The 144,179-nt window shown below is 41.6% G+C and overlaps 5 protein-coding genes across 7 annotated transcripts in view; 2 read left to right on the top strand and 3 right to left on the bottom strand.

Moving 5' to 3' along the window:
• Window positions 1–14,929, bottom strand: part of BMS1 (BMS1 ribosome biogenesis factor) — a 23,977-nt gene extending 9,048 nt beyond the window's left edge. Inside the window, exons 1-13 of the mRNA XM_082308761.1 lie at window positions 14,455–14,929; window positions 13,873–14,063; window positions 12,348–12,427; window positions 10,631–10,819; window positions 9,994–10,136; window positions 7,685–7,806; window positions 6,793–6,989; window positions 5,932–6,068; window positions 4,592–5,400; window positions 3,560–3,661; window positions 2,246–2,403; window positions 1,621–1,702; window positions 568–644 (exon numbers count right to left, since the gene is read on the bottom strand). Coding sequence (XP_082164887.1) covers window positions 568–644; window positions 1,621–1,702; window positions 2,246–2,403; window positions 3,560–3,661; window positions 4,592–5,400; window positions 5,932–6,068; window positions 6,793–6,989; window positions 7,685–7,806; window positions 9,994–10,136; window positions 10,631–10,819; window positions 12,348–12,427; window positions 13,873–14,063; window positions 14,455–14,630 — 2,463 coding nt within the window. The 5' untranslated portion in view covers window positions 14,631–14,929. The remainder of the gene's footprint in view (window positions 1–567; window positions 645–1,620; window positions 1,703–2,245; window positions 2,404–3,559; window positions 3,662–4,591; window positions 5,401–5,931; window positions 6,069–6,792; window positions 6,990–7,684; window positions 7,807–9,993; window positions 10,137–10,630; window positions 10,820–12,347; window positions 12,428–13,872; window positions 14,064–14,454) is intronic.
• An 18,672-nt stretch (window positions 14,930–33,601) lies between these two features.
• On the top strand, window positions 33,602–40,634 carry TMEM254 (transmembrane protein 254). Its single transcript, XM_082309212.1, has 4 exons — window positions 33,602–33,736; window positions 35,398–35,501; window positions 36,727–36,786; window positions 39,123–40,634. Exons 1-4 carry the CDS (start codon window positions 33,629–33,631, stop codon window positions 39,241–39,243), a joined length of 393 nt encoding a protein of 130 aa, XP_082165338.1. The 5' UTR covers window positions 33,602–33,628; the 3' UTR covers window positions 39,244–40,634.
• A 7,851-nt stretch (window positions 40,635–48,485) lies between these two features.
• On the bottom strand, window positions 48,486–76,921 carry LOC309589202 (L-threonine ammonia-lyase-like; the record flags this gene model as incomplete). The annotated part of the gene is made up of 12 exons (XM_082309152.1): window positions 48,486–49,149; window positions 57,129–57,186; window positions 57,490–57,657; window positions 58,906–59,031; window positions 59,753–59,828; window positions 60,730–60,826; window positions 61,307–61,472; window positions 63,111–63,352; window positions 64,256–64,372; window positions 68,844–69,186; window positions 72,465–72,491; window positions 76,788–76,921. 12 exons carry the CDS (start codon window positions 76,919–76,921, stop codon window positions 49,051–49,053), a joined length of 1,653 nt encoding a protein of 550 aa, XP_082165278.1. The 3' UTR covers window positions 48,486–49,050.
• Window positions 76,922–89,941: 13,020 nt separating this feature from the next.
• On the top strand, window positions 89,942–105,860 carry PLAC9 (placenta associated 9). Of its 2 annotated transcripts, XM_082309395.1 has the most exons (4): window positions 89,942–90,118; window positions 102,167–102,267; window positions 103,200–103,320; window positions 104,804–105,860. In XM_082309395.1, the coding sequence occupies exons 1-4, from the start codon at window positions 90,061–90,063 to the stop codon at window positions 104,812–104,814; spliced, it is 291 nt and encodes a 96-aa protein (XP_082165521.1). In that variant the 5' UTR covers window positions 89,942–90,060; the 3' UTR covers window positions 104,815–105,860. The 2 variants fall into 2 exon arrangements, with proteins under 2 accessions (XP_082165521.1, XP_082165520.1); XM_082309394.1 differs by having other exon boundaries at window positions 103,200–105,860.
• Window positions 105,861–105,979: 119 nt separating this feature from the next.
• Window positions 105,980–132,475, bottom strand: ANXA11 (annexin A11). Of its 2 annotated transcripts, none has more exons than XM_082309392.1 (15): window positions 132,357–132,475; window positions 120,521–120,581; window positions 119,228–119,340; window positions 117,473–117,850; window positions 116,852–116,939; window positions 116,341–116,435; window positions 115,775–115,888; window positions 114,537–114,627; window positions 114,337–114,416; window positions 114,135–114,191; window positions 113,124–113,217; window positions 112,270–112,365; window positions 109,550–109,608; window positions 108,811–108,933; window positions 105,980–106,730 (listed from the first exon to the last, which is right to left on the bottom strand). In XM_082309392.1, the coding sequence occupies exons 2-15, from the start codon at window positions 120,570–120,572 to the stop codon at window positions 106,671–106,673; spliced, it is 1,500 nt and encodes a 499-aa protein (XP_082165518.1). In that variant the 5' UTR covers window positions 120,573–120,581; window positions 132,357–132,475; the 3' UTR covers window positions 105,980–106,670. The 2 variants fall into 2 exon arrangements, with proteins under 2 accessions (XP_082165518.1, XP_082165519.1); XM_082309393.1 differs by lacking the exon at window positions 132,357–132,475 and adding an exon at window positions 131,549–131,653.
• Window positions 132,476–144,179: the final 11,704 nt, after the last annotated feature.

The raw sequence follows: 144,179 nt of genomic DNA, 5'->3' as shown, positions 1-144,179 counted from the left end.
ACCATCAAGTTGCTCAGTCCAAAAAAAACACTTTGATTTTTCAATCTGTATAGTCGCAAACAACTACAGCTCTGTTCTTGGAAGATATCCAAGTCACAGCATAAAATTGCTTCCACCAGCCTCTTTTATGCAGATATGAGGAATGACTAGGAAAACTGTGTCAGTTTCCACAATTTGTTGTGTTTAAACAGAGCTCTGTAATCTTCTTGCATCAGATTGAAGTGACATAGTACAAACAGTTATAATCATCACACTTGGTTTTAAAATACTTCTCTCATACCTCCAGATCCTCCAGCTCTTGATTAAGCCTGACACCTACTGTTAAGTGAGGTGACTTCTCCTACATAATTAACTTTAAACAACAATTCTGTTTGAGACTAAAAACATGCTGTTCTAGGTATTTGTAGGTTCCAAAGTCTGTAATACATATACCTTTTCTTCCTTGTTCCCACTGATTTCTTTCCTACTGATTCATGAAAACTAAATTTATGACATAGGATGCCTATCACTTGATTAGAAACTCATACACATGTATGTTGCTAAAGAACATAAAAACAGAGGTCAGACCTCATCTCCTTCAGCAGTCCGCTTTCCTTTGTGCACAACACCAGTTTCAAGGTCTTCAAAATCTCCATACAGTTCTTCTGCAACAATAAGCACCCAAGATATCTGACAGTTAACCTTTCTTTTATATTGCAGTTAACCATTCTGTTGTATTGTTCCACACAATTTCTCGTATTTTCAGTACTGTGTATTTCTTAGTACTGCTTTGTAGATTAGTTTCAGCCCAAATATTTTTTCTTCCCATCTTTGTAAGTCTGTTCTGCCCTCTCTATAATAGTTTCAGCTGAAAATTCTCAGCTGAACTCCAGTGGCTCCTCCTTTTTCCTTTCAATACCCTTATGATTTCAAAAACGTAAAGTTTAGATCATTCCAAAGGACGACACAACACATTAGTTAGCACTCTGATGACACAAGACACCAGCAGATCAATCGAGCTCCAATCTTTAATTTAAAAAAGTAAAATTAATAAAAAAATTAAATATAGCAGACAATTAAGTTAAAAAAAAACATGCTTACAGAAGCCTGTCAAACCACATCCATTTTGCACTGCATATGATAGTCATGTTATTAAAATTTTCTAAATATTTTCTAATTAAAAAAACAAACAAAAACAACACCTCCAAAACATATGAAGATAGATCTCACTTTTCTGCCAAATGTGAATGATCAGTTTGCCTTCCCATTAAAAAAGAATTTCTGCTTATTTCCACCGAGACTTTGCACAAGAATAAACCATATGTAAAGGATGAATAGCTAAACTCGGGTACCTAACTCAAAGTTGGCACAGCCAAGTGTTGACTAAGGACTCCATTTCCTCATTTAAATTATATATCCTGTTTTTCAGAGAGTAAATTTTCAGAATGCGCTACTTGCCTACTGTTTGTACAGAGACTTACAGCAATGTTTAATTATATTATCTGTATAATACTTTACGTAATAGTTTGAAAAAAATTGCAAGTATCACTAATGCAAAACATTCTACAGACAGAACTACAAAGTCATACTTTTCTTAATAATGCTGTATACATTAATCATTTTTAGACGTCTTACACATACCATCTTCCTCCAACAACTTTGCTGCATCTTTATCATCTTCCCACTTTCCAGTAACAAAGCAGTCTCGAATACTGCTCATAACCTGCAAAATAAGTGTCACTGCTTGGTAGTTACAGCTTGTCATCAACAGAAACATTCTCCAGTATGTTCCCCGCTCCTCCATCAAAGATACCACCTCAGAGATAATCTGATATTCTCACACACAGCTCCACATCAAGACATCATTACCAAAACTACACAACGCCTCAGCAAAAGCAGGAATGTGAAGCAAACTCAACTCTTTCCCAAAGGTCTTTACACTAACAAGGTCTCTGCCCTACATCATATTTTCACTCATGATTCCCCTGCTTTTTACTTTTCAGTAAACAAATAGCAAACTATGATCCACCAATTACTTAAGAGAGCCACGCATTACATTGACTTATTCTAACTTTCCATTCCTGTAAGAACAGACCTTGGAATCTGTTAGCTAGTAAATACTTCTAACAGCAGCGAGTAGAAGATATGACACTCTGGCCGTAGCTCCCCTAGGTCTGTTTAAATGACAGCTCAGTAGTACTTTATGAGACACAGCCAGGACATAACCAGTACAGGATATGCAGAAGCGATTATCTAATGGTATTACCTCTTCTAAATTCCAGTCTTGCGGCTTTTCTATCAGGAATTTGGAGCAGTCAAGAGCATTAGCCTTCTGTTTGGATGCTTTGTCTGGACGGCTGACATGAAACAAACCTCCAAGTTCATCACCTGCATCCTCCCTCTCATGGTCCTCATCCTCGACAGCTACATGAAACGTACAAGCTGTGATTATTTCCCCCACAGTACATGGATTACATTCATTAACAACCTCTCTTCTGCCTTATGTTTCACAATACCTGCAGTAGTTTGAGGAAAAATAAGATGCAAACTAAAAATAGTTTTAAATATATGACTCAAGAAAAAGGTACACTGATCCAGTGTAAGAGTTAAATTAATACCCTCACAAGGACAAAATAAGGTGAGCAGCAACCAGGGAGATACTATACACTGTAATCACAGTGAACTTCAGCTGTACAGTTGTTCCATATGGAAACATGTAATTCCTTTCACAAATTCCACACAGTTCAAATTTCTTTGAACAACCTGAAATCTGGTTCTATTTGCGTAACAGGAATCATCTGAAAAAACATTGCCCAATAAGTAAACACAGCATGTTCATTCATTATCGTAAGTAGAAACAATACCAAAATAATCTGTGAATAGAAATGACATTAAGCTAGTCTGTAAATCAAGAATACCGGACTTGAAAATCTGTCAGCAAATCTTCCCACTCCTGCACTGTCGAAGGTTTACAAAAGCCAAATTCTCATTGTGTTCTACAGAGGTTCTGCATGATGAGGTTTGTACACTCAGAAAACCACTGGAAAAGTTCTGAATTAAACAGGACAAATTACATAAATAGTAATTTTCTCTTCCTTTTAAGCCAGCTAGCTTTTTTTTTTTCTCTTGACAAACACCCTTATGACAGACATAATATTAAGTCACATCTAAGAGAATATTCCACTCAGTCACTGGAACAGAAATTCCTGAAAACAGCCAACAATCGACATCCCTTTATGAAACACATCAATTACCACAATGGATTTGCATAATACTTACCAGATAATTATATAAATGAACAAACTTTAAATGTTTGGGAGGGAAACAGTTGTACCAGAAAACATCAGTAACAATCAAGTAGTCTGGAAAACGAGCTAAAAATGCTTTTTATTGGAAAAGTAAAAACTGTCTTTATTACAAATATTAGTGAAAATGAGTATCAGCAATTAAAAAAAGTCAGTTAACTCTCCTCAAGCCTCCCACCAAAAGACAGTGCTCAAAGATTCAGACTTGCAAACTTAGTAACAGCTAAAAAGCTACCACACATTAAGACAGTACAAGTTTCCAAACAGATTTATACCTGTTCCGTATACGAGTTTACGAAGATTGGGGGTTGAACTTTGCTGTCTTAGAAAGGTCTGAGCTGCCTTCTGTGTAAGGTCCTCTTTCCACTTAAGTGCACCTGAAAAGGGAAAAAAATTGCATTCTACTTCGAAAAAAAGAACAAGAGTTAGGAGCTACACAAATAATTTAAATAAGGACATGACCACAGCAGGCCTAAGAAGTGTAGACACAACCCACGGTTTCTTTTTTTCATATTCCACATATACACAGAAACATAAATTGTGGCTAACAAATTACATCACTGATTTTTTTTCTGATGAGTCCTACTTTAGGACAAAATTTTAAGGTATTATTAGTAATATTAACAGATTTTATTATTTTCATGATGATACATGTCTTCTTCACAGACCTGCAGAATGGTTGAGGTTGGAAGGGACTTCTGGAGGTCATCTTGTCCAGCCCCACTGCTCAAGCAGGGTCAGCTAGAGCAGGTTGCCCAGCACCATGTCCAGATGGCTTTTGATTATCTCCAAGGATAGAGATCCCACAACTTTTCTGGGCAACCTGTTCCAGTGCTCAGTGAGTAAATACATTTTAGTAATGTTTCCCCAAGAATGTTTTATTCTTTCTAAATGCAATAGAGCATCATAATTTGTTTTACACACGTAGCCATAAAGATTAGAGAGAAATGCATGCAGAATCAATTAAGTTTATAAAATGAATCACCTACATTTTAGAGGAAAGAAACCCAAGACCTGCCTACTACATTGCAAATCAAAGGCTTAAGAGCAGATAATCCCAGGCTTCCTAACTTGAAGTTTGCCACTTAACGACTATATATATTTTTTTTTTTTTTGAAGGGGCAACATTATGTAATATTTACTAATTGTAATATCCTTTAACAATGTAACTTGAAGTTTGCCACTTAACGACTATATATATATATTTTGAAGGGGCAACATTATATAATATTTACTAATTGTAATATCCTTTAACAATGAACCCAATTAAAAATGGACAGTAAAATTTTTTAACATTTATAGTCTACCTGTTGTGTCAGCAGAAAAATCTATTTTTTCTTCATACTCCTCTTCCTCTCTCAGTAGATTCTCCACATCATCATCCTCAGCTTCCACAGCTTTAAGTTTAGTCTGGCTAATACTATCAGCTTTCTTTGCTTGAGTGTGCCAAAATCCCTTCCTATTTGACTGTTCAACCTCTAATTCATCATGTGATCCTTCTTCATCATCGCCCTCATCAAGGGAAGAGTCTTCAACCTCAGATTCTGATGCCTCTTCTGCTGTGCAGTTTCCCGAATCTGTAGTGACCACTGCTTTTCTTTTCAGACTGTGATCTGAGATTTGTGATCTCATTTCTGTATCTTCACTACTTATTTCACGATGCTTAGATTGAGCTGGTCTTTTGCTTGCAGCCTCAAATTCACTATCTGAGCTTTCATTTTCATCAGTCCTTTGCTCCTCCTCCTCCTCATCTTCCTCCATCTCATTCTCTTCAGGAGCAGTTTTTCCTTCTTCTTCAGAACTCATCTCAAGATCATCATCACTGTCTGCAAATGCTGGCAGTTCATTCACAGCTTCTTCTTTAGCCACCTCTGTTTTCAGACGTTTGGCTCTCCGAAGAGCCATCTCTTCCCCTAATAGCTCTCTGTCACTTTCTTCCTCAGCATCATCTTCATCATCGCCATCACTTCCATCCTCAGACATTGCTTCTTCTTGGTCATCTTCCTCATCACTTACTGCATCATCATCTTCCTTCTCTTCTTCTTCAAATAATGCCTTCCGACGTACTCTTCCAGTCTTCGAATCAATCTCTCTCTCTTCTTTTGGCATCACAAACCTGAAGTACAAGGAAATTTTAATGAAACAATGAAGCTTCGTGTTAATATCTTAATTTTTTTTATTTTTTTTTTTTTTTTAAAACAGAGCAAGGTTATGGAGAATATTAAAAAGACAATGGAGTTCTTGAAGTACAGAACGCCTCTTAATTCAAGAATACGCCCTATGTTATAGCCATAACAATTCCAAGACATTTCTTCATTTTCCATGGAATTAAAATAGGTTATGCAATGAATTTTACTGAAGATTATGACTGCCATTCTACAAAACTCTGAAGAAAAACAGAAATATGTTACTTAGGGCTATATCAGCAAGGAATTCCTGGAAGGCAGGACCATACTGGTTGCAAAACTTTTCCAGTACCAGTTATTCCTACCTCAAAATACACGTGACATACAAGTAGTATCAGAAGAGGAAGAACTGGACAATAAGCCATTCTACTAACTATGCTCTATTGAGAATTTTTCCTAAATCAGAGCCTGAAATTAGAGATTCATTCATGCTCAAACACTGCTCAGCATTCAAAACTTACTCTTCTCCTACATCTTCTGAACCTAAGGGTCTGGAGTCCATGAAGAGAGAGACCTTGCTTGACGCCATCTTAACATCAATGGCTGAATGTGTGGAGATGAGGCTCTGAACTAGTTCGTGATTTGGTCTCACTTCCTCCTGGAAAGCCAAAATTTTTTTACTTTTCAATTAAAATGAATAAACAAATGTCTAATGAACAGCTAACAGTCATTAATCTGCCTAAAACAGTAGAAATATGCATATGCAAGAAAAAATTCCAAAGCATTTTAAATAAACATTTTCTCAGAATAGCAAGGTCTCCCTTCCCCTCTTCACATTTCAAGAATGCATACAATATTAACCCAAGAAAAATTAAAGAGGGCCTCCTTCACAGTATGCAACCACTACAGTAAGTATCGGGAAGCACACATTACCATAGACCCAAATGTATTTAACATTTAGCACATTACAGGGGAAAACAGCTCAATTCAATCTATTTGTATGCAAATGTTTTCCACCTCTTCCTTTGACAAGTCAAATCCTGTAAGTGTTCTCCCACAATCATCCTGCCCTGCAAAATAAGAGTGATAATATCCAGTACCAGGAGTTTTTATAAATCTTAAGTCAACGTTTGGAAATTTATGAAACCAGATTTAGGTACTTATTTTTAACTGACCCTTCAAAAGTTTTGCACAATATTTTACACAGAGATAATAAAAATATCCCTCCTCTGAAATCACTAGAGGAGAAAAAGAAATTACCCACTATGGATGTATAAGGATTGATTATTTTAAGGCAGCTTATTTTTAAACACTTATTTTGACTCTAAGGATAAAAACTACATTGTGCAAGAGAAATCAAATCACCGACAGCATTCCCTTACCTCTTCTTTTTCATGAGCATGGCTTCCACCAAGGTCAATATAAACAGCATCTTTATCATATACAATGCCCCCAACTCCTGAAAGAGGGGCATACACTAGTTTCTCTTTCTCATTTAAAGAACGCTTCTTCTGCTGTTCAGGTAGAGCACAGGGGTCTGGTAGGAAACTCACATCACTCACAGTAAAGTCTCCTACACCTGGGGTGACAGACAAGGGAAGCAATAAGGTTTTCACAAAGTTTTGATTCTGAAATTTGTACAATTCACCATGAAGAGATTAAAAAAAAAAAAAATTCAGCATTCAGTGATTCATCAACAGCGAGCTCTGTATCGAACATCCAATTCTTCTGCCTTACCACTGACCTCAGGGAAGCATACTTAAGTTCATCAGAATACTGCAAAGCTTTGGGTTTGTTTGCTTGGTTTTAAATAAGAAAACTAGCAACTTACTTTTCTGAGTAGGTCTGTAAAGTTATTATTTCTGAATTTAAGCTTTTAAATAATTCACTTAAAATATTACATTTATTCAATGAATATGAGAAATTTTACATAAGCCAAATTTACTTTTCACTATTAGGGCTGATATGTTTTGCACTTCAAGCACCTTTTAAAGCAATATACCTTTGAAAAACTTCAGAGACTGCCAATATTGTGTTTAACACTGCAACAAAATTGCACAATTAAAAGCAAAACTATTTACAAGGATCCATTTTTACAAAAATGTATATTATGAAAAATAATTTCCAAAAGCGTAACATGTATTTAGAAAGGTCAACAATCTATTTTACAACATGCAGTTTAAAGATACAAATCATTCCACAATAAAAACAGCAACAGCTATGTTGTTATTCATAGATCAGTACAACAACAGTTTTAAGAATCTGATAAATTACCTGGCATATGAATTTGACTCTTGTTTTTCAGGTGCGCTCCTCTCAAGTATCCATAAAGTGATATCTTCCTGTCACATTTGGGATTGATTCGAACATCTTCTGGGTTTGTCAACTCTTCCATTCTACCCAATGTTAAAAAAAAGAAGTTAGAATATCCAGCAGTCCTAATAGTAACTTTTGAAAAAAATGTAATTCAAGAAAAGAGAATGGCAGCATCACTGCTGCTACTGCATGCTCTGCAGACTCTAATAATCAAAATAGAATTAATGTAAGAAAAAAAATCCATGGGAAAAAAAGATCTTTCAAAAATATCTTAAAATTGTGTTTTGAAACTTGTATAATCATGTTCAACAATATATTTCCAGAAGACTTATTGGCATTTCGCTAAACACGTACTGCTTGCTTAGCACATTTTAAGTACTGTTTATATGCTTTCCACACACAACCCTCCTCAAATCAATTTTGCCATTAAACAGAAAACAGAATAACCACCCTAAGACAGCTGAAAGATGCATTTCCCTGCAGCCACACAATACCTTCTTTTACCCAATAATGGTGGTGAGCAACACAAAAACTACCACAGGAAAGGAGAGAAGGAAAGATTGGCTGTTTTCAAGCAGATGAGGGGAAAAGTCCTTCCAGAGCTCCTTTCTATACTGCACGAGGCAGACAACACAAACGCACAGGAGGATGGGACATGCGTTCTGGCTACAGATCAGCTTAAAACTGACCCAACAACCCAAATAATAGTAACAGTTATAGCAACCTAAGACAATGTTACTGAAAGACTACAGAATATTTTTTCTCATTTTCCCTCTCTTTGCTTTGTGTATTTTGCAGGACTTTGCACGATGCTTACCTACTTCTCTGACAATTTTTCTAAAGAATTAGAGCTTTGAAAGAGAGTTGTTCTAGGCACCTTGGATTCTTGTGGGAGTTTAGTCATAACTGTAAGCATTCTGACAATAAAATATGAAAGACGAGGTAATTTCTCAGATAGGCACAGCCACCATCAATATTACTTTCATGTTCCAAAGACACTGCGAATCAAATACTACATGTGGAGATGGAGCAGACGGGATGTTCATAGAATAGAATCATAGACTCGTTAAGGTTGGAAAAGATCCTTAAGATCATCGAGTCCAACTGTTAACCTAGCACTGCCAAGTCCACCACTAAGCCATGTCCTCGAGCACCTCATCTACCTGTCTTTTAAATACCTCCAGGGATGGAGACTCAACCACTTCCCTGGGCAGCCTGTTCCAGTGCCTGACTACCCTTTCAGTGAAGAAGTTTTTCCTAATATCCAACCTAAACCTCCCCTGGCACAACTGAGGCTGTTTCCTCTTGTCCTATCGCTTGTTACTTGGGAGAAGAGACCGACCCCCACCTCACTACAACCTCCTTTCAGGTAGTTGTTGAGAGCGATAAGGTCTCCCCTCAGCCTCCTCTTCTCCAGACTAAACAACCCCAGCTCCCTCAGCCACTCCTCACAAGACTTGTGCTCTAGACCCTTCACCAGCTTCCTTGCCCTTCTTTGGACACGCTCCAGCACCTCAGCATCCTTCTTGTAGTGAGGGGCCCAAAACTGAACACAGTACTCGAGGTGCAGCCTCACCAGTGCCGAGTACAGGGGCACGATCACCTCCCTGGTCCTGCTGGCCACACTATTCCTGATACAAGCCAGGATGCCATTGGCCCTCTTGGCCACCTGAGCACGCTGCTGGCTCATGTTCAGGTGGCTGTCAACCAACACCCCCAGGTCCGTTTCCGCCAGGCAGCTCTCCAGCCACTCCTCCCCAAGCCTGTAGCATGGCATGGGGTTGTTGTGACCCAAGTGCAGGACCCAGCACTCAGCCTTGTTGAACCTCATACAGTTGGCCCCAGCCCATCAATCCAGCCTGTCCAGGTCCCTCTGCAGGGCCTTCCTACTCTCCAGCACATCGGCACTTCCACCCAGGGAACTCAGAGGACTAATTCACCAGCTATTGTTAAGTTGCTGGAATGCTGTTTCTTTTCCACAGAAATTCAACGTAATCACCAACAAGCAGGATTATGTTTTTTTCTGTATTTCAAAAGGATTTACAATATACCAAAGGCCTATCTACTTGTTCCGATGCAAGTGAAAACTGAATGGCTGAAGTCATTGGCACAAACCAGAAGAGTATGCTGTCATTTCCCCAAAGCCATCTAGATAACACTAAATACTCATGTGCACATAGAGCTGACCGGCTCTAATATTATCATTTTTTTTAAACAGCAAGGTGCTATCTATGCTGAGATTGAAGAACATAGAGAAAAGCACGCACCTGTCTGCGAGAACATACGGGTGAGACGTTTGCCAAGTAAGAGGTCGGAATTTCATAACTGAGATAAAACGCCCCAAATTGTGAATTTCCTGCTTTTGATATTCTCCATGAACCATCCCAGACAGATAAAACAGCTTAGCACCCTAAACACATTAAAAAGACATAAAAACATTAAACATCAATCTAATACCTACAAAACTAAAAAAAGGTAATGCAATTCTAATTTGCAAATCATAATTGGAAATTGCAGGTTACAATTGGTTCCAAAAGATCAAACTAACTAGTTTACTTCAACATGAAAACTGCCCCCTAAATCTTAGGTGAAAACAATTCACATCCAGAAAAACTCCTACAAAGGTTAATTTGTTTCTCAGACCTACAAGTATAGCACCTGCTTAACATACCTTTTTACTCATATCACATGTTTAGTAGCTAGTCACACTGGGATAGAGAATAATTACACAAGTATTTTAACAAACAGAAGAAAGATTACATAATCTGCTACAACATCAGCATTGTCCATTTACAGTATTATTTAAAAGATGTAAGAACATAATAAATGCTTAAGTATTGCCCCACTTTTAATTTAGCTTCCACAATGCAAAACACATGGAAAAATGAATGTTGAATGTCATACCGGATACACTTCAGTCCAGAATCTGTGCTTTAACTTCTTTTTAGTCTTCTTTAATTGTTTGTTGTTCTTGAATGTATCCAGATGGGTAAGAACTCCCATCATTTTAGGAAAGCCATGTACCTGACAAATGTTCAGGAATTCAAATGTTTCCATCTCAAATCCAAAGCTGGCATCAATGAGCATTAGAACCTGAAAACACAACATCAGCATTTCACTATAACAATACCACAGTGCCCACATGAGCTAATTTCAAAGACCACACCTTTAAAGTCATAAGCTTCTTGGGAACCAAAACCATGCAAAAAGTTTTGTTCTTTATTTTCATACAACCTGAAAATCAACTTTGGCTTTTTAATTAAAGTAGAGATCTTAGCTGCTTTAGAAGTTAGTGGGGCTTAGGAAATCAAATCTCTTCTTCCAGTCAATCAAATCTCCTTTATGTAGATTTGATTTGCTTGTTGCCTCCGAGAAAACTACAGAAGAATAAGGCTGCTCTATGAATGCAATAACGTACAGTATCATACTAAGGTCTGAACAGGTGTTTAGTTGGTGAATTTAAAATATGCAAAATTTACTATCTTCCGATATGGAAAGAATGTCTGAGAAAATTAATGAATTTTTTATATCTGTGTCCTAGATGTACTAATGCCTTTAAGGCCAAGCCTTTTGGTAAAATGAGACAAACTTACTTCACACGTTGCAATTACTGTTACACCTCATTAAATTCAATGACACAGGAAAACAGCACCCAACAGTCACATGAAAATGGAAGCAAAGTTGTATTAGGACCTGAGCAGTTAAGAACTTAAAACACAAGGGAACTGATGACAGAGATCTGCAAGCAATTATGTATTCTCGGCCTCCTAACAGTAAAACCAAACAGATTCTCTGCATCACCACGTGCATGCAGAATCTCAAACATCCATCACATCTACTAACAGAAAAAATTTGTATTTTTTAATACATCTTCCTTCCTCAAGTGGAAAACATGCAAGTAGGACAATATCTGGATTAGTGCACGCATTTATTTAGATAGTTAATATTTAGATAAGGATCCCAAACCCTAATCAGCTATGAATAATATACTCCAAATCCACATGTAAAGTCAAATTCTAAATAGACAAACAGATCGTGCATTGGGTCCCAAGATCAGTTGATGCAACCCACTGAAGCAAAAGTTACAAGTAAATTACAATGGTGACCGCACGCCACTGAAATCAATTGTATTACTACACAGCGATCTTCAAAGATGGAGACATCAGAGTGCATCAAATAAAACCAAATAGTAAACTAATACATATTTTACTTTATACATTCGTTGAAAACGTTTTCACTAAAAACTATTTTCAGATTTGACATGGTTTGACCAAATCCCTTAATGAAAAGTCACTTTATCACCTATGCTTGTTACAAGATCTTCCATTAAAAGTTTACCAGTTGCATTAGCAATGAAGTTCAGTTGCATTTCCCTTCTTCCACATCCTCTCCACCACCACACACACACTTTATTTCTCCCCACCCCCAGGATAAGGAAAGTCCTAGGGGTTGTTCCAGAACATCAGGTTTATTGTCAAGCTTAGTCTTGTTCTCTCTGAAACCAAAGACAGTTTTGCCTTCGATAGCAATGGGCAGAGAAATCAGACATGGGTGCAGTCCAGTCAAAAGTAGTATTTTCAATATAAATTATAGTAGAAATCACGTGCCATTGTTAACTTACCAAATCAGCAACTTTAGCCAGGTCAATCATTGTGTTAATGTCACATCCACATTCAATAATAGTTAGCCTGCGTTTTTTACCTGCAAACAGAATTAAGAATCAAAAACTGAAACAGAGGGAGCAAACTAATTAGTCCACTGTTTTCTTTCCAGGTCACATTCCTGAAGTTCCCAAAGAGTATCTGAGACTCAAATTCTTGTCTCCAAGTTGATCATCCAACATGCACCATTGTAGAAGTGCCTGTTTTCAAATGTTTATAATTCTGCTAAATTTTAACTTTTTTGGTATAAAATTATCAGATAGAGTACATGTTTTTAAAGGAGTTGTTCGGTCTTTTCCAAAAACGATGCTGGGTTTTTTTTTTCTACTTTGGGAAAAAAAAAAAATCCTTGCTTCTTTTATCTTTGGTGCCCCAGCATTAGTACTGTGGATTTTATTTTACCACATATTTTTATTGTTGTGATATTATTAGGAAAAATACAGTCTATTCTAGCCTTTAAAAAAAGAGTAGATTTACAAATCAAAAAATTTTGTAACATGCATCCAAATGAGAAAAAAGTACCCGCTGTTAACTTGGCTTGACTAACTTGAGTTAGCTAACTGAACTTTAGACAACAGGAACAACAACTTTAAACAACTATAGACAACAGGTATCATGTTTTTTTTTCTTCAGGTTATCATTAGCAAAATTCAACCCTTGAGTCCCAGCAGACCAATTAGGAAATCCAATTTAACACATCAATTTTCCTTTCCGTTTTTTCTTTCCAATATTTGTCAATTATTCCTTGAAAAATGGAAATTCATTAGTTAAAGTCTCTGAAGAGTCTACGTGCACCAAACATACAGTTCTCTGCATCCAAGCAAGACCTCCCTTACAAACTGGTTCCTTGAGCTGCTGTGGGTTGTGCTCCCCCTAGAACCTCAATGACCCCCTGGTAATATTCAGGGAAAAGTATGAAGGGAACAGACGAAGACAAGTGGAAAGTGGGACTGAAAACCTTAACAAGAAGGAAAAGGAACTGACCAGGGGGTGAGGTGGAGAAACATAACCGGAAATGGCTTGGCAAATTAATTCTTGGCTTAAGAAAGAAAGGGACACAAAGACAGGATTACAGGACAGGGAACCTGAAAGCATGGGAAATGTGTGTAGAGTTTAGGATGAAGCCAGAGAAAAACAGTTCAAGAAGTAAAACAGAACCCAGTGGAAAAGGAAAACCTGGGAAAAGTTAGGGCAATGGAAGAAACTAGAAAAAAAGCCAGAAAGGATAAAAAACCAACCAACCAAACAAAACCCAAATAGAATTGGGATCCCAGCAGGGTGGAAAACAAGTTTAAAGGGACAAGTCCCCTAAAACCCTAAATCTCACTATTCTTTTACTGTTAATAAGTATGCCTGATAACACATCCAAATGATTTCTTAAAAATGACCAAAAATTATGAGAACATGAACGCATCCTAGCTCCAAAAGCAAGCCAAATACGAAGTGCAAAATAAGCATTTCCATTTCTCATATCTTTGCTCTCACCTGAAACAATTGTAACAGGACCCCGGATTTCAACCAGCTTTTGCCTTGTGAAGTTCTTAATAAGACACTTTATTAAGGTGCTCTTCCCAACCTTGGGAGGTCCGACTACAACCACCACCACAGGAGGCGGCTCCAAAGGAGTACGGTCAACCACAGGAATGTGATGTTTTTTAGTCTTCAAATCCTGAGTTCTGAGAAGAAATTTGTAACGAATAAATACAAGAACTTAAAAAACAACAACATTTATTCTTTGAAAGTCTTCAGTATTTGCAAAAGCTTGGACACAAAGATTCATCAAGAGCCCAGATACTAATATGTATGTGGAACTCCCACCAAGTTTAAGAGGCTATACATATTTTTTTCCATTAACACAGCTGTACCATGTAACACAGATGCAGAAAGCATCACACTGCTGACACGCGCATGAACTAAAACACAACGTGGTGAATGATGAAAGCTATGTGAGCACACCAGTGAAAATTACACTATGCATATTTCTACATAAAGTAACAAGGAAACTCCAGCCAACACCTATCCATCCAGCCGACCTTGCATGCTCTATAACCAATTCCCATTTCTTACCTATGGAAAGTTCTGGCCATCCGCACAGCAGACTGGACCGTAAAGGCTTTGGGGTTTCTCTTCCGTGCATTCTCCTCATCTCCTATTCCCAGGTCATTGAGATAACGTTTCCTTTTCTTCTCTGCCTTTGGCCCACTATGCTTTGCACGATGCTTTTTCTTCTCTTTTTCCTCCATCTTACTTTTTCAGCAATAGTTTACAATCAATATGACATAGATTGCTTCTGTGTGATACTGTGCACGCCTCACATAGGAAGAAAATGCAGTTAGCACATATAGCATACGTATACAGCAAACCTGTGAAAGAACAGCAGCACCGTGATAAACATTACTTAACCACCTGAAAGAACAGCTAGTTTATATGCTGCCTGGCCGCACATGAAAGGCGCCGCAGCCCACCCAGCGCCAAGCAGCACTCCTGGCTGACCCCCGGCCGTGCGCACTGGCCGGGGCCGCCACGGCCGCAGGGCTCGGCCTAGGCCGCGCTCCGTGCCCGGCGGGCCGCGGGTCTCCGGGCGGGCCGCGGGTCTCCGGGCGGGCCGGCCGCCTGCTCCCGGCGGTGCGGGCCGGCGCAGGGGGAGGGCCGCTGCTTTCCTCCAGAGAAAACCGATTTCCAACGCCACCCGAGGCAGGGGGCTGCCGGGCACGCCGCGGGCCGGCCCCAGGCCCCCCGAGGCGGCGGCGGAGGGCCATCCCGCGGGGCTGCTCCCCGCCGCCGCCGCGGCCACCACCTACCTGCCCCGCCGCGCCGCGCCGCACGCTCCGCGTGGGCCCGCACCGCCCGGCCCGCAATGGCGGCCCCCCGGAAACAGCGGCTGCGTCTGGAGTTCCGGGAGAAGCGGCTGCGGCGGAGCCCTATTGCCGGCACACACGGCGGCAGCCCGACGGGGCGCGGGCCCCTCTGCGCCCTGAGCGGGGCCGGGCGCGGCGCGGCGGGCCGGCACCCGTTCGTGGATAACTGCCTTCCCGCCAGCGCTGCGAAGGCTGGCGGTGGCTGTCCGGCCGTGCGTTCCCCACAGCACCCGGGGCCGAGGAGGCGTGCGGCCCCCCCGACGGCTGACGGCGGCTCGGCGGCCGCTCGGGGGTTCCCGCCTGCTGCCGCGCCGCGTTCGGGGCTGTCCCCCTACGCGCTGGCTGCCGCGGCCCCAGAAATCAACGTGGAAAAGATCTCCTTTGAAAAAATAAATCCTTACCAAGGGCAGTGGGGGGGCAAACAAGTCAGAGGGTAAAAACCTACAAAGGGCTTTCCAGTGCTACGAATGGGGACGAAAGGTACTTAGGTGGGGGCTTTTTTGAGATATCGAGCCCACCGCCCCATAAGGACATGACTGGGCATGCAGGAGTCCAGGTATGCGAGGTGAGAAGTGAGTAGTTGTTTATCTCCCGCCTGTGCCTACGCCTCAAGGCGAGTCCTCCTGAAGTTATTTATAGGTACAGGCCAGGCTTGATTAAATGGAGAGCCCTCTTCTCCGGGGTAATTTGCCTTATGCCAAGAAACAGCGAGGAGCAGGGCTGCTAAAGAGGTGTGCAGGTCATGAACTGCTGTCTCTGCGATGCTGGCCAGATCCTGCCAGATCCCGCCCGGGCGGGCGGCTTCCAGCGAGGAGTGGCGGCCGCAGGGGCCGTGGCTGTCGCTCTGGTCCTGCTGCTGGAGGAGCTGGCTGAGAAGACAGGAACGATTCTATGACCCTATGAATGCTCTTTGCAGGCTCCCACAACATGAGGAACTCAAGACGCCGAGCAGTGGGGCAGGCCTAGGCTTATTATAAACCACATTGGTGAATTCGGGTCCTCATTATCTCTCTTTGACAAGTTACGTGGAAGAAAATACAGTTTTCAATATTCAGCATGCAAAATCCTCCTTTCTCCTATAAACAAGAACATTTTACAAGCGGTAGAAGTAGTCCAATACTGAACACGCTTGGTTCCTGCCCCACCTCTTCCTCAGCATCACCTACTCGTACGACAGCAGAGATGCTTTTGGCATGCAAGTCCAGAGGAAGCCACTAATACCATCGCTGTGAAAGTACCTTCTACATGTTGAATAAGCAGGTAGTTTGTGTTCAGGCATTCTCCACCTCACAGCAAGGAGTAAAAGTTTACAGAAACATCACAAGAGAACGCTCTGTACAGATTGTTCTTACTTGTGAAATACATGCTAGGTAGGTCTGTTACAAACAACTTGTAACAAAATAAAGAAAACCAGTAACTTACAGAAAAGCTTTACCCTGAGCAGTAGGTAGCTCTGATGGGAGAGTGATTTAGTTTCTCTTAGACTTGCTCATGAGTACTCAAGAGTATTTCAGTGTTGGAAACGTGGGTTTGCTAATAAGGGAAGTGTGTTCTCTAGACCAGATGAAGAGCTTATAATGCCTGGTATTATTAGAGCAGCCAGGAGTGACAGCTCAGCCCCGAACGCCAAACACAGCTGCCTTGGTGCAGCTTTGACCGAACAGGATGTCTACGGAGGGAGAGGGGAAAACAGCTGGAGGCGCTGCAGAGACCAGGCTCACTCTGACTCTCTAAGAGTCCGTAGCAATGACCCCCCAATTATTTACCTCAGACCCTATTAGATAAGAGAGTGCTGGTTACCGTGCATTGAGGCCAGCAGGCAGGGTGCCATGGGGAGACCCGGTGCTGCCTGCCGGGTGGCCACTGACTCCAGGGAGGAACCAAAAGCCCACAGCCTTGTTGGTTTAGTGGGGCATGCTATTCTTTGCGCTGTCCTTTTTCCTCTTCCTCTTTAACTCACTCTTTCTTTATGAAGCAAGGCTGATTTGCTATATGCTTTTGAACACCAGTTTCTTGTCTTTTTCATGGGTAAAATTATTATTCTTGCTCTGTCTGTACCTAGGACAAGTCTCACTTCTTATTAAGTAGGTCTTATGAGGGAAAGAGTATATGTAAATAAATAAATAAGTCTTAATGCACAGTTTTAAAAAACTTTACTAAAGGAGTCATATATACAATCATAAATAATATCATCACCTTGTACTTAGCTCTCAGATACAACTTTCTGTGTTCAAAGTGCCTTGCAGCTATTATCTGAAGCTATGGTTCTTCCGTAATACATGAGTGTGTTCCAATCCTTCAGGTCAAGGCAGAAAAATTAAATAACTTCTTCACAGCCACAGCTAAAAATTACAGACAAAAGTCAGGACTAATTTTCTGGACTTCTTGTGTACACATCTCAATAGACAGCTTCTTCACAGAGATACCAACTTTATTAATAAAATAATGGTCTGTGTTTAAGTTTTATTTTTATTATGTTTCTTTTGTTCTATAAACAAAGTAATTAAATTAATAACATATGTATTAAAATCTAGGCATACTTAAAATATTCCAGAGCCACATTTTAAACACAAAAAAGGATTTGCATGAATAGTTTTCAGCATCCTAGGCCCAACATTGCTTTAATACACAACCACGGCAGCTCTCCAGAGATACACATGAAGAATACTTCCATGATCACAGTGGTCTTCCAGACGGCCATGGATCCTGAGAAGTCTAAAAATAGGCTCAATGTGCGAATGCAAAGATGAAACACAATTAATTTGTTTTTCTGTGAGTGCAGTTCTACAAGTTCATTATCACCCAGGTAAAAAACCCCTTCATTTGGCAAATAGAAAACTAGAATTTGAAAAAAAAGACAATTTGAAAAAATGATACAAAAGGACGTCACAAAAATATTGCCTTTTAAAAGGCTACACATGTGGTCATTTTTAAGTGAAAACACTATACATTAAGTATCTAGGAAAAGACCAGCAGTGTTCTTTATCAGGAGCACACCTAAAATGCAAACACACCCAGTGAGCCGTCCCCTGCCACCACCAAGGCTGCTTTTCCCTCTCGTGTTAATGCTTTCTCCACTAAAAGCTATAAATAAGTCTCTTTTCTACAAATATCTTAAGTTAAAGTAGGTGAATTCTGACCAGAACAGAAACAAAACTCAGTGCGGTAAGGCCACAAACCCAATGCCATAGTCCCAAGCCTCCTGGCAGAATTAACCCAGCACAGTCTGAGCACAGAAAGAGTAAACCTTCAGTACTGACGTATTTGTGAAGAGGATCCGTCCGTACGTGCAAGTTAACGTGAGGCTGCCGACAACCAAACGCGTGCAGGAACACTGCAGGCGCCTTGGTGACAGCTCCCGTAGGACGGGGCGGGGAGGCAGCGCACGTGCGGCAGGGTATTCCCCCGTAGCCCTTGCTAACTTCGCTCACCTTCCTTCCCCTTCCAGACAGCGCACAGAACTCGGAGCAAGCACTCCACACTTAGACCTGCAAAACCTCTAGCCACTTTGGACAACGCCGCCAATCGAACAAAAACACACATTCATTTTTCACTGGGCAAGCAGACCCACTCTCAGTTTCATGTGTGACCCAAATGACAGGTTGAACTCTGGCCACCGAAAGCAAAAAGGTAACTTTTTGGCCCACCTTGCTCCCCATTTTGCTCATTCTCAAATAGCGAATCTAACCCAGTTCCCAAAATTTCATTTCTCACGCCCAGCCAATGAGGGTCACAGTCACTTACTGTCTCCAGCAGCTGCTGCCCATACGACGGGGCCGGAGCAGCAAGCGTCCCTTGATACCCCCCGTCATGTTTTGGAAGTACCAAAGGAGGACTAGCGTGACTAGCCGCAACCAGCGGTGGGCTGTGCCTCATCTGCTCGAGCTCAGGCTTCGATTCCCCTTCACCATAACCGAAAGTGGAGCCCTTCCCAAAGGGAGAAGCGTTGGACTTGATATACAAGTAGTTCTCATCGCCCAGGCCCTGGTTAGCATTCAAGTAGTTTAAGACAGGCCTCCTATACATGTTCTCTTTAGCTGCCAGGTACTGGTGATCTTCTATACAAGACTGGAAAACATCTGCATCTGAGTAGTAGCTTTCGGGTAAAGGTTTCTTCAGGTACGGATACTCCTGCGCCTGCTGCACAGGGAGCGAGAGCTGGGGGGGACTGCCCACGCTCCCCGCACCCAGCGGGACCCCTTTTCCCACACAGTCCAAACCGAAGTGAGCTGGGGTCTGACCCAGGGCTCCAAAAGCGTTATCCAGGCTCCTGAAATGAGCATCGAGCCTCGAGTACGGCTGCCCCGAGCAGGGCGACGGCTGACCCGAGCAACTCTGGTTTCCTCCTGGCAGGCCGGGCGGCGGATGGAGGAGGCTCCGGTCCGGCCAAAGCCCCTGCGCCGTCCGGGACCTCTCCTGGCAGCCGCCCCCACAGCGGCTCGGCTTTTGCTTGCCGCAGGCCGGCTTGGGGTAGGCGGCGGCTTCGCTCTTCTTGCGGTTCAGCTGCCGGGCTCTCCTGTTCTGAAACCACACCTGCGGGGCCAGCAGAGACTCAGCGCCCGCCCCCGCCGCGCCGCGGCCCGGCCGGGGGAAGGCGCCCCGCCGCCCCTCCCGCCCCGCTCACCTGGATCCTGGACTCGGGGATGTCGGTGAGGCCGGAGAGCTGCTCCCGCAGGGCGATGCCGGGGTAGGGGTCCTTCTCGAAGGCGCGGACCAGCAGCTCCAGCTGGGCCTTGCTGAAGGTGGTGCGCTTCCGCCGGCCGCCCTCCCGCCCCGCGCTGGGGACGGCGGGGCGCGCCCGGGCCTCGCCTGCGGGGAGAGGGGAGCGGCGGTCAGGGGGCGCCGCGCCGAGCCGAGCCCTGCCCCGCTGCCGCCGCCAGCGCCACCCGCCCGCCCTGCCCCGGCCGCACCGCGGGGAGGCTTACCGGTGGGGCCGGGGCTGGGGGGCAGGCTGGCGAGCTCCATGCGGGCCGAGGTCTGCGGGCGGTGGGGCGGCCCAGGCCGCTCCCTGCCTTATGAGCCCTCCGCCCCGGCCCTCGGCGACCCCCACCCGCCCGGCCCGGCCCCGCCAATGGGGCCGGGGCCGCCGGGCCTCCGCGGGTGACTCAGAGCTGTCTCCCACACCTCCATTGTCATCCCATCACCAAAATACACACAATGAGGGCTCGCCCCAGCCAAGGAGCCAGAGCGTCTCCCAGCGAAGCCCCCGCCGCCGCCACAAACCCATCCACCTTTCTTTAATTCAAATGGAGAGTGGATAATTTAATGAACTTATCTTTCGCCTTTGGTTCGGCCCTCTGGGAAGGGTCCCCTTCTCTCTGCACCACGGGCCTGGGGCTCTGGTGGAAACCCGGGGCTCCCCCGGGTGCGGGGAGGCCTCCACATCGCCCTTCTCCCGAAGGGAAACCATCCCAGCTCTTACTGCGCCCGGGTGACAAGTCCTCGGCTTCCCCGTTTAGTTACCCCGCTCCTATTCCCATCCATGGGACATTTCTCCTTGACTCAACTGCAGTAAATGAAACACTGGTGGCTTTACTAGACATTGCACCAAAACCCACCCTTCACAGTGAAGGACGAAGCCTCCCGCAGCACGCTCTGCGGTCGCCTGGGGGAGAAGGAGCAGTCTCCCTCCCGAGCGTGTGCCCAAGAGCTCAGCCCAACCTTTTCCTTTCCTAGGGCTGCTGTTTTTTTCCTCCAGACAGCTCTACTCATCCAAGTCATGTACAGAACAAGCAAGGTCTGTGCTTTCAGCCCAAGGTGAAATCATGACCAACATATTAATCGAAAAGAGAGGCCAGAAATATTATTTAAGAGAGCCAAGAGTGACATAAGGACTTACAGGGAGCAACAGTTGCAATGCCGAAAAGGATTGGATGTTAGAACAGGATTAGAACAGCAGCAAATCAATTAGTTAATGTAATAATTTGTCAAATGAGGCCATTAATGGCTAACGCTGAAGGTGTTCAAGAACAACGGCATCATTACTTCATGTGTTTGTCATCTCAACATGTCCCCATTCATTTTTCAGTCTTGGGACCCACTCCAGCTTGTTCTGAAGCTAAAGGGTACAGGGACAAAGCCGGCAAGCTGTTACATGCTGTTTGCATTCTGCAGGGACCAGTGCGTCTGCCACTCAAGCAGACACTTTTGGGTTGAGCTGGGCAAGGGTTTCAACATTACACACACCACCACAGTGGTTCACGACGAAAGTGAATGCCCTCCCAGACAGGGGCGACAGTCAGCCCCTGTGAGTCCAGTACTCGGTTTCCTTTAGCAGCTCTGTCCGTAAGGCAAGGTAAACGCCCTCAGAAACCACTTTACCTAAATAATGTTCTCAAGCAGAAGTATATATGAAGGCAGTGAGAATTTCTGAGGGATGACTGCAGCATGTAGTCCAAAACATCTGGAAACAACAGCTTGAAGCATTTTCTCAGTACTCCTCCCCTTTCTTCTACTGTATCATTCCCATAAGCCTGGACTGTCGTAGCACAGATACATCCCACAAGATTTCTTTTCTCCCCCAGAGCTTCAGGATGGTTTAGAGTTTTTCCTTGACATGTAAACAATACATTTGTATTTAAGCAAGAATTTGCATGGGGGAAAAGGGAAAAAAAAAGCAGCCAGGTGGCAAGTGGTTCAGCAGTTCCAGGTACAGTCAAGGCGTGCTGCTAGTCCTTCTGTTGTAGTTCACTTTTAATACTCTGATACATATGTAGGGAGGGGTGGGTGAAGGCTCAGACACAGTAAGCAGACATATAAAGCTTGGTGGCACAGTTTTATTGACAAGTCTTCTCTACAGCAAATCCAGCTTCAGCTACTCCTTGCTCTAAGCATGCAGGGTGCAATTCCACCAGCCTTTAGGCCCCCATATGGATTCACACACAGCCACATATGGATTCACACACATATGGATTCACACACAGCCCTGCACGTGCCACCTCCAGTGCACACTTGACTAGAAAATGAGCCAACTCACAGAGCTACGCCTTCCAAAAACTGATCACTTTTTTTGGGCCAGGTTAGTTTTTGGAGAGCTTAGTTCAAGGACCAGCATGGGATGGGGATGCACAGGAGCAGAGGGTAAAAGAGAGTTGGGGAGCCCTGATTTAAACTGGCACAAGAAAGTGTGGAATTGCATCTGACCTTTTCCATCTCTCTGCAATTCCAGGACAACTGTCCATAGGGTGCATAATAAACTGCATCAAGGATACCAAGGGTGTTTGTAGGGTACAGAGAAAGCTTACTCATTCAGTCTGGCCACGGGGAAGGCTAGAACAAATGCTGCCATTTTTCTCTCTGCATTTCCAATTTTCATGGCAGAAAACATCATCTCATAGGAATAACTGCAACACAAAGCTGACCCTGGAGGGAGCCTGCAATACTGATCTCAAAAGGAGAGGGAAACCACCCCCTCCAACACACACATATATACCTTATAGCCACAGCCGGTGCAGAAGAGATAAGGAGGAGTCAGCAAAGGCTTGCACCGACTTGCACTACTTGCTAACAGTGACTGTCCATCACTACTAGCTAGGTCAAATAGACCAGGCTTTTGTTAACATCCTCTGGCTATGGAGAGAGCAGTTCACACTTCCCGGAGTTATTGTTTCAGGCACTCTGCCAGGCAGCCTCTTTACACCCTTCATTTTCAGAGATTTTCTTTGCAATGCTAATTGATAGAGGCTTAGATTGCGAGTTTTGTTTTTAAGTGAGATTCCAGGAAAGAAGATGGCAATCTTTGCCTCCCCCTCCTCTTCCCCCTCTTCTGCCGAGACGTATGGACTTTGCCTAACGTAACAGCTAATTTCTGCTACAGCTACAGTTTGACCATACCCTAATCCAGGCAACAACACTGACCAGCCCTTGCTGCCCATGTTCCCTCGGCATCATCATGCTGTTGCATGTCAGTCATAATCAAAACAAGTGTTTGTGACCTCCCACATCTCTTCTCTAAACTGTATCAGGAAAACAGTATTCCCCACCACCACCTGTATTTTTGATTCATTTCACAAATAGGGGACGGGAAGAGTGTGGGGAAAGAGGCAGGAATACCCAAAGCAGCAGCATGCTTAACAAAAACAGCATCTGTTCAGTTCATAGATTGTCTTCAGGCTCCCACCAAAATCCATGGAATTTTGCTATATATTTCAGTAGGGTCCAAATGTCAAAACCCACTGTGTCCCCTGCCAATGTTCCTTTATGCCAGAGTCGTCATGTAAGTGCATCTACAGAGGAATCCAAATCACATGTGGAATATGCTGAAAATACAACAAAAATGAAGGATATGTATGTAAAGGACATTTAGGAGAGACAACACAGTTGTTAGACAAGGACTAGCCACAGTGCTCCTTAAAATAGCTCTCATAAAAGGTTTGCATCTATCCTGGTCCAGACCAGGGCATTAGGAGCTCCTGTCCTCTCTCCCTCCGGAGCAGCCCTAGTGTTAAGAGATGCAAAGGCGACCCCAAAATCATGCTAGCGTGAGTGGGATGCCAAATCACCCAGTGCAGCATGGGCTCCGTCACCAGGCGCCTGCCTGGGGAGTCTTAGGACAAGCACAGCCCTCTAGAAATCCCTACATCAAACATTTTCTAAGGCAGTACAATGCTATTGATGTTTAAGCAGAACTTTCATCCTGAAGGAGGCAAGATCAATTTCACTAGTTGGTCTTCAGACATTAACACCTCATAAAAAGGATGCTCATGCCCTGCTTATCTGGAGTGCATCTTTAATTATCTTTTGGTACACCTTTTGCAGCCCATTACTTACCAGTCAACACTGCTTTAATTACGGGCTTGGCAGTAAAAGGCAGCTCTTACATCACTGAAATAAAAATGCTACAAAGCAACCCTGGAGAATTGCAAGGAGATTTCATATTCAAATGGAAAACTGTGGAATTCAGCAAAACAACGTGGATTCTCTTCCACAAAGATTTCTCCCTATGGGCAGTACTGGCATAGCCAGATGCACCCAGGAACCCTCCAAAGAACATGAGCAGCCAACTGATGGTTGTGCTCTCACCTGCTCTTCAGGAAAGAAGCATTTACAGAAGTTTGTCTTGTTTTGAAAATAATTCAGTGGCCAGACATGCACGCTTCCACGATGTGTCAGGGCAAGCAGGATGGAGATATATTTTGCACCTGGAGCAAAAAGAGGGCAAAACTTATGATAATCTTTGCTTTCTAAGAGCATTCGTTTTGCAGTCCAGAACTGGCTCTTGGGAGAGCTCTGTCACCAGCACCACTGAGCCTTCCCTTACAGTAAACACCTTTATTATGCCAAAGCATTGCTCTAGCCTTTTTTCCTACCTGAAATAAATGTTGTTTCTAACACTTGAAGGTGGAAGAAAGCAATATTGCTGAAAACAACACAAACCATTAAGTCTTGCTCTGACTCAGTTCCCATTAAAACAATAGATTTCAAGGTGAAAAAGGCATTAGACCAGTTTCACATAACTTTTGAATAATCTCACACTTAAGTTTCTCTTATATTTAACCCTTAAAATAATTCATGGCACTGATTGTAAGTATCTGAAATTTGGGGCAACCGTACAAAAGGGGCCATACTTGCTAAGACCAAATGTCTGTCTAGCCTGCTATTTAACTCTTCAGCAATGGCCAGAAATGGATACCTGTCTAGGGAAGGTAGGTATCTATAACCAGCTCGGTCAGCAACGTACTGGTACTTTTACCTAGCAATGATGATGATGACCTCTGTTATTTTCAGCCCAGAGACTTCCAGAGGTGGATGAGAGTTTCTAGGTATACAGAAAACACAATATGTTTCTACTCTGTGAATTTATCCAGTTGTTTTTTTGAACCTGTCTAAAACTTTAGCTTCCAAAGCATCCTCTGACTAGGACTTCCACAGCTTAACTACATGTTACATGTAATAACACTTACTTTTATTTGTTCTTAGCATGTTGCCTGCTAGAATCATTTGGTTCTTGCTGCCTCCCACACAAGAATGTGGAATGGCCTTCGCTGGTTCCAGCAGTTCACGCTGCCCATTTTTTCATCAAACCCCATCACTCTCCCCCTTCAGCCACCTCTTTTCCAGACTGAAAAAATCCCATCTTACTTACAGTAGCTGATCCACGATTAGCCACCCTACAGTAACTGCTCTGTGCCTTTGATCATTCATGTTGCCCTTTTCAGAACTTTTTCCAGTTCTGCTGTATTCTTCCTGAGATAAGAAGACTAGACTGACTCTCAGGATTTAAGATGTAGATGAATCATGGTGTTTTAAGTATTATTATGATGATAATGATTTTTTTCTCCATTGTTTTCCTAATAAGTCCTAATGTTTGTTTTGCTTCCCCCCCCCCCCCCCCCCCCCAAAGAACTATCTATCAAACCCCAGGATCTCATTTCTGAGTTGTAATGGTCATCTATTGTCTGAACCTGAGAATGGTTCCTTACTTGTACTGTCACTGTGTTGCCTACTGGTGAGTTTTTGAGTCCTGTGACAATCTTGAAAGAAATTGTCATCCCGTTCAAAGAGAAGACCACCTTAACTTTTAAAGGAAATAAGACCCTAGGTAAAACTGAAGCCAAAACATTTGCAAACTTTGTGTCTTTTACTAAATGGTAGCCCAGTTGTGCCCAACACCATTCATTTTTCTTGTGGGCAATAGAATAAAAGTCTTGGGAGATGGACGCAGGATAGCATGGACTTGCTGGGAAGGTAGTGATTAGTGCTCCCACGCTCACACAATACAACATCTCCTGCTCTGGTGGAGGGAAATCTCTCTTCCGTGGGACAGATCCACCTCACAGAGACACCCAGCACAGTGGTCTAGAGTTTGGACAGGCTGAGCCTGAGCCTGTAAAGAGTTAGGATGACCACAGGGAAGGGCAAATCAGCAGAGTCCGCACTAGTGCAGGAATAGGCTGGAGTAGGATTTCCACTTGTAATAAGCCCAACGCATAGATGATCAGTATTCTTGTACCCCTTTGAACACTGAATAGAAAAGCCGCACAGGAACCCATGTGGTAGCAAACCTGCACTCACTAAAATCCTGCCTTAAGAAACATCAAAAAATTGTGTAGAAAATATCCTCCTGAAATCCAGCCTGGGCCCCTGGAGGATTACTGAGTGCAGTTCAGTCTGGAAAGCCCTCGCTTGCTCCAGCACCCCTGAGAAAAATACCATTTCATTTAAATGCAGTAGTACTTCATGCCCACTACAGTCAGGTTCACAGTCTGCATTACTTTATGGTAATCCTTTCCCTCGTGTCCCCTGCCGTCTTCCTTCCCTGTCTCCTTTCCTTTGTAAGAGACTGACTGTCATCGTCCTCACCCATGCTGTTTGTGTAACTGGCAGATGCCCTAGGACTGATCAGCTCCAGAAACACTTGTGGACTCTTAGCACCTGAGAGGATCAGACCTCTGAACTGCAGATGTTTTAGGACAAGAACTATATCTTTTTCTGGTGCTGGCAGAATACAAACACACCCATGTGATACTATAGAAATACTACAAATCGCAACATCATAGTCTGCGAACTTGATTACGATAACTAGTCGCCTAAAGATGAGTGAATTTGGCCTTAAGGCTAGTCTGCTGGGACTGGAGACAAGTTGTCTGGAGTCTTCTCCTCCCTGTTCAAAGAACTATCGCTCTAACCTCCCCTATTCCTTCTCATCTCCCAAATAACGTCCCCACCCATGTGGTTGTACTGAAATGTGCTTCCCACCCATCTCACCCATCTGCTAGGGACCCCACTTCTTTGCTAGATCTGCCGTGGCTATTTTGTACTGCAGTTAGCTTTTCCATCACAATATTCCTATTCCAGACATGTAGGGAAAAAAAAAAATACTCAGAGCTAGAAAACTGTCAATTGACATGACTTGTTCGTTAACTGAGAAACACGATAAAGATGCATTAGCGGGTCCCAATAGACCCTCGAGAACAGTGAACTAATTGGAAACCATTCCTTTTTCCCAACACTGCACTCCTGTGTTTACTACCATGCATGTGAAGAACTTGGCAACCTAAGGTGGTGTCTTTCAAAACAGGAAGCAGAAATAAAGAGTTAGGAATTCCTTCAGAGAGAAACAAGAAGTGATAACAGACACCAAATACTCTGTATTAAAATAGACATGCACTGTCATCAAGTGGTTAAGGGACAGAACAAGGCATCAAAATGCTGATGGTTTACTGGAGACTTGCTCCTTTGGCCTGTTTTAACCACTCAATCTATAATGCTGTAGGATGCTGGTATGCAGAGGCATGGACCCTTATCTGTATGTAACACAGTTTTGAATAGTCTAAACTACTCAGGCTTTTCCAACGTGACCAATATGAACAAGGCTGTCTGGTTACATGTAAGTTATCCTTGCAAGGTACATTCAGTATTACTAAACAGCCTCCCCAAATGACATAATTTTTTTTTTTCCCCACATACCTTTGAAAAAATCCTGTCAGATACCTGTAGCATATATCCAATTTAAAAAATTCCACCAAATATTTGTAGCATAAATCCAACCTTTATAAACTGAGATTTCAAATGCATGTTACTTGTTACTCTTTAATTTTCTTAAAGCTACCTCACACAATTAAAGAAAACCATCAGAGATGTTCACAAAGTATTTTAGTAGGACTAAAGTTACTGACTTCCAGCAGACACCAATAAAAACAAATACGGAACTGTAAAATGCACAACTGTGATCAAAACTGAAGCTCTCTGTGCAACCTGGACTTCAAACTGGTGAGCTTTGGCTGACTAGAAGGGCTTATTAATGCAATGTTGGCTGAAGCGCATCATGATAAAAAAGTCTGTTTCACCTTTCTGTTCCTTTTTAATAACAGAAAAAAACCCACAGTGATAGTGTTAGCATGAGCATAAAGAACTCTGACATAAATTCATGTCTAAAATGCACAAACTGAATTTGTAGTAAAATCAGCAAGAAATTCATACCTTGTTGCTTATAGGTATTACTTAGTTCTTAATCTTTGCAAAGAATAAAGTATTTGGCTGGGATCTTTATAGCTGACAATTTCGAAGACTTGAATTATGCTCCCAATTGTGCTAAAAATGTGATAGAAGAGAATTAGTTTTATCAAACATCCAAGGAATCGATTTACCTGTGAGAAGGATACAGCAGAGATATGTGCAAAGGTTTATTTACTTCCAAGTCACAAAGAATATTCATTACAACAACAAGCAGTTACTACACCCCATTGTTTCTTCTCATGCATGTCTCATTACTCCTTAAATTTTTTTCTAAGTGTGGCAATCTGCTGAAAAGCTTGACCATTAACCTCAAAACTGTAATGCTTGTCAAACTGCAACATGAAATATTTTTAAAGAGCATACTTTTCCTTAGCTTCTCTAGTCTCAGAACTAAAAGACTAAAGTGAAATAATTTTTAACTCCCTATTAAAAATTAAAAATGACAGAGGAACAGTCACATATTGACTAGTTACATTAGGAATCAGACATTGCTGGTGGCAGTTTCATTACAGCATTGTGTCATTTAACTCTGATTAAAAAATGTTTTATTGATAATTCCATCTCTTTAAGTAACTTTCACTGAATGCATCTCATCTCTTTTATACCAGCTTCAAATCCAGTTTAAAGTTGGCTGCAGTTCATTTCCAAGTAACTTCCTAAAAGGAGCCCAATCCCTTAATCCTTGCTTATACAGAAAATCGCTGTTTACACAAGTCACATCACTGACTCCAGTAGGATGACTCACGCCATAAAGGTTGGTCTGAATTAGACTAATCCTCCCCGCCCCCTTTTTCTTTTTTTTTTTAAAGAATTTTAAAAGACACAGAAGAGCTAACATGTCTCTATCTAGTCTCTGGCATCTACCAAGAACACCAAACAAAAGAGGCAGACTACCTGGCAAATACCCTTTGTACTTCCCGATGAAAGTGAGATAGTCAATATCTCTAAGTTAGAGATAGCAAATGTTTCTGAACTGAAGGGGGAACAAGTTTTCTTCACTACTAGGTACAACAGAAACTTTAGTATTTGAAAATCTAAGAGAGTGATATACTGATACAAACAGTGTGTGAAATGAGCCAGCTATGCCTCGGAGATTAGGCAGGAAGAATGCACAGGTCCATTTCATTGTTTCCAGCAGAACGAACCCATCTCAGTTTACATACCCAGTCACTACGGAGGCCTCAGGACCCTACAGACACAACTTCAGTGAAAAAACTTTTTTAAAAACTAATGTAGTTGTCTTTGAAATCCTCAAAGAGGATCATACGTCCCATTTTCATGTTACTGTATGGTTAGTAACCGTACCTGTTGATCTCATAAAGAACATCTCTCTTGGTCTTAGATTCTTAAAAAGTACTCGTGGCTTTAATTGCCAGCCTAATTTGAAATCTAAACCAAGTAATGCAAGTGAAAGAAAAAAACGTTTGTACACAATTATGAGGCAGCAGGCTTTTTTTCCTTTCCAGCTTGTTTTTAAGATTATGCTTTCTCTCTCTTTTCCATGGCCTTGACTACGATAGAAATAGACTCAATTTAGCAATCTGTGCAGCCTGAAATTTCAGGGTAGAGCTAGATTAGCTCATCTTCTTCAAATGCTTACAGAGCCCTGTCACCGTGATGGCAGCTGTGACGATTGCTAGCTACCAATATCTGCATGTTCTCTAGCATAGGAAAGGCCTGAGAAAGAACATGGAGCGGTGTTAATCCTGTCACGGCAGAGATACATGTTCCAAACTATAAATCTAAATCTGCCTTCTAGTAAGCATGGCCAGAGCTGCCCGAGCTGGCTGCCCGCACTCAGCCTTGGTGATATTTTGGTGTGTAGTATGCTATTGAGGGCTGCCAACTCGTAACAGCGTGCCAGGTCTTCATTCAGTCACTTTGTGGCACTGATTAAGAAAAGAGGAAAGGAAAAAAGTAGAAATCTCAGAAGTTGTGGTTGGTGAAGTAAAGCATGCAGAAATAGTTTTATTTCCTATAAACTTGGCAAAGTAAATTGGTTCTGCATTTTTTTCAATAATTCACATAACTGCTTGGGATTTGTAGTTTCTAATTTAGATTATACTTGTCAATAAATGAAATTCACTGACAAATAACATTTCCAGTGTTGTGGCCACAAAGGCAAGTAACCTATTGACCCACAATATGAAGGCATAAATGCAGACATTTTGCAAAACACGATAGAGCAAGCTTTTCGGCTGGACTCTGGAAAATGACTGCCTTGAAATTAGTTGTTAGGTACATACTAACAACACGTAAGAAACACAAGAAAGACTAATCATTGAAAGCAGCGGATTCTCTGTCATTTGCCGTCTTCAAAGCAAGATAAAATGCCCCTTGAGAAATATGCTTTAAGTAAGTGAAAGTTACTGAGCTCAATTCAGAGAAACAAGGTAATATTTAATGGCTTGTGCTGGCCAGACTAGACGACACTATGGGACTTCTGGCTTTAAGTTCTAAAAACTGGAACTATATTCACCTTCTTAAATAGTCCAAAGATTCCTCTCTCTCAAGAGAAACAGCCTTTTTTTAAAAAGTCAGGTCAAAGACACTGCCCTGGATTAGAAAAGGTCTGAGCAGGGAGTTGTCTTCATTAACTATCTCACTTTCAAGTCCGAGGCCGTGGAGATGCCCAGGGCTGGTAGAGCTACCTGTGTCAACAGGGCCGGCAGCGAGTGGGGGCTGCTGTCATACGTGAAGACTGGCCCCTTCTGCTGGGCCCCATGCTGGGCTAGCTGGTTTTGTGATCATGGTCTATCCAGGCCAGGAAGAATATCACTTAATATAAAGGCAAATCAATTATTGTTGGTGAAAGAGAAAGACGAGCAAGCCAGCTACCCCTCCTCTGCCCAAGATGACACAGCGTGGGCAGTCTTCACTGGAGCGTGGCAGAAAGGATAACATGACATCGTCTCTGACCTCACCTGGCCGCTTTTGGCCACCAAAGCCAGTCTCACAACGCAAATGTCCACAGAGACGCGTGTCCCCCTGCAAGGGGCAGGAGGAAGGGGGAGGTTTGCCGGCCGGGCCCCAGCTGCGGGTCACGCACGCCCTGGCCGGGGCGGCAGCACCCTTCGCCTCCCACCCCCTTTCGGCTACAGCCCGCTTCTTTCCCGCGGACTGGAGTGCCCTCTCCAGTCAGCTCCGCGCAGCACCACAGCCACCCTTCTGCAAAGTCCGTTGCTTTTTGTTTACGCTCTAATAAAACCGCTTTAATTGTGCCCCCAGAAGTTCTTCTTGGGGTGTGGGCAGAGCTCCTTGCCTGGGGCAGTCCTAGGCGCTTCTGCCGCAAAGCTCGGGCCTCCTCAGGATCACAACCTTTCGACATGGATTTGCAGGCAGGCAGGAACAATTTGCATAGAATGTTCCAAAGAGCAAGAAATTAAGTAATGGGCTACAAAAAATATGTCGAATTTTAGAAATTTCTTCCAGATACCAAGACGCTGTAGGTGGAGCCACGCACACTTTTCCCCTGCATCAGCAAAGCAACCCAGGCAACTGTATCATGGAGGTGCTATTCCGTGTAGCCAGCCTCGATGGTTTTTATAGGTGGCCTCCCAGCAACAGTTTTACCACTGCAGGGATTTCTTACCAAACTCTCCTGTAATCTCCACAGAACACCTCAGCAAAAAAAGCATAGTGCTTTGGGCAGGAATAGCTGGGAATGAAATACGGAGACAGGGAAACAACAGCCTCTGGACAGAACAGAACTAACCCAAACACATGCAAAGTCCAGCTCCTCTATAGCGACCCTTTTCTGCAACACAGGGCTCATGCTGGGAAAATGCCAGGCCTTGCTGCATTAGTTGTTGAAGAAAACAGCTTTACAGGCACCTCATTAACACGCAGTTAAAAGAGCAGCTGTATTTAGCCTTCGGGCAAGGAGAGAGAACAGCACAGTCAACATTTCTCACTCTTTATCCTCTACCAAAGGTCAAAGTCACTGTCAAGCAAACAGGTAGCAAAGCTCTAAGGAAAGCATGAGACACCCCCCCCCCCCCAACATTTCTATCTGTGGGCACCTTTCCCAAGGCCCTAGTGACTGCTTTGGACAAGCTCATCACCGAGTCCAAAGTCCCAGAATGGCATAGAGTAGAAAATGCTGGATTTAATATGCATTAAATCAGTAGTTTTCAAAAGGGAAGGTATTATGTACTATTCTAGGAGAGTCTCATATATATACATATATAATATAGCATTGTATATATGCATATTTATATGTATTTTTTACCAGGAGTGTTTCAAATAATTTATTGAATACAAAGCATGGAGCTCAACATGCTTTATAACCAGTTAAATCTCTTAAACACAGGAGAAATTAATTTAGACCCTTCTAGCTCCTCTTTTAGTTTTGCCTTAGGTTGAGGGTCATCTAAGGGCATGATGTGCCTAGGCTTGGGCTTCCCCAGCTCAGCTGAGACCTTCTGGACCTCCAGGAGGCCTTCCCAGGGCTCCACAGCCCTTTGGATTCCCCGTCCTCCCAAAGACTGAACTGCTCAGTGACAGAAGTGTCACTACCCGTTTATTTTAGCCCAGCAGCGAGAACTACCGCTAGCGTGCAGCCTGCAGGCGGGCTGTGCCAGCGATACCGTGCACGTTTGTACCCGGGGCAGCGCCGGGAGCTGCTGGGGCCCGGCGGCCGCCCGGCAGTACGCCCTTCCACCGCCGTGCCCTCCCTCCGCGGCCGTTGGCGCTTTCTGCCGCGAGGGCGCAGTGTCGGTCTGGCTACGGGCGCCGCTCCCCCCCAGCTGGGACGCGAGGGGCGGCCGGGGGCGGAGCGCGGAGCCACGGCAGCGCCCCGACGGCCCGGCCGGAGGGGTCCGGGGAGGGCGCGGTGCCCCGAGCGCGGGGGGCACGCCGCACATTCGCTGCAATCGGCTGGTTTCCTACATGCCCTGCTTTTTCTCCACCCCCCGAACGGGCTGCTGCGGGTAGCTTGTCAAGAGTTGAGCTGAGAAGCTCACCCCGGGTTTCGTCTCGAGTTTCATAACCGCCCTCCGTAAGCCGCAGCCCTGCCGCTCCCGCTGCAGGGGCAGGCCGGCGGCCGCCTTCCTGCCCGGCGCGACCCTCGGAGGGCCGGCGGCACCGGCCGCATTCCGCGGCGGGGAGCGGCGGCCGCGGGCACGCCCCACCGGAAGGAAGTGACGGGGCGCCGCTGCCCCCGCTAATGGCCGCCGTGCCCGGGGCGCCCCGCCGCCCCAGCCCGCCGCCTCCCGCTCACGGCGGGTGACGCCGCCAGCCGCCTACGGTTACGGCACGCGCGGCCCAGTTCCTGACCAACCGCCGCCGCCCGCGGCCGCCGCCCGCGGCCAGCCCGCGCGCCCAGGTGTGGGCGGGGCCGCTGCCCCCGCCCCGGCCCCGCCCCGCCGCGCGCAGCCTTAGGCGCAGGGGCGGGGCGCGGCCCGCAGAGCGGCGGCCGCGGCGGGATGGCGGGGGCGACGGACGCGGAGCGGCTCCGCGATGGCAGCTGCCACTTCCAGCGCTCCCGGCTCATCTGGATGATAGCCATCACCTTCGGCATGATCTGCCTCGGCGTAAGGAGCGGCGGGTGGGCGCGGGGCGGGGCCGCGCGGGCCCGCAGCGGCCTCCCGTCACCCTCGGGGCTGCAGCGACGGAGCTGCGGGGCCGGGTCGGGGGCTGGCAGGCGGCTCGGAAGCTGCCGGGTTTGTGGAGCAGGCCTCCGGACAGCCCCGGCGCCCGCGGAAAGGCCGCTTTCCGAAATGAGCCGGGAGAAAAAGGAAACTAAAGGTGCTGGTTTGGCCAGGTCAGGTGGCGAGGGAGCCGGAGACATCCACGAAGGAAGCGCGGAGAAAAAAAATAAAGTACTTGAATGGGATTCCAAAGGGAAGCACGGCTGTGGGACGGAAGGCGTACGGCATCTCTGGCTGTGACTACAGCAGCTTGTGCGAGTTCGCAGGGCGGGTAGCCTGTGGAAGCGTCTTCAGCATTCACAAAATTGAAATAGCGATAAAACTTGCTCTAGGACAGCTATCAGTTATGCCCGTAAATAAGGTGCATTGACAAGTGATGGCTTTAGTTACAGACTATATTAACTGGTAGCGTTGTTGGAAAACAGACGAGTTCAGTCACTGTGTTGTCTTAATTTCTAAAAATGGACTTCAGCTGAGATAGGGCAGATTGCTGGAGTGGGGAGATTAATGGCAATTTTGATATATCTGACAAGTTTATGAAGGTCATCCGTTGACTTCCACATGTTGTAGTTTTTCTCCTGTTTGCATGGATTTTCTACGCATCAGAACCACCACTGAAAAAATGACGGTCAAGGCAGGCCGAACAGCTCACAAAACAGCTTTTGGACCGTTTCAAGAAGCGGAATGGGCTTTAAGCAGATCCCCTGTTTAAATCCATCATCTTGCCACATCCTTGGCATAGCCAAATTTACGTATTCTTAGAAACTGCAGCATTGATACCAGAGAAAAGATAAGCTGGCATGGACTTTAGCCTAGCTTAGTGTTTACCTTACATCCCCGGTGGACTCTAATGTGCGCAGCTCACCGACTCCCTGCTTCTCCTCCACAGCTTGTTAAAATAAAGGTAGACAGTGATAAGCGCTGCGGACAACTCGGTGACAGGAAAGACACCTGAACACTGCGTGCATCTTTGGTCTTGGGCTTCGTGCTCAATTATCTTCTGTGCCCTGTTCAAAATAGAAGCAAATCTGACATTTTCTTTTTAAGGGACAAAAGAAAAAAGACTGATCCCCTAGTTATAGATAAACAGTTACTCTTCCTTCTCAGTCTAGTCCTTGTTTGAATTCTTCAGGTCAGTTCCATCAGATTAACTTCCTCAGGACAGAGACGATGTATTTTTTGCTGCTGCTGTGTGTAGTGGGTAATGAGCTTACAACTTAAATGCCACTTAACGTGCAGATGCACTCTTGGTACACAGATGGCAGCCTTAAACTTGGCACCTTGCATGTCAAGGAAAAGAAATTTCATAGGTTTGAATCTTCTTAATTAAGTGTGCTTTAGAAGGCTAGTGGTCTTGTTGAAGAATGTGGGTCTTGGGCAAGGTTAATGGAATGAAAGAGTTGAAGCACTATGAATAGATGAGCCCTAAACCATGTTCAACAGACACGGGGAGTGGGGGGGAACGAAAAGAAAGCTAATCTGAAGGTTAAATTGATAGTAATTCTACCTTGAAGTAAGCTAACTAATTTTTTTTTTTATTTAAGTGGATAACGCTTTGGCCTTCAACTATACCTTATAGTCACTTGGGAATATTTGGTAGCTTCCTTAATTATTTAGTGGAAAACTACCACCAATGGGTATGCTATGGGTAAGTTATATTTGACCGTATAATTATTTTGCATCTCTCCTATTGCCTCTCTCTGACTCTTCTGCTTAGTCTGTGTTAACAAGCTTTCCTGTAACCCAGTTGTTAATTACATTTAAAGAGCTCTTCTTTCAAGCTCATTACAATTAAGGGTGTGAGGTAATAAGTATGTAGAAGACTAGACAGGCTAAGACCAGTAGGAAAGTTTAAAAATTCAGCTTGGAATTTGGCATCTGTGTCGTTATAGTGAGAAAGGAAAAAAATTTAAGATACTACTTTTGGAGACAGTTATTAGTCTGTATGTGGACTTATATTTCTGACACCTCCTAAAAGTGGCTCTTTTGTCAAATTGTTACTCGAGTAGTCTAATTCTTTCTTTAGGAGTCACTTTTTTCCAGCTTCAATTAAAGAACATTTTCTACCCTGCTACTAACTTATCCTGTCCACGTGAGAACCTGCTGAAGAAACTGCGTAGTACTAAGTTTTACTGGGTTACAAAACTTAGTTTTTGTTATTTTAATTAACAAAAGGGGTGGAAACCCTGTAACCGGGTCTCCCACTTCCTGACTTCCTGTAAAGGCAGGAAGGCAGCAAGACTTTCTTGTTCATTTTACCATGCATCATGTAGAAGATCAGCCTTCATCTTTGCTTAGGGCATCTTTTGCTTTAGCAAGGTATTGAATTGATCCTAACTGAATATCCTGTGTAACTGCTTTTTTTTTAAAAAAAAAGCTTCTATATGAAAATTTGTAGACCAAGTTTGATTAATGAAGTCATATTATATATTCTGAATCTATACACACGGTTGTTTTCATAGAACTAAGTCTATAAAAACTTCAGTAACTCATTAGGACCACTAAAAATACAGTGTAAGTAAAAGGATGGATTTTGCACGCTTCACTAAGATTAACTTGTATTGCTTTTACTAAGCATCCAGCTTTTTGGCTTAAGTGCTGAAAGTTTTGGAAACATGCAGTGGATACTTGAAATGGCAGGTCCAGGCATATTGCATGAGTTACAGTTCCTCTGACTTCCTCAGTGGACTTCAGTTTCTCTTAAGACTATGCATGGGGTTTTTTTCTTATCTAAGAAACACACCTCACTTTCTAGGTTGAAGTGAGATGTCACTTCTATGCTTCCAGTTTTACATTTTCTGCATAATGCATCTTGGATATAACAGTATTCTCCCTAATTTTCAACAAAATAAATAATGTTTTCTTTTTATTAGGTTCTGGGTATCCTGGTTGATTCACATAGTAGAAGCCTTCTACGGTGTTAAGTTATGCCAGTAAGTTGTTCCCTCCCCTCACCCCAAGTAGATTCTCTGAAAAGGATTTCTGATACAAGTGAAGTAAGCTACAGACTGATTTGATTCTCAGCGGCAATATTAGTTCAGAGGATACTGATAAAATCCTTGCTGCAGTAATAGTTTGCTATCCTCCACAAGAGGTTACTGCAAATTCTGGTAGTGGTTATTGTTATACAAGGTGGCAAAAGCAAGGGATGGCAGCTTGCAGAACTGGCAGCAGCAAGGTTTGCCAGAGCTTGTCTGTCTGCCTCTGAACTCGCTGTTCACTGGGTAACATTGCGCTTTAGGAAGCGGAGGGAACAATAGATAGTGTAGAAATAACTTCAGGTGTTATAACTTCATCAGATTTTACCTCATCAGAATTTTGAGACTGCTAATTACCTGCTTAAATGATTGCATCTGTATTGTGAGAATACAGTTGGACACCTCTATTTGGGACTATTTAAGATCTACTTGTATCTGCAGGTTTGTGTGATAAAATACTTTGACTAATCAGACTATAAAAGTAAGGTCAACTAAGTCTTCTGTTAAGATAACAAATTATTTGGAAAGGTATGCAGTCCAAACGCATCATCCTTCTGTTCATTTGAATTTTGTTTGTAGTAATTCTTCTGAGTGTAGATAGGTTTTCATACTCTACAGAGTAGATGGACAGTCTGCTTGCCACTGTAAAAATGATGGTTTTTTACTTCATTTAGTTCAGTTCACAGCTGTCTGTCACAGGCTTCTCAGGTAACATCTCTTGGAGGCAAAGGGATTTTGTTCCATGGAAAGCTATTTAAGATGGTTCTCGAGATAACAGAATATGGATGAACATTTTCTGCCTTCAGAATGGGAGTTAGTAATAATTCTTTTACCAGGCTTCAGTTTTAAATTATGGAGCTTTAAAGTTACAACTTTAACTCTGATTCTGCAGATAGCTGTATAGGCTTAAGGTGATTTTTAAGTACGAGGGAACTGGATTACCAGTGAATGTACCAAATGAGTGTATTGTAATCAAGTTAAGTAGTGAAGTTTCACAGAGTAGTGTTAAAGCCCATAAGAAAGAGACCACGGACTGCCTGCCCATCATCATCTCTTCAGACATACTTCTGTAGATTACTAAACAGTTGTACTTTACTATGAGCATCAAACGCCATACACTTTTTACTGACGTAAAAGTGATGTCTACTTATGAATGTCACAAAGGAGGCATGAGGAAGAACTAGGGAGGAAGCAGATACAAATTTATTAATCAATAGTAGTACTGTCATTGACTGTTGGCCTGTATTTCTGCATATGGTCTATTTAAGTAAGCTTGCTTTGTATAAGCAGGTAAATTTCTTAAGCCCTAGTTTACCAGTTTCTGCACTCATTTGGAAACACTGCAGCTGGGATTATTAAAAAAAGGTTTTCACAGCTGGTGAGACAATTTAGGAATGAACATTAAGAAATGTTGTGTTAATCAACGCTTGCCGCACAATCATTTTGTACATGTAGAGGCTGTGGAACAATTAACAGCTTAACTGTTCTAGCAAAGGTCAGTAGAGGGAGCTCCCTTGTAAACTAATGAGTTGAAGCACAGTTATGCTTGACATAATTGTTTACTGGAAATGTGAAATCTGTTGGTTTTGCTATCATGTTTATACTTGGTTGTTTTCTCTAAAAATTCAGTCGTATTTCTGAACAGCAATGAAGTGGAGGCAAAAGTGACACTTTCTGTAATACACAGAAAAACTCACATATGCTAAGTTAAAACTAACTGATGTAGGAAAGTCTCTGCTTCATAAATCAAGTCAGGTGTTTTCAGCCCCCTGTACCTGTATTTTTCTACCCACAGATTCAGTGCTTCTCCATTCTCCATCCTGCATCACAAAGTAATTGTCAGGCCTCTTTGCCCTGCTAGCATACAGTCTACCTTCAGTGACTGTAGTCAACAAGCCATATATATAACTTGTGTATTAAGATTAGTGTTAAGCTACTCTAATTTCTTGGTTCTTTGTACATAAACTTCTAGGATAAGTCATTTCAAATAGCATAGACTGAGATTGCAATTTATATATTCTTGAAGAAATCGTATGCATGAAATCTCTGGGAGAACCTTTGTTCCATGGATAACTTAAAATCCACTAAAATCACAAGAACTGGTATGTGTAGTTAGTACAGGAAATAAGTCTCAGTAGATTGAAATTAATGATGCTACTTTCAAATGTTCCAATCAAGTCTGATGTATCAAGGATGGGTAGAAATATCTAACCTTAGTTTGTAAGTATCACAGTATAGTCTGCAAAACCGTAAGTTTTTTGACACGTTTTATGCTTTTGTTAATGTTACAGATCTAAAGGAATCACTGACCCGGCAATTCAATTTCATTGGTTCATTCAGACACTTTTATTTGGGTATGCTTCCTTTGGTCTTCTGGTGTCTTACAAACCTGCAGCCAAGAAGCACTACTAGAAGACAGTGAAAGAAGTCACTTCTCGCATTCTTCATCCTCATTTTTCAGAAAATATCCTCACTTAAATGTCTAGGTGCTGTAATTAGCTAAATTACATTCCTGCTACATGACACAGTGCCCTTCTACCCAAGTAACTCTCCTCTTACTAAACAAGAAAGTTATAATTCACAGGGCCTTGGGGGTAGTTCAGTAGAAATTCAGCCCTTCAGTCTTGGCACTGCTGAAGTTTAATCCCATTTGTTATGCAAGCAGCCAGAAGTTGCTCCTCTGCAGTTTTTCACATAGATTGTATACTCTGATCGTCATTGAAAAGTCCCTGACAGCTGGTGCTAGTGGTTGATAAATTACCTTTTTACACAGAGGAATTTTCTTCTACAACAGGGAAAGTTATTTACGGCCACAAGGCAACTTGCACCTGTTGAATGGTGGAATTTAAATTTACCTATATTTTCTCTACAGGGCATTTTACTGGCTTTTTGTTGCTATTGCCTCATCTTTGTACTTTGTTTTGTCAACTTATTTTCTTCCACAAAGGACAGACCACTGTATTGCTGCAGGCGCATTAAAAAGACCAAGTCTCAGTTCAGGTTGAGGTGCAGTGATGAGCTTGGATACATAAAGCACTTGAACTTGACTTAATACATGTGCCTTAAATTTCATGCAGCATGACCTCATCTTTTGAGTGAAGATTTTAATCTTTCAGTTAGTGTAGCATAAAGTAGTAATCCTGTAGCTTTGAGGGCAGTGTTTTCGAAAAGTAATTTATTATCCAAGAAAAAAGGAAAAAAATTTATTAGCATTCCAAAACCTAGCTGAAAATTTTATGTTTGTGAATGAAATTAGATGTAGTGAGTAAACATATACCACTGTTTCCCAAATGCTGATGTCCTGAAATCCATGGTTGAGAGACCATCTTAAAGCACCCCTCAGAGTACTTTCTGTATGGGTAGTGAGCCTCTTATCATACTGTCTTTTACTTCTGAATATTTGAACAAGAATTGAGCCTGTCTTGTTTTAGCACTTCTAAAAGTAATAACTATTTAAAATAGTAACTATGGTGTGGGCAGAAGTTTTACCATGCCACCTGTAGTGCTACTGTTCTGGAAGAAAGGACAAGAAAAGGTTGTTCTCCCTCTCACAAAGAGCTCCATGAGGCAGTAACAAATAAACTTGGGCCTTGTGCAGTACCTACAGGCTGTAAGACTTCTGATGGAGAAGTCTTATTCAAGCACAGGTACATAAAGTTTTTGCTTTTCAGTGGGTACTAAAAGCATGGAGAACTGAAGGGTTTGAAACGGTGGTTTGGTTTTTTAAATGGTGAACTGATAACATTAACATTTTGTAGAGAAGTAGAAACTCATGTTTAGTGGCTAGAAATCCAACAGGAACATCAAGAGCCCAAACTATGTTTTACTGTGTAACCTTTCATCTTAGTCTGTGACCCTGGAATAAAGATTTTTAAAAAGTGAAGAAGTTGTTTTTAATTTAGCCTGGAAATAATGTCTATACAAAATATATAGGCATCATCTTTACACCAATATCAGTATTCACACTTGGAACATACAGGATCAGCTGGCTGTATGCTTTCCAGAGTCAGTCAGTCCTACAGAAATCTAGTATTTCTAACAGGGCAAGGTATTGATGGGACTTGTCGCTAAAAAACCAAAATCATCTCCATGGCACTAAAACATGCGTAGTTTAACTTTGGTTAAACATTTTCATGATAACGCTCCTGTACAGAGGAAAAGGTGTAACAGTAACACCAAGGCTACTTAAAGACTTAGGAAAGGTGGTAAAAGACTTTTTTCTTCTTAATAAGCATTTTTGTCTGTTCCTGTTTTCCACTATTCACTTTCCATTAGTGGAGCTCTAAATAAGGTCAGAACTACTACGCTAGCTTCCCCTCCCACCACCAGTCTGCCCACCAAGCACTTGCGATGCTCACTGTCACAGCTTTCTCAGCCCTTCCGTGAGGGCCCTGGAATGGCCACAGATAAATCACAGCTGTGAGAAGTTAACAGCTTGCTGTTGGACTCAATTAGAAGGGCTTCTTTTCAGAGAGGCAATGCTAAAGCCTCTCTGTTTTTTTTGTTTTGGGTTTTGTGTTTGGTTTTTTTTGTTTGTTTTTGTTTTTTTTTTTTAGCTTGACAGATCTCAGCAGCTCTCTGTTTGGAGGTTGCTGGACATTGCTTATCGAACTTCTTAGAAATGCCACTACATTGTATTCATCTACCTTCAAACATTTTCTCTTCCTTGTCCTTGCTTGGCAGCAGTTCAGTTTTTCCACTTGTTTAAAAAAAAAAAAATATATATATATATTTACTCTCAGCCTCTGTCGCAGAGCTGCAAGCAGCACGGATGCCTGTTTTCTAATTTTTTTGAAGGCCATGAGATCCCCAACTCAAAATCCGAGAAGCACGTGATAAGCAATGCTGACTAGCTTTCAAGGTAAAACAGCCTTGAGGAAAAGAAAGAAACTAGCAGAATGACAAGATTCAAAATAATATTGAGATACCATTTCTGAATATTTGTTTATAGTGTCCCTAACATCGCAGCAAGGTAAACATACCATAATACTTTACAAAATTATTAGTTTTAAAAATTAGTTATAAATAAGGCCTGCAGAAGCATGAATCCAGGTCAACAACTCACTAAGCCCATAAAGACATACATTCATGGCTAGTAACAGGCTCTTCGGAAACCTAAGCGTTTCTCCGGGCCACCCTAATAGCGACAATAAAGGATTACTCTTAATCACGTAGAGCAATTCTTTCCACTGCAATCAAAATGCCCTTTCCTAAACAAAAGGGGAGAGCAACGGAAGTGTCCGCTTCTGTTCTTGCCGCGGCTGAAAGGCTAGGCTGAGTGTCAAACACCTCCCACATCGACACCCAACCCACTTGCCCTGCCCAAGGAAACCACTTGCAACTGTTAGTACTTCACTGTAAAAAAAAAAAAAAAAAAGTTTCAAAATATTACTTCCTGCCAAAAGGAAAACCAAATGAAACTTGCAGAAGGGCTTCTACTATTAAAGAACACCACTAAATAAGAAAGTAAACCACCAAGAAAGCTAAGCTGACATTAAGAAAGGTTTTTCAGGATGGATATTTCTGCCTACTAGGCTGTTGAGAGTACCGAAGAGAAATAAATTGTTTAGCCGTCCATTTCAAATTGAAAACATCAGAAAAAAACCCAAAAACCGTGCTATGAAAGCCTATGTGCAAAACTGGTTATGCTTTATGCTAATAATGTAAAGCAGATGCCAAGAAAATGTAAAACAACAGTGCCTGTTTTTTTCTAAGCATATACAAAAATAAGTCATTATTTATTTGACCTGTGTTGGTGATCAAAGGAAATAATTTCATACAAGTCACAAATAACCACATTGCTTACAACAGTGCTTTTACACTGTGATTGCTTGGTAACTGTGTTGCAGGAGAAAACAGAAAGAAACTACCCAGATCCATTTTCACCTTTAAATCAGAATATATGTGAGTACGTGGAAATCAGTGTAACGTACTTCTTAAAGTCAGGTGAGTAATCCAGCTCAGCATGTTTGGCAAATCACTCCTCAGGTCAAGGTCTGTTCATGAGAAGCTGGGTCAGGAAATGCAGCATCAGCTCAGAAACTTTGTTGAGTCTGAATAGAGGCAACGAGATGTCTCCCCCATCTGTTCCCAAGAACTATTTCTAAAGCCTTAAAGGCCGTAGCTCATTTTTGCACGGGAGTGATGAAAAACCTCTCTCAGAATTACAATACATCGTCTTGCTTTGCCTCTCTTTCATGCTGACCTAGATTTTTCTAAACAAAACAGAAGGCAACTGGGCCAGCCTTTGGAAATACCCAAGGGTTCATTAAGGGCATTTAATTTGCCCTGGGGCTGGGCAGCTGGTCGCCTGAACGGCAACAGAGCCCAGTTAAAGCTGGGGGAGTGGCCTTGTTGACCATCGTAGTAGAGTTCGCAGTAAGTTTGACCACTATAGGCAAGGTCTTCGACGTCCTACAGCCTGCTGCTTGTGGGCGTTCTGGCACGATCTCGGGGCGGGGGGCAGAAATTGCAGACCTTCTACAGAAATACAGTAGGTTTTAAAGGAACATGTTATGGAAAGCAACTTTTAGCTCACTGATTTTAAGGTTTCCAGGCAAATGACCTTTGCAAAGAAAAAAGTAACCAACTAGTGCAATAATGGTTCCATGAATGAGAGCATCCGAATTCTATGTTCCTTCTGTATTTACACCTCATGTTTGAATAAAGAGAAGGGAACATCAACTCACATTTTTTAATTACAGTACTGTTGTATATGAGCCCTCGTTAACGAAGCCATCAGTCTCACTTCACTATTTACAAGGCTACGCAGTTTAAAAAATTCTTTGCTTTTTCGCCTGTTAATTACAAGCTTGTACATTTTTATTCCCCTGCCTCCCAGGAGGTAAGCTCCACATACAAAATAAAGAGATTTTTCTAGAGGTTTTTTTTAATGACTCCACTCATTTGAGGACTAATGAAAACTTTTGGCATAGGGCCAACAGCATATACATTCAGTTTATCTTGTCAGCAACACGTTTATTCAGACTGGTGCCTGTATGCAAAGCCTGCATGAACAGCTCAAGAAATTGTCATGGTTTGTTGAAAGCAAAAGCAACAAAAGCCCCCTCAACATTCCCTTCAGTATTGCTCTTCAGAGGCGAGGCAGTGATACGGCACAACCCGCGTGCTGTGCTAGACCTTACAAGGCCCCTGCAACTCCCAGCACAACTACAGCACGCGCATGACTGGGAAGGAGGAGGGGAGAGGAGGAAAGAGAGGTATAAGGAATACTGTTGCATCGTTTATCAGTGTTCTTCGAGACTGTTCTCTCAAAGCAAAACCTCTTATGTGCCCCTTGAGGGAATAGACAGGGAGACAAATTTACCAAGTTTAGAAACCATACAAGTTAAAATCTCCTCCTAAACACACTCTAGACTCCTTAAAAGTTTGGTTTTTTTTTTCAAAAGAAAAACCACATGCAAACAACACTCTTTTCCATAAATTTCAGAAGCGTGAAAGATTAAAATGTTTGCAGTTAAAAAAAAAAACCAACAAATAAGAGTACCTGCATCTAGAAGAGCTTTCAGACAACACCAAAGCACAGCTGAAACCCCTCGCCAACGTACCCTTCCCCCCTGGGGGCAGGGCAAGCCCCTCATATCCCTTCTGTGGATGCACTCAGGTGTCGTTGATCTGGCTCTGCCCCTCAAGGGCTTGCCCAGCTCTTCCTTTCTTCAGAGAGACAGGCTGTATGGGTTTGGGGACCCTGTCGTTATGTATGATCATTGTTGAATGTCTTCAAAACATCCGTATTTTATTAGGATGTTTTCCAACCACAGCCACCAATTTTTGCTGCAGCTTTATTTAAAATAAATAAATAAGTGAAGTGGTTTTGAACGATGGGAAATTCATCAGCTCAGGAGGGCACAACATTCAGCAGGATTCCCCCTCCACCGGGATGTAGCAAAAAGTCGGGAGCACATGAAAGCAAAGGTTTGTACTAGAAAGAAACGGCAAACGTCAATATCCTGTACATGGCAGACTGCTTACAGTTAACCAAAGAGCAAAGAAGGCAACAGGAGAACCAAGGCCATCAAATAAATGACTGGCAGGAATTACAGCCCAACCCCGGAGTCTTGCGGTTTTCTTTTCTGATCACTAAACCACATACCTAGGTCTGGATCTAGCAAAAGTTTGATATAGTGTGTCAAACGCATTTACAGCGTTTTGGCGTGGCAAGGAGGAACACATGTTTCTAAATCTTCCAGAAGTCGTAGGCTAGATGACAAGGTGCTACTTGTGAGGACACGCCACCTGCATGGGGAGATGAACTTCTCCTCATGCTACGTAAACAGACAGAGCTTTAGATGTTAATCCAGAGCTAACAGGACCTGGCTGAAGAAATTAAGGAATCAATGTGGGAAGAGGTTTTGTTTCAATTAAAAATATGCCTTGTTTGCATCAGTCCTTGGAAGCTGTGCTGTGTCCCTGACAAACTTTGTATTCCTAGGACTGCTCCCAAAGCTAAGTAGCTTCACTCTAGCAGAATTACCTGAGTCAGCACGTCCTCTTCCATTGGAGTCACAAACACGCATTTTAGCTGGTGGAGTCTGCTGCACCCTGAAATTGAAGGACTGGTTTACCAAAGTTCACAATATTTGTGATGAGTATCTCTGAGATCCGATTCACCAGATACCATGGACTTCGTTTGCCCACACAAGCCCAGCCCAGAATACCTCCGCACCCAGACTCGACGCATTGCCCAGGAACACAGCCACGTACAAACAAGGTGGCATTTGCACCTGGCCCACTATGTGAAAGAGAGTCTCTTTCCAAGCCGGTAGGGAGAGATGCTCACCCAGCCATGCTGCTGAGCCGTCTGGCAGTCTCCCATCCCACTCCACAGGGCAAGAGCAGCAGTCCTGCCCAGCTGTGCTCACCTCCCTGGCAGCCCAGAGCTCCCCGTGCACGGATGTTGGGGATTTCGTCTTAATGTCACTGACAGAGAAAGGAAAAAAAAAATGAACTCTGAATTTTTAATGCAAGGCTGCTGTCAGTACCATATGAGAGAATGACAAATCTTTCACTGCTGAGGTGGCATAGCATAATTTTAATTATTTTTCAAATAAATACAATGCTTAGATTTACATTTTGCTGATTTAACAATTTGTGAAATTTTTACATAATCATTAAAGTTATTTTTTTTTCAAGGTACATAAGAACACTCATATAAAAATACTTCTTTAAATGAAACATTAAAACCCCATTATTAGGTCTTTGAAATGCTGTAGTCCTATTATATTTCATAATGCAAAAAGGTTAGCAGCACAGATATTTCAATGTTCTTTCCAATTGCGTACATTCATTTAAATGTTTAATTTTTTTTTTTTTTTTCCCTTGGAAGTATTTCATCTTAGCTTTAAAGCCAATGGACTCGCATAGAAGCAATATAGAATGGAAATCAACTCTGGTATCATTATATTCACATGTAAAGTGTTTACCACTGAAGAGTGATTTACAAATTATGTTTATACTTAATACAATAAAAATAAACCCAAACTGTATATATCATGTTTGACATTTTGAGTAACTTCTAGACATCACTTTCCTCTCCCCGCCCCGCACGTTTTCAAAAATCTTACAGTGATTTTGAGTGCATTGATTTTTGGTTGCTCTATCTGCTACATCTCTTGGCCCGGTTTTGTGAAGACTTGCTAAACGCAGTTCCCACTGATTAGAAAAGAAGTTGCTAATACTCTGAGCTTCTAAAAAAAATAAAGTCCAGGATAATGCAGGACAATAAACCAAGGACTCAGGACAGCAGAAGCTGTTGGCCATTACTGAGAATATTGGTTATGAAGTCCCATTTTCTTCTCATGTCGATACCTGAAACATCCTCAAAATTTCCTGAGAGTTTTGCCAAAAGAGATGAGAGGATAATTAGACCCTTATTCATAGTGGTTTTACCTCCCCAAATCTGCTCTTTGATGATGTGCCTCATTGCTTGTTTCAATGTAAGTAGCACGTACACAATATGTAGTCTGTAATCGCATATTTCTATACAGACTCTTAAACTCTTCTGACCGTGAAGAAAGGAGTTGTGTCTGACAGGCTGTGATTTACAGGACATGTTCTGGAGACCTAGCCCTATACCCATCATTCTGGATGGCAAGAAGGGAAAGAAACTAACCATTGGGGCATCAATAATTTTTAGTTCCATGTGCAAACCAACATGGTCCTTCCAAAACCAGACCAAATCAGTGAACTTCTATTATTTGTCCACCATTTGTGAGAGTCTCTTCTCTACTCCTGCTCCTTCATGAGCCACAATAAGAAGGAACAAACAGACTATTTCCCAGTGGAAAATACTGCAGAGACATCCAGAATACTTCCCTCTTCGTCCCACCTTGCAGGCACAAGTTAAGTTATAGACATAGCTGGATATCTGTAAGTAGTGGATACAATACAGATGAGATCTGCGTAAGATTGGATGCACAGTTCATTCTTTTAACCTCTGTTTAGGTTGCTCTACCTCTCTGGATGATGCCCTTCCTCGCCTACAGATGGACTAGAGTTAAGAGAGGGCAGAGAAAGCTTTCGCCTACGCCAGGGCATCTCCTCTTCCACATGTGACTTCTTGCTTGTGCTTTAGAGACAAAAGTTTCCCACTGCAGAACCAGGAAAGGAAAGGTACTAGCAAGCCCATTCCCAGCTGCAGGGGAGGATTCAGGATGGAAGGTCAAACTATACATTGTAATATGACAGCAAAAGAGCATCCCTATGGGCTTGCAGCATCTTTCTCCTCCGAAAGCTATAGTAAAAGCTGATTTTCATGGACACCTAGCAACAGCTCACCCAGCTCTGCATGTGGGAACTGGAATGATTTGATCCCACGCAGCCCGTGGAGACGCTCACTCCGACCTTGCTGGATTTTCAGCTGGGCTCGCTAGGGCACTACTAGATGCATTGTATTTATTTTATATACTTAATTATCAACTTGATATGCTAGAGGCAGGATTAAGATCTCGAACTAAAATACCTACACACAAAATTTGGGTCAATCCTGGTTAAATTTAACCAACTGGAATGGTATGTATTGGCTTTGCTGCAGCTGGTCTCAAACTGGATTTTGCGCAAGTGGAAAGGCGACTGTTGTACACACACTCAGAAGTGGGCCTGAATTTCTCCTACATTTCTTGCCATCCCACTCTGTCACCTTATTAGTTGGTCTCTGCCTGTAGTGAAGAAAATGGTATTTAGGTCAATGTGTTCTTTGTTAATTGCATTAGCCACGTGCCTAAGACTTAGGCTTCCTCTCCTTCCGACACTGCCTTTGGCTATTAACATGTGGTCTTTAAATATATTTCACTCTTAACAGTGTACTTAATCTGTCAGGTGAGATGGATAGAGTCTGTTTGAGGCAGACTAAGATGATCAGTGGAATGCTAATTACAAAATTCATATAGGTGGAGAGACCCCTTTTTATAAAGAAACACAAGCCCTTTTATATGCTACTTTTTATACTGAGTCCCCAAAAGCAGAGGGAAGAATTACATTTGTGGCCTGCATATCAGGTCTAATTATATTCAGAATACTTTTTTTTTATTGCTGCAACATCTTTTGGAACTTTACTTTATAAATAGGATCAGTTTCCCTTGGAAAAAAAATGAATACAATATTGGCTTTTATCTACCAAAGGTTTTTTGGTTTTGTTTAAATCGCATTTTATTAGCATAATTTTTCCTCACATGACAGCAAAGATCAGAACAGAAGCGTCTTCAAACCCACATACACACCCATGTATGTATCTCCTGAGGCAGATTCAGCAAATGGAGAACTGCTTCTGGCTTGGAAATGGAAAATTACTATACTGGTAGTATGGCGAAGTCCAGCAGAAGGAGCTGCATTACTTTAGCTAGGGGCATCAAAATTAAGAGAGGTCTATAATCAGAAGTAAAGAAAAATGCCTTCTCCCTATTTATTTGTTGATAGCCATTGGATCCTACATGCTAGCCAAAATCCAGACAGCCAGCTGATAATGAATTATTGAATTCCAACACCAGCAGAGACTAGAAGTTTCCCTTAGCTAATCTAAAGTTTTGAGTTTAACTTTATTCCCAAGGACATTCACTACATTTTGAGCAGGAAATGAATATCCTGAAACTATTTGCTAACTGTTCAGCTTTGAAAGATAATATTTGTTCTGAATGCCTCAAGATTAGGGCTCTGTAAAATACTTGTCAGAGGACCTCGGCCCTTTCCCTTGTGCTGTGCCCATCACCGCTCGGTCCAGGCGGCTGTGGGGTAGCGTTCCAGGAGCGCGTTCCTCAGCTGGGCCGTGTGGATCTTGTCTCTGGTCTCCACGGTGCAGGTGACCTGGGAAAAGAATTAGGAACATTCCTGATGGCATGGCAGCAATCTCAGACAAAGGCATTTCCAACGAAATCCTAAAATACACTCGTAAAAGCAAATTCATCAGTTCAATGTGAAAACTCTGGGCCTCACATCCTCTGTCTATGCAGGTAAGAAAACTGACATTGCAGACATCTGGGGCTCTTCCAGCCCTTCTGCATGGTCTTAAAACCTTCCAACAGCCCTACTTTTTATTGCCTTCACAGTATGAATAAGATAGACTGATCCTCTGCTGGCTCCTGGGCAAGTACTTGTCTACTGTTGGCCTCCCTGAAGTCATCCAGCAGCAGCTTCTCTTTTCCGTTCCCTGGGGTATGTACATGGTGCTGCTGCCACCTCACCCATCTCTGACTCTTCCCTCACCCCATGTCCCGTGTTTCTGGGCAGTGTTTGTTCCACCCTTCAAGCTTTTTATATTCTCCTCCTCTTCTCTCTCATGGAGTTATCCCCAGTCCTTCATCGTCTCTGCAGTATTCTGGCTGGTTTCATCTACTTACACCCCTTCTTGTTTTACTCTGATATTTTGTTTGCTCATTCACTTCTAGTTTTCTGTTATGGTCGTTCTGCTGCTAAATCAAACTAAACACAGGCAAACCTAATCTCGATAGTTTTCTTTTTAATCTTTACTCACCTCCACAAGTATTATTGACAATACTGTCATGCAGCCACTGAAGACAATAACTTCAATGTCAGTTTTTCAATTCTTCTCTAGTCCCCCTTTTCTACACACTCACATCTCTACTGCATCATTTCAAAATCTGGGCACTACCAAAAGGTGAGGCACCAATGCGAAGGTGCAGAAGGAAAATTATACTTCACAGTTTTAGACTACTAACTGCCGTCACCGCTGACCCTGCTGGAATTATCACTGATGGTGAAAGTGCCACGTGGAAAAAGGACCTCACAGAAATATGGAAATCTAGCGAGGAAAGGATCCAAGATGAGTCAGAGTGCAACAACAGAGAGCTTATTGTAACAGGCAAATCCAGAGAGAATAGAGGAAAAACTGGTCATGGTAACCTTAAGGTGGACTACTAGAGACAGATGCTCTGTATAACGTTCCTATCAGAGCTGCAGCCTTTACAGAAAGCAGCAAGGCAAAAAATAAAATTATCTCTACTCAAATATGTTTATGAGGACATTTCTAAATAAGAACTTTGTGAATTCATGTTTCTGGGTATGAGCTTAAAATAACAATAAACCTTTAGCAAAACTGTTGAATGAGAAGACAAAACACAGGTTATTCTAAACAGCCATGAGCTCACTTAATTAGAAAACTGGCTATAGCTTCTTAAATATCCATCACAAAATAAGCCACATTTCTGATCTGTTTCTGTAATTCTTTGCCTCTTATCCTGAACATAGTTCTATTCTTGTTTGGTTCTTTGGAACACAAATTAGATGCCAATTTCTTTCTCCTCTGAAAAAGTGGGATTTAATCTCAGGGAAGTCACAGAAGAAAATTAATAATGAGGGAAGAGGAGAGAACACAAAGATTGGGAAAGTATCAAACGAATATCAAAGAATATGTAGGCACCAAAGTTCCAAATGCCCATTATCTATTCCATGGCTCGTAAAAAATCCCTAAAGCTTTGCAGTCATATCTTCAAGAGCACATACTCATCTCTCACTGAGTCTGTAATTAAAAAAAGTAAACTCTTTCCCCTTCCACAGCAATCATGCCTATTTTGTTCTGAGCAAATCAATTGCTGCACTTGGAACCAGACTGGACTTGCCAGGTTCAGCTTTTGAGTATTTGGCAGCAAGCAGTTGCTCTGCCCTGGGAGCAAGCATGGGAAAGCATTTTGATTTATAGAGTTAACTGTCCTCCTCTCTGCCCTTTTCTTTCTGCTAATGGTTGAAGCCAGACAGACTTGGATAGATTGGAGCCAGAGAGCTTGTAAACAGTTTGGACAAATACTGTCATTTTGTTCTGTGCGTGCACAGCATCCAACACATGATATGGCCATTAATATGCTGTAGTGTATTATAAAAGTCATAAGAACAGCAGCGATAATAAACAACTCCAGAAATTTACCTGATTTTTTTACACTTTTCAAATAGAGGAAGAGAGAACATTTGCTCACAGTAGGACTGAACAGAGAATCACACTACACTTTAGAGCAGCTACAGATCTAAACAGCAAGGAAGGCAAGAATTTGCTTTCTTGCTCAAGATTAAGCCAATTTACACTGCAGTTTTACCTTCACAGGACTCCTCTCTCTTATTCGCTTCACCTGGGAAGTATGATTTACCTGAGTGTCCAACAGGGCAATCCTCATATTCATGGGGAGGTATATGAGGATTATATTTACCTAGGATGAATAGTCATCTAGGTACTACTAGCTACAGGAGGTCGCATACTTCCTGATGAACTAAACGTAAGTGCTCCAAATTGGTTTTATTTAAGAACAAATGGCAAAACCTATTGCCTGATGTTTCTTATACTCCAGACAAGATAACCCACGACAACAAGAGAAAACTTTAACTTTGTCTCAAACCCACAAGCCCTCAATGCTAGACATAGGCCTTCTGATCCAGCAGAGCTCTCATTGACTGCAGGACCATGTTTGCACAGTGGACCTTTCTTTTCTGTGTATCAAAAATCCTCGCAAAAAAACAACAACAAAAAATGAGTACATTTTATGCATTTTTCTCCTGCATATTATATCCTTGCTGGATTAAAATATAATAATAATAATAATAAAAAAAAAATCTGTTCCTTTAAGACTGTTAAAATAACCAGCCAGATGGATCTTTTACTGCATTTAGAGTTCTGCTCTCTGTGGCAGGTAATCTAAAGATTGATTCTAGCCTAAGGGTTTAGTTAACCTGTTGGGATTTTTTGTAGCAGGCCTACAATAATGGAAGACAGAACAGTCTTCATTGACTATTGATGTCTTGTGGGTTTTATTTAATAACTAGAAATAATTGAGGGAGCAGGACAAAGGCTGAAAAAAAAGATAAAGGAGAAAACTGATTGCAAGTTATTACTCTGTGCAGCGCCAAAATCCAGATGCATAAATTAAAATATTCATAGGAATTAATTCCATTTCAAAGAGAAGAAAGTTCATAACTTCACAAAAGGAGGAAATTTGCAAAGTTCTGTGCTGAATAATTTGGGTAACAGGGTGGGTACCTCTGCTCCCCTTTAACTGCAAGTCTCATATGTGGGCACTTTGCCTTTTAGATCATATTTTCCTAGATATTAAAAATTAATTTGGCGTGCCTCTCAACTCTCTGATGCCTGGTATCTGTAGGTTGTATGTGCAAATAAAGATATTGGGTGGACATGCCAAGCCAGTGCTAGAGGGCAGAGAAAACGTGAGTAGCATTGCTCAAGCAAAAGATTTCAGTTTTTTGTGCTTTTCCAGGCTCCGTGTGAAGATAGATCATAACCAGCTAGTGCAATTCCTTGTGTCCCCGACTCATCCATTGAACCTTTGTATCCCACTTCTTCAGTCCTAGAAACTATATTCCAAGCGGTTGGTCTCGGAGGATTCACGTAACTTAATATTCGTGATACATCAGGCTCAGCGACAGTATAGGTTTGTTTGCACAAAAATCACTGGAGTTAGGAGTGAAAACTTTATTTATATACACTGGTTTCAGTTCTATAAATAAAGCAAGGCTTTTCATTAAAAAAAATCAACAACTGGGCAATTTTTTTAATTATTCAGTAAACACCCAGTGTAGGTTACTGCACATTACCGATTATTTGGCAACAGCGCTTCAGTGTATGGTTTGGGGATCAGCTGCCAGATGGTCCCCAAGCTTGAGAAAGAGTGTAACAGCTGCCACAGCTGCCACTTGATTGTGCAACCTGAGCCCTTACTTTTTGGCATATTCTTGCATTCAGGTCAGTGAGCACGAGCACAAACAACTTACTGTCACAGTACGTAAATCAGACAATAATCCAACAGGTCTACTCTTAGCCTCCCCGGAGTCAGGTTCTTATTTCTACACCTGGGGCAGGCTATTCTGTACTGCGTTAGTCTGCTGTGGAATGCCATTAAAGAAAATGCCCGAATTCTTTTGGAGGGCCTCAGAAGAAATGTACTGTTGAACTTCCCACTCCAAGTGTCTCCATTCTGCAGGTGGGGAACTGAAGCTAGGAAACAGTGCCTTGCCCAGGGTTGTGCAGGAAATGCTTTAGGAATGATGGCATCCTTCTCGTAGCTGGACAGCTACGTGCTCTTCTGTATTCTCTTCACAGGACAATAACGTGGAATATGTTGGCAACTGGGGGCTCTAATCTAAAATATTCTCCTTCAGCCTTTTATAAAATGCAAGTTGGCCCAAAGGAATTTACTCAAATTGACCAGAGCAGACTAAAATAATTTAATGAGTTCTGGCCTGAGGTGAATAAACTCTATGGAAAAAACAGGTATTACACCACACAAAGTGAGCCAGGAAACCCAGCACTGCTGGGACAATGTGTAATGTTATCATAAAGAAAAAGCAACATTTGATTTATGAATTAGTATTTTGCTGCACAGCCAGAGAGAGAAGTAATGTGATGGATGTTCTTTTTACAACTGGTCTCTTCTGAGTTATTTAAAACCACAGCAGAGTTAAGCTCCTGAGAGGTTTGAAGTGAACAGACCAGACAACCCCATAATGTCAAACAGGACCGAGGTCAGAGGGAAAACTGCCACCACAGCTGCTTCTCTGCAAAGCTGCTGGAGCACCTCAAGACCTTGCAGGCCCTCATTGCTCTGTTCCAGGACCCTCCTGTACCTGCCAGTCTGGTTATGCTGCAGTTTCAGTGGTGAGGAGAAGGTTTTTCTAAAAACTTGATGAGCTCAAAGGTTTGTTTTTTTTTTTTTTTCAGCTGAGTTGCCTGAGTCTAAATATGAGACATCCATTAAGCAGGCAAGCTGCTGATGCAAAGCCTTGCATGGCTTCATAGCAAAGATAGTTCTTACCTTATTAAGTCGCTTATTGATTTTGCTCATTGACTTCTCTCTGAGTCAATAAAAATATGAAATTAAAGGGATTTAAATGGTTATAAAGAGGTTTACAGATGGAAGCAATTTAAGCAATAAATTGTCCCACATTGAATCTGAGGAATATTACTGATAAAGAATAGGGAAAGTTCACAGAAACGAGTTTTAGCTTCCTCCCACGAATTGTGTAATCCTTTAGATCTCTATATCCAGTTAGCTGGTGATACTAAATGATTTTTTTCCTTAGCTCTGATCTTTATTTCTGTCTAGATATTGCTGGTCATCTAACCTGCTTCAATAGCTGTAAAATGTGGAGCCTACCAGACTGGTTAGTTGTATGATTTGCTAAGAGTTATCTATTTCAATATTGGGACTCTGGAAGCCATTTCCTAACTGCTCAGGAGACACTGAATTAGGGTGTAGTCCTCTGGACGACAGAAATCCAGTATTAGCAACAAGGAAAGAGAACCTAAACTGGAGGTATGAGCCGGCAGTATCCAAAAGAAACTCCCATATTGTTCCAAAGAACGTGACCAGCCAATCCCACTGTACAAGGCACTTCATTAAGAATCAGCTGAATCTAATGTAGCCATAATCCTTTCTTTTTAATTAAAAAAAATTTCTTATTTTTGCCAGTAAAATGTTCCAAAAGTTATTTTTCCAAAAGCATAGTTTGAACATAAAGCTTCATTTTAGAAAGTCCGTACTACTCCATGAAATCAGACTATCAGCAAGGATCTTCCCATGGAGCATTCCAAGCATGCACCAGATGAATAAACACTAACCCAGCAAGGCATTTCACTAGAAAGAAAAAAAAAAAAAAAGCACTATCTTCTTGATAAGCAGTGCCTAGAAGCCAAGTTTCTCTCCTTTGGAAATGAAGGGGTAAATCTAAAAGGATGATTAAATACTGAGACAACAATCTTGACAGGACTGATTTAGTGTTTCAAATAAGCCACTACACTTAGTGCTCTGTTCTGTCAAACACTTCATCTATATCCACAGCCGAAAGTACGTATTAGAGTGGAGTGGGTATAGCTGTAAAGCCTTTCTTATTATTACCACCAGTTCAACCCATGATAATTTTGGTTCTTGATCCAGATTTAAATGCATGCTTAATTTAATGTGCTGTGATTTACAGCAACAAAAATGATACAAAGTTCTTTGCAGGTCTGCTTTAGTAGCAAATGCTTAAAATGCTTTGCTGACATACGGCTTTGGCTCTTAACAAGCAGTAAAGAAAAAAGCAAAACCTCCCCCATGTGTATTAGCTTTACTATGAAAATATGTACATTTTTCTATATCTGGTTAGAGCAAATTAATTTTGATGCCTAAAGATAAATTGAATATTTCACCCTTTTGGATTATCCTTGTTTTAGTTTTCAAACAAAAGCTTCATGATTCCTTAGGTGTCACCAGATAGAGCTGCCTCCAAAGTCACTGAGGTCTATAAATCTGGATCACTACTTTGTACTTCACATCTAATTATCCGACAGCCACTCCCAGACTGATTAAAAGCCATCATGCAAATCCAACATCCAATTAAATTATTCAGGGATGCAAATTCCTCCCTCCAACCCTCTTGCAGTACAACACCATCAGATTCTTGAAGTGGACAGTGGGTGAAAATACATTGTGTTTAAAGTGCAGACAATAGGACATGGCAGTTTTTCATTCAGGGACTGTATTTGTTACAGATTCTGGTAAAACTGCCTCATTGGGAGAGGTTTAAGAGCAATGGAAAATTGTTCTAATATTCTCAATCAAAACCTAAGAGAGTGGGTTTTGTTTAATTTACTTAGTAACATTAATAAAAACTACAAGCCTTACTTCATAAAAATCACATTGAAAGCCTTAGAAGAGTTACAGGGTTTGTCGAATCTAGCCTTCAGTAAAAAGGTTTTTCAGAGCTAAGTCACTGAATCAGAGGGATTTGTCTGCCCCATGCAGTGTCACGTTATCTTCAAGTTACCCAAACCACGGCCTATTCTTACGGCAGGCTGCGGAATATTCAATATGGCTGGCCTGTCGTTACGGCACACTGCGGAACAATGTAGTTTTAGTCCTAGACGCTTGAGAAAACTGATAATATCACGTTCTGAAAGACGTTCACAAACTTCATTGCAGCCCTTTGCTATAGTCATCTTTAATCTAACCTGTTCTTTATAGCCACAAGTGAAAATACTGAGCTGGTTTTTGCATCCAGGTGAGAAATTAGATTTAAATGACAAAATAGAAGAACTTGCTTACTCAACAGAATTACCGAATTCCAGTTTTGAGCCTGTTTAGCAAAGATCCCTAACTTGACTTTCTCCTGTGATTTCACAAACTAAGTCAGGTTGGACTCGGACAGCAGTAGCATGAAATCAGTGGAACCACACCTTTGCCAAACCAGTTGAAATAAGAGATAAGCCATGAAAGAAATGATCTTTTTAAGAGATGCCATTAACTGATAACACCTCCTTCCTGTTACTGTATCAAATACTCAACAAAGGAATAATGGTTTTGCTCTGTGCTCTCTGTGGATAAGGTACAAAACCGAGGCCCTAGTTAAAAATGAGGATTCCTTAAGAGTAAGGGTATTCACATTTAAGGGTGAAGGGTGTTCATTTAAGGCAAATTGATCTCATATAATTACAAGCAGCCTACACAGCTGGCTCTTCAAGTTCTGGACCGATGCTGCAGCTTGCTCACCGCCTCCAGCACACCACCACCCACGTAAGGAAGGTTTGCAATAGTAACAGCTGGAGTATTTCACCCACAGTGTTGCAATAGCAGGTAAAACAGGTCTTGTATTATTTTATATGCCTGCTAAGCATTTGGTGAGGCAAGATGCTGTATAACACAGAAGAAATTATCTGTCACACTACTCCCCAAATCACTGTACACAGTCCATTGGACTTCTTCAACATAGTCATATAGAGATATAGGAAAACAGAATAAACTAGAGGAGGTCAGTACTGCTAGAGAAAATGAAATTGCATCTCGTCTTACCTCAACAGTGAAGAGCTCACATGTCACAAACGTGCGTTCTTGTTTGATATCCAAAACTCTAGATCAAATAAGGGATAAACAACAATCCTTTGTCATTGTAAAATAGTTTCTGTAAGTGTTTGAACAGTAACTATCTTTGCTGCTTTCTGTATTAGACACTTATTCTATGCTGCAAAGGTGCTTTCACATTGGAACAAAAATGAAGGAAATAAAAGTTTTCTGAAATATAACAATAAAACCCCCTTTGATTAATTAGTTGCTTACAGACTTGCCTTCAGAGAACATTTGGAAACATCTCCAAATCTTCAATAAGCTTTGTTCTATTTTGTGATTATATTTCCCTACTATTAATCTGATTTACCTTGCTTCTTCCCGAGCCAAAATCTCCAGTAGCTTTGAAATGTCTCCGGGGCAGTCAGAAAGCACAAGGGAAAATCTGCACACTCTGTTATCGAGGGTCAGGGCACGAGCCATGCACTGCTGCAGCAAATGTAATTCCAAGTTTCCACTGCATATAACAACTGCCACTCTGAAAACGGAGAAAAATAGGATTTTTGATTAGCACTTGTCTGTGCAAAGGAATCATAAATCACAGGCACTGTATTCAATATCAGCTTAAGATCTGCTAGGACTGCCCTTTGATAAATATGTATTACATGTCAGGGGGGCTACTGGCTCTCAGTACCAATTGTGGGCAGGCAGTGGGAGCCTAGAAGCTGGCTGCATTAGTTGGTCTCAAACTTTGTTTTCATTTTGCATTTCCTGGAGATTTTAGTTTTGTTAGAGATAATGAGCTGGAGAATTCTAGGTATGTTTCAAATTTAAAAAATGCGACATCATTTTTTCCCCTGAAAGTTCTGAGTCTCAGCCTCTTAGTGGTTAGACAACGTATGTTCAAGGCTTTCTGTAACCATTAATTATGTCCATCTCAACCCCACAAAATGAGTGCAGAAATATTTGAAGAGCAAGTGAAGAGCCACATGGTTAGTCTGTGATAATCTCTCTCTCTCGAGTCAAACCTGACCTCGTTAAAACCAAACCTTTGCATTTTCCCTTTAATTGTAGCTGTACTGCATTGAAATTTGTTGCTGCTCTGTATGCACACTGTCAGCCTCTTCTGAAGAACTGCCTCAGCAGTGTTTTAGCGTACAATGTTGTGCATTGGAAATTTTATTTTGTCTTGAGTGCATGTGTGTTTAAATACATTCTGGACTATGTCCTGAGCCGAGGCTCAATCTGCTTAAGTACTGAGTGCTCAAGCCCAGATGCAAGAAGGCACTTACACACACGTTTAACGCTAAGTACAAGGGTAATCCCATTGACTATCTGGGCAGGAGTTCTCGAGGCCAGGAGGCAGGTGTCACTGATCGACTGCAGAAGACAGCCTAGCTCCTGTCCCACCACAGACAGGGCTGGTTTCCAGAGGTGGAACGAGAGAAGGCTTCAGGCTGACAAGAGCAGGATGCTCTCCTGGCAGATGTGACCATGCCTCGTGGAGCTGTGTGTAACTGCTTTTCCCCCCAATCATTTGACAATACAGGAAAATGACAAGATTTGTCAGGTCTCCAGGCTGACATTTGTCTTCTTCAACACGGTCTTCCGACCTGTGAGTAGTCTCTTCAGCCTGAAGTAGATGCCACAGATAAGCCCACTGCCCGTTCAGGGGCGGGAACTGCCTCATCACTCATAAAACAAGTAGCTTCTCTCCGTTTCCTGGGACCACGGCACTCAGCCCCATGCTTTTGCCACAGTTCCCTGTTTGCAATAACTGCCGTACCTTTTACCCTTCAACTCAGGCAACTTCCCTGCAACCAATGCTGCAAGTCCAATGGCCCCTTCTGCATCAACCGTGGCTCGTTCATACTCCAGCAATCTCAGCATCGAAATGAGGATGTCCTCCTCCCTGAAGGCCAAAGAGTTGTGTCAAAACAAATCAAAAGAGCTACCAGAAGCAGAAGACAATACATTTATGTATAACTGGATTCCTTCCATCCTCCCAGGTACGTACAACCCCAAGGTGGTGTTACAGAAAGCTGTGCTGCTGGGGGTGAATGTACATCTCAGTCTTGTTATTAACTGAAAGACAGGGTGGCATTTTTTGCTAGAACCATTGTGCTAGCTAAATCCTAGTGGTAAGTATATTCTGCCAGCTTGGCCTTTCTGTGAAGATTTAGAAGAGTTTTGTCAAAGGCTGCCTTCAAGTGCTGTAGAACACAACAAGGACAAGTTTTACACCCAGAGCATGACCAGGTACTAACAGCAGGTGAAGTTTTGGCCAAAGGGATCAGTCTGGACAACGCTCTTAGTCATGTGATTTAGTTTTAGGTAGTCCTCCAAGGAGCAGGGAGTCAGACTCCATGATCCTTTATGGATCAATTCCAACTTGAGATATTCTATGATTCTATGATATGTGGGATTGGGTTCAGTGTCTTCAGTGCCCCTCTTGGAAGTGAAGGCACCCCACCACCAACATGCTCTCACAGTGTGTGCATGATGGCAGGTCCTACCAACCTGCTCTCCCCCAGTGTACATGAAGAACCACCATCCCCTGGTGGTACAGCATATTTTTCATATACAGCAACGTTCACCCAGTATTATTCATTTCACTGTTTTTCTTCACCTACCTCACAGCAACAACTTTATCCACAAGTTTCCCAGTCAGCTGCAAAGAATTGCTGCCAAAGCAAAGTCCGCTCACATCTGCAGATTTCAAAAAACAAAAATATGAAGCTGGCCGCTTTAGACAAGTTCAACATTTTTTAGAGTCCTGGCTGTTTTATGCCCTTAATGAGTGCAGCAAACTGCTGTTACATGATCTTAAGTTGCTTGATTTTTTATATGACAAAAATGCATTTGGCAATGAAAGACCAAATCACACAGGAAGATTTTGCCATTTTGGACCCCTTTAAGAAAACTATGATTCTTCACTGGCATAGTCGCACTGTGAGAGTGACCCTGCAGCCCAGCACTTTTCACTGTTCAATGAGGCTTGAAGGAGAGAAGAACCAAGTGTGGCACTGCGTTTGTTGGCTACAGCAGGACAGTTAGCAAAGGAGTGCAGAGACAGGCAGAGCTTACCAAGAGAGTTGTTTATAAAACTCCCATTTAACCCAAAGCTTCCAGAGAGTTGAACATCAGGTAAACAGGATATTAAACTGCTTAACAGTTGAGGTTTTTCGAGCAAATGATGTGGAAACAACTGTATCATATATAAACACTGTTGTTCTGAGATCAGTTTTGTGAGTCTAAATATTTAAGCATCGCATTTTCCTGCCTTTTCACAAATTAGTCTTTTACACGAGAGCTTTCCCATTGGCTTCACTGGTTAAGATGCTGCTTGTGAGCACAATGGTCAGATAAATACTCTCATATTTCTAAGTATTCACCTGAACATTTCACGTGCACTGGAAGTAGTATTGTACCCCAGGGTGGTAGTGAGGAAATGTGGCAGAAGTTGCTCTTACAGCTTGGATTAAATTCTGACTCTTCAGAGGTTTCCTTTAAAAAATACGTTTGAACTGAATTAACGAGAAAATAATATGACTGGAGAAATCAGTTACAACCTTTATTTTACCTCCAAAAGAATAATGCATTTTCTTACCTCCATAAAAATGATGATTGCTGCAAGCCTGGTCTTCAATTGGGTGGCCAGCCTTTAAGGACTGTTGCAATACAGGGAAACTTTCAGATTCAACTCCCTGGGGAAGAAAAGTGTTGTCACTTTTTTGTTGATCCATTTATAACAGAAGTCACCACCAAAGTGGACACCAAAAAAGCTACACAAAGTTTCCTCTTCAAACTAACAATTAATTTCAAATTGCATAATAACTGTGCTATCACTAAACTTATCCTGGAGCTTATTTAGGGCCAAACTTTTCCTGTAAGAAATTATTTCAAAACACGGAACTGGATTTCATTTGCTTTGGAAGAGCCTTCTCACATTTTTTTCTTAAATCCAGCCAAGCAGCCAAGGGACAGGAGGCTTCCCAGGCTCTCAGAGGCACATCTCCTAGGTGAAGCCCAGGGGATCAGGTAGTCCCTGTTCCCAGCATACATAGTACCTGCCAGCGTATCACTAGATACCAGTGCAGTGTTATCATTAGATGCCAATGCCTTTTGAAAGTAGCTGTGGTGAAAGCTGCCAAGCTGCAACACTTTATAGGTGAAAGGAAACTTACAATTACAGAAATATGCGGGTTGAGGTGTTTGAGTGCAGCAGCCGACCCCGCCAGCAAGCCGCAGTGGCCTCCTGCAGGGAAAATCACTGCGTCCAGCTTTGGCACTTGCTCGTACACCTCCAGGCCCACGGTTCCCAGGCCCGACAGGTAGACAGCACTATCCTCCCTGCGGGAAGGAAGGGCACAGCTCAGCAGGGTTCACAGTTGTCAACGCAATAATACTTCAATCTACTACTTTAAAGACATTGTTCGGCAGAAAAAGATATATATGAGAGTAAATCACCAGCACAAGGGGAGGAGGCGATACAACGGGATACTGCCATCAGACAGAACATTATGTGCTTTTTCTTCCACTGGGAGAAAACCTGTGCTATTGACAAACCCCTCAAATAGCCTTCAGGCTGAAGAGCACCTATCTCTTGTTACCAGTATCAGGTGGTTACAGAGCTGGTGAGACAGAAGTCATGTTTCCATTGCCATCACTTCCCTCAGCTTCATAAATTTTAAATGTTGCAGTCCAAACTAAAAGCAAAGTCTCAAAAGGAAAACTCCTCTTTATTTATAAGTGGAATTTAGTGTTTGCAATAAATGGGAATTTTCATGGAATTAAGCACTGCATTCAACCTCACAAATACCAAACAGATTGCTACAGAGTTAAGTCTTTCCACAATCCAGGGCCAATATCTGATACCTTCACATTACTCTGGAAGACTCTGGAAGCGTAAGAGAAGCATTTAGTCGTGCCAAAATACTCACTGGTAAAACACTTTCAGGCAAAGGTAATATAATGAGCAGAATAGGGACAAACAGAGTCAAAACATTGAAGAAAAGTCCACTGTGGAGTCACACGATTGACTTGGATCTATTTCTAAAAGCTGGTTTGCATTTTATTTAAAAGTTAGTAACGATGTAAATCTAGAATGATATATGAAAAAAAATATGAGACCTCTGTATGCCTATATGTTCTGCTTTTTCTGGCAAATGGATAAGCAAACAGATATATCCAATGACTTCACTTGATTTACTTGACCCAGGACGTTCGGGTACTAGGAAGCTATGCTTTTATTACTGTTAAACACGCACAGAGAGGCTCAGCACAAGAGCACAGAACGCCTGCAAGGTGGAGACCAAGGCCCTCTTGAGAAGTTACCTCACATATATAGCAAAACACAGCAAATTCCTCAGGGCGAGTCTCTATATAACTACACAAGAAAGGATGGGATGAATGAAGTTTCACTCCTGTAGCACAGCTAATGACGAAGGCAAGAAATCATAGTGGGATGGGCAACTGAACCCTTGAATTTATTGTCTTTATCAAGATACTGAAGGAGCTCTCTCCTCCTTCTTACATGGGACAAAATATATCACTGGTCTCCTGAAAAATTCTTCTGGAGCCTTATTTGCAAATAAGATTCAGAACTGACTTTGCAGAGTTACCCCCGCCATGGTTACATGGGAAACCATGGGGACCTGCAAAAATGAATGAGGACCTGGGATATTCAATTTACGAGTAAAACTTCTCTAACAACTGAAAATTCTGTCCGAAGGAGACTACTCTGGGCATGGAGATTTATTAGCTGTTTGAATGAATGTTTCAGATAATCATGTTTTCCGTGCTAACATCTAGTTAGAACACCAGTTCACTGATCAGCCTTCAGCTTTTCACAGATATGTAACTGTCCATGTTCCAGGTAATGGGAACCTTTTGATGACCTGTGATCAAATTTTAATGAAACTAATTGTTTTTGCAGAGCTGCTCAAGTATCTAATCTAATCTTTCCAATCAGCCTGACTTTCCACTTACTCTTCAAGGTAGAGGTAACCATTCTCCTGCGCCAACCTTCTTGCATGCGTCTGGGAATCCTTAGCTGTAGTGCCATAGGATATAACCATGGCACCATACTCACGGCACATTTTCACTCTGGCCGGGGACGTGCTGGTTGACATGATGACAAACACTGGAATACGGAGCTCCGAGGCATGATAAGCAACAGCCATGGAAAAGTTACTGTCCGAAGCCACGATCACCCCCTTTCTTTGCTGATCCTAAAAAACAGGGTTGCTTATTGCATGTTATATAGTGTCACAAAGTTGTCCCATATGATCCTGGATCATTCTAATGGTGTGATTTCCTTCTTTTCCTCTACTAGCTGATCATATTATGTTATTTTGATACAGTATATGCATGTCTGGTGTGACCTCAGGACTTACACACAGAGCTAAGACAGCACAAGAACAGTCCCTGTTCCTGCACTTCTCCGAGTTCAATTCTTGCTCCATTGGAATTAGCTGCAAAACTCCAGCTGATCCCAGAAGAGCCGATATCTGGCCCCTCAGAGCTGATATCTGGTCCCTCTTCCCCGCCTGAGTGAAATTATTTCATTTCAGGTTTCCCTTTAATAGAAGGATTTATTCATATCATTACAAAAGTGCAGGAAAAAACACTGTTTCTGGGTTGCTGTATCATGCCAATTATAATTATGATTGCTGCAGAGACGTAATAACCTCCTACAGCAAATGATAAACAAGCTATTCATGTAATGATACTGAAATTCATTACAAAATCAATTGGTGATCGAGATCCTTCTCATCACTCATTGTAACTCAATTTCATCATCACAAAAAGTTTAGTGGTTTCAACATGTCAGAACCATAGTACTCATACAAACATTTTCACCTAATTGCCACAGAAAAGTGTTGATGTTTACATTTTGCCAGATTTTCTTTTAAATATTTTTAAGCATTTCACCAGCAGATTGGCCAAGTATAAATAAAGTATTCTACATTCAGATACTTGCAGACCTATCTATGTTGTTCAGTGCAATGGTTCAAAAGGCAAGAAACACTGTGATTCCATGGACGTTATGAGTAAAATTCTCTTTAATTCTGCTCCATTTTTGTGAAGCAGAACTAATATATTTCTTTTTGAACATTGACATTTTGTTATACCTGAGGCAAGGATGTCAGAAGGTAAAGTACACCTCGTTCCTTCACAGATCCCGTGTACTGGAGGAACTCTTTCTTTAGGTAGATGTCCATTCCATACTGCTTGGATAGCCTAGAATACTGGAGTATAGAAATGTTATTATGGGGATGTATCTAAAATGAAGAAAAATCTTCCACACCCCATCAGCTCCCTGGTGAGGCATGCATTCAACTGCTGTGTATGAACTCGAAAAAAGTAAATTTCATCATCTGTTTCTTTAGAAATACATGACAGTGTGTTATTACCTACCAGATTCTTCTGGTTTATGGAAGTCATTTCCAAACTCGCAGCAGTGAAATACATACCCCATGCCATAACGAATTCTAAAAATAGCACTTGTTTGGTCTTACTGTTCAAATACAGATATTAAAATAAGTATTTTCAATTATTTAAAAAAAAAAAAACCCTATGGTCTGATATTTTGGCACTTGCCAGAACTGAATGTTGAATACCCAAAAAATAAGGTCATCTCCTAATAGATACAAAAGCAGTTAGAAAATTCCTCCTTGTGTCCCATTATGATTCTGCTATGGTTTCTGCCACTGATTCATTACTGAGTATTGTCCATTTTGCATCCTAAGGCCAGTACGACATTAATAAAGACACTTCTTATTTGAAGAATGATGGAAATAATAAAAAATATTTCCCAGGACTGCAAATGTAAGCAGCAGCTGTTTGAAGATGCTCAGTGTTTAGAACAGAAAGGATCCCTCAGCTGAGAGGAAATAGCAAGCATAATACATGTGATGCAGTGTCCAAGTGCATGATTTTTTAAAAAAATTTTTTTAATGGCAAACCTTTATCAATTTTTACAGTAAGACACTCACAGCATGCATTGCCATATTAATTTCCTATTACCATATTATCTAAAACAAGAGTTTTAAACAAGGTAACTTATGAAATAGAGCTGTGTTAAGCCTGTGGGTTCTGTTTCCCCAGGCTTACTGCATCTCTATTTTGTAATTGGCTCTACTTCTTTCACTGGCTGCCAAAGCAAATGACGACCTGGGGATTTAGGGGATCAAGCCCTCATTTATGATAAGTCACAAAGAGAGGCAGATTAAAAGACAGCATGACAATATATTTTAAATATTTATCTCAAAAAGTATCTGGCAGTGTCATGCATATGGTGTATAGTGTACGTAGTAATATGTACTGATATTTTTCAGACTGTGGGACTTTCAAAGTGAATCTATATAAATTAAATATATCTGAAATAGATATTTAGTTTAATTGTATACCTTAAAACAAGTATTTCAGATGAATGTTTCAAGGTTGTGATGAATGGTTCAAGATTTACAAGCATATGTTAAGTTCCTCACCCATAGGTGGGGCCAGATTCTCTATTTTGCTTCTGAAAATCCTGCCATAGGAGCTACCACTTGCTGCTCCTTGCAAATCTGGCTGCAGAACTGACAGAATGGAAAGTGCTTAGTACACTAATAGGATAATAGTTTCTATCCTGAACAGCCTAATCTATGGAGAATGCCTATGCAAAACAGAACAAGAACACTAGACCAGAAACACTACTTTACTGGTTCTTCACATACCATACTAGTTTTATCATTTTTGTTTTTGTAGAGAATCTTGGACTCTAGACTGAACAATGAGAAAAAGGATTTAAGGAGACAAATCCTGTGACTTTATAAAGTTGCTAAGTCTCCTACATTTAAAAATATATGTCATTAAGTCATTCTTTACCACAGAGGTGGTGTACTTCAGGTTATTATTATTTTTCTTTAATTTTGATACTCAACATTTTAACTCTTTAGGTTATCCTTTTCTGCCTCCTTTAACTGAGGCTTTTTTTCCTGTAGCCTAAATATAGCAATTACTTCTAACAAAGGAGGTGTCAGTGCTATTTTCAGCTGTACTGACCTGATGCGTGACCTTGTAAGACTCATTGAAGCAGCCTGTAAGTTTTCCCTTTTGTCACCGTGATCTTATCTAAGAACTACAGACACTGTGTCTAATGTACAACACACAGCACAGCCTCTGTTTGGCATCCACAAAGCTAACACAAAACATCCCTTAAAGTTCCTACATCAGCAACCAAACCAAGTGCCCAATTTAATGCTAATTCCTTGTTTTCCTACACTCACTACCTCTATAACATCTGTTACAATCGTTCATGATGCCATGTTTCAGGTCCAGGCAAACCCCTACATAAGGACCCAGGATGCTCCATCCATGGTCTTACCTGCAGATTAGGAATCACCCTGCAAAATGTTTCTCTGTTCAATTAACTGAATGAGCTATCGTCATGCTCACTTTTTTAATCCAAACAAACATCCCTGAAAGGGGCTCTTAGCTCTCAGCAATGAATTAAAATAAAGGTTATCTGTGTTTTTCTTGACACTACCCTGTGCTTTCAATACTTCCCTTTTTAATCAGTGCATGAAACTTATAGTAGTGACTTCTGCAGGAACATTACTTTGAATAGCAACAGTCATGGGCTATTTTCACACTAAAACAAATGAGGATATAGGTTTTCCACTATTCTGATCATCCCAAAAGCATAGTTCATAAAAAGAGACTAAAGAAAGTTAACCTGTTTAACTTGGCACAGTAAATGCAGAAAGGGGATACAACTGTGTTGCATAAATCTGCCAGGGACACCCAGGAGAAAAGAATTATTTAAGTTGAGGCACAAAGCTGCCTGAGAACAAATGGTGTGAACTGGCCAAAGAGAGCTTAACTACTTGTGAGCAGGAGCATGATCAGTTTACGAGAAGTTTTGTATTACATGGATGCCTGCAGGAGCAGAAGACGGACCCGGTGGTGCAGTCTTGCCTTTTCCTGCATTAGGATGTGCTGAGAGCAAGGACATGGCTCAGGGGATGGGGCTGAGATAGATTTACTAGTTTGGCAGAAATGCACGCTGCCGTGAGCTGCAGGGAAGGGATGATCCAGGCTATCAAAGAGTATGGAGCTAGCTAGTTCTGCTTTCCAAATTAAGCCCTGACACTCTCCCTCTCCCTGCCCATAGACCTACCCTTGTACAGCAAGATTAAACCTATCTAACAAATATGACCAGAGTTGTCCATTACAGAGAAATGCAGTGCTCACTGCCTGCAATATAAATGCAAAACTTCTCTTCCTGGGACAGTCTCTCCACAAAAGCAGAAGATTGACACGTCTGTCTAGAGCACTGACTGTGCTCTCAAGCACGACAGTCTGAGAGCTTTGGTGGCAAACGATGCAATGTGCAGTTTGGTACGCTCCCTCTGTTCGCCCGGGTCCTGGCCCCCCGACCACCTGTGCTGCACATGTGTTTGCTCACTCCCCCCCACCGCCTTCCTGAGCAAGCCAACTTTTCCACTCTGAAAGGAAATCCAGGTACAGCTGGCAGGATGGGTTACTCCAGAGTCACTCTGAACAGGCAGTACATGAATGCAAAATGCACCCAGTTTGACTCCCTACATTCCAGCCAACAGTACCCTGCAAGTTTTTTGTGTCACCTTACAGCCCCAAACAGTCTTGTATTGTGCCCTTTGTCACGAGACACACTTCTTCAGTAGTATGCTACAAAAAACACAGTTATCCTTATTTTAGGAGCTCGAAGCTAAAAAAAAACCCAAACACCACAAGTAATTATGATGTCTCTGGATCAGCAGGCACCATCTGGGAACCAGGAGAACTGCTGCTCCTTGCAGACCCAACCACTTTGCTCTAGGGACTGTTCACCCCAAGCAGAGGCTCAGACACCAAGGTCCTTTCCCTGTGCAGGCCAGAAAGACAATCCACCGCTGGTGAGGCTGGTGGGGTGCCCTGGGTCAGCAACAAGGAGGGATTCATCAAGAGAGTGATTTGGCACTGCTGCTATGAATTGCCATTTGGCAAAGACGCTCTTTTCACTCACTGCAGGGAAAAGAGATTAGCCACAGAGTGCCCACAGTAGCCTTCATTAAGAGCTCCCAACAGTAGAAATAATACACTACAAATTAAATAGCTTGCCACTGTACTTCTCTTAAGCTTTACCAAATGCTTGTACATTTGTGGAAGTGTCTCAGTCATTTTCATACCTAGACTGATCGATAGGTGTGCATGTTTGTGTGTGTACAACTCAACGTCCTCGTTTTGTTGAAGACGCATGACAGAACCACCTGGTTACAAAACACATACAGCCTTGCCAGGCTGGCCAGGCTAGGAAGGAAAATCTGTACCTTCAAACTCTCCAAAACTCTGGTTCCAAACCAGACCCTCCCACAAGACTGCTTACCCAAACACTGACAGTCCGCCGTCTCCAATTCAGGTTCCTCGTAGCAAGAGTTTTTCACCAGGAGCATAATACCACAGTGCATTAAGTTTATGCCTAATTAGGTTTATCCTTTGTTTACAGGTCACTGCAATCTTTGAGGATTTAGGTTAGTGTAAACAGGTAAGAAGAAAATGCTTACTGACAGTTAACAACAACTAATATGAACATGAGTCATCTTACACAGATCTATCTGCTACAATTCACACATATTCTTCATTCATTTCTGATCAACTTTTACAAAGAAAATTAAAGAAATACTGAGAGAATGCAAAGCCATTTAAACTCCCTACCATGCAGGGGGTTTTCTGAACACCGCACTGGATTTTGAAAGCTGCTGCACTAATATCTTCAAATCGAATCAGCTTGTTATAGCTTGACAGGCTGGTCCTACTGCTTGACTGAGGGATGCGGGAAAGGGCATCCCTAAGTAACTCCTCATTACGGCTCACTATCTTCATTTCCCAGGTCTTCACATCCCCATTCAGGTAATCCTCCTCACCAAAATCTTTCAGTCTCTCAGGATTGATAGAAGGTGGCTTCTGCCCAATAAGGCCATTTCTTATCGGCCCATCCTTACAACAGTGAAGATCACAAAGTGCGGGGGCATCTTGTTTCTTTATTTTATTGTCATCCCTAAAAACAAATAAAAGAAACTTGTTAGGAAAGCTTGGATGATTAAAGGCTTGACATTTAGCGTTTAAGAAGGATGAACGTCTCAGTTGCTCTTTGCAAGCCTCAAATAGGCAGAACGAACTATTGCTGTCGTATTACCTTACCTTGTGGGTGGATTGAAAGTTACTGTAACCAGCCAGCTTTTAGAAAAGCCACAGATAACCTGGCATGTGGACAAACTGGGAAACCGTCATACCCAAGAAAATAAGGAAGATATCATCTATGCTGTCTGGGCAGCCAGACCTTCCTCAGTACCCAGGCTCAATCGGCAGTGATCCCAGTTCAGTGCTTCCAGAAATTTTGGAATAACTGGAGTTGTATTTCCTGTATGCAACTCCATGTTTTTCAAAAAAGGCAAATAGCTGCTGCAGAGCATTCCTGAATACTATTAATAGCAGTAACAATCGTCATTACGTTGTACACACGAGGTCTGCTTCTCTGCTCTTGCATACTCGCACAGCATACTCTTGGCAGCCGTCAACCGCCTCGTGACAAGAGGAAATTACTTTGATAAGGGATAACAATTATATCCTATAACAGAGCTAAAGAACTAGGTCTCCTGATCCGAGAGTTAACACTTCATAGATAAAACACCTGTAGATAAGATGACATTGTGATGCCACACAGACTTCCTTCCCCAAGAAACTTTGGAGAGACAACATTGCTACAAAAATTTGCCAGTTTTCCTACCTTTAACTGCCTTCCTCTACGGTCCACAGTGTTCAGGAGTTCACAAGGGATAATATACTGTGGTGTAGGATTTTGCAGCCCTACTAACAAATAAATGCAAAACTTCTAGGGATTCTTGGAATTTGGAGAGTAACGTGGGGAAAAAGGAGCATTAAGCAGAAGACCAGTGATTTGGAAAAGAGCTGATACCACCCCTGGTCTGTGGCCATGATTACACAGATGCTATAAGCCCCTCTACACAAAGGACTCAATATTAATCTATTTGGAAGAAATGGTTTTCTAAAAAATATACATGTTATATTATGTCAGAGATTTCAGCATCATCTCCAAGAAAAAATATTTACCATTTTCACAAAATAATTTGTATTTTACGCAGTTATTCATCTGCAGGGCTGGCTAAAGCAAATGTTGCCCTAGTTTTACAACAGTGATCAGAACTGTAATATGCATTGTAATAATTTCCAAAAAGAATTTAAAAACATTTAGAAACAGCTGCTTTTTGAGCAATTGCCCCACTTTTGGCAGGGTCATCCATTTTCTTTGTGGTCCCAATAATCTGTGCCAGTAGCTCTGCTTCCTATTACACTTCCAATTGTTCCACTGAGGACTTCACATAACAACATGGGCAACATAAAAGGTTTTGTTATTTGAATCAAGTAATATACCAGTAGCATCAATCATTCTGTATATCATCGCAGGAGACAAAAAAGGACAATTTTTGTAGCAAGGTCGTCACTCTCCGAAATTAATAAGATAAACACTAATTTTCTAAGATAAATAAATAAAGTATTTACACATTTGTAACTTGTTTATGTTGAAACTTGTAATTTTAAATATGCTCCCAATACCGTATCTTAAAGCTGATACATCCAAACAGGAGGCATTCTGCCTTCAAATTAAATATCTTACCAAGTAGCTCTATTCCATACTTCTCTGCATTTCTGCCCCTTTGGGGTTAGAGGGTTGGAACACTTCATAAAGACGTTAAGTTGTCAGTGTTAGTTCTCACGCATGCTAGTTAGCTTAATGCAAAGATGAGAATCAGATCAGACTGTCTCCCCGTGAACTTGTTACAGCACAGCCCCTGGCATAAACAACAGCTATCATCATCTGAGAGGCCACATCGCTGTTAGGAGTTCATTCCCTACCTCCCCCCCCAAAAAGACATTTTCCATATCACAGTAGCCCATAACCACTCCAAAAAGAGAAAAATACATCTTATCTCTAAATGTATAATCTAAAATCTTTAGCAAGCACTAGCAATGAATGCTATTTCTTACACTTGCAATTGGTTAAAAGGGTATACGTAGGGTAAAATACACAGGTAGATCAAAAATCTGTGATTCTTCTAGCTCAAATTTTTTTTTACTGACTGGCATTTGCGATAGGAGATAAATTCACACTTTTTCCTTGCATCTGTTGCAACCAACTACAAAAAGTCCATAAAAAACCCCAGCCAAAGATGACCACAAAAAGTCCATTGCTGAACCAGGATTCTGCGAGAAAGTACAAACTACAGAGTAATGCCTCACCACACTAGTGCTATCAAATATTTTTATCTGCAAATAGAAAGACCAAAATGGGATACTGATTTTTGGCCCGACTCTTGGATTTCCCTTTTTTGGCAGAACAAAAGAGGGAAGCAAATCAGATTCTCAGCCCTTGATCTGCAGCACTGCTCTTACGAACAGTGACTATCTGCTCAGGACCCTGACGGAGACAACACCTTATGACCATTGGATAAAAGGAACAGAAGTCAAACAGCTGTAAAATATGTGTAAGCTTTTCAAGCTTGAAATAGGTTTAAAGCACATCTGAAACATTACCATCTCAAAATTTAATCTGGAAACTATCATCCATTTGCATCTGAAAGGTCAGCAGCCTCATTACCAAAGGAATATCATCGTGCTATTGTATATGCGTGTATTGTATATATTGATTTCAGATGAATCTTTATTCTCCTTCTATGTACATATTTTTCATTTATATTAGCGAATTACATTTTTCCCTATTGAACCTGCCTGGGTGTGCCACAGACCTACTGAAAGCTCTCAAGCTCCCCAGGTAAGCAGTGGGTTGAGGCTTGATAATCCATCACAAACAGGCAACCAATAACCCTGTTAGGTCAGATGCATTTCTCCCCCCAAACACAGTTCCTATGCTTGGCGCAGATCACCTCAGTATGAATTTCTTTTGCAGAAACAGTCAAAGGAGGCAGCAAAGCATGCAAGTGTTCGCAAAAAGACAGCACGTGATTTCTCATGCACGGTAAAAAAATATGGCCCCTATTCTAGCGATCATGCCCACCAGATGAAAGTCTGAGCCAATATAAACACAAACCCCAGCATTATAAAACATTGCTCCTTTCAAATGGATCACTTTTCCTTATTTGGAGTTTGTCTAGGAAAGTTTTAATGAAAAAGTCTGTTTATTTCCAGCCATAAACAAATATCCAGCTGGTAAGCTTTGTTACATGGTTATAAATGATGACATTTTACCTTTAAAGTGATTAGTAAAAGCAAACATGAAAATACAGTTTATAAACCTACTTTTTCAAGAACAGCTGCTCAGCATAACTGCAAAAAATAAAAGAGAAGATCCATATGCAGACATTCCATAAATAATTAAGGAACTGGAAAAAATATCATTTGTTTAGACAGATAGCTTTACATGGTTTAAAGTCTCAAAGCTAGTGCAAAGACAGTATGTGCTGAAATGTACTCTTAGAATGATAAAAAGCAACAACTTGGAATGAATAATTTTTCTGTTTCCAATTTGTTTTTTTGAATATGCTCATAATTTTCATCAAGTTAAATAGCTGGGAAAACAAGTTTGGAAAATAATAATATTAATAAACTAAGAAATTAATAAAAACAACAAGAATAATTTTTGGAAGATAAAATGAAGTAGTAGACATTATATACATTAGATATATATATATAATATATATATATATATAGACCAATACCTAAAGACCGATACCTAAAGACCACAACTCTTGCCTTCATTACAAGAAGAAATGCCCAGGCAGTGATCCTGCAACAATGAGACAATTACACGTCCCCATCAGATGAAGCCCACGCAGATTGCCTTCCTCAGGATCCATGAAACAGACTAAACAGATTAAACTGATATACCGGATCTCTCCAGCTTCTAAAACTGAAGGAGCAAAAAAGTCTACAAAGTCACCGATGTCCAGGAAATAGCAAACTGGGAAGGATTAGTCGCTGGTTTTCCCAGTATAAATGTTAGGGGGAGATCATATGAAAGTGTCAGATAGAAAATTTAAAAGTTCCCTTCTTACAGAAAATAATTAGCTTGCAGAACTCATTGTCACAGGATGCTATGAAGGACAATGGTATAAATGGGTTCCTAAAAAAACTGTGCTACTGTATGGAAGTAGGTCTAATAGTGACCAATAAACACATCATTCAAGAAGCAAGCCGTGATTCAGGAAGCCCCTAAGCACTTACTTGGCAGACTCCATGAAAGTATATGAGAGGAAACATCTTAGGTGGCTTTTATTTTTCTCCAAGCTCCTGTTACTGGCCACCACTACAGAGAAGACACAGGGGTAAACTGCTCTTTGGTCTGACCCAATGTTGCCATTTTGATTTGCAGATGTACCCAATGTCAGCATTTGGCCCATTTAGCAGCTTTTATACCTCTTACAAAATGAGTCACAACAACGCGTTTTGAGGCAGAAATGAACTTGGAATTATGGACATACATTCCCATGTTACTGTGCTGCTTCACAGATAGAAATTCAAGTGTCACAAAAGGAAACAAAGAAATTTTAGTATAAGACTGAAAACTCAGCATTTCTTTGTCATTTCTACAGCAGTTTTTATCATCTGCATTCACAACAATACACGTTCACCATGAAGAGGGACCAACAGTATGGTACAAGTTCTGTAGAGTATTTTAGCATCTTTATAGGTCTACACCATGACAGGAATTTCGAACTCCAATGCCTGACTTCGACTGATCAGTGGCGTGGTGCAATCTGGCAAAATGTTAAGCTTGAATACCACTTCAAACCATCCCAATGAACTGGGGCTAGCCTGTAATTAACTCATCAGCACACATGCACACATATGCACGTTCCCTACATGTGGATTTTTTTATTTCATTCTTTTTTAATTTTTTAAGGGTAAGGGTTTCTTAAGCTCATATCTATCTGCTGCCATCATCTTCAGGCTCCCTGAACACCTTCCTGGAGCACACCGAGCAACAGACATTGGTAAGATACAGTTTTAGACATACTTATCTGCTTTCTGGATAAATGGGCTCAGATCTTATGCCTGCAAGTTCAGAATACTTATTACAGCAAAAAGTGACCCCTTTAAAGTCACTTCTGTGTCATTCCTGAAAGAGTTGAGCAGAGAGGGGTCACGTACTGGGGGGATGAGGCCAGGCGAGCAGCCTGCTGCAGGTGGCAGTCTGCTCAGCTTATGACTGAGATGTGACTGGGGCTGGGATCTCCTCTCAAAGGAGCGAGAAAGAGGTAATCCCAGAACATGACAGAGAGGGCCCTTTCCCTCATCCAAATTCCTCTTTTACCCAGAACCTCCCCAATTCCATTAATCCTTCTTATTCCATGTCCCCAGCCCCGTCTCCCCTGACCCTTCCAAATGCCTGAGCCTTCCCCATCCCTCTGATACTTTCCCCATTTGTTGCAATTCCCTTTCCCAATAGCTCCTAAACATTCCTGTTCCATCCCAACTCCTCTTCTACTTTTTTCCCCCTCCCCAAATGCATCCAAATGCTGCAATAGCAGCAATTCTTAAAAGCGTCTCAGCAGCTTGTGCAAGCGGGTCTTTATGAAAGAGAAATGATGGAAAAATTGAGGCTTGCTGAGATACAAATGGCAAGAAGCACCATAACAGATGTCATCTTCACTGCTAGTAATTCTAGGTTACTGCACTGCATAGCGTTTGGGTGTCCTCTGCAGGACTACAGGGTGACAAGTAAACTCTCCCAGGCATGGGGAAGGAATGTGCTAGATCTCTCTTTGACAATACAGTTAAAACAGATCAAAGACAATATTGCACTCAAACACTACTTTCGTGTATTATCGTTATTTTGTATAACACTGGTACTTAGAAACACCCGGTTGAGACTGTATCACTCCAACTTATGGCAATTACAGGGTGGAAATTTAAAATGCATCTCTGACATTTAGATACCTAAATCCTACACAAACTGACTGTTCCTAAATCACATAGGAATCACCAACATCTTCCCCTAAACAGAAAGAAAAATTCAGTAAGTATTAGCTCAACTTTATTGACAGAAACTGGGGCACAGACAGATCGAGTGACTTGCCTAAGACTCCTGCAGGAAGTTCGTAGCAGGGCTGCTTATCAGTGTGTCTTAAAGACGGAGAGATCAGGGCTTAGTTACTAGCCTGTATGACACAAATGTTGGGGGATGTATGCACTGTGACCGTCCAGCATGGATAGGTACATAATAACCAAGCCTTGAGATTGAGCAGGCATTTGTAACTCTACTCACCATATAAAGGTCTGACAAAACAGTGTGATATTACACCAGCAACAAATGCAAAGAATGCTCAAGCTCACGCAGGGAACAACCAAGCTGCATTATCACTTCTGATAAAATATCTCCTTACTTTCAGTAAGTCAGATTTACCAGAGCCTGAGCCTAGTACTACAGCTGCTTTCATCTGTGGTCATAATCCATTGCCAGTCTCCTGTACACACCGCTGAAATGTCATTGCTTACTGCTGGCAATGGCAACTGGGTCTCAGCTGCTAAATAGGTAACATGAGAAAAAGTAATTTGAAAGCAAGAAGAACTCAGAAGGTCACCCCTCTTGGTTACCTCTGCTTCAACACCTTCCAAGTGTCGCTCAAGCAGACCCATCCCTCTGAGCAGTTCTTACAGGACATTCACAGCTGTGAATGTCAAATGATCACTATCAAACACTGCACACAGTTTGGCAGTTAAAACTCTTCAAGTAATTAAACTTTTTTCCTCTTTAAGTTAAATGTATTCTGAGTTTAGGGGTTCTCCGGTGATTAACATATCTCCATAATTCACTTTATTGTAATAAAGAACAAATAGCACAACCCTAACTAGAGGAAAGAGTTGTCCTGTGATGAAAGGACTGGTTTAAGATTCTCAGTTCGCTGCAGAACACATCATGTCATGTGTGACTTTGGGCAAGTCATTTTTTTCAATGCAGAACTGGGATCTTGTCTTCCCCTTTGGAGTTCCGTGAGGGTTTATTAGCAGCATTGACCCCACTGAAACAATTTATGCTTTAAACATTACCGACATCTGCAATTATTGGCAGGATGCAGGAAATGAGAATTGCCCCTTGTTTATACCACATCTGGCAACACCAGGTTGTGATCTTGCTGGTGGTGTCCAGATAATAAAATTGGGGGAGAAAACAACTATGCAAAAGGTTAAGAAGGAGGTTGTGCAAACACAACCATGCCACAGGGGAGCATGCCCCCCAGTTGGTGCTACACAAGGGCACGAGACGTCTCCTAAATTCCATCTGCACCATCCAAGCCTGAAAACAGGAATTCAAGAAGACCATAAGCACCATAACAAAGACAACTGCAGAACACCTGTAATAACAGGATCTGATACAGGCTATCCCAAGATAAATGTTCAGCAGTCCATCAGCCTATATAGGCTTATTTCTAATACCGTACTCATGAAGAAATGAAAAAGCTGAACTCCACGGGCTTAAAATATTCAAATCTCCACTGCTTCTAGTCGATGACTCCAAGAGCAACTCATACCCATAGAACCCTGGGAGATATTGGAAAATTACAAACAATTTCCTTTTGTTTTTTTTTTCAGAAAGTAAGGAAAGGAAAAAGAAAGCATTACCTATACAGCACAGCGACTAGATAAACAACGAGGTGAAGCAAAACTCCAACTACGACACCGTAAGGAGGCAGGAGGGGTCCAGGGGTTGTCATGTCCGTGGGCCTGGCCCTGGGTGGACCCCAAGGGCTGACCATGACCCCTGAGGGGGAGAAAGGAGTGCTCTAGCTCTAAGTCAGACAGCAATATTCTCCAACCTTTGCCAGAAAGGATCGTAGTCTTCATCTTCCCTGGAGTGGTCCCTGGGAGTTCTGTTTTTTAACACCCTGGAGTAGAGAAACTGTGCTGCAAAATTCATTGTAATTCCTGGTGCAAAGCAAAGCTGGGAGACTGCGGGCAGGGGACACACTTGCCTGTGATAAGTGCCAGCCCTGCAATGCCTGGGTGGGAAATATCAGGTGACGTGCTGTAAGCAGCTCTCAGCTCTAGCTGCAGGGGGAAGTGCCTTTGAGAGAGATGGCTGCTGCTATTTAAAGAGATTATTTCAGAGGCCAACCTGTCCTTGTCAATTTGAGTCAAGGCCTGGATTATGCTTGGGTGACGCTCTGTTAGCAGGACACTTGAAGCTTTAGTTACTTACTGCTTAGCTGTGGAGCATGATCTAGCCCTGCTGTAGTGCCCGCGATTTAACAGCATGCGCTTGGGTAGGCAGGCAGCAAGAAAGGGATGCCTTTTTTGTGGTGGTTGAGTCACCTGCAGGGATCCTTTAAGGCAGCACCAAGGGACATGGGTTTTTGTAACTGAGGTGCAGAGGAGATCAATTACTTTGTTCAGGTCTTCTCTTGGCACAAGTCCTTGTAGCAGAAAAACAGAGATATCCAGATCGTACAGACAGAAAATTAAAGATCTTTTAGGGAAAAGACTGCAGCAGCGGAAGTTAAAAAAAAAAATCTAAATTTGTTCTTCATTGCCCTGAGAGAGTGTTAGCAAAGGCAGTGCCACATTTCCAGATGCAGGATGGCTGTGCAGTGGGGATGGGGGCAGGAGATCCTTCTGTGGTTCCTCTCTGGAATACAGCCCTGATGGAGCACAGGCTCCAGGCTGCTTGGGGACTGGCGAGGTGTCCCTTTCCAGGTATCAGTGGTCCCTCAGTACCCTCTGCTTTCTGCTGAAAGCATACAAAATCTTAACCTCCAAGACAGAGAAGAGGCACATCATAAAATCTAACCCAAGCTGTGACCTAAGCCTCCCAACAGAGTACTGTAAGAAATATTGTAATCTGCTTTATATGGGGGAGTCAGAATAAATGAACAAATAGTCTTCTGGGATCTCTAGGAAACTCTGAGCTGTGCTGGTGGCGCCTTCCCTACACTGGCGTGGCAAACAGGTCCATGCTTCCCCAACTTCATCAGTACAGATGAAGCTTCAGATTCACCATTTTTTCCTGTCTCTCCCACCCAAACCCCCTTTATCCTTCCTTTTCCAGGTGATGGATGTGCAGGTTGTGGAGGTAGCACGTGCTACACGTGGCCACAACCCAGCAGCACGCTGCTGCCAGGAGTGAAGAGACAAAAAGGCAGTCGGCTGCTGCCAGCAGTTGCAGCTCTACCCCAGAGTGAAGTTCAGGCCAACTTCACCGTTGCCTTGAAGCACGCAGAGAAGGCACGTAGAGTTATTATGTTGCTCGTAACGCATCTGAAGTGCAATGGTGGGCAGGAAAGGGAACTTAAAATAGTGAAAATCGCAATGCCTAGCTTTCAAGCGTCTGGGAGTCCAGACTGATGTGCTCAAGTCTTGACATGAATTCAGCTCCCCACAAAAGGAGGCCCTGATCTATGATTGGCACTTGTAGACCACGCAAAACCAGTAAAAGGATTTTGGGGACCATTTGGCCAAGCAGTTGGAAACAAATTCACCAAGCTCTTTCAGCACAGGAGTATATGAAGCATTGAATTGCTGTCCTTCTGAAACACTCCCAAACAAGCAGCCCACTAGGGAAAAAGGATATTTGGAAATTTCTGCTGTAGATTTAGGCCCACGTCAAACATTCATTCAAAGCCCTTACCTAAGTGTGTGCTGGAAACGCTGACTGTGCAGTGTCTTAGAAGGTACTGCATCACTGTTAATTGCTGTAAGTTAACTATGACCGTTTCCTGAGCTGCTTATTTCCTTAATGAGAGATAAACAGTTAAACACACACTATTATTAGATGTGTCTTCCTTTCATTCTTGCCTGTCAAACTTCATTGTCCTTACAAGCTTCTTACACTTTGTCCGCCACTTCATGTATCCACCTTCATTATCTGTGCAGACAGAGAGGATGGCCGTGCAGCACTCCTCCTTCCTCTTTCTAGAGCAATTGGATTTTGTCACCTTTCACAGGCACTGGTTTTTTAGTATCTGTGTGTCTTCGACTAAGACATCTTTGTTGTTACTTGAATCCTTTAAATAACTCAGCCACCTTCATCTAGGAAGTTAATCTGGTCTCCTACTTCTTCCTAATTTCCTTCTCCAGGAAATTCCTATTTATTTCCTTTGTCTTTGCTAATGCAATTATTAGTAGGAGTTGGCAGATCTGCTGCTGCTGTCCAAGAACCAGAAGTCTCCAGCAGAAGGCAATACTCCCGTAAATGACATTTTTAGGGGCAGTCTCACATCAAAATACTTATGCCGGGGATGAAGTTAAGTACATATTTTATGCTTTTTGATTCAAGGTATAATACACTTCAACTAGATTAACCCATAGTTTAACAGCTAGTACAAAAGCAGTATGATGGAACTTACAGCTTCTTCCTGAATTCATTGCCTTTACAGACATTTTTTCCAAGCAGAGTGCTGTGATTGTTAGAGGAGCTTTGCAGCTGACAAGGTGGATGCAAGCAGTGAAAGCCACAGCAGTGGGGTGTCACACAGCCTCCTTCCCACTGCCACCGAGAGCATCTGGTCAGGTGTGGGGAGGGAAGCCAACCCCTGTTCCTATGGTGCCGTCTACTTCATTTACATCAAAAAGCACACTAGTCATGGTAGACCAGTTATGCATTTGAACTAGTTGGCTATAAAGGCTACATCCTATTAGTGATTTCCCTGACACCATCTGTCAATTCCTGTTTCAGACTGCATGCCTCTGAATCAACTGTCTGCAAGGAGTTGTTGTCTGCCGCACTTGAAATTCCCAGGATGCCCTCATTTCTCTCTGGTTTTGCGCTTAATCAGCAAAAAACTTCTCTAGCGTATCGCCTTTTAATAACTGATCCTGCAAACCTTTCACATATAATCTCACTCTTGGCTCTTAACTTTGAAAAGCCAAATGCCTCAGCTAACAAACTGAAATACATTATTTTCATTATATGTATTCATCTTGAATAGGATCAAGCCAATCGCTATCAGCAGACCAAAACATATGGAGAATGAACAAGTTACCTAAGCGTCTAGGGATCGGTCCACTAACTGCTTGAAGATTTAAAAACATGGACCATAAGACTAACCAAAGAATTAACACACGAACAACAAAGTAGCTGTCCTGGGATAGGATGGGGCTGACTTTTCTATGCCTTTTGCATTGATTTGATTTGAGCTATAGCCTATTTGGGGACCCGTTATCTAACTTCCAAATAAGCCAAACTCTTCAAATAACCATTTTCCTACTTCTCTTAAACCATGACCTGGAACAATTTAATATAGCCACTTCCAAACCTGTTCATAGTGCTTCAAAAAACACCACAACAGGAAGGAAAAACTATCTTTCATCTTTGACTTTTTCCTTTTATATGGGGGGAATAGGTAAGATGTAATTACATTGCTGGTATTGTCAAGTGAAACCAAACACAATTGCCATGAAAACGTCAAGGACAATGCTAAGTTACAGGTCTTCCCCAGATCACATTTCTTTTCAAATCTAGTTTCTTATCTCCTCCCAGCTGCTCTTTGGTGGGTCTTAAGGGAAGAACGCCAGCACCTCAGTGCTGTATAGCTTTCTAAAGGTTTCATTTACATCTTCCATACTGCCACCACTCACACTTTTTGTGTTTATGCAAGGAAATCATCATTTATATCTCCACAGCTTTAGGCATACCTAACTGAGACCTCAGTAAAACCAGCCTCTATCAGGGGCACTGTATACATCTGAAATGGCAATTCTTGAGAAGTGTTTTTATCCACATCACGATACAATATTATTATCTTGTACTTAGATAATTTTGAGTCCAAAGGAAAAAAAAAAAACAAACCACACTTTAATCAAGGGACAGAATTGTAATTCAGTGCTCATGTGCTAGTGTGTAAGATCAAGGATTAGGACTGGAAAGAAGTGGAAAATTCAAGTCTCAGAATAACAGTTTTACATTCATCAGGTTGTATATCACTGCCTGCCTTCCTCCCTCAGTCCCTGGCACAAAAGCCATTAAAAGATAGAATAATGTGGAAAGTAACAGCTGCCTCTTTTCCTAGAAAACCTTCTAAACAAGGTTATGCTGCTTTTTCCCCAAACTGAAAAATAAAATAGGACCATTTTTCTGTGAAAATGGAAAACAGTGCTTCATTCTCTTGTAACCAGAGAGACCTCAGTTTGGACAGCACTGAGAAGAATAGCTATTACCATTGTAAATAAAGACTTCATTGAATTACAGAACTTGAAAGATGGTTTTGAAGGGTTAGCCAAGTTTTTCCCCACACTAAATAAAATTAATAATGTTTCCAACCTCAGTGAGAACAGCATGGGTGGGAAGCGATAGTCTATCCAAAGCGGAGAATTCTTTGCAGAATTTGACCAGTTGCAGAAGGAAAGAGGGTGGAGACAGTCTGCAGTTAAGCCAAGAAAAACAATAAAAGTTGTTCAGAGAGTAGCAATGCAGAAAACCAATATGATAATTTAGGATTATGCAATGTACCAATGCAAATGTGGTGGTAAACCACTATAATAATCAGTACGGATAAATAAATACAGACAATTGAAAAAGAATCACCATTTAAAAAAAAAGAAAAAGCAATGGACACCAAAAAGCTTCACATTTCCTTCTAATTTAGCATACTGCTTTAACTTCCTTCTCAGTTTCTGCATAGATCAATATTCAGAGAGCAGACCAGAGTTTCAGCCCCCAGTGTTTAGATAGCAGGTGACCCAATGGTAGTGAAATGTCATGTTCCTGTTTGTTATCTTTAGCGAGCTGAGAAAAAACTGACAAGGTAGATTGAAATCAGTGGAAACAGATCTAGCTTCCTCAAGCTGTATTTTGTAACGGCTGAGAGAAAGGACAGGCATCAATTCAAAGAACATTTTTGCTGGCACAAGGGGGTGGAGGGAAGCCTGGGTGTGCTTTGTGTGAAGTTACTATGTGGGACAGACTGCATTGGCTTATCAGACAAACATTTTGCAGAAAGCATGAGATATTTCTCAAGACAAAGAGCAAAACTTTACATTAAAGGTCCAAAAATGATCTCCCCAAAACAGTATTTATATCTATAAGAGGTCTAATTCTAAGATGTTGAACGAAGACATTTCAACAACTGAGCAAAAACTGGGAACGCCAGCACAAAGCTTGTGCTTTGCTGTTACAAAAAAATGCACACTCTCTACTATTGAGACTAAATAACTGATAAGAACCAGCAAAACATTTTGCATTGCTATTTGGGGTATTTAGCTCTGTAATATCCTGCTTATCTCAATTTCAAGTTGTAGGATAACATTTTTAATACATGCAGAGGCAGTAAATTAGCATTGCAGATGCATTAATGTATCCAATAGTCTATTCAAATCCACCTCACAAAATGATATTAATTAGCAAAGGCTATATCCAGATATTTTTAGGTAACATGAGATACCTTATGTTATCACTGACTCCAGCCTTTTTGTCTTTCTGGGTCTAAAGCATTGGTCACATGGTTGGGTTCACATTAGAGGAAAAGTGTGCCGGGTGAAGCCCATAGAGTGAATCCCTGAAAACAGGTAGTAGTTTGGCTGTGCAGAGCACAGCAACTGTGATAAGCAGCTTCACCTTCCACTATTTCAGATGGCACTAGAACATCACAGCAGCACCATATAATTTCAAAGTACTACTATAATCATTAACTTTATTTTCACTAGCAAAGATCACCAAGCATTCAAATGGCAAGTGAACATGAGCTGAAACACAATTAGGTTTTTTTTTTTTTTACAGACTTACTCTCAAAGGGATTGTGACTTGCCGTAGTCTGTAGACAACACTACATGATGCTTTCAGAGGTTTAAAAAGCCTTCGAAGATGTTTGACATGTCACTGCTTAGATATCCAACAGCAGTGAAGAATAGATGATGGTTTCTGCTGAACACAAATAAATGCTTCGCTGGGGTGCCATACACCATCCCCTCTCAGCATCGGCACTTTATATGAACTCCTCTGCTTCCCCGCCAGCCTAAGCACACTCAAGGTCAAGTACGTAACAGTTCGGTGTTTGTTACTTTGGCCTAGACTCTCATTGATCTAAATCCTCTTCCCTCCCCTCCTGCTGTGGCTAATTAAAACACTGAACTCTCGGTTGCAGTTCATACTGTGCTGGAGATCAGCTCCCCCGGGGCTGTACCCAGCCCAGCCCTCAGCTTTGTTGAGTGCCATTGTGGGAAGAGCAAAACGAAGGAGCCGCCTGAGCCGAAGACGGGGTGGGAGACGGAGCAGGTCCCGGGGTAACCCACTGGCCATGCAGACAGAAATAGCTCGCCTCACCAGCCGCTCGTGAAGCAGCTCCCTCGCTGCCAGGTGACGCTCACCCGCGTTAGCCAGCCTGCTCCCTGCGCTCCTTCCCCTGCCCTTCTGCTGGCCCGCTCCTGACCAACGCACCCCGTCTCTGCCTGGTCCTACGCTCCCTTTCCACCGACTCCATCAAGGCTGCGCAGTAAAGTCCCTCCCAGTGGTTGTTTCCTGGTGTTAGTACCTAACACCAGCAGAACACTTTCTGCACCCTGGACTGGCGTAATTTTTTCTTCTAAATTCAAACCACAGGCTCTTGTCCTATCAGCTTCTCCTAATTCACTTTCCTAACGACAGTTTAAAGAAAAGAGATTACCTCAGAATTATTTATAGCATCCTGATGATTCACATGACTTCGCTATCCTCACTTCTGATGATTCTTACTTCTTGAACGCATGCAATGAGCCCTCCTGCTACTTTTTTTTATCCTCTAATCTTCTATTTCCTCTTTTCTCAATGTTAATTAGAAGAGACCTTAGATAGTCACTGCTGTGAAACAGAAAATTATCCCTTCGTTATTGTGTAGATGGTGAAAAGTAGTATCCAAGAAGGAAAAAACAGAAAGCACTTAGAAATAATACAAAATGACATAGATGAATATCTGAAGTAAAAAATAAAATTTCTTTTATTCTTAAAATGAGTTCCAGTGGTGGGTCTGAATTAAAGAACAGTTGGGAGAGATAATTTGAAGCATTTTACTACATCTGGACAGAGTATTGTAACAGATATTTTAATATACATAGAGCCAACTGGTCTCTTAAAGCAAGATAGGATGTCCTAAAATCTGGCAGTAGCAACAGCATCCATGCTATTCTGATTTCCTACAAGGACTTTGTTTCAGGTGATAATTATTGTTCTTATTTGTTTCATCCTTAACACTAACTAGAATATCCATGCAGATGCAGCAAACTAATAGCAGGTGTAAACACCATCAGCTTCCCCCCTAAACACATATGGAACTGATCCCACTTCAAGGATCTCATTAGAAAAAAATTCAAAATAAGGGGTGGAGGACAAGAATCCAGAGTCCACATCTGTTTTCTAACAATCTGAATTAATGCTCTGCGTCCAGAGCTTCTGGTGCATGATACTCTTGTTGATCTATTTAATCGTTCATACTCTCACAAGGTTTTTCATGCCTTGCATCAACTTTTAATAGAAACTTTTTCAGGGGCACTTCTCTTCCCGTTCATGATTACACAATTTCCCTATGGCAACTACCACAAATCCTCCTAGTAAATAGTGGCATTATGGAAGTATTTAAGTTGTCTTTTAATGCAGTTTTGCAGCTGGAATTAAAGAGGTGGGAAGCCAGTACCATACAGTAATAGGTAGCTGTACTGTTGGGGAATCTTGTTGGACAGGATCCACCATGTGATTAACTACGTAGACAGCAGGATGAAAAAAATTCATACACATTCTTGTTCAGTCTCTGCCTAGAAGCATGTGTCGGAAGCATGCTTGAAGAAAAATTGCAGCTAAAGATGTGAGGGATCTGTAATAACAAAGAAACTACTACCATCCTGCTACAGTATTATATTTCCTCCGACACAAGTATTTTAAAAGCAGTCTTAACCTGGGATTTTTACTACATTGGCTGTAAAATAATACATGTACTGTAAATTTTCAGAGGAATAGCAGCGGAGTGATTAGCTTGGCTTCACTCTCTGGCAAGTCATTCTTTCCCTTGCATCTGTCCATGACCTTGTGGTAATTAAGAGGAAAGGAGAATAGGCTGACTAGTAATTGAAAATGGGATTTATTTCCAGCTGTTTCTCTGTTTCATTACATATCTCCACTACACAAGTCCCTCATATGGTAAATATTACCTATATTCAAAGGCTTCACATACATGGCTGATGCATTGCCTAATGGAGAAAGGTACACAGACGTGAAGTAACGCAGGCCTCTGTTTGTCATGACTCGTGTTCAGCAAGGTGCTATTCAACAAATGAATAGCTTCTCAGATATTAGCTGCTCCTTCACAGAATGAAAATGTTGGTCCAGTTTCAAGTAATTATCTCATTTAATTGGTGTGGTTTGCAATAGTGATCTGCTAAAGACACTAGCTGAGTAATTCTAATTTGGGAATAATCAAGTACTTCCCCATGAGTATTATTTTCTCAGATATTATCTGTCATGGACTCACAGATCTATTTCACATTTTTATGTGACTCAAATGGGTGGACGTTAAAGTTACAACAGCAAAGGCACGCAGCCTTCTGTAATAGAAAATGTAGCACGTATTATCAGATCACCATGTGTGCAATTCAAGACTGGGAGTCAAGAGTCTATTTCTGAGTCACTAATTTAGCTGGGAATATAGTTAATCCAGCTTTGTTAGGACAAAGTTTTCCTTTCTCTAAAATGGGCGGGCACACCGCCTACCATATTTCATAGGGGTTTCTGAGGCATGGACAGGCTTCATAAAATGCATGAAATCTATCAAATGAAAGGATCTAACAACTGGTTAAAAATACAAAACAAACGACATCATTCACTAATACTCCATGTGACCCACCTTTTCCTTCAGCTTTCTGATTCAGTTTCCTCGCAAATGGTTGCTCAGGAAGCTGAAGCCACAGATGCAAAACAGCCCGAAGCCATCAGATGCTTACCTAATGCTGGCAGACAGAATCCAGCCTAGTGTGTTGGCACCAAGACGACACAAGAGAGTCAACTCCTGTAGCTGACTCACTGTTGGCTTTAGGCGTAGTACAAAACGCATTGTTTTGAAGAAGGCTGGATCAGAGTTGTCTGCTCTATGACACATACATTTGTTAACTTCTCCAGGGAGGGTCCAATTAGAGACAGAGCTGATCTTGACAGTATCTCATACCATCAGCCATGTGATGTATTTTTTTTAACAGTGTCAAAGATTATGCCTTTATGACAGCAGTAGGAGAACTTCACACTTTTTGATGTCCCTTGCAAATCAAGGTAACAAACACTAGTGCAAGTTAATACATAACAGGCTGGAGAAGGGATTGCACTGGTACAGAACCTGAAGGTGTTCACACATTGAAGGCTGCAGCCCACAAGGCCTGTAACACCAATTCAGGCTGTACCATGAACAACAGAGACATGGAGGCTCAGTAGAGACTGTCAGGGATGTGGTGCTAAGAGTCACTACTATCAAAGGCTTTAAATGGCAATGCCTACTACACTCTGGTGAAATCACCACTGCAAGAGGCCTTTCATCTGTTCACCAAACAGACGTACTGGTTGCAGAGCAAGCTCCTGCTTCCCTTAGAAGCAGTCCACAAACTGCATACCTGCACTGTGGAAATCAACCTCTCCAGGTAACAAAATTCTCCTTCCACATCTATCCAACTACTGTTTCAACCCAGCAGCTAGAAACTGAGTAAATTGAGGGAAAATAATTGACCTCTTCTAAGAGGATCGTGAACCAAGCCTCATTTTACATAAGGTGTTCAACAGCCTCCAAGTAGCAAGAACTTCTGGTCATGAGCAGCTAGCAGATATTAAGCTTGTGATGAGAGCCCAAGGAATCTCCACAGTCCCTAATGGACACAAATCTTCTCCCAGGGGCAGGTAAGGCAGGACACACAAACCTTGCAATGATTTCATCATCCACCAGTGTTAAATCCAGGACAGAGGTTATTCTCTTTCATTTCCTTCTCTTCTGTATAAGGTGCTTTCCTCTCCCTACAAGGATGGGTTTTCTACCATATTTTTGTTCGCCGAAGTAATCTCCACTTAATTTTCTCTCTGTCTCATGTAAAGTCCCAAGGGACTGCAGTGCACTCCAACTTTTGCCAAGCGTATGCTCAGCTATATCCTCTGTCAGCCCATGCTGCAGGATTCCATACCCCGTAACAATATGATCTTTTTCACATGCACATATGTCCTCTGTCGACACATGCCCTTTGTTTATTCTGTTCCTTCTCCCTATGCACTCAGTGGGATCACTGTGCACTTATTTATTGCTTTTGCCAAGCATTTGACTAATCCAAGAAAGAGATACAGAAAGACTGTACAAAAAAAACCCACTCCCAAAATAGACTTAATCCTTATGTTTACTCTCCCTTTCACCAGACTGCCTGCTGGCAAAAATTCACATCCCTGTTCACTGGTATGCTTTTTTTGGCTGCTGGTATCTTGGGAACATCTCAACAGCTGGATTTTGTGCAAACCTATATTCATATGATCTCATTATATTCTCATATATGGACATTTCCAAGATGAATGTGCTGAAGAATGCTTTCTCTGATGGTAATCAGTTACTAAGTTTTCAGAAGACAAATAGGTTTGTATCATATTTTTTCTGCTGCTCTCAAATCTTCTGCTTAGCAGTTGAATGATTTCTGTCACACACCCTGGCTTTTTTGTACTTCATATTGCTAGTTAAGTTGTCTTCATCTGTAGCTTCATTATGAGTATTTATAAATAACAAAAGTCATCTTAGGTAATTAACCAAGATCATCAAAATTCTCAGGACAGGTAGTCCTACTGAAAACCAGAATCCCACTTGGCAGCAGTATTCTTTCTGGCTGCATTTCCCTGCAGTGGAAAAAGCTTCTCTCTCATTACAGAAACAACCCCTGGAGTATGATACTAGAGAAAACCCTCACTATTTTATTTAGTTCTCCATGGCTGTCGGACCAGCACCTCCCTGGTCAAACATAACACAATATGTAAAAATAAGAAGCAAGTGCCTTGGAGGGACTGAACTGTTCCAGGAGCCTGAGAGCAATTCAGGAGGAACCTCGAGGAAACGTGCTGTAAAGGGGGTGAGTGACCTCAGCAGGGGTGGTCTGGAATGGAAATTGCGTTATTTTTTATAGTGTGTTGAAGGGAAAACTGATTCAATGAATGTTCATTGCTTTTTAGTAGTATGGTATAGAGCACCACAGAGAGCATGCAGAAAAGCACCCACGAACAGGCTCCCTTTGCAACACAGAGAATGCACCGGGTGATGCCGCTTTAGAAAGGACAAAGGTAAAGGACAAACACATTCAGAAAACAGCAGCCAACATTTCATAAATATTCTTCTTCTGCCCCTCAGTCTCCTCTCTCCAAAGCGCAGACAACACACAGATTATCTCTCACTTCAAAAATCAAAAATCATAGCCTACCACATCAGCGTCTCATATTCAAACACAGAATAAAACTGAAAGTGGACTCACTGTTACCTGTCACAGTTCCTCTCTAGAGACCTGTTTATAATAAAATTAAAATTTATGTATTTTTTTCAGCAGGAACAATCAGACTTATTCTCAAAACAGATTTGTAAAAGTTGCAGTATTGCTACGTAGTGATTTAAGCCAAAACATCCAGAAAAACACTGCCACTCTAATCCTCATAGCCAATTTCATTTTTATTTCATAAAAATATTAGCTTACTAGCACCAGCCCTGAGGGCTCAATACACACCGAGGTTGCTCTGTGCCCTGTTTTGCTCAGTGCCTCAGCGAAGTTACCAGCTAAATTCCAATCACAGAATCTTTATTACTGAGGCTATTTTGCCTTGTAATTGAGCTTAACTTGATTTGGAAGTCACTGAGGATGACTATACTTTGAACTGTACAATAGCATCTTGCAGGATCACTTTCAGCTATCTTATTTGAATAACTTGATTTTCTGACTGCTAGAGAAGTGGTAAAGACTAAGGAAATGTGTTCTAGTCTGAAGGTTTTTATTTTCCATAGTTAGAACACTGTTTATCCTGGACAACAGCCTTTAGGATTGAGTAGGACACCTTAATGGCCTTTCAGCTTTTACTTCCAATAGTTTGAAAAAAGGTAACTCAACTTAAAAGAATCTGAGGAACAATACCAGGAAGGAGATGCCAGAAGACTTTGAAGACCAGTCTAGTGGGGTCAAAGACTGACACTTACCCAGTCAGTACTCATGAGCCCTCAAGACAAACAGCTAACGTTTAATTAAGATCCTGCTAAAAATCACACACGTTGTCAGAATACCATTAGCAACGCTATGGGTTAGACTTATTAGTCTAAAACCTGCCAAACTGAGAAGAGCTCAGACGGCTCCTCAGGAGCTCCTATGACACCGTCCAAACACAAAGCACCACAGACAGTTGTCACCTCCCACAACACTGCCACGCTTTGTACTTCCCAAAAAAGATGTTTCTGCAGTCTTCAAAATTAACAAATAATGGAAAAAGCCCAGTAAGCTCACAAGATCTAAAGATACTGTGTTTTCCAGTGTTCCTGCTTTCCCCGCCCTGGATTAAATCCTACAGGGAAAGAAACGTCCAGCACCCCTTCCTCCTCCTTTCCCCCTTCCTTTTCTTGCCCCACTTGTTGTATTTACAGGACCCAAATCTCTTCAGCACATTCCAGTTGTAGTCTGCGTAAATAAATACAAGGGTAAAAAAATCCAACTTTGAGGAGCTTGGACCATTGCCAGCTTGCCTGGGTAACTGGACTTCACATGGAGCTGGAAGGGTGTTTTTTAAAAGGAGGGAAGCAGAAGAGAACAGCTCAAGAATCTTGGCTCAGCCTGGGCATATTTCCTCCTAACTCTGGCTAAACCTCAGCACGAACGGCTGGACGGAGGAGTCGATGCGAAGCCGGGGAGGGAGGCTGCGGGGCTCTCCACCAGGACTACGGCAGAGCTTGGAGAGGCTGAAACCATGCTTTTCCTTTGGGCACTGGCATTTATTTTAGTCCTGCAGGAGCGAGATCTTTCAGGTAAGTGATTCCGAGCTTGCAAAGTAGAAACTATAGCTTAACTGTAGCATGGTCAAAGCCTTTGCATGGGGTGGGAGGGGGAGGTAAAGAATTGCTTGCTCTATGGGTTTTATATGAAGGTGACACAGGTATGTGTCAAAATTCTGTGGCAATATTGTTTTTAACAGGAAAAACTCCATTTCTGTGCTATTAAAGTCCATCCTGGAGGCATATTGCTTTGGCAGAGATTTTTCACATCTCATGGGAGATACTATCACTGTATTTTCAGAAATTTAGAACCACATTCAGGTGCTGCAGCCATTGCCCTGCATTTCCATAATTACTGTTCTGGCAGCCTTATTAACACACACACTAAGCCACTCAGAAATGAGATCGAAGTTCAAGGTGAATAGAGAAAGATTTTCCTTTATTCAAACCCTTCTTTTTAGATTTGCTGGTAACAGCACCACATTTTTTTCTCCTCTGCTTTGAATTACTTATTCCTGAGATTTTGAGGCACATAGCGCCTTCTCCAAATGCCTTGGGAGTATGAAGTATAAACACAGAACATCTGATAAGCTTGCATTTGAATCTTATTTTCATTAACAACAGATTAGTGCTGGAATAATCTGTAATCACATCGTAGCTGACAGTATGACTGAAAGCTATTCAGTTTGGCTAGTTCAAGGGTTTATAGCCCCCGTGTAACCACAAACCTGGCTTCCCAGCCTGTTTGTATTAAGTGTTTTCTGCTAGCTGAGGCCCAGCTTTATTTTCCCTCTGCGCTTACTTCTTGACAACACACAATGTTTGCATTTCATGGCAGGGTAGTAAGTTTCCATTACCATCAAAACATTTCCTGAAAAACTGTTAGTCCCTTCTGCCCCCAAACCCTAGTCACTCTTCCTTGCCTTGACTCCCTCCCACCCAACTGGCTTTGTAATATTTATCAGTGATGAATTGAAATATCAATAGCCCAGCAAGGGCACTCTAATTTGTTTGTAAAGAAGAAAAAAAAAAAAAAAAAAAAGGCTGGAAGAATGTTTTTGTTTATTCCCCCAGAAGTATGGTTTTAAACTGAAATCATTAGCAAGCTCACATACAATCCAGCTAAATAGAATAGTATTTGAATAATAACTGCAGCGGAGACTAGTACCCAGTATCATGCCAGGTGGTAGCTACTCACTCAGGGAATCATTTTCACTGTCTCAATGGTGTACTTTGTGTAGGACGGGAAATTTTATGTCTGTCACAGCCAGGGGAGTACCCTGGCTGGCTGACAGACTTAAAAACGTCATCCCCACTTTCCCTTCGCTACCTTTGAGTCGGGGAATCTAACTTCTGACTTTTTTCACAGTTTCTCCCTCCCAGCCCCCATGGGTTCCTCTTAAAAAATAGTTCAGAGTTGGCCAAAATAGAATTTATGTTTTAATTCAGCCATTAATATGAACAATCTCATATTCATAGAGCTCAGCCTTCAAACAGCTAAGGAGGAGAGGCTGGTGCGGGAGCCCTTCTGGATGCAATCATGTGCTCCTGCCTGATGGTTGCGGTTTGTAGTTCTTTGCTGTTGTTGCTGGGTTAGTTTGTGGGGTGCTGCTCAAATACAGCATACAATAGCCTGAGGCACTAGAGCATTCAATACCTGCCCCATTTAAACGCATTTCTATTCTTACAAAAACCTCTGGGCAAATTGTTCTGAGGGGTGCAGCACCCCAACAGCAAAGTCTTTGCTGCATGTTTATGCGTGGCGGAGAAGTGACCTGGAGTCCCCAGGTAAACAAGTACTTGGCAAGCAGGCTGGCCCCACTGACGTGCTCCACTTAGCTGAGCAAAGCAAACACTGAGCACGCTACTAAGGAGGCAGCAGCAGGAGAACTCCCGTGGAGGCATTGCTGCTCAATACTCCACACTGCGGCGTGATTTGTTTTTAAACAGCAGAAGTTTCCTTCAGTTTTAACTACAAATTGAAGTAAACGAAGTGTACAAATGTTTTTCTTCATTCAGCTAACATATTATGACTTCTCAAAATACTTTGGATCCTCTGATACCCACACGCAATGTCAAAGCTGAGAAGATCTGTAAGCTAGACCATTGCCTAGAAACTGGAGAGAAAAAAATCCCTTCAGAACAGCCTGCTTTTGCCCAAAATTGACCACTTGCATTCCCACAGAGCAGCGTTTTGCCTCCAGGAGATTAAACTACTGCATTGTATAATTAAATCCACAATAATAATTTATGAGAGATGTCCTATCTTAAACCAGACATGGACTCATATTTCTCTACTAATAAACTAGTAGTGTTTTAACATATACCCCATGCTATAGGTATTTTCTCCTTATAGAAACCTACTGGCATTATTGTCTCCAATACAAGGGTTACAGTCTTTGCAAACACTCATCTCTGAGCTCCAACAAGGAAGGAGAAAGAAAGTTTGTCACAACAAAGCGTACCCAGATGTAGGTGTGTTTCTTAAGACCATGAGGCATCTGAAGATAGGGGTTCTCTACAGAAGTGAGCCTTTTTACAGAATTTATTTATCTGCAAAACCCTACGTTTTGTTATATTTAGTTAAAAGGAATTTATAAAGTTCTGTGGACTTTGTAACCTCCATGTGTAAAGCAAGGGTTAAGATCAAACTCCAAAAAAAGTCAGGGGTTTAGAAATATAGGACTCCTGCTGTTCATCTGCAGGATGCAACTGTATTTATAAACGCAGCTGATCTCCTCTGGTTGAAGCTGTTGTGAGTCTTGGCCATGAATGCCAGGGTCTAGTATGTATGTATGAGTTTATGTATATATACACACACCCCTACCTCTCTCTCTGTATGTATATATATCTTGCTATTCTACTTCCTGAGTTGTTGAAGAACACATGAACTGTCTGCCAGAGGAAAATATATCTTCAAGGAAGTTCCTAGACTTGTTTAAGTATTAGAAAAAAACTACAAGGATATTTTTTCATTGTACTATCATATTTCTTTCTACTACCGTAACTTACTCATATGCAAACTACACAACCACAGAGCTGACTAATAAGTCACAGACTCACCTCGCCCACTCCCCATGACTGTAGCTCCTCTTACTAAACACAGACCAAAAGCCATGTCCTCATAAAATTGAAAAACTCTTTATCCCCAGATACCAGTGGTCATCCTCAAATTGATGATGGCATCAAATACTGATGTATTTCGCCTTCTCCATTCTCAAACCATCCTTAAGCTCACTCATTCTACACAACTTAGATTCTTTACGTATGTTACAACATGGCTCCTCTTCTTCCTAAAATGGCTCGTCCCTTTCTCTACACACAAGTATGTCCTATACAGCTACTAGCTATAATCCTTCTGACACTTTGCCTTAGTTTCCAAAACAAATATATATTCACACAGAAATAAATACATAGTAAAGGGAAACTTTTTTTTTTGCAGCCCAAAGCATCCGGGTATCCCATCCTAAGTTACACCATGAATTAGAGTAACCTACCTGCAAATTACGTAGCTCACGTCTCTTATCAGTCCAGTTCCCTGTAGTCATTTTCCATTGCAGCAACAAGCACAAGAGGATATTCCCTGGGTGCTTGCTCAGAAGAGCAGCATGCTGGAAACATGTTCCAAGCCAACAGCTCCCTCATAGGAACATTTTATTGTTATCCTCCTTCCTTTGAATGAAAATATGCAAAACTTAAGTACTTCTTACAATCACAAATATGGTAACACAGGAGAAGAAAAGCGGTTTTTAAAGTAGTAATTTTGCTTCTGGTAGAGAGCCATGGCAGGGGCCCCAGATTTTGCTGTGCCTGAAAACAAGAGTGCTCACTGGCAGCACAAACTATCCCTGGCCTTGTACACTCCCTCTCAGCCTTCCCTGCTGGGTAAGCAGGAGCTGAAGCTCCCTTGTGAAATGAGAATGACATGGATCACAATAGCAAAAACTTCCTCCAAATGAAGTAGTTTTACAGAGGAATACACGGCAGCCATCTCCTAGTCAGAAGCAATTTCTGTCAAGTCCCATTTCTGATTTTGTGTATTTCATAAGCACAAGTGAGGCACGGTAGGACCAGAACACATCACAACATGGCATCTCACATATAGGTTGATGGGACAGACAAGTTACAAGCTGATACCCTGGCCCACCTTCACTAACACAATACATCCCACAATGCATGAGATTTCCTCTTTGGTCCTTCTTTTTCAGGGAAAAAGAAGAATTAAAATAAGTTCAATCTTAACTGGTCTAGGATCTGAAATAATATTTGTAGTACCATATTCTACATCTTGATAAACAGAGTATGAACCAGGTCTGCAAGTTTGGAACTTGACTTTCTGATATGGTTATTTAGCTTCTAAAATGAATATTAAAAATAATTAGTTTCATGGAAGAAACTTATTTCGGGATGTTTCCAATTATTATCAGAGGCTCATGAATCTTGGATACCAGAGGAATCCCTTGAATTTTGTTCCATGTTTGAAATCTTTCCAAGACTTGGCATTCAGGTAGCAGTTGAAGTATACAGTAAATGTGTAGATTACAGATTAATCCTTAATGAGACATTAAAGACTTTCAATGTACCTTTTTGAAATTATTAAAAAACAAACAAACAAACAAACCCACAAACCAAACCAATCCTTCCCTGCCCCCCAAATTCCAGAAGAGCTTTCTACTGTCAATTGTCTGTCTAATATAATGCCTACCTTCCCCCTCCTGCTTGGCATATCCCACATTTGCCCTGTATGGAATTTGCAATTTCGTTCTGCCATAAAAGCTAGAGCCTAATAAAGGTGTGTGCACATATATATATTTATGTGTGTGTATGATTATATATATTTGCATGCATATATAAGCAAACCCCTGCAGTTGCCTCCAGTGTAAAGCATAGTAACCTATGACAGTATATAAGAAGCTAAGAAATTTTACATATTTATTACAATACCTGCAGGCTTTATTGCCATCACTAAAGGCAAGAATTCCCTTATCTTTAAGCAACTAGAAACTCTAAACTCTAGAAAGAGGTTCAGAGGTGCCTAAATCACAGCTAAGCATTAGGCAGTGTTTTATGGATTACAGCCTGGAAGATCCTATATGTCCAGTTAAAGATACGCTCCTGAGCATGTAAGAATTTGAAGACAATTTGCACATTAAAAAGCATTTCCAATATAACATGTTCTATCCAAATCAATTATCTTTGGTGTCCTAACAATAAAATTTGATACAGATTAAATTATATATAATACAGCTTAAAATTAACCCGGGCACACTGGCGATATCGAAACCAGTAGTGATACAGAAAGTTAATCCAGTACTTCCATATCTAAGGATGCCAACGTAATTAAGGACTGACATAACTGGAAACTAAGTTTGATGCCGTTAAGAACAGCCCCCAAAATTAAATATGACTAACAGTCTTGGCTTAACATGGTCTTAGGTCTGCAAGCACTGATACTGATCGTTTTAGTGTCAGTTCAGGTTCAAAGTAGTTGAACCTTTCCTGTATTCAGCTGCAAGTTAACTTCACCAACCACTTTTGTAAACCGTGTAGTTTCTCGAGCTAACACTTCAAAGTTATATATACATGTTAAAGTGGAGTCCAACACTTATATTTAGACAAGGAATAATTTAAGCAAAGATCAGTAAATCCCTTCAGAGGTCTGTTGCATTCTTCCCAAACTGGTTAGGGCGTTCACTATTTGAACTTGATACTCAAGTTCACAACTTTTTCCCTATTGGAACATAAATCCATTACTACCCCCTTCATTTTCTCATTAAAAACTGTCTGGCCACCTTATGCTATATGCTCCAGGAATAAAATGATACTGCTAAACCTAAGGCAGTGCAAACAAGAACACACAGCATAGTATGCTTTCTTGAAGAGTTATACGTGTTCTCCTTTATTCCCCTCGGTCTGTCAGATGATATCAGGCTTCCTTATTCGCCATCTGATTCCTGTTCCAATCTCACTTGTCTTTCATTTGGCTTGTGGCCTGCTTTGTTTTACCTCTCCCTCCCTTGCGGAGCACAACATGAACTCTCAGTTAACTTTCAAAACCACCCTGATCACAGAATGATGCAAAAGGAATTTTACAGGCTTTAAGACCAACAGGGAACATTATGGTCACTGAGCTTGACCTTCTTCATAACACAGCCCAAAGAACCCAACCCAGTAATTTCTATATCAAGCCTGTAACTTCAGTTTGACCAGCAATGCATCTTTAGGAAGGGTACTTATAAAGACCTACCAGATCTGTGTGATTGCGTACTTCAGTTCTGTCAGCCTTAGTAAGAGCAGCAAACGACAGTGAAGAGACAGTTGCTCGGGTTGTGTTGGGTTGGCCCTGGCTGGGCAGCCGGTGCCCACCACAGCCACTCTATCACTCCCCCTTCTCAGCTGGACAGGGGAGAGAAAATATAAAGAAAAGCTTGTGGGTCCACATAAGGACAAAACAGACTTGACTTGGGGAAATTAGTTTAATTTATTACCGATAAAATCAGGGTAGGGCAATGAGAAATGGAAACTAAATCTTAAAACACCTTCCCCCCCACCCCTCCCTTCTTCCCAGGCTTAACTTCACTCCTGATTTTCTCTACCTCCTCCCACCCCCTGTGGGGGACGGGGAATGGGGGTTGCGGTCAGTTCATCACACGTTGTTTCTGCCGCTCCTTCCTCCTCAGGGGAAGGACTCCTCACACTCTTCCCCTGCTCCAGCGTGGGTCCCTCCCACAGAAGACAGTCCTCCACGAGTTGCTCCAATGTGAGTCCTTCCCACGGGCTGCAGTTCTTCACGAACTGCTCCAGCATGGGTCCCTCCCATGGGGTGCAGTCCTTCAGGGACAGACTGCTCCAGAGTGGGTCCCCTGTGGGGTCACAAGTCCTGCCAGCAAACCTGCTCCAGAGTCGGCTCCTCTGTCTCCACAGGGCCACAGGTCCTGCTAGGAGCCTGCTCCAGTGCAGGCTTCCCATGGGGTCACAGCCTCCTGCTCCAGCATGGGGTCCTCCACAGGCTGCAGGTGGATATCTGCTCCACCATGGACCTCCATGGGCTGCAGGGGGACAGCCTGCCTCGCCATGGTCTTCACCACCGGCTGCAGGGGAATCTCTGCTCTGGTGCCTGGAGCACCTCCTGCCCCCTTCCTTCTTCACTCACTGACCTTGGCGTCTGCAGGGCTGTTCCTCTCACATATTCTCACTCCTCTCTCCGGCTGCAATTGCTCAGCGTTTTTTTTTCCCTGTTCTTAAATATGTTATCCCAGAGGCACTACCACCGTCGCTGATGGGCTCGGCCTTGGCCAGCAGCAGGTCCATCTTGGAGCTGGCTGGCACTGGCTCTATCAGACATAAGGGAAGCTTCTAGCAGCTTCTCACAGAAGCCGTCTGTGTAGCCCCCCCACTACCAAAACCTTGCCATACAAACCCAATACAGAGGTTTATTCTGATGCTTAACATTAGCAACTACTTGGATGATCAAAATGAACCGTTTAACAGCATCTGGATAGACAGAATCCTAACAGTTCTAGAAGGGGACTTCTTCAGGGAGTGTGTAGAAGCGACATCGTGGGGGGTTGGAGGAAATGTATCAAATGTACAGGAGGCAGAGGAGCTTAACTGAGAGGTATTCTGAAACTAAGGCCTTTGCTCTTAACCTGTTTGCTAAGGTTGTTTTAATTCTTACTTCATTGCTCTTTCTATCCCCTGCTATAAGATCAAGTTTTGTAGAGTCAGGCTGACCATGATACATAGATCTTCATCATGCTACTTCTTTCAAACATTAAGCATATTCTTCTATTAAACACATTCTTATTACCATCCAACTCAGAGATTCCCCATTGTCCAGCTCCATCTACTGGTGCCTGACTGTATCACAGCACAGGGCAGCTAGAACTACCCACCTTTATGGGCACCATCAACGTAGCACAGAGGACTTAATCAGAGGAAAAAAGGCACGGGTCGTTCTCTTATCTTGAACAAGAGAGTTCTGATTCTTGATGGAAAATAACCACCTATATATCAAACAGAATGGACTTCAATAATTGAACTAAGCATCTCGCTTGCAGGAAGCATCAGGTGGGAATTTCCAGATGGGAAATTAACTGAAAGATAGTGTTCTCTCTGCCATATTGAAACATTACAAGAAATATTTGCCTGAAGTAATCCATTAAGTTTCAAATGAGATATTTAAGACATTGAAATATGCCTCCTACACACTTGCTTAAGCTGTCAGAACTTGCAAATACCCGGACATTTCAAATATGTAATTTATACAGCATACAAAGAACAGTTTACTTTTAAAGGCTGTTAGCTTTAAAATTTACTTTCAAAATTTTCTGCATTTATGCATGTGCTTTGACACATAGGCAAGTAAAAATTCTAATTTACATTTTAAAAATGTTCCTTCAGCAACAAGAGAGCAAGTACATGGAAGTATCCTAAAAGGCCATTAGTCTTCTGCTTACATGGCTTGCAGCCTTCCATTCTTCACTCCGTTTACAAGGTGACTGCTATTATTACATGAGGTAGAGATGCTGCTGGAGAAGGTCAGTGCCAACGGCAGACTGTGTCATTTTCTTTCACCAACTGCAATACAGAGAAGGGCAGCACTCATAAGCAACATGTGATTCTCTTTGAGCCGATGGAAATTAATGCTTTGGCGGAATTGTCTGACCATAGTGACCCAGATACCTGCCATATTTACAAGGGGCCGGATGTGTCCTGTGAACAGCCCATCCCAGGGGTAACGGCTGTGGGTTAAGAGCTAAAGCTAGACAACAAAATAACAATCAGGGTTTTTAGCAGCCAAAGCCTCAAGCCAAGGCTCAGAAAACAGAAGAAAACTACACTGACCAAAGCACTGGCTGCCCAGCCAGCAGCAGCAACCACCCACCTGAAGTACCCTGTTCTGGCATGGTGGTGAAGGGGCAATCGCAAGCGCAAGAGCACCTCTGCTCCGGTGTGAAAGTCACTAACCACAGACACAGACACACAGGCCCTGGCTAAAAGGGTTTCTGCTGGGTCAGCCCTCAGCCAGCTCCATACTGTGAGGTCTGGGAACTAGGCATGCTTTGATTTGTACTAACTCTTATCACTCGCTAACAACAGCTATCAGGTGCTTCCTGAGACACTTAGGCTTGGACTATTTGTCAAATTTTTTAGGGACTGCACTAGTCCTGTGGTCTGGGTAGCATCTTACAGTCCTATCAAACTAGGACAGGGCACTTCCTCCTCCTTCGGTAAGCCCGTTACAGTTTATAACACAGCAATGTGCTCCGAGTGCCAGAAAGCCGTCTGTCTCCGCGTCAGAAGAGAGGCACCAACCACCCCAAGGAACCAACCACTACTGAGTCCTGCATTTCACAGCAGCCCCTTTACCTAGTTCTCTAGATGCGCATGCGCACACAAGGCTGGGAAGTGCTTTGCTAACCTCACGGTGAGATGCAACAACCTTACATTGGTTATACATGCCTATCGTGGCACACCCTGCTTTGAACAAATGACAGAGTCATCCATCATATCTCACCTCCCCATCTATGTACGCCTGCCTAGAGCAGCAGTTAGCGCAATGCTGAGGTTTGTGCTGAACAGAATGCTCTTTCACACAGAAGGGCTAAGCTCAAAGAATGATTCAAGTGGCGTTTTAGGTAAGACCTTATATAATTTCTGCTTCAAAAAGTCACTTTGCAGATTTAAGGTGAAAGGAGCCCCTGCACAGTGCCAACAGGCATGCCCACCATGTCATTAGGCAGTTTGGAAAGGCCAGAGAGTCTCTGGGTCAGAGTCCGATTCGGGCAGGACAGACAGCTACTTCTGCTTCTCCTACAGCAGAGCTCCGTGCTTTCTTTAATGCACTAGCATGATATAAGATGCATGATCAGAGAAAAAGAAGTGGCCAACACTAATTTGAGCTAGCCAAAATTAACCCTCTTGCATTTCCATTTCTCAGGAACGGACAAAACTAAACAAGCCTGGCATGTAACTTACGGCTGGCCAAAAGCTCCTTTAACAACCGCATGCAACTAGTGCTGACCTTCACCCAAACTTTCCATCCAACCTTGTGATCCAGCCATCTACAACTAGGTTAATACAGTGAAAAATAACCTCCTGGGGGATTCTTAAATTCTTCCATTTGCTTTTAGTCCACCTAATGATTTCTGCTGCCTCTTTTCACAGTTCATTTGTAGTTAGATCTGGGAAAGTTCCCAGCAGTCGGCAACTGATCCGCAGTTACCTCATCACCATGCCTTCTGCTTGCCCTTGGTCCTCTCTCATACATGATAGGTGGCAGTTCAGTGTACAGCTGAATCGGGCCAACAGGCCTGATGCTGAGAGCTAGAGCTAGGAATATTGGAAAGGTGGAAATTTTATTAATCTCTTACAGTAAAATGGAGCTTACCTCGCTATTATCCTATTATTAGGAAAGCCAAGGTCTGTAGACAAAGACTGGCCACTGCTTTGTAACCTCCATTTCTGACAGTAATCAGTATCTTCATATTGTTCCAGCCGTGATGGAAAAAACATGTAAATAAGCAAAAATTTTGAGAAGTAGCATAGTTCACTTAACCACTAAGTTAAAAGGTAACAACACTCCCAAAACACCAGCAGCAGCAACAAAGGGGGAAAAAAAAAAAAAAGGAAACTGCAAAACAACTAGCATTTAAGTACCTGCCATACTTCAGCAGTCTTCTGTGAACAGGTAGATTTATTCTTTGGGATTCCGTCCTAACAGCACCACCTCCTGGTGAATGCACCAAAAAACCCCAAATCAAAATCTAGTTACAAACCACCAACAAAAATTCTCTCTTAAGCTCTGCCAAACCAATTTCTAAATAACACCTATTACATCAGATCACATTTTAATCCTCTCCTCCTCCTCCCCGCCCTCCGCCCTCCAATTTCAAGGATACCATTCCAACTCAGAGTACATCTCATCCTATCAAACTGCAATGGCTACAATCCTTACTGACATGTGTTTGCCATCACCTGATACCTCCGTTCCAGAAATCTTGGCACAGACTTGCGACGAAGCACTGCAGCAGTTCCAAATCACTGCTCTCGCACAACAGTACTGGACAGAACTAGTTGCTCCTCTTCTGTTTCATACTGTTCATTATAACACAAGCTCACAGTCTCCTCTCTGTCTCTGTTACAATCAAACAACTACAAAATGAGTTACTGCTGCTTTCTCATGACCATAGCTTCTTCAGGCCTCAAACAAGACCAAGACCTAACTTTACATGGAGCAAGATACGTTATCACTTTAGTGGGGTTTAAAATACTCCGCTACAGTTCTATGCACATGCATTAAAATCTAAATGTTACTGAACATTGCACGAAAGTTATGAAAAAGAAGTTGGCTGCATTAAAGCATGGACACCAGCAGGTACTGGCCTTTCATGGGTTAGAGCCAGCAGAATGAAATGTTCAAAGAGCTCCTGAGTACTGAGAGGTAAAGACAGATAACTGATGGAGATAAGTGACTTTGGATATAGCACCATAAGAGAGTGACTTGGTCAGCAAATGACATCAGCTGTACACACTTTTATTGTTTCCCTTCCCATTGCAAAATCAGACTGTTACAGTCAAGTTTCTGGCACAGTGGAATCACCAGCTTGTATCCATTTGTGGCATAAGCGGATAAATTAGCTATTCTTCAAAGCTTTACCATACCAGCTGCTTCTGAAGAAAGTCTAAGAGGAACTGATGTGTAAGGCAGATCTTCCCAATGCTTAGGTTTTATACTTGTAGAGACAGAGTTACAGTCTATAAACTTACCCTACACAGGCAGGAAAAAACAGATTGTGTAAAACAAGCACACACACAAACAAAACAAAACAAAAAATACCCCTGGCAAGAGAAAACACCTTGATCCAACCAACCGTGACAACGTGTACAGGCAAGGAGACATTCACAGAACTGGGATATAGGTGTAATTGTTGGGAGAGAGGTTCAATTTCTACCTGGGACTCCTACATTGGTTTCATAAACAATGCTGTTTAGCATGCAAATTACCACTTCAGAAGTCAGAAAGGTAAGGACTGCTATTAAAAAGCTCCTGCTAATTAACCAGGGCTGTTTTTCCAGCTGTTGCAGACCCTGTCAGTGTGTTACCTGGAAGTTTGGGAAGAGGACACTGGTGTGATGAACATGATACAATCCATGAACGCTTAGATATTATTGAAGAGGTAAGAGCTATTACGCTGGCTTCTGGACCTTGCCAGACCTCTGCCCCATCCTTTTGACTAAAGAAAAGAAAGAAGAATGATGTTTCTAGACACTGTCCCTTCTTGATTTTAGGTCTGACTATTTTTTTCAGATGTCATGATTTGTAACTATCCATAAAGCAATTATTACCAGAAACATACAATCTTGATGAATTCCAAACAACTGATTAAGCAATCACTATTACATATCAGCCTTTTCTAAAATGTATATAACTGTGCCTTTAATATAACAGTCTCAGAACTGATACTTGTAGTTTCACATCTGCTCATGGCTAGATGTGAATTCTGCAGGTGAAGACTGATGGTGGCGTTTCTGCTCACTCCTGCAGACACTCAAGCGCTAAATGAACTCTATGACTGGGATTCTAGGAAAGCTGCAAAGTTTTAATTTTTTCCCTGGTGTCTTAAGCACTCACAAGATACATGTCCAGTGCTAACTATTCCCAGCTGGTTAGCTTCCAAACTGCATGCTGTTGGTTCTCAAATGGCAACGTTACCTCTCTCCTGCTCTAGTCCCAGCCCTCTTCTTTTCACCCCATCAGCTCCTCTCATGTTCCGTGCAGATTGTTTTCTTGGACAATGATGGTGGCTCAGAAATGAGAGAGAATTAAAAACAAATTAATGCAAAGCTCCCTCCAAGAAGTCAAATTACGGGCGATTCTTTATACAGAGGTGCTGTAAACTCTTGCAAAACAAAGTTTTAATGCTCCATGCCACTAGAGGCCAGCATAACACAAGAAATATTTAAATCTGCAATGCGCAATATAAATTAAATTAGCTGTTAGCATTATGGGATATTAGATTTGCACTTCCACTAGCACACTTGGTACAATTCCTTCCACTTGACCCCTTGTCTACCCCCTTTCTCCATTTGTCTCCCTTGTTTTCATTAGAAGGTAATAAAAACAGTAGAGCATCTAGAATCAGAAGTCAAATCGCTCCTCAACATCATCAGTGAGACAACATCAAATATCCCCATTGCTCCAGGAACCCCACTTATAGACATTTTTGATGGTAAGTATCTAGTGGGATGTAACCGAAGTCGAAAACAGTGTTTCACATGTTATTGCCAAATACGTCATCTTTTCTCCCCCCAGAATGTGAAGTAATTCCTTCATTCAATTCAGTGCAGCTAAGGCCTCAGCTGAAGACTGGGTCCGGTTTTGAACACCAGGTTTCAACAAACACTAAAGGGGAGGGGGAGGAGAAAAGGAGAGGAAAAAAAACCCAAACAACCAAAAACCTCGCCAAGGAGCTAGATACATGAGCTACACAGAAAGGTTGTTAAATTGGGGATGTTTAGCCTAAAGAATATTGAAGTAGCCCACCAGAATGAGTAAGGTTGCCACAAAGATGAAAGCTGTGTTTTCTTCCCTATTGCAAAAGTGAATAAAACAAGAAATAATGCAGCAAGAAAGACTCAAGCAAAACGCAATGCAAAGCTTTCTTACAAGGACAGTGAACCACTGAAATGATATGACTGTAGTTTCCCCAGCACTGGAAATGTTAAAACAAGCATCATACCTTAGAACAGCAGGACGGACCAAGCAATCTCAAGGTCTCTTTCAGTTTTAAGATCCTGTGATTCTTTAGTTTCATGTGTGACAAATGAAACAAAGAGGGGCAACAAAATACAAAAAAAGTGATTGGAAATATTACCATTTGGCATCTTAAATCCAATTTTGATACACAAGCCCCTCACACAAAACACGGTCCTGGATAAACGTTTTTGGAATCAATTAAACCACAACAGAAATTATTTGGATGAGACCACCTATTCTACACAGCTTCTTATAATGCTCTGTCCTCCTCATTCTCTGCCGAAATATCAATAGTGCATTTAACAAGGTGAGAGACACTCCTGGTGGAAAATAAACCTCTTGTGGAAAGGTAAGAGCATCCACAGATATGTTTATGAAGTCAGTTTTGTCAGTGTTGGTTTTTTTGTTTGTTTGTTTAAGGTAACTGTACATGGGTACATACACACATGCATACTACAGTGCACTTACATGACAGAAGGTGAGCTCAAAGTAGACAGCAATAGAATTTATTTTGGTTTTTAGTTCTTGCAGTTGGCTGTATGGATCTGGTCACCATGACTGACACATCCTCACCAACTCTGTTATTCATTAAAATTTCCAGTTTTCTGTGAGGGGCAGTTAATAGGTAACAATTAATTTACTCCCCTGCAATGATAATTTATTTTAAAAAGAAAAGTACTCCAGTAAAGTGTCACAGTGAATTTAAGATGGAAATCCTAAGTTAACCATGGCATATTTGCAACACATCTGTACTAAGTACTACTCAGATGGAGCTTGCAACAACTGCCAAGTGGCTCAAGAATTGCAGATAGGACCTTCCTTCTGTGATATGGTGAATCAAAGTGACAATTTCCCACTTTAAAGTAGCAGGATTCATGTTTTAAACAATGTTTATCCACGAAGATTGATCCTGATCTTATAACCAAAAATAATGACATTATCTCTTCTCTATACAGATACCAGCTGAGCACTGCCAAGACAGAAGACAGCTGAATGTTAACAGTATGGTTGTCAAACAGTTGCACTTTTGTTCATTTAATAAGCTTGTGTTTCCAGAATTTGAGCAGGGATGAACAATTCTCAGCTGTCATTTGCCTTCTGTGTTCCTGTGCTTTATAATAAACAGGTATTTGCTTTTAGACACTGCTTCAAAGCTTTATATTTTAAATCTTTCAGCAGCCCTACTTTATCAAAACTGCATTTCAAATCCAGCATTCTCAGTACGAAAACAAGATCAGGTGGGGTCCGGGACTACAGCACAGCTAACAAACTTCCCTTAATTCAAAAGCTTACTACTTGCCTGGCAAAGAAGTGAACTCTTGCTATCGGTGTAAATCAATGAACTACACTTTCAGCTGCAATTTCCTCTCAAGATATGCTTAAGATTGTCTGACAAAAATGAGCATATGGAGTGGTCTGGCTTTGGACATAGTCACATTGTTGCCATCGACTGAAACCGGAGTCCTATTTGCAAGTCCTAGTCAGAATTAGGACTAGTCAGAATTTGCCATTTGGATGCACAGCCACCTGTATTCTGTAATCTTTACACTCTTCTCCCTTGCCGTAGTGACAATGCAACCCAGAATTAATTCCAACATCCACCCCCACAACACCCCCATTTTCTTCCATGATAAACACCAACACAACTTCTAGGAAAAAGGCCCTGCCGACCTTCACAGAATGGAGAGAGAGCGTGTGTACGTGTGTGAAATAAGAGGAGGAGTTTGCACATTCTTGATTAAGAAGCAGTCTGTTTTCACTGACCTAGCTCCAAATATCTTCTCCCTGCTCCTTGTACTTTTTTTTTTCCTCTTTACATGTTTCTATTTTGAGAACAAGCTGAAGAGATGTCATCCATGCTAGCAGAGAATAAAAATTCAGAGTTCCAAGAGTCAGAGAAATTACAACATGCAAAATGAAAATACTGAGCAATAACTACAGATTACATATATATTGTACAGACAGTTGCTCATCAACAGCACACAAGTCCCAAACTCTTGTCAACACAACAATTTCTGAATAATTCTGTGGATTCAGGCAGAGAACTTCTATGGAAAAACTAAGTTATACAAACTGAGTCATCACTCACACGTAAATCAACATGAACACCAAAAAGCATAGTCTGCAAAGAGTTAGAAGATAGACGGCTTTAATTTCATAATCTCTTCTTACATACATATATTTAAGGCACAATCCAAAACCTTAAAACTTGAACCATAGAATCTTTACTACTGTCAACATTACTACTGCCTTGTAGCAGTTGCCCTAGTGAGAATGAAATGTGGAACACATCTTCCTTAAAAACAATCAAGGAAAGAAAACAGAACTTGACAAAACTTCTTTGAAACTGTCTTAACTAGGCACAAAAACTCAAGGCTGTTCTCTCCACATATCAGGGAGGAGGCTAGCATGAAAGCAACTCTGCATACAATATATATAAAACTTGCATTAAAATGGCACATAATGCTTATACAAAATAAAACCTTAAATCATACAACTGTGATTTTTGTTCCATGAAACAAACATATTCTTTCAGCATAATATAAGCAGAAAAGAAACAATGACCTATCATTCATGGATTGCTGAGAGTACTATACAGAATCCTGAGCAGATGGCACATAAGCTTGATACTTATGGGGTTTTTTGGCATTTATTACCTACTATTTTTGAACTGAAGAGAAGATATATGCAATATTATCTTTTAAAATGTAATTGCTTTAGGAGAAACAGGTCATTACATATTTACTTTTGGAGGAAAAAAGAAGCTTTTTAAAGCAAAAACATGAAAATAGCAGCTTTTTTAAGAAAAACTCAATGCTCCATTTAGTCATTTCCACCACACAACTTGAGTAGGATTTTCCGGTAGTCTCCTGAAGTATCACCCTGGAAGGAAACCCAGAAAAAGAAAGTTGAAGACTTGTGCTTTGAAATAGAGGAAAAAGAAGTGCAAGCATTCTAAACACGACATTAATGACCAAAAGAGATTAAGCCAGGGCTGAAAGAAAGCAGGTGTTAACCTCTTTAAAAAAAAAAAAAAAAAAAATTAAACTTTGCCTGCTAATTAGAAATCACTCTAATACAAGTACACAGTAAAACCTGCTTCTTCCATAACTGGAACCAAAAGTGTCCATAGAGAATATATTTCTTTAGCAACTGAATTTGGTGTACAGGTTCGACTACTTACCTGGGAATAGTTCAATACAAAAATCTCACTGAAAATCTGTCTTCCAACAAAAGGTATGAAAATATGGAAAAAATTAATACAGAAGTCCTTTTCCTTGCAGTCAATGTGGATACTCTTCCAGGGACAGCAAGGGAAGTTTACTCTTTATTATGTTCAAACATTAAAAACAATGCCCTGATATCAAAAGATCTTTTCCACAATTAGAGAACATCTTTAATGTTTCATGTTGCGGGCAGTGAAAGTCAGTATGGATGCACACACAAACATGCAATTAATCACAAAAGGCCCTGCTAGCGGAGTTTTGCCTGGTGGTCTTATGAGTAAAAAGTGTTCCCTGGGAGCTGGCCATTAACTAGTTTTGGTTGATAAGGCTTGCCAATCCTTTTCACAGAACAGTTTCAGCTAGTGCATTTATCTTATCCTTCATCTTCAGGTATGACTGAAAACTGTTTTGTCCAGATCAAAATTATTACAGTAGGGACAAAGAGACACTTCAAAGATCAGGATAAATCCTGTGCATGTGTAAATCATAATCCATAAAATATAAGACATTCCTGTTTACATATGCGCTGAAAGGAAAGAACTGCTGTCCACATACAAAAAAAAAAAAAAAAAAAAAAAAAGAGAGAGAGAGATAGAAGAATTAATAACTTTCTTTCCAAGAATGTTTTTGGCTCTACTTTTACAGAAGTAAGAAGTAGAGTTTACATACACGTAACTGTACACATGCATGCCCCATATTTACTGAAAGCAAGTTTTGAATAAGTTCAGCCTATTAAATGGGTATGGCCTGTTCCTGTTTCTGAATGGTAAAATTATTTTAATGCCAGATCAAAAGAGAAGGGGCGGGGGGGGCAGGGAGGGAAGAGAGAGACATACAGCTTACAGCTTTTCCACCAATGTCTCACTGGTTTTTACGCACACATTGGTGGTTACAGGGCAGGTAACTACGGTAGAAGAAGCAAGAAGCAACACATCTTCACTCCAGAGTTACACACTTGGAAAAAGCTTCTGCTAGGTGATCCTCTGTGGTGCATGGGCAGAAAGACCATACAGTTGCTGGCAGAAGACTCACATAAAGACTTTTTGGCGCACACTATCTTTGCAGGATTCCTTCCAAACACCACCAAGTTGCAGCCCCTCAGTGTCAACAGCAGAAGGAATAAATAGGGGCTTAACAGATTTGGTGCCTTCATTACAAGGTAAATGAAAATGGCACCACTCACTCTCCTCCAGCTCTTATTACCCTCCCTGTGGGTCAGGCATCCTCCTGACTGTCGCTACAGCTGTTAATAGCAGTAGTGGGGTGGATCAGCTGCTAAAGAATCTGAAGTTTAATCTATTTCCAAAATCTTATACTTTCAAGAGAAAGAGGAGGCAATCTTTTAAAAGCATATTAGGAGCTTTACACTCTTTTAATGCACACATGAGGTAGAGCACCATCATCATTCTGTTGGAGGACTAAGTGGTTTCTGCAAGATCATATACAGAGATTGGGACAAAGACCACTTAAAACCAGGTCTCTGAAACCCCTCTGGACCAATTTCCCTTTCCTTCCTTGTCTGTCGGCTTCCTTCCCATCTCTAGCTCATCTAGCCCTCACACAAAAGCAAGTGCTGCCTGCTCTCTGGCACTTCAGCCTCCACTCTCCTGTCAAATGCAGCAAGCCAAATACAGCCAGCTACACTCAGTGCACTTAATAGCTATTCAGTGTAAGGATTCATGTTCTACTAGCAGAAAGGATGTCGCGGCAGGGAAGATAAAATCTCCAAGCCTTACAGTGATATCTGTGTAGAGGGATCTGCCATACATCCGCTTGTATTCTGCACGTATGTCCAGCAGGTCAACCTCGCTGCGTGATACCATGATGCGAATCAGAGTTCTGTCTTTTGTTCCCGCTCCCTGAAACAAACAAAACAACAATATAATGTATGCATAACGTGTGGAAATGCTGGATGATACAGCACTAGTAAAAATAAATAAATAAATCATCACCTCACAAATGGCCGTTTACTAGCATAACCTCATTGACTTCAATAAGCTTGAACAGAATTTGGCCTATCATGCTTTAATAAATTAAATTTACTGGTAGGACACTAACAGTCATTTCCCTGCACAAGAACAGTTAGGAAAAAAAAGGGGGGGGGGTTGTCAGAGGGACAGGGGGTCAGGAAAGTTTGGCGAGTTTAATGGCCTATTTATTTATTTCAGCTAGACCTCCCTACTTAAAAGATAACGATTTCAATGAGTCTTAAGCATATTTGTGTTTTACCAAGTGAAGACTTTCTTTATTTAAGGTATGGTTGTATGCATCTCTCTGTTAAGTGGATCAAATTAGCTAGACTTTTCCAGCCTTTCATAATAATGATTACATCTTGGTAGTCATCTGCCCACTGAAAAATGTAATACCTTCAGCTGAACAATTCATTCCACTGAGCTGTACAAGCACTTAAAAAAACCAACCAAACATACCCCAAAAACACACTATAAGTTTACATATCTTGTCATAGGCACCTACCTTCATAGCCTTCTGTAGTCTCTCTGCAAAAAATGCCGGCGTGTTCTTGAGGCACTTAACTGCAAAAAGAAACAGTATTACAGAAATCACGTATTACTCTTCAATCAGAAATCACAGTCATTTTTTGAGCTTACCCTAGGTAGTCACATGCTTTAATTTTACATAAACATACACTCGATACAATGCAGCTTCCACTGCTTCAGTTAGTCACTGAAATTATTTTTATTTTGAACAGTAGCTGCAATAAAGTTAAAGAATGTACTACACTTCATGGCTCAAAGCATACTTTTCCATCACTAGAAACCATCCAGCGTGAAGCAGCCACAATTAATCTTTAAAGTCTTATGACCAGATTCTTGCTAATGAAGGGAAAAGAGAAGGGGATGGGGAGAGAGCAAAAGGCTTGAAGGAACAGAGTTATGTGTTATGTGTTATGTGCACAACTATGGTGCTCCTGGCTTTTTCCTAATTTAAGAATTTTTAGGCCATGCATCTGCAAGGTATGACGAATTCAAGTCCTGCCCTAAGACAAGTTGGGAAGCCACCTATGATAGAAACCTCACCCTTAAAGTTAGTTACACTTTTTTTTTTAGCCACAAAGTTCACCAGGCCTCCTGAAAAAGTCTTGACATGCTTATTTACTAATGACTGGACTTTATATTTAATTGGCGCAATTCATTAGAAATCTTAAAGAGCAAAATCTAAATCAAATTACTGTCATGGTAATGAGGATAATAAAAGAATCCTTCATCGCTCATCAGAATTAAAATCTATATATTGATCCTATGTTGGTTACAAGTATAAATCATGCAATCTATGGTGAACTACACAGAAAACAAACCACACCTGACTTACATTTTATAGCACAAAAAGGTATCAAAAGCAATCACATGAAATCAATACAGAACAAAAGGGGTAAACCTAAATACGTATTTCACAGCAACACACGTTCTATATAGGAAAAACTACTTTTCTGAATAGGAAAATGTAGATGAGAGATAGCAGTTCACCACACACAATTTTCAATGATATGTATAATACAATTCAAAAATGAATGACAAATGAAATGCATGTTTCTTTATCACTGTATTTAGCTAAAACAACACATTTGCACTTTAAGATGTTTGAAGATGTTATTGTAAGTTACCAGTTGTACAATCCAGAAAGCTTTAAAGAAAGCAAAATTAAATATTTTCAATTAGAAAACCTTTCTTTCCTGAAAATAAGGATCACAGAACAAATGATGCTATCATCGATATAGATATATATGTGTGTATGTACATATATATACATATAAATAAAAAAAACCAAAAACCAACAAAAAACCCAACAAAGTCTATTCAATAAAGGAGTTACTCAGTGAATATTAAAGACAATTCTTGCTCAAAAGGCTCTTGACTTTATTTTCAAGCTACAGTCCCAATTCTGAATCTGTATCTACATGGAGACCTCTCAAGTGACTGCAAAGCTCCATGAACTGAAAGGACTTCCAAACTCTGACAGTACAGTTTCTTTACCAAGGCGACCTTTTTCTACAAACACTGGGAAATATTTCTTTTCCCTAAGTTTGGTTTTCTAACAATACTTTTTGATGTGACAAATTCTGAATTCTGGAAAAGGTTTGCAAATGTATCACACCAACAGAGCTGGACCCAGTTTGGGTCATTAAAAGGCCACTAGAGTGACACCTTGGCCAAGGAGACTAAGAACAATAGTTACATAGTTCACATATGCACAAGACAGGAGTGAAAAAAAATGAGGCTTTTAAAATTGATTCCCATTTTGCGAGATTTTGTTCAAAACTTCCGCGAAAAAAATCTGTTGCAGTTGAGATAAATGTCCTCTCCCATCTTGTTTCCAAGTGATGCAAAGTACATTTTTCCTATTTATTTCAGTTGGAGGTTTGGTTTTGTTTTTTATGTGTTTGGGTTTTTTTTTCTAGTCACTACCATATTCAAAGAACAATACTTTTAAAGCAGCAGCTCTAGATACTACAGTAATAAACAGAAAAAGAAATGGAGATGTAAAGAAGCAGTCTTGTTTGAGAGACAAGAGACAAAAGACGAGAGAGAAAGAGGTCCACAATTTTAGCCAGAATAAAACATTCCAAATAAAACTGCTGCACAACAACTTGAGGCCTTGTCCCAACCTCATGGAAACTAGTGACTACCTCCCAAGGGACAATAGTAGACTTGAGGTAAAAGCCTTTACTCTTCAGAAGTACTGGAGGCACTTAAAAACAAAGATTTAACAAAGCTGTAACCACAGGAAATGTGGAAAAAATAACACATTTGCAATCAAATTTAAGTTTTCTTTCTACTAAAAAGAGGTAGAGGTAACTAATTACGCGGTTAATGCCTATATTTTGCTTGATTTCCAAAGCTGTCTCAAATATTCCATTCTCACTGACTGAGCGGTTGGTACAAGTTCTCATCACTTCTTAAAACAATGCCAAATACAATTAATAATTCTCTCCCCACTTTAACACGTGAAATTTAAATTCTGCAGCTGCTTGAAGCAAAAGCTTCATCTGTCATTTTGAGGTGAGTTAAGTGCCCTGCTTTACTAACCACAAGTGACTTCACAGAAAGCTCAACATAAAAAGCAGAAAACTGGAATTATTAACTAAGAACAACGTCCTTAGCTGGAGTCACAGATGCCACCATCTCAGCCAGCTGTAGTGGAATACCAGGAATGAACTCGCCTAAGACGACACATACCTACTGCCAGCATGCCCTTTTCCAGGTCTCCAGACATTTCACGACATATGCTTTTTTCAATGTCCCGGTTACACATCCTCTGGTACTCGCTGAAGACTGTTAATGGAAGAGAAAGATTTCGGGAGTCAGCCTCACAAAAAGAGGTGGCACCGGTGCATGCTGGATGGCTTCATTTCAATTGCACTTCTCAACTTGATACTACAGTATAGTTACGCAAGTTTTAACATCTCAAAGACTAATGCTATGTTATCAACCATATTGTTCCATTTACATGTCATCATGCTCCTTCTAGCTTGTCTAGTTCTGTCCTTATTTTTAAAGGGCTAGACCAAGAAACCACTCTAAGGGAAATAGTGAAAATTCTTCTAGGAAAGCTTTGCATGTCAATAAAATTAAGAAGAAAACATTCAGGTTCTCACACCCCTCCCGTCCCTTTCCTCTCCATATAAGTGCCACAATATGTAGCACATTTCAGAAGTTCTATGTAGTTAACTAAAACATTTCCACCACTATAGGCTGATGTAACACACAATCACCACCAAGTAAAAGGGGAAGGGAAGGATTGCAAGTGTCTCGTGCACTCACAAGCATGCACGATTCTAGTTGTGCAGTTCTTTTATCACAGAAACATTTGAACAAGTATGATCTCTACCTGCTCTGATATTTAAGAAAGATGATCATAATGTGCAGCTCTTGTGTATCCTTTCCCTCAGCAGAATTCACCCTGCTTTTCATTGAGGTATCATTACACTCATTTTACAGATGGGGGAAATTCAGGCACAGAGAGGCATTGGACATTTTTATCATTACATACAACAGAATCAAGTTACTGTTCATGTAGAGGACACCATTACCTGCTCTGAGGTGGGCCCTGCTTCTTGCGCACAGAATGGCATTAAATTTGGACTCATCAGTTCCTAGACGGTTCTCTCCAGCTGCATATAGCTCCTAAACACAGAAAGGAATTCATACTTCATTGCTCAGAAAAGCAGTCAGGCTGAAAAGCTGAGTTACAGATCTGCTTCTTTACAGCCTCTCCTCCTTTTATACTTATTTCTTAGTCTACGTACTGCTGGAAAACAGGAGCAAACAATAAAGAGCAACTAGTTCTAACCTTCTTACAATATGCTATGCTTGCAGTCTTCCTAGCTTACTGATGCATAAGCTCAAACACAAGAGCTCCAGATTACTAAAGGGGGGAAAATTGTTTAAAAGGTACCTGAAGACTGTTCTTCCTAAGAGGGCTTACGTCTAGCTTTTTTTCTACGCCTCAAGGTATGTTCTAGGATGTTCTCATCTTTTGTCTAAGGCATACTATGTAGAAAGCTAATTACATTGCTATTTATATGACAGTAGCGTGCTGAAACAATCCAGGGTTTTCTCTTTGTTATGTGGTGAAATGGAACACACAAAAAAGTAATAGGGCAAGAGTTACTAGGTCCAACTGCCTTATTTGCTGCAAAAATCCAGAGCTCCTTAAATAACAGGCAAAGGCTAATGCAGGTGTTGAATAGATTAAAATTTCATCCACACACATATCATCTCAAATCTCTTTAGACCACTACCTTAATAAGCAGCACAACGGAGTCATGCAACGCCTGGAAAAGCCAGAGAGGTGACAAAATGAGAGATAAAAAACCCTATGGACTCTATTGGACCCCAAGAGCTTCATTCATCTCTGTAATGGAGCTACATGGCTCTAATGCTCTGTCAGGGCTTTTCATATCACTTCCATTCTCTGAAACATAAGCAGTACATCAGGAGAAGTCACAAGGTGTACAAAACTAAGAGTAAGCAGAAACCACAGTCAAATTTCAGTGTATTTAGTTGACTATACTTAGAAATGACGACGGATTTCTACTGACCTGCACATCTTTTTGGACAAGAGACATGTCAACAGTTGTACTTTCGTCTCTGTTTCCCTGAAAGAATTTAAAGATACAAAAGTGTTACTGGTGGGCTTTTTTTTTTTTTTTTTTTTAAGAAAGAAAAAAAAAACCCCAAACCCCACAACCTACAAAACACACACACACAAACTGAAACTCCAAAAGCCTGGCATGCAAGTACCTGAGAAAGTGAAATTAAAAGCCTCTGAAAGTGCCCAGACGTGTCACTTTTTATTGCTTCCTCCAGAGTTTTCTTAAATTCTGGAAGAGAGACAGTCATGAATCATCATATACCCCTGCTCACTTCCTAAATTCATATTGTCAGTCAGTGATTAAGGAAGAAAAGGAAGAAAATTTTGATGGAACTGTAACAAATCTAACCTGCTTTATAGACCCTGTTGAGTTCCTGAATATGCTCATTACTGCGAGAAGCTAAGATTTCAATGAGACAATTTTCATCTGTGCCAACGCCCTAAAACAAAGCATAAGGAGAAAACACACTCTTCAGATTCTCATCTTCTACAACCTAGTGTAAAAGAAATGTAATAAGTTTATACAACAAAACACAATTCAGAACATAATCTTGTTATAGGAGAAGTCAAAGCAAGTAGTTTAAATGCTTATAACATGTTTCCAAGACACAGATATGTATTAAAGATATGAATCGAACAGATAATTAAAATAATTATGAAAACAAATTTTTATTTTAAAATGTCATCCTTCACACCAGATTCTAGGCATTTTAAGAATCAATTTTTTCTACCATTAAAGATGAATTTGTTAATTCTAATTGGTAGCTTTCACTAACTAATAGATAGCAGTTGCAATTACAATACCACTAATATTATTTCATCCTCCTAGCTACTTTAAAATTGCAGCCAAAGAACACATAAATATACACACTCACTCGGTAACGGAAATATTTATTTCACCTTCATTTAAACGTTGTCTTGATACACAAATGTTTGACCTGATTTTATTTTTAAAACCTAAATGTTTATAAAATAGTCTGACTGCTTTGAAGAGAAAGTACACGACACTTCCATAATATTTTAGAAAAGGTGCAGTATGGGCTAGGAAAATACCCCTTTGAGGTGGGTGAAAAGACAAAAAAGGTACACCCTGCTCAAAATCTTTATGAACCTAATTTTCTGAACTATTCTTGAGCACTGAGCATAAAGTCACTGGTAACTCTAAAGTTGAGCGGTTTCATCATCAGTTCCACCACAGCTCAAAGCAAAAACCCAGAAACAAAGGCGCCCCATGCAGTAGCTGGCTTAGAAGAGAGCTGCCTCAGTGGCTCACTCAAGACTATGTAATAAATGAACTGCAGAGACTCTTAGAATTCAGTTTCTGCCTTTTTTGTGTATTTATTTATCAATATATTTTTGTTATAACACAAACCTGTTAAATAGTCTTTACCTTTAGCCTATGGGAATAACATTTCTCAATTTTACTATCATATACCTCCAAGAAACGAGGTACAGATCAGTCAAACAGTGGGTTGAATATGTGGATGGAGAGGAGGGAATATAAGTTCAAGCTTTTAAATGACTACCAAAAATTTTACCAGCTCAAATATTTCCTCTATCTTATAAATTTGTATCTCCTACACAAACCTTTATAGCTTCCTTGATTTCATAAGCATCAAACATGACAGGTGTCTTCATCATTGCTAAGATTGTCCTCTCAAAGTTACCTGATAGCTCAGACTTGAGATCCTTGATCAAATCCTAATGAGAAGTAAAAACAAGGAAAAAATGCATAAAGACCAAAATTGACAAATGTAAGCACCAAAATTGTGGAGTTTAATTAGAATTCTTTATGCGTAAGTATCAATAATACATCTTCAAAGTGAAGCTATTCCACTTAACACTAAAACCAGCATAATGTAACACGTATATCTAGGTAATTAAGGTCCAATTAAATAGACTGCACAGACCAAAGAGTCAAAGTAACCATTTAGCAGAGAAACTGCTTTATATGTTTCATCTGAAACACTGCATGAAAAAGTCTGCATGAAAAAGAATGGGTAAAAGCAGAACCCTAAGCAGGCTATGACTTGTGAACCATCTTTCCCTTAAGCAACTTCCCATCATTTTTTCCAAACACTAAGTCTTCTGACTTCCAGTGAAGGAATGTAGTCTCTTATTTCTTCTTCCTTCTGTTCTCATTATGTATTTACCTTTCCATAAGCTGTTTTGAAGGACAGGATGATCTGCTGCCGTTGCTTGTTTGAACGACTTCCAAGACAATCGATAATAGCCTGCTCATCGGTTCCTATACATGCACAGACACCACAGAATGAGCATGCACATCATGTGAGGAGTCAGCTCTCTGTTTCCATTTTATCCTCTCTCTTCTAAACCCCACCAACATGTATGCCTTTAATTCATCTACAGTATCTCCTCTTGTGTACAACCACAGACTTTCAAAGCCCTCCTCCCAATCACAAATACAGTAAGATTACAAAAAAAAAAAAAAAAAAACAAAACCAAAAAACCCCAACAAAACAAAATACCAAACTCATCACATTGTTTATGCCTACATGAACTTCCAATAATTCTTCTGGTAACCAAGGACAACCACATGTGAACTAGCCCGCTCAGTACACATGTAACAATGGAGAAAGATCAGTGCTGAATCAGAGCTGCAATTCTACTTTTAACTGAAATGTAAACCCACAGACTGCTCACCGAATCCCTTCATGGCCTTCCTTAAGACTTCTGCATCCTTCAGAGGGTCAAATCCCGGTGCATCAGTGATCGTGCCTCGGTTTCCATGCTAAAATCAGACCAAGTTGAGTTGCATATTAGTGTTAACCAGTAAAGGACTGTGTTTTACTACTTAGGAAAGATGACCACTGTTATCAATTTTCTTTTTGTTAGAAAAGTAACAGAGAAAACTCAAAAAAACCCCTGCCTTAAATAATTTGCTCATTTCTATACTCAAATTATGAGAAAATGCAAGGTCAAGAAGGTTCACTGATATTACATCTGCTGTCCAATTAATTAAGGTTTGATGAAACTGTATATACAACTGGCAATACTTTGTTAAGTTAGGAAAGGCAAACTTCATTAAATTTGAATTCGTGTCATATCTTTCTTCTTGGATAAGGTGGTAAAACAGCATTTGTTTCAAGTCATATGATCCTATATTGATTGTATTTGGAAAGAATCCATCTCTCTCTCTAGTCAAACTTCTTTTCATGACTTTCTTTTCAATTTTAGGGTCAGTTTATACTTATATACACAAAGGAAATGTAGAGAAACGTATACATGGTCACATCTCAAAACAAAAGCACTGAATGCTCTTACTGTTACAGGAGAGATCGTAGGTCCTGTGGTTCCTGGGTAAGAGGGCATAGAAGGAGTCACAGCTGGGCCTGGTGGATAATTTGGCATGGGCTGCTGCCCTGGGTAAGTTGCTGGTGGTTGTCCTGGATAGCCCATAGGCTGCTGACCAGGCGGTGGTGTGGGCTGGCCTGGCACAGCGCCACCTGGGTATCCTGGGTAAGCTGGCATTCCTGATGGTGGATTTCCTCCAGGTGGAGGATACCCTCCATAAGAGGGCTGTTGTCCTGATGGAGGTTGCCCAAAGCCACCTGGAGGGACTGGGGGATAACCCCCAGGTGTTGAAGGATATATGCCTTGTGGTACATTTGTCCCTCCAAAGGTCCCTGCCAGGTTGGATGCCTGCAATGACAGCCAATAAAGCAAGAGACGGGAAGATGTACAAATGGTTGAGGTTCAACAATAAGCTTAATACAATACAACCTCCCTCCCCACCAACACAGACAGGTAGTTCTGCATCTGCAAAAGAACTTTGCAATAATCATGTCTTACTAGGAAGCAAGATGGAGAAAAACCCTGTATTCAGTTGACTCTTGCTTTACTGTAATCATCAGCTGCCATACACAAAGAAGCAGCACCAACAGACACATACCTGCTGCTGCATCCAGCATTACACCAGTCACATAGAAGAGTGCCAATAGCCACACACCTCTTATTCTAAAAACTTACACCAATTAACCCCAGCAACACAAAACTATGCTTAGCCCTTCTCTGTCCATGGCTGCCTTACATGACCACAGCATCATCTGAGTGCAGGGATTTACTACGAGCAACCTCTGGCTGTTTTGTGATGCACGAGATGCATTAGTAGTTTACAACTGGCAAGAGTTCCTTTTGGAAAGACATCTCCAGAAACTGCCACAAAGATACTCCACTCCACCTGCAATATCATCTTCCCATGTGACACACTCGGGCCCTCTTCTACAGAGGCACTGACATTTGATGATTGCAGTCTTCTCAGAAGCTAGGTGCTGTGGATATTGCTATGTGCACCCGAGATCGTTTGTTGCTCATTTTGACTGCTGGCTGCCAAATCACTTCATTTAATTGTTGCCTCAGAAAGGCATCTATAATGCAAATGTCTTCCTACAAACTGTCCTTCGTTAGGCAGCATAACAGATTTCTGAAGACTAAGTTGTCAGAAGTGTCACTCGCTTCTACTCTATGCCAAAAAACCCCCCGAAAGCCACACTGGAAACATCTGCATTTTCTTCGATCAATGTAAAAGGTTTTTACTGCCATCTGTCAAACATCAGTGCTTGTAAGAGACAACTGATCCCATATTCTTTTCAGGGATGAGTCATTGGTACCTCAAATTGCACAGCCTTGTTCCATATTCAGACTGGCCAAAATCCAGGTAATAGACAAAATCTGGACTGTGTTTGCCAATATGAATATATTAACAGTGGATACTCAGTGTTAATAGTCTGTTCCTCTATTCCACTGCACAGCAAAAGCCAAGTTATATTACTTTTATGTCCATGACTTTTGAAGTTAGGTTCTTAAATAAACATTTAACTAGTGGTCTGCATTCCTAAAATAAGGAATTTGTTGCAGTAACCATTTTCTTCAATAGATGATATTGAATGCTCAACACCTACACAGACTAGACATAAAGGCACAGAACTCAAGTGATAAACTTCTCAGTGGCAATGCCAGAGGCACATCTTTGCACTTAAGGAAGTCACAGTAAAACACATTAATTGAAAGCAAACTCACCATTCCAGCCATGTAGTTGGGATTGAACTGACTGGCGTAGCCAGCCACATTTTCTAGACCAATTGGAGGTGGATTTGAAGGTGGATAGGCAGCACCACCCCAAGGACTGCTACCTGAAATCAAACACAGCTGTCCTGAAACAAGAAACTACACCTTTTTAAACTTATTCCTTACTTCTTACATTTCTCATGTAATGTCTGTTCAACACCAGCAGTTTGGGAGAAGAAAAATCAACTAAAGAGGTGCAGGGTAGCAGTGCAACTATGATATAAAGGGAAGCCTCACTGGATATTTCTAATCATGTTAGTTATTGTTGAATCTTTAAGTTCTCATTTAAAACAACTCTGAACATATTTGAAGGTTAACACTCAAGAGTTAATACTCTAAGCACCATATTTTGACTAGAGAGTAGTTTCTCTTAAACTACATAGTTGTCTGGGTATTCCAGTAGGAAGATATTATTAATTCCTGCTAATTTGAGAGATGTCTACATGACACAGTACATTCACAACTTTCCAAGTCACAAAACTTGGCTGCACACAGCAGTGCAGTCTTGTCTGCCTAGCAGTCTAGCTAATCCAGAATATTTCTGCTGAGAAATAGGATTTATCATCCCAGGCTAGTTTGGCTTCTCACTGTACACTGCTTCCCCTTCCCGAGTTAGCTTGCCTAACTACACATTTCACCATACCCATATGACTCCAGTTCTTTCTTTCTACCAACAGTACTAACAACTATAAAGTTTATTACCAACAACTACAAAGTTGACCCTGATACCAAGCAGTAGTTACATATTTCATCAGCTTTATATTATTGTAATCGATATGCTTTTTAACAGCCCTCTCCCTTCCATACACAACCATCTCCCTAAGAACAGAGAATTAGGGGTAATGTCATAATTAAAACCCTAATTTTTTGAGGGATATGGTTTTAAATTGCATGACTGATTTCTCCCTGTACTCATTTTTCTCACCAGCTGCCTTCAAGACTCAGTACTGACAAGACACTGTTCCTTGACATTTATTGATTTTGGTCAAATTATGACCATCTCCCAGTGCTGTGCACTTCATTTCAGATGAATGAAAATGGACCTCATATGAGCACATGGTAGAGCACCCATACTCTATAAATCAGAATCCCCAGCCAAGATAACATAGGACTTAATAAGAGAGCACAAAAAGCTCCAGTGAGTCAAGAAAACCTTCTGCAGTCTTGTTCTTCATCCATGCCACCTTTCCATTCCAGATAGGACCACCGCTGCCATTTAATGTTTACTTCATCTAAACAACTTACCTGGGGCTGCTGGTGGATATCCACCTGCTGGGGGATAGCCAGGGTAACTCATTGCAAAGATCTGAAAAATATGTGTGATACAGTTATTTTCTGTAATGCTTCACTAATTATACCACATAAAATTAACAGGCAACATGTTTGCAGTAGCCAGTTACCTAAATTTAGACATAAACTGCACAAGTTGCACAGGCTTTTCCCTGGGAAACCTCTTCCCGTTTCCTTTTGCTGGACCAATAAACATGTTCAGATAGCTATGCAGTTCTAGAGTCACTCCTTAGACTATTTTTCTTATGCGTTTCCGTTATTGCTTACTGCTCACTTTGTCTATTATGTTGTTAAGGATGTATTACTTGAAAATGTTTACTTTATTGCACTATTAAAGCCTCCAAAAGTTTGCAACCTATACAGGACAGTCTTATTAATCAGGAGTAGAAAATAATCTGACAAATAAGCCATGTCTTCAAGTGAGTAATTGTATGAGAAGTGCTAGAAGGTATTTAAATGCAAATGTCTGCAAAAGTGCAAGGTCAGAGTAAGAAGCGTAAGGGATACACTTCATGTTTACAGCATTGCCATAAGATATGAAGGGCTTACTGAAAGGATAAGATCACTAGAATAAATTGGATCTCTCAAAGTTGATAGTGCCTCTGTCGGCACAGAAGTGCACAAAGTCATTAGCTGTCCAAAACAGAAGTGGAGGTCAAAAAGGAAGGACAGCTAAATAAAGGACAAAACAAAAACGATTTTCCAGAATACAGAAAGCCTTATTTTAAACAGAACAACTATCAGGAAGAATGGTAAAAGTAACCCAAGGAGCTTGTTCCAGATAAAGAAAACATCTTTTTCAAGGTTATTTTTAGTGACAATTCCCAGTCTATTTTTAAACTGCTGTGCAAACAGTATCCCTTTCCTTTCTTTCCCCTCTTTCCCCTAAAACACTGCCTTTTGTATCTGACTTGCTTTGCCCTATTTTGGATTTCAGCTGTGGAGTTTTGTTTCGGGTTTGGTTTGGGTTGGGGGGGTGGGGTGCTGGTTTTCTGGGATTGTTTTTGTTTTGCATAATCATGTTAACTCCCCTTTCTGGTTTGCATGGCTCTTTTGCACAGCAACAGTGGAATGGAAAAACATTTTTCTTTTTTTAAAGGAAAATACAATTAGGAAATCTTCAATTTATTTAACAACTGTTTGGACTTCATGCTGCATGTACTCATTTAAATTTAGAGAGAAATGAACTAGCAGAAATTACAATGAACAGAGCAGACAAAGTTATAACCTTACCTTACCCCTACTCCAGTGTGTAAAGTATCTAACAGACTCAACAAATAAGTGAACGCAGTTTCTCAGCATTAGAAAAAACCTGTTTACCAGTAAATCTATAATGGATGCCTTTAACCGGAAAAACATTATTTCTGTGCATGCAAATTTAAGTACTGGCCTCCCATTTGTGCCATTTGTTCATTCTCCATCCCCTCTACGGACAGAAGCGTGAGGTGGGGTCAGCAGGGGTATAACCATTATCCCCCTTTTTCTCTTCTGATGGGTGTAACGGAGTTAACAATTCACCCAGCTCCACATGAGGAAACCAAGCAGGATGCACAGCTGGGAAACTTGGTGACATTTTACAGAATCAGGCTTTAAATCTGTAAACTGTCAATCACAAATGGCTAGGTTTAAACCTCAAGAAACGTCCAGGGAAGTCAAAGCCACCCACAACCACCATGGCCCAATTCCTCATATTCAATTGTAAGAACAGACTATAGATTAGCTAACACAACACCCTTCACAACCAGATTACATCTGAAGGGTAAAGGCTTACAGAAGTTTTTACATTGTGTCAGATGCTTACAAGAGGCTCTCCATAGCATGGTAAATGTTTTTCCCACATTCCCTTCAGTCTTGGTTTCCAATGAGATCTTTCACTGCAGTGCTATCTAGGAGTTTTGGAATAAGTTAACTATCAAGGCTGCTACAGCCGAAAATACAACAAGCTTTTGGTTATACAAGCACTTCTCTACACGACTAAGCTTTATGCAATTTTTCATTTCATAGGCAAACACAGTGCATAAGACCCACAGCACCAAATCTGGCATACAATTACTGTGCAATATACACAAGGGAGCACAAACTCCACACGCAGCAGTCATCAGGGAGATCGAGTTTATTTTTCCAGGCGTGCCCAATGCATATCCTACGTTAAGATTTTGTTCGTATCTGTGTCCCTTTTTAATGCTAGAAGCTAAATCTTGGAAAAAGGTCTCTCACGGTCATCTCTGCAGTTCAGAAAAATAATGGATTTTTACTTTTGAATATTCACTGATGCTAAATAAAGAGCATAAAGGCATGGCAGCAGCTGTGTGGGGTCTTTTCAATGCTCTAGAGAGACAATGTTCCAGCCTGAACATCTTCAAAATGCCACCACACTTCACTGCAGCTTTACAGAACTTGATAAAGCCGAACACTTTATTAAAGTAGATGCAAATTCAGGTTATAAAACCCATCCAAAGAGTACTTGCAAGATATTGCTGTCCCAAGGGAATCAACTGCTGGAGGCAATGCCTGCTGTTACCCATACAAGGACTGTTAAGACCCCAAGATCATGAGGCCAAAAAGCAAAAATTCAATATTTTTGATTAAAGCTGAAAACAAAACACATTCTCCTCCTCTGCTGGAAAAAGAGCAGGCAGCTTCCTCCCTCCTGGCACTTCGCCACGCTCCTAACAGCCTGCACACAGGCATGCTGGATTGCTGGAGGGAGCTGCCAGGCCCCAGCCACACGTTGGGATGGCGTTCGCGGCAGCAGGGGAGCCACACAGCCCGCTGCCTGCGCTGCCCGCGCTGCCAGCACCGCTCCACTGCTGCCCCCAGGCAGGTACGGGTGCAGGGGAGGCGAGAGGGGCCAGAGGAAGGAAAAAAAAAAAAAAAAAAAAATCCAGAAGGGCAGCCTGGCACTTCAGAGCCTCATTATATCAGTAATTGGCTTTACATAATAAAACATAGCCATGGAACTAGAATAAAAAAGAACAACTATTACTCAAGTCACTCAAAAAAACCCAAACAAAAACCCACACAACCCAGATTCTTAGTATGCATAATGCTTATTAGTCAATGTGTACATTTTTGATATACAAATTATTACAGCGTTGAAATGAATTTTCTTATTTCATGTGCAACTATAATTATTTTTTTAAAATTTATTTATTTTTAGCTTCACATGTAAATACAATAATGACAGGACACTCCAAAAAAATGATAAGACGCCTTTTCAATAACACTTTAGGTACAAATTTAAGGAAAAAAGGCTTGTGGGTTTTTTTTGTGGTACAGGGCGGGCAGCAATGGGATAGGCGTTGTTTTTCTTAGCAGGGTTGTTTGCTTGCTTTTAATCCCATGTAGAAAGCTCCTTTCAAATTGAAAAAAAAAAAAAAAATTAAAAGAGCCTTTTGGCAATTAAAGCTGAGGTTGAGAAATAATGGCTAACTTCATTAGCAATCTGAAAAAAATGTTACTATATATATATAAAAATGTTCCACTTGCTTCTTTCGAACACTGCATTTATCCAGGACTTTTCCAAGGGGAAATTTTCCCACACTGGTTTGACTCCAGGCAAACTAGATCCACAAACACACCGACTTCTCACATTCAAAAACTTCCCTGATCACCACCTTTTCCATACTTCATTGCGTCTCTGTTGGTCATTCCTCTAACTTAGCAAACTATTCCCACAACCTTGTCTCCATTTCATCTTCTAAGCCCATCTTACCACATTTCTTCTGCTACATCCACAGCATTTACTGAAATTGTTAGTGATGAGCAGCACTTGCCTGCTGACAACAAAGTGGTGACATAGGCCAGGGAACAGAAGATGCAGAAGTCCACCCTGCTATACAAATACTCTGTGGGAGGATTCAGGAACAGCAAGGTCTGTGTTTGCTCAGCCATGAAAGAAGTAGTGCGTAAGAGGAAGAAAAAAAATCCAAGCAAACCAACCACACACGGAAAGAGGGAGTGCCTTAAAGAAAATACAGAACAAATACTGTTAAGGTCCTCACCCCGTTCCCAGTGTTCACCCTTGAGGTCCACCTGAAAACTCTAAATAAAGACCTGAGGTTTTACTCTCGCAGTGGACATCACTATCTCGCTTCACATCGCAAGCCATGAACCGCCCAGGCTCTTGAGCATTTTCCTGCTGCTTTGGCAAAGCTTAAGAGGGAACAGACCTGTTCATAAGAGTTTAAATCTGTGATAAACTTTCAATAGGAATCTTGAAAATATGCTCCTCTAAGCCACAGCACAGCAGGAAAGGACTATAACTGGAGATATTTATAACAAAAATACAAATTACACAATGATGGAAGATGTAAAGAATAAAATTTTAAGGCTGCCAGAAAACTTCTGTTTCAAGGTGCAATAGCAATAACCTAAGCAACTGCATCCACACCCATTCCTGGACTTTTTTTAGTGTCTGCTGTTCAGGCTCCAGCTACACCAAGGTCCAATAATTTGAGGTCAAAAAAGGATGAAAAGATTATGACCTATATTTGTTCAAAATAATTTGTTTAATTACGCCTGTTTCCCAGGGAACACTAAGTAAAGTTAAACCCTTGGCCTTCACTCCTCCTCCAGGTTAATTACCAGGATGTAGCACAAAGGGCTGCCTAAGGCTATAAATTACAGAACCTGCTCTGAGACTGATCCCTGATTATGAAATCAGCAGAACAGAATTTATCACCTTATAATATGCTGTGGATTTTCATCAGAGGTGAACTGAGGCATCCACCACTGTGCTTTTGCAAGACAAGGACAAGCCACAGTCAGCATCATACTAGCTAACTGCTACTTTACCAGCCCGAGCAAGATTTATCTTTGACTTAAGCACTGTAGCACAGAGGCTGTTCTCTCCTGTACCATGTGTAATATTCTTCATCCTGACAGATAAAAAGCCCTGCAATTTGGTTTTCCATTAAGTCTTCCGTGTATGTGACTCCCTGCCTAGCACTCCTTTCACTATGAAAAAAATAATTTAGTAGAACGGATTCCCCTTCCAACAGGACTTAATGTAACTGAGTTCATGCCAGCCAAAACTCAGGAAACCTCTTTTACACAGAACTTATCACTCATAGTTCGCCTTTAAGGAACCTTTACCGGTCTTAATTCAAAAATGTATATTTAAAGAGTACTAACACATCATCCATATTCTACAAAAAGATGTTTCCTTAAAAAAAAAACAAAACAAAACAAAACACAAAACCAACCCACAGCTCTAAATAGAGGGTGAAACAGAACCAAATTCAAATAAGGGAGCTTTTTAAAACTATCCATTTGAACTTCTTGCTACTATTATGAGTCCGGAGCACTGCCAGTTTTGATGATCCTTCTAATTCAATATCATCATCATCACCGTTATTACAGAAATACTTTATTGGAAGATAATCAGGCATTTTTTGATCTGCTGGGGTAAGCGCGGGGCAGGGGAGCATCAGAAAGGTAGCACTGACGAGTGTTAGTCAAAGTAAGGTAGAGCAGAAGAGAGATGCTACGTCCAGCAAAGAACAGCTGAAAGGGAAGCCACAACCGAGCCGTAAAAATGTTAAATAAGAACATTCATGTAACAGATAATTTTCAGTGACAGAAGCATAAACCATGACATTACAGCCCTATCACTGCAGAAGATGCTAACATGGGGTGATTGTGTCATAGATCCTAGAAAAAAAGTGCAAATATTTGCACTGCAATTCTCAAACCTCTAGCAATGAGAAGTTTTAAAACCACTGCTCATAATTTAAATTACATATAAGATTAACTCACTTCAAATATTTTATACTGTTAAACGCTACTCAAAGAGTAATTTGAACAGTGTTAGAAACACTCCACGCAACACAGAAATGCAGGAGAAGATATGACCAAAATAAGATTCTCCAAGATAGTGAAACAACTGCTTTGACGGTACCTGCAACAGTACAAACTTTGTATTTCATAGAATAACTTAGGTTAGAAGGGACCTCTGAGATCATCTAGTCCACAAGGAATTTCCCAGATGACTCACTCTGACCTACAACTAGTACCTTTTATTGCTTACTTTTATTGGCTAGTGAGAAAACAAAACAAAAATGACACCACATTCAACTAAGACCTCAGAAGCCTGCAAAGGATAATTCTGATGTAACAGGCAGCTCAGCCACTTCATGACAAAGTTCTTTAAACACCTAGTCACAATAACCAGCATCTGCCGCTCCACAGGAGCAAACAGGGAACAAAAGCTCCAATAAACCAGCCCCCTTGTCTCCTCACGAGACAGGCTCGTCCCAGCTTGAGCGTACTCTGCTCTCACTGGTACATCATCTTGACAACTCAAGATCCACATCCTTCACAGAGGGTCAAAATTTGAAAGGGCAAGTAGCCCAACCTCACATTCTAGCTGCCAGCAGAACCAGGTCTGCTGGAGATGGCAGTGTAACACCAGTCACCAGCACTGAACCACAGAGATGGCAAGTGGCTGAACAGAAAGAAACATACTTCTGTGCTTGGTTTTATGGACCTTTGTCTTAGGGGTCCAAACAGCAGACAACAGGGGAGAGAGAAAAGGGTAGTATAACGTTACCACTCAGTGGCATCATTTCATCGTTGTAAAGATTTTGCTTACGTAGCTAAATGTTTATTCCCCCAGCATACAGTTTCAGCCAGCATCTGCGACTTTTCTGGGAAGATCACAGGCCTCTTTGGGTTTACATATCAGTCCCTATATACTCAAGGCAACAAAACCCAAAGAACTTAATTGAGCCGCATGGACTCTCGAGATCCACGTGCAGCAAAAATATGAGTTAATTCCAGGAGGCGAGCTTCACTTTGGCTTCCTACTCTGCCCTGATCCAAGTGTTTCCTTTTGTAGCATACTCTTGCAATGTTCTCTTTGGAGTATTTACAATACAGACAGTCAAAACATATATGACAACACAGATAAAGACGCTTTCCTAACAACACAACAAGCAAGAAATAATACCAAAACAAGTTTATGAGATGTTTGAGGAAATAATAGAACGAGGTTGTTCTATTTCAAACTCGTAACTTATCATATAAAATAATTTGTTGCAAAAAATAGTCATGCTATAAATACTCCGAATTATGTTCTCAACTGACGAATGCTTCAGGGATTTATACTGATCTATTTCAAGCTCTACCATACAAGAACAAATTTTTACATCAGCAGTGCAAGTCAGAATAGGTAAATACCAATTACCCCATTTTGTTCACAAAGTACACTCTGCGTGGGAAATCCTACAGAACTAAAGCAATAGCATAACGTTCAGCACTCTAAAACAGTTACTAGAAAAATACCTAATTGTTCATTTCACACCACTGATTTGTAATTAGCTTCGGTGCCCAAGCCCAAATCGCAGAGCCAGGGAGTGGCCCCGCTGCAAAAGGGAAGGGCTCCAGCGTTCCCCAGCCCCGCGAGGCAACAGGAACAAAAGGCAGACAAAAAACTTTTCCATTAGCTCCTCTGCCAGTACTTCCTACATTCATGGCGTTCAGGCTGCAGAAGAAGCCAAATAACACCAAGCTGTTCAAGTGACAACTCCCCGAAGAAAGGCACACTTACGGGACCTGCACGGAACCTTAGTTCAAAGCTGCATGGACATACCCTACGCTGTGCACAAAATGTCTGTGCTCTGCACCAGTCTGACAGCCTTGGGACTCCCCAGCTGAAAACCAGGTAAATATGAGCTTGCAAATGAGTTAACTTTTTCTTAAAGGTGATGGCTTTCATACTTTCCAGACAGTGAAGTGCTTAGACACACAGCTGTCCAGGAACACTAGGAGTTACTACTTCTCTGTGAGCAAATGGACTTGCTTTGTTCATTCCTGACTATAAAGAAATACTGATTTTCATCTGATCAATTACTTCTTTACAGGAATTGACTTGTTCAAGAAAGAAACAATTTAGTATAGTAAATGAGAGAACCAGGTATTTCATAACAACCATAAATAAGCAAAGTTAAAAGAAAGCAAGACTATGGCCTTCAAATGTACTCTGCTTGTGGGATCAGCAAACTTTAGTCCTTAAAGCTTATTACTGAAAAAGAAGTATTGTTCCCCCTCTAAATCCTAACATTTGTAAAATACATTTATTCTCCTAGCTAATGGAAAACTGAGTATTTTCAAAGCACTGTCAAGTGCAGCCAATAACCAGTTATTTAGACTATAGATAAGTGCAATTTTCCAAACTTAAAGTTGTTCTCTCTAGCAATAATAACAGGGATATTCACCCTGTCTGCTTTAGGCAACTTAAGCACCTAATTTAGAGCAACTTGCTAGGCCAACGTTAGAAACTTAACATGCTTTTTTACCCAAACGAGAGGTCTTTGGGAATGTGAATTAGATGCATAAATTAATCACAGCGAGTATCGCCTCACATGCATATTGACTGAATGGCTATAGCAAGGTTTAGCACAAACAGAGGCCTTGCGAAGATTTAAAACTCATCTGGATCTTTAATATGGGATTAATTTGGTTGACAGTTCTTAAGCCTGCCAGAAGCTGGGATCCAAAAGCCTGAATCAGAGGCCCACCTCTCCTAATGATGAAATGAATAGTAATTAAAGGCTCCAAAGAAGGAAGGAAACTATGAAGTCCAGTGCTTCCTCAAGACAATAGCTCAGCTAAAGCTAGAACAGAGAGACCCATTGGTGACACTTTCCCAATGCCCCCCCAAAAAACCCACCTACTTTGTAGGGGGTGGGGGGAAGCTTTTAACCTTCCCTGTTACCAAGTAAGACAGTATCTTCTCTCTCAAACAGACAACACATAAGGAAAAAGAGGAAGTAATGTCTGGAAAGGACTTCTTTCCATTTCTTTGTATATCTTAGAAAAGAATATTGCTACCGATCGGACAGCACAGTGACACTCTGCACGGTACAGGGAACAGCCAGGTAGCGGGGCTGTGTGGGGTTCTGTTTGTTTTTAAAAAAAAGTCACATGAAGCCTATTCAGTCTAAGTTCCTACACTCTAATGATTAACACTGGTACATACACAGCATCTGTGACAGCTGAATAGCATGGATACAATTTCACACATACACACAAAAAAACAGCTGCTAAGCGTAGGCAGGATTGGCTGCCTGGTCATCACAAGCATGTAATAAAATTGTCTCTTAGAAGGACACCAGCAAGTCCCCACTCTAACCCATAACTGACTCCAGGCCTGCCCCAGCCAGGATCTAACCTCCTATCAAGATTTCGTAGTGAGCTCCGATAAAATCTGGAACAAACATGGAGCAACAGCAGAAGTAATATACTGTAAATACTTACTGCTGCCCTTTGGCTTACTCATCTACCACTTGCGGTACTGCATTACATTCTTCCCAGCTTGGGGAACTGCCTGAAGGAAATTCAGCGTTTACACTAAACACACCGGCTTACAAATAAACTGGCAACAGCAAAAGCAAAGGGACCACCTCAGCTTCGGTGCATGACAACTCAAGTTTCAAATAGGTGAAAGTGTTGCTCACAGGAGCGTAAACATACAGCCTTTTCTTTTTCTTTTTTTTTGAAAAAGGCTTTTGCTATCTTCTTTAAAAGCAACCCAAAACAGAAGTCACTACATACAGCTGACAAGTTTCCATCCTTATTTCCAATAGTTTATATAATACAATTTTAAAATATATCCAATAAGAAACCTATGTTTCAAGGTGGCAGACATAAATGTATGAAATAAACAAAAAAATTACATTGGTACTGTTACTCAGTTGCATACCTAATTCAAGGGAAGCCTCTAATCGCAATTTAAAGCTGACAGAGAAGTTTCTATGGATGATTACACAGAGCCTTGGCTAAAAATAAAGGAAACTTTCAATTTGTTGAAAGGCCCTGCTATTTCTGTAGTCACCATTAAACCACCTGCTCTTTTTGATTACATCTCTGCTTTAACTATAGCTTCCTTTTTTAATCCCTAGATCACTACCACAGAACTAAGACAGGCTCTACCTTAGCACTGATATATGCAATGTTATTGAACAGCCACCCTGGATGCTCTCTATCTTCTGAAACTTGCTCGAGGTCTAGGAAACAGCATCTCCTGTAGCCTTCAAACCAGACAGAATTCTCGGCTTGACTTTCTGTAGTAGATCTGATTGCGTGTTTTAAGTTGTTATCTAACACTACAGTCTTTACAATGTTTTGTCTTTAATATACTGTATTTCCTACATAAATACCTCCATAAAATAGCTCTATCCCACTATGGTTTTGTTGTACCTTTTAGCGACTTTTGACATTTCACAGAATTCCCAGCCTGACAATACAAAACTTCTGGGGACTACAGAGAACAAGCTAAAGAAGCAACACAGCATATGAATGAGTGTGATGACTACTCCAGAAATTCTTAGTCCAGATTCACAGAGATGTTTTGGCTCCTAACCTCATACTGAGGTCAGGTAAGGGAAAGGTACATAAGTGTCATTGTTGGCATGGACGTAAAATCATTAGGTCCTTCAAAACCTTGCTGAATCTGTATTATATATGGTACACTGTATTATATATGGTGCTTTCGGAAGGGGGATGGGGGAAGGAGTCACAAGAGTAGCTACGGAGGCACTTTCAGGAATAAAAAATTCAGCAGAAATGCAGCAGAGACTGGGCCACAAGCAAAACTGGAAGCAATGCCCAGTGCAAGTTAATCTGCTGCATCAGTGGGAGGAGAGTGGTCCGCGTGACTCTTACAGCAGCTCTAAAAACAGGAAATTATAGAAATAGCCAAGCTGTGGGGAAAGCATTCATACGCTCAAGCTTTACAGCAGCCATACACTAGCACTGGTTTTGTACCGTTTCTGACGCTGCTGTACGTGCTCCAGTAGAGCACTGACTCACTCAACAGAAAATCCTGTGTGCTGGGGGGGTGTCAGGGAATGAACCCCCCACCTCCTACAGCAGCCAGGCTTTTAGATGCATAAAAACCTACTTATTAGCTCCTTCATCAAAACACATCACACCAGCACTTTTCCCCCTTGTCAGCCTGTTTTCTCCCCACACCCTCACCTCAGTCGTTCTGCCCCAATGCTTCTGCCCCCGTTTTTGCCTGAGCTGCTTTCCATGCTTCCGACGCTCCCTTCAGAAGATTTCTCCCTCAACTCTTCCTCCTTATCAGGAAGAGGCTTCCAGGAACTACCATTAATCTGATAAACGAGGAAAAAACGTCCCAAGAAGACACTCCCCACTGCTCAGCCTCTCTTTGCCAGAAACAGGTCGGGGACAGGGCAGAACTCTGCTTTTCTGAATATTGAGACATTTATGTCGCTTCCTGTCTTACACACAGTACAGCAACAGTGTAAGAGTTTCTGTTTTAAGACACTTTAAGTACATGTAGTGTAAGAAAAAGTAAAGTATGTTACAGGCAGCTTGCAGAAAGGGATGTTTGGTAAAAAAAAGCGTTGTGTAACGGCTCTGACAAGACTACCGTCTTAGGCTTCTTTCTCTTGTTAACCATACACATCAAAACCAGAAGTTCAGGACAAGCTGAGGGCACGGGCAAAGTGCCGAACTGCAAGAGCAAAACACTCATTTTCCTCTGAAACCACCTCATTTGCCTAAAAAACAAGAGCAGCTTTCTACGAACCGCCGAGCTGCTGCGGGCCCCGACCTCCCCTGCACCAGCCCCCGGGCCGCCGCCTGTCACCGGGCCGCCGGGCCGCTCTGTCCCTCGCTCCTGCTGCCCCGTCCAGGAGGACGCGAGTTCCCCCGTCGCCCCGGGGACACCGGCCCGGCAGCAGCCCCGCGGCACGGGGCGGCACTCGCCCCTCTCCCCCCGTCCCGGCCCGTCCCGTCCCGCCGCGGGGGTCGCTCCTACCGCGGGTCCTCAGGAGCCGCCGCGGCCGCCGCCCCTCCTGACGGCTCGGTGGCTCGGCGAGGCGGTGGCGGGGGGCGGCGGCAACGGCAGGAGGAGGAGCCGCTGCGGCCGCGGCTCCTTCCGCCCGCCCGCCCCGCCGCCGGCCTCCGTGCGAGGGGGGGCGGGGAGCGGGGAAACGGCGGCCGAGCCCGGGCGGTGGGAAACGTGAGGGCTCCGGCGGGGACCGGCCCGGGCCGCCCCGCCCCGCCCGCTGCGGAGGCTGCCCCGGCCGGCGGGGAAGCGCCGCCGCGGCTCGGGCCCGGCGCCGTGGCCGAGAGGGAGGCGGCCTTCCTCGGTGAGCCGCCTCGACGGGGCCTGCGGCGCCCGGGGGAGGCCCTCGGCAGGGCAGCCTCGGCGGCTGCTGGCGGGGAACAAGTGGGCGAGTTCCAAAAAACAGGTTTGACAAAAAGGCGACTTCCAGGCAGAGGTCCGCTTCGCAGAAAACAAGACAAACGGGAGAAAAAGTAACTCCACCCATCACATGGGCAGCCTGGGCTTTCCCCCGCGATGCATCATCTCCTGAGGGACTGGGTGACACGGGGGCAGCAGAGCCAAATCAAGCAAGTTACGGTCTAAGTCAAGGTTGTAAGCGTGCAGCATAACATCAGATTTAAACCCAGAAACTGGTGGCTTTCACCAGGAATTCATAAAACATTCGGAAAACATGTTTTCCAGGCAAGGTGGGACAGAAACCCCTGTTTTGTTGCATATAATACACATTTCCTTGAGTAAAATTCTACAAACATTTTAGAGGAAGGAGATTTTTCATATTGACCTTTTCTAGTACAAGCAGCACTAGCTAAACGCTTCAATAAACATCTTTTTTCCTACATGCATTCTTTAAAGATGAGTAAAGTTGCTCACATGGAAGCATTTAGAGAGACAAAAAAAAATAAAAATGAAAAATAAAAAGGCTTAGCATTTTCCAATTAAATTCTTTTGCCAAGACACTCATCAAAATAACATTGCTGACTGAATCACAGCATTATACAACTTGGGCAGGAAATAAACTCTTTGCAGCTGGGATTTTTGTGAACAGGGTCTCAGCACCTCCTTTCCAATGCTTGCTTCCCTCATACATATGCTTTGTAACAGGCAATTTGATTTAGAACTAAACTAATTTCAATGGATGCGTTCATGCTTCTTGAAGCATATGTCCTGTTCACCCACCAACTGCTTTCAGTGCAGGGGCTGTTTTTTTTTTCTCCTCCATACAGCTTCAACATACCATCACGGCCAGTCATTGAAATACAACAGCTGTGATAGAACTAAGGAAAATAAATCCCTTTTTTTTTTCCCCTTGTCAAAATTTTCACTGGCACCACAGAGGCCGAGGCTGCACCCATGGGAGAAAGCTAAACTTTAAGTAGTCCAAAGCAGGTGAACACGTGTATTTCAATTTAAGAATGGCTTATTGTGGTTTAGCATAAATTACAAGTTTATTCCCAGCTGATCTTGAGCCTCACTGATAAAGATGTTTCTGATTAATAGGCAAAGCTAAACATCCAGGCGGGGTTTGGTGCAGAGTGTAGTCTGACCTTCACTATGCAGGCAGATGGAAAAATTAAGATGTGCCCACAGAGTAGCTAGTATGCAAAGGCGGCCAGGGATCATTGCCCTGTCAGTATGCTGGTAGAGCTCCTCTTGGGAGTTAACTCACCTGACTTGTGCCAGCCAAAAGGGGCCACATTAGCTTTAACAGGACAGTTTTGTTAACCAGAGTAATTTTGACTGAAATGGGTTAGGAGCCATTCAGAGGAGCTGCTACTGCCATCCGATAAGGACACAGTGACCTCTACAAAGGGTTACTTCTTCCAGCAGGATTTGGAAAATAACATATTTCTGCAACTTAAGTACTGTTATTTTCTCGTGTAGAAAAGCCCTTTGAGTATCATGCTTAGGCTGGAAGGGATGTAGGAGGAAGCTTGTACTGCTGCAACCAGCCCGGTATTTATTCCGGACCCAGTTGTGCTCACTTTGAAGTCAATTGCAATGTTCCATGGATTTAACTAAGGTCCAGGTTTGGCTCACTTCTAGCCACTGAGGCTGGATAAATAGAGGGATTCACAGAGGTCCCACACCTTTGACACTGCATTCATAAACAGAAAACTGGGCGAGCTATGGCAGCATATGGAATATTTTTCTGACAAGGAAACCATTGTATGGAGACCTCACTAGCTGCTATTTTCAGACAGTCAGGCAGGGAGGCATTTGCTTAACATATTTCATTTCTGGAAATTTTTCCACAGGAATGATAACCTCCGAGCCCACGGTCTTTGGGAGCTTTGGCTGGAGCAAATCCCTCTTCCTGCAAAAGCTGTTATGGGCACCAAATATCCTTGTCAGCAAAAGAAAAAGATATCATAGTGCAGTAGCTTTAGCAACATGTTTTGTCAGTAAAAATTCATTAAGTTGCATAACACCGCCATTAAGGGAAAATTTTCTGTAAAAACAGATGCTTATAATTAAGTGACAGATTAGAACTTTTTAGTATATTGGAAACACTTTGTAAGTGATTAGGGTGAGTTTCTTTCATTTTCAGTGGAATAAGGGGAACTATTAGGAGAGCCATGTGAAGCTGATGGATTAAAGCCTGAGACAAATGAAGCCCCTCATTAGAGAGAATGGTTTTGATTCAAGCTGTAAATTTGCATGAGTATCTGTGAGTATATTTATAATTTTGGACTGGAGACCTTAAAACAGGAAAAGAGATTCTGCTGAAACTGACTCAGAAAGAAATCAGACCCCTGTGTTTGTCTGTGCATGTGCCCTCTGACTAAAGGATTTGTGCTGTTACATCAAAATCCCAGCTTATATGTAGTTTTTCTGGTTATGAAAAGAGACAAATGAAAGCCTGTGAAAAGTGATTCAAGTGTGAGCAATATAGTATAGCCTGCTTGGAAATGTAGGCAGCTCAAAATAATAACTTTACCTTCCATAGGCATCTTAGAATCATAGAATCATAGAATTGTTAAGGTTGGAAAAGACCTTTAAGATCATCAAGTGCAACCGTTAACCTATCACTGCCAAGTCCACCACTAAACCATGTCCTCAAGCACCACATCTACCCGTCTTTTAAATACCTCCAGGGATGGAGACTCAACCACGTCCCTGGGCAGCCTGTTCCAGTGCCTGACTACCCTGTCAGTGAAGAAGTTTTTCCTAATATCCAATCTAATCCTCCCCTGGCGCAACTGAGGCTGTTTCCTCTTGGCCTGTTGCTTGTTACTTGGGAGAAGAGACCGACCCCCACCTCGCTACAACCTCCTTTCAGGTAGTTGTAGAGAGCAATAAGGTCTCCCCTCAGCCTCCTCTTCTCCAGACTAAACAACCCCAGCTCCCTCAGCCACCCCTCACAAGACTTGTTCTCCAGACCCTTCACCAGCTTCATTGCCCTCCTCTGGACACGCTCCAGCACCTCGATGTCCTTCTTGGAGTGAGGGGCCCAAAACTGAACACAGTACTCGAGGTGCGGCCTCACCAATGCCGAGTACAGGGGCACGATCATCTCCCTGGTCCTGCTGGCCACACTATTCCTGATACAAGCCAGGATGCCATTGGCCTTCTTGGCCACCTGGGCCCACTGCCAGCTCATATTCATCCTGCTGTCAGCCAACACCCCCAGGTCCTTTTCTGCCAGGCAGCTCTCCAGTCACTCTTCCCCAAGCCTGTAGCGTTGCATGGGGTTGTTGTGACCCAAGTGCAGGACCCAGCACTCAGCCTTGTTGAACCTCATACAGTTGGCCCCAGCCCAACGATCCAGCCTGTCCAGGTCCCTCTGTAGGGCCTTCCTACCCTCCAGCCCATCGACAGTTCCACCCAACTTGGTGTCACCTGCAAACTAACTGAGGGTGCACTCAATCCCCTCATCCAGATCATCAATGAAGATATTAACAGGACCGGCCCCAACACTGAGCCCTGGGGAACACCACTCGTGACCAGCCGCCAACTGGATTTGACTTCATTCACCACCACTCTCTGAGCTCGGCCGTCCAGCCAGTTTTTAACCCAACGCAGAGTGCACTTATCCGAGCCATGAGCAGCCAGCTTCTCCAGGAGAATGCTGGAGAAGAATGCTCCATCCATCTTGATGGAGTCTGAATTCCCAAACTGTCTCTGAGGCAAAAAATAAGCACTGGGGGAAATTTTGTTAGCAATAGGAATGTTGTGACTAAGGCCTCACTATTTGTTCAACGCCACGTTCTCTGGCTGTTGGGGTTCTTACCTGCTCTGCTTTTCTCACACCTCCACAGGGAAAAGGGATTCCTGATGCTCTTGGAGAGAGGGACACCTGTGTCTCCACTCTCGGAGGAAGACACATGTCTCCGTTCTTGGAAGAAGAAAGCAGATGACAGCAAGGCCCTTCCTTTTTTCTTTAGAGTAGAGCAGTGAACCTTGTCCCCTGCTTTGTTCAACCTGACAAAAATCATTAAACCCACTGAATTTCACAACATTCCTGGGCAAAAATCTTGTGAGACTCACAAGAACAAGTACATGAAGAAATAATAATGGTTTCATATGGGTCATATTTTAGACACATGCATGAAGGAATTACATGGCACAGATATAACAGTTTCTGAAATATCAAACAGGATGCCTATGTGCAGTAGTAAGTATTGGTCATACTTTTGATAGGTCCCTCACAAAGAAGTGGTTCATGATTAAAAAAAAAAAAAAAAAAAAACAACAACAAAAAAAAACACACAACGCAAAACCAGAGATCACCTCTTTTGGTATGTTACTATGTTTCTTTTTCTGTGGATATGTACAGTTATGTAGTCATAAGTCACACAAGTGAACATTCGGGGCTTTAAATACTAAAAAGTCATTCTCTTGTATTTTATGCAAGGATGAAGATCTAGTTCCAGCAATGTATTTATGTAATTCCTCGACCCACTATTTCTTCCCTTTAATTCTATTTAATACCTCATAGGTGGTTGGTTCAAACAAGTGACAAAGTATAATCTGATTTTTGTCACCCCAAACGTATAAAAATATACAGTTACATAAAATACGGAAAGCATTTTCAAAAGGAGGATATATGAATTCCTAAGTTACAGAGCTAGATGTAACTTGCACATTAAATTATTCCTTCCCTTAGAGTTTATCAAAATAAAAAGAGATGTTAACAGGAACTCCATATAAAGCCTGCTTCTGCTCACCTTCAGCAGGATTACATCTGGTACTCCTACAGAGATGTTCACAGTATAGTTGCTGCCAAAAAGGGGCAAGGCCGCTCTCTGCTTTCCACTCTTCACTTCCAGCCAGGCTTTCTTTGATCCTTGTTGATCAGCTTAGCTGTAGCATGGATTCCTACCAGGAGGGTAAATCTAAGAGCCTTAAGATTTCCAACTAGGACTCTCCTCTGTATCTTTGTAACACATTTCATCTCAAAAGTATGTTAAAACAGTTTACTGGTAAAGTAAAAATTATGTCACAATTTGACTGACTACTTCTCTAGAGCAGAATGTAACTGCAGCCATTTTCCGTAAGAGTTTACAAGAGGAAAAGTACGCAGAAACATGCAGTATAGCATACTATATTACACATATTTATTATATGTATGTTATATTACATACATACCTTTTAAGACTGGTTTTCAATCAGCTCAGTTTAGGAAACTTAAACCCAGCCTGGAATTGGAACCACTGCAGCATGCAGTCCCTAAGGTAACCACAGAAGCCATGCTGTGCAGCGGATACAGAGAAGAAAACAAGGATATTTTCTCCAGTTAAAATTACAGGAAGCCTACCAGCAAGTTTTAATCTGTCTCTCTCTCTTTTTTTTTTTTTTTTTTTTTTTTTTTTAGTCTTTAAGGTTTTAATATCTAAACTGGTATTTAGCCAGGATAGACCCCCCCAAACCTCATATGTTATGTATGCATTTTGAGCCAAGGTTTACTTTTACTCATATTAACAGCTGTCATTCTGTATTAGGATTTCAAACCAACTGCATATGGACAGTGATGCCACAGCCAGGGTAAGACAAGAGCAAATGAGGCCTAGAATCCTTGGTGTCAAGGTAGGTGAGAGTTTGCATATCATCTCAAGCATGGTCGTACTGCTTTCTGACATTATGCTGGTATTGACTCAGTACCAATTCAAACAGAGAAGTCTTTGTGGGAGAACCCACAAAATCACAGCAGCATTTCCTGCAAGCACTTTTCCTAGGGCCTCTTCCAAACTTCGGTTCAAACCTCGTACTTTTTCAAGTGGATTTGTGCCATAACAGCGCACAAACCAGAACCGAGTGATGGAAACTAGTATGTTAATTCAATACAACATCCGCACCCCTGATTTCACAGGTGTTGTCTTCTTCCTTTTTCCATATCCATTTTTCAGCATTTAATTTCCATCACTAAAATATTCCGTTGGTGAAAACTCGAAGATAAAATACCTGAGAGTTTACACACTGAAAGCAAGAAGAAACTACAAAAAAGATTCCTGCAAGTATTATAAAACTGTCTTTCAGGCAGCCTAGGAACCTAGGGTACCAGCCAGCCTGTGGTGTGTTTTTGGGAGTGCTAGCCTGGAACCTGAGTGGTCCACGTTACCACGCAGGCTTTGTGCATGAACTTGGTCAGGTTCAGATCCTCTGAAAATACACGTACATACAGCCTATATTGATTCTGAGCCCTGAGGAACTGATATGCATCATTTGCCAACTCTCCCTTCTGAGAAAGGGAGTTCTCTCACAGTCATTCTCGGTTACAGTTCACTTCTTTACAGCTCTGCTAGTTGATGGAGATTTTGGAAAGACAGTCTCCCAAATGCTTTCACTCTCTTTCAGCCAACAAAAGGCATTCATTTTCCTTCCTTAGTTTTGTTACTACTCCTGAGCATTCCTTAGGTTTTATGCTTACTTTTTTTGCATGTGGTTTCCAAATCATGCAGTTTGCAAGTCTTCCATGCACCTGTTTTCCTTCTTCATAACTGGGCCTTCAGTTAAACCAGATTCCTGCAAGACAATATCATGTACTTGTATTCTTCTCCTCTGCTTGTTCCTCTACAGGTTCTTTGTACCCCCTAGCATATCAGGCTTGATGACATTTAAGAGGTAGTGTTACCTTCAATCTGTGTTACACTCCTAAGAAGATTTTACGGCTTAAAATCCATTGCTTGGAGGCAAGCTTAGCTGAACTGATTTCTGCAGTCCAGCCTCATTTTACCAGCACATTTGTGTTGCAATGGGAGACAGCAATGTTTAATGATAATGTCTGCATTATCCCTGGTCTGGAGTATAGGTGATACAGCCTATGGCTTGACATATGTTGAGGAATGCAACAATACAGCCATTTCATAAACTGAACCAGAAGTTGTGAGGGACTGTACAGACTGTGTTATCAAAGGGCATCTACCTTAGACCTGTGTAGGTCTTTAGTACACAGGATTTTTGCTGAAACGGTTTTCTTGCACATATTTTGCATTTTTCCCAGGACAATCATACTATGAGCTTTGATCTGTGGGGCTGTCTATCTGAACACCTTCCACTGTTACTAAATTCATTCAAATTAAGTTAAGAGCTAATTCTGCGCTCCAGGCTATACAAGTTATGGAGTGTTGAGTGTGCATTTGTATGGAAACCATTACCCTTCACAAGCAGCAGAATATAGTCTTGAAATAAACAGTTTCATCAAGTAGTAACAGATGAAAATGCTTTAGTTTCCTTTTCATATTAACACAAATTTGTCATTAAATTCTTGAAGTGTTACAATTGGATAGGTCTGTATTTTATTGCTTGGTGGACATAACCTGGCTTACTTTGGTGGGCTGACACCTTGCAACACACACTCATAGAAGTCACTATTTCAGCCCTTTGGAGGTCAGATTTTCTACAGTTTGTTTAGATCTTCTGCCTTGGGTTGTATCTTGTGCAAAATTGAATTCTGAACTCCAGTTAACGTCTAATTCCGAGTAATAGAGTTAGATAACAGGAAAAGGAGCTCACAGAAACAGACTGAGCTGGCCGTGGCACGCACACCCCACCTACACCTGCAGAGTTTAAGCTCCCAATATGGGAAAATAGATAGCTATTTGCTAGTATTTTTAAGTACTTCTGAATGCAACTCAATTGGGTGACTGGGAAACCCATCTGAATGGGTTCTAGATCAGCCATTTATCCCTATGTGTCAACTGTGGCAGTTTGCAATACCATTTTGAATGCTTTGCTTCATCATTATAAATGACTTCCCAGCCCCACAAAGTTTCTGCGTGGAACTTAATATGACATAAACACAAATGCCTACCTTTTTTTTTTTTTTTCCAGTCTCCAGAAAATGGAGAGTGAAGCAACTCAGGCAATCCAACACTCAGCAGTATCACAGAGTTTTCCAATCAGGTCAATAGTTGAGCAGAGGATTTCCTTCTCTTGGGCAGAAGAAAAGCAAGGTTCTCTGATGAATTCACAGGAAGCTGAAGAGACTTACCCAACCATATACTGTATTTCAACAGCACATTTCAAAACATTACCTTTGCATTTGCAATTGAAGTATATTTGGCTTGCAGCAGAATTTCTGAGAAAATATAAACTGAATACGAGAGAAGACAGTTTTTCTAGCACTTCTTGTACTCTATTAATAGTCAGCACAAGGCAGGGGGGTTGTACTAAGCTGGCAGCGGGTAACTCCAGTGATTATAACAACTATGGTTCCTTGTAAGCTGTATTAGATTCATGTTGTTTACTACTGGTCTTTCAGTTATTTTCAATGGCAAGGTATTGCACTTCTTTTGCTATTACTCAAGCACTACCAGTTTCTTCGGTATTTTCCACACTGCAAATGCAGATTAAAATATTAAAGACTTTCACTGTAACTTGTATGTAAACTGAGAAAGCGTGAGCTATTACAAGTACCTACGCCTATGATATCAGAGACTTGACAATCCTTGTGTTTACAGACACCACACTCCATATTTCTAGAGGTTTAGAAGAAAAAGGTTATTATCCCACAAATATTAACAAATTATTAACAAAAGGAAAAGTGCCAACGTTTTGTGAAGTCATGCATGTGACATTTTGTCCTCTTAACTGACCCTGATTGCCATATGTTGCAGGCGAATTAAGAGAAGTCATCGTTGTGGAGTTAACCAATAGGTTTTCTTAAATTATGATTAAATGATGATTGAATGATGATTAAACAATTATTACAGGATAATTAAACGGTGGTCAAACACTCTACTACTTACTACACTTCTAATAATTAAGCTAGCTTGTATACACTATGTTTTAGATCTAATATAAAATGTCGCTTACCTCACTGTAGATATCAGATGCTGGGTAAAGGATCTCTTGACCTCAAGGAGTAACCTTCAGAGGCGTCCCTGCTCAAGGGGAGATCACCGCCATGTGGCCCGCTGCCGTGCAGGAGAGCTCAACAGGCTCTGGGGGCTACAGATATTTGTAGCGTAAAGTGACTGACTCATAGTCAAACTCCCCCTTTGGTGTACGTGCAGGTGTGCAGCCGTAGCAGTTTTAGTTTCCTTTGGTCCCAGCTTGGGCTGGTACTGTTAGCTCCTGATAAGACATGACCTAAATTCCTTAGGTTCCTGAGAAAATACGACTTAGCACAATTTCAAGGTTTGCACAGCAGGGCTGGCTTCAGTCAGGCCTATTTGTTTGTGATGCCCGAACCAAAGTACTGGTAACTCAGAGTGGGTGCACCCGTCACACCGTATGGTTTAGGAAACAATTCTGGAAAACAAATATCTCAATTCTTATATCCCCTTGCCTCCTATGTAACTATTCCGTACTCTTGTCTTACAGCAATGTTTCTATGATTACCTCCTCCTTACTTTCTCATCACTTTGCACTTCTAATAGAAAAAGAAGACGGGATTTAGAGTCACTCGCTCACAAAGCTCTGTTTAGCCTTGATTCTGGCTTTGACACCTTACAGCTCCTCCTGTCAAGCCATGCATCCACAGCTTTTCACCTTTACTGTGCTGTTCACTAGGCCTGAACCCTCTCCCATATCTTCTGCTCTTCTCACCTTTAAGTCCTATTTTAGGATACATCATCGTGAACTATCCTTCTATTCCCTCATCGACTATATGGCCCTCTTTCTTATTTGTATGGTAATTTTGTGGGGAAAGGAGTGTGTATAGCTTATTCATATATTAAGTATGTCAAAACAATAATGGAGCTGAAAATATTACTACTCAGTGAACATCAAGATCTGGGTAATTTTGGCTCACTATAGGCCTAGTATGTGACTTTAGCCTGTCCGTGCTTCAGATTTCTTTCCCTAAAATTGGAGAAAAATATCACTCCTCTATCCTCAATGTGTGGATAAAACCTAAGAGGACTACATAAAGATAAATATTCTACATATACAATTCTTCTTTGTAATTATTAGTTAAAATTGAAAAGCTTAATAAAAAAAATTCCCCAGGCTACCAAAACACAGTTCAAACTGTAGTTAAAAGTGTAACTTGTCAGACCTTCTGATCATTGAATCTAATGCCTGCAGGGGTCATCTGTGCACAGCAGCTCTGAGGGGCTCCTTCATCTCGGTAATGATACGGGTCAGCACCTCCTCAAACTGTGCCTCCAGCTGCAGCAGCGTCCTGCTGCAGCAAAACACTTCTTTGGGGCATAACTCTTGGAATATAATAAACAAGGTCTCATATGTAGAAGTAGCATAGTCTTCCCATGACTCAGCCCTGACTCACTCAGGAGCCTTTCCCACATTCAGGGAAAACCATGTCATTCAAGCCATCTTTATCATAGATGATCTTTTACCCAAGATTGCTCAAAATATTCTGCAACCATTAAGAAAACCAAGCCCTGAAAGACTGCCTTGCATAGGTGTCTCAGCCTCCTAGGTAAGCACCCTAACCACAGACTAGGGACCAGATCCTGAGAGAGCTGGATGACAAAATTTACCTGAAACTGAATAAAATCAGTTTTATGTTCTTGGTATTGACAGTAATGAGGCAGTATTTATATAAAGGGAAGAAGGTAAATTCAGATCTAAAGTTAGAGAGTTTTTCCAACAAACATCACCTACTTAGCTGATATTTTTAATCAGTACATACTTCTTTCCTTGCCTTTAAATTGCAGGGAGTGAGAGTCTCCTGGTGGCGAGCAAGCAGCACAGCCGTACAGCACTGGATGGCCATGCCGCATCGCACAGGTCCATTCTGCAGCTTCACCCAGGATCCCAATATTGTCCTTTCACCGCAGCTCTGCGCATGGAACCAGGGGAATATGTGCAAAACACAGGCTCAGGTGTGATGGTAATTCACCCTTGCCAAGGAATTGTTCTCTTTTCCCTTTTCTCTCCAACTCAGCCAGTCCTAGCTGGTTACAGTTGTCCTCAAATGCTTTTTTTGTTAGTTTGTTTTGTTTTGCAGCCCTCACCCTTACTTTAAGCCCTGCAAACCTCCTTTGATTAAGTTGTAAGGGAGGGAGCCTCATTATATCCTGAACTAGACTTGCACTTTCATATTTAGGAGCAAGATGAAAAAAAAAAACCCAAACTTTGTTGATTTTTACAAAGCAGCTGCCATCAGCAAAACCTGTTATCTGAGGTGGCTCAAAGCACAAAGGAATGACAGCTCAATGCTAATATGTAAGATTCAAACCTTCAGTCTATTAAAATACATTACATGGCGAGTCACAGCCCTTTCCTGGAAACAGGGAAAGGCATTTTGTCTTTTCTTTAAATAGTTGTGCTATTTCACCTCCAGAAATATTTAACACCCACAAATATGAGCCGCTGACATTCCTGCTTCCTTCAATTTCAATTTAATCCTACAGCAGGGAATGAAAAATATGTTAAGAGAAA

Source organism: Platalea leucorodia (assembly GCF_965183815.1).
Source record: "Platalea leucorodia genome assembly, chromosome: 4".
NCBI classification, from domain to species: domain Eukaryota; kingdom Metazoa; phylum Chordata; class Aves; order Pelecaniformes; family Threskiornithidae; genus Platalea; species Platalea leucorodia.
This window is presented reverse-complemented; position numbering and strand designations above follow the sequence as displayed.

Coding starts and splice junctions, on each gene's coding strand:
- PLAC9 (XM_082309394.1), top strand. CDS start 90,061: ATGCTTTTCCTTTGGGCACTGGCATTTATTTTAGTCCTGCAGGAGCGA. Junction 90,119..102,166: donor GCAGGAGCGAGATCTTTCAG/GTAAGTGATTCC, acceptor CTGTTTTTCCAG/CTGTTGCAGACCCTGTCAGT. Junction 102,268..103,199: donor GCTTAGATATTATTGAAGAG/GTAAGAGCTATT, acceptor TGTTTTCATTAG/AAGGTAATAAAAACAGTAGA.
- ANXA11 (XM_082309392.1), bottom strand. CDS start 120,572: ATGAGTTACCCTGGCTATCCCCCAGCAGGTGGATATCCACCAGCAGCC. Junction 117,851..119,227: donor CCAACTACATGGCTGGAATG/GTGAGTTTGCTT, acceptor CTGTCATTGCAG/GCATCCAACCTGGCAGGGAC. Junction 113,218..114,134: donor TTGTCCAAAAAGATGTGCAG/GTCAGTAGAAAT, acceptor TTCTGTGTTTAG/GAGCTATATGCAGCTGGAGA.
- TMEM254 (XM_082309212.1), top strand. CDS start 33,629: ATGGCGGGGGCGACGGACGCGGAGCGGCTCCGCGATGGCAGCTGCCAC. Junction 35,502..36,726: donor CACCAATGGGTATGCTATGG/GTAAGTTATATT, acceptor TCTTTTTATTAG/GTTCTGGGTATCCTGGTTGA. Junction 36,787..39,122: donor TACGGTGTTAAGTTATGCCA/GTAAGTTGTTCC, acceptor TTAATGTTACAG/ATCTAAAGGAATCACTGACC.